The 140417-nt window shown below is 48.5% G+C and overlaps 5 protein-coding genes across 16 annotated transcripts; 4 read left to right on the top strand and 1 right to left on the bottom strand.

Moving 5' to 3' along the window:
* The first annotated feature begins 12843 nt into the window (after positions 1–12843).
* Positions 12844–24221, top strand: POLM (DNA polymerase mu). 6 transcript variants are annotated; one of them, XM_042913013.1, is made up of 11 exons: positions 12844–13280; positions 14619–14805; positions 15414–15512; positions 15662–15832; positions 16882–16953; positions 18605–18725; positions 21892–22024; positions 22173–22275; positions 22390–22617; positions 22689–22772; positions 22865–24221. In XM_042913013.1, exons 1-11 carry the CDS (start codon positions 13105–13107, stop codon positions 22949–22951), a joined length of 1461 nt encoding a protein of 486 aa, XP_042768947.1. In that variant the 5' UTR covers positions 12844–13104; the 3' UTR covers positions 22952–24221. The 6 variants fall into 6 exon arrangements, with proteins under 6 accessions (XP_042768947.1, XP_042768907.1, XP_042768928.1 ...); XM_042912973.1 differs by having other exon boundaries at positions 22158–22275; XM_042912994.1 differs by lacking the exon at positions 12844–13280 and having other exon boundaries at positions 13300–14805.
* A 10304-nt stretch (positions 24222–34525) lies between these two features.
* Positions 34526–37055, top strand: PGAM2 (phosphoglycerate mutase 2). Its single transcript, XM_042912965.1, has 3 exons — positions 34526–35045; positions 35158–35338; positions 36852–37055. The coding sequence occupies exons 1-3, from the start codon at positions 34632–34634 to the stop codon at positions 37016–37018; spliced, it is 762 nt and encodes a 253-aa protein (XP_042768899.1). The 5' UTR covers positions 34526–34631; the 3' UTR covers positions 37019–37055.
* A 770-nt stretch (positions 37056–37825) lies between these two features.
* On the bottom strand, positions 37826–49948 carry DBNL (drebrin like). Of its 4 annotated transcripts, XM_042912942.1 has the most exons (14): positions 49802–49879; positions 49237–49386; positions 45246–45301; positions 43889–44001; positions 43265–43339; positions 42120–42266; positions 41302–41379; positions 40855–41009; positions 40728–40776; positions 40408–40501; positions 39779–39874; positions 39556–39671; positions 39164–39260; positions 37826–38812 (listed from the first exon to the last, which is right to left on the bottom strand). In XM_042912942.1, exons 2-14 carry the CDS (start codon positions 49353–49355, stop codon positions 38673–38675), a joined length of 1335 nt encoding a protein of 444 aa, XP_042768876.1. In that variant the 5' UTR covers positions 49356–49386; positions 49802–49879; the 3' UTR covers positions 37826–38672. The 4 variants fall into 4 exon arrangements, with proteins under 4 accessions (XP_042768876.1, XP_042768860.1, XP_042768868.1 ...); XM_042912926.1 differs by lacking the exon at positions 49237–49386 and having other exon boundaries at positions 49802–49948; XM_042912934.1 differs by lacking the exon at positions 49237–49386 and having other exon boundaries at positions 40728–40773; positions 49802–49948.
* Positions 49949–66471: 16523 nt separating this feature from the next.
* Positions 66472–119937, top strand: LOC122204973 (up-regulator of cell proliferation). 4 transcript variants are annotated; one of them, XM_042912907.1, is made up of 7 exons: positions 66472–66560; positions 83419–83519; positions 105388–105414; positions 105724–105794; positions 114718–114750; positions 114974–115012; positions 116784–119937. In XM_042912907.1, exons 5-7 carry the CDS (start codon positions 114735–114737, stop codon positions 119375–119377), a joined length of 2649 nt encoding a protein of 882 aa, XP_042768841.1. In that variant the 5' UTR covers positions 66472–66560; positions 83419–83519; positions 105388–105414; positions 105724–105794; positions 114718–114734; the 3' UTR covers positions 119378–119937. The 4 variants fall into 4 exon arrangements, with proteins under 4 accessions (XP_042768841.1, XP_042768823.1, XP_042768833.1 ...); XM_042912889.1 differs by lacking the exons at positions 66472–66560; positions 83419–83519 and adding an exon at positions 93152–93232; XM_042912880.1 differs by lacking the exons at positions 66472–66560; positions 83419–83519 and adding an exon at positions 101470–103176.
* Positions 119938–127662: 7725 nt separating this feature from the next.
* On the top strand, positions 127663–136483 carry MRPS24 (mitochondrial ribosomal protein S24). Its single transcript, XM_042912917.1, has 4 exons — positions 127663–127927; positions 128008–128076; positions 128162–128273; positions 136050–136483. The coding sequence occupies exons 1-4, from the start codon at positions 127889–127891 to the stop codon at positions 136331–136333; spliced, it is 504 nt and encodes a 167-aa protein (XP_042768851.1). The 5' UTR covers positions 127663–127888; the 3' UTR covers positions 136334–136483.
* Positions 136484–140417: the final 3934 nt, after the last annotated feature.

The following is a 140417-nucleotide window of genomic DNA, read 5'->3' as shown; positions in this document are numbered from 1 at the left end:
TCTCCAGCTCCTCTCTGTCTCCTAGAGCCCTGGGTCTGTCTCCAGGGACTGAGGGAGGAGGACCCAGGCCCACCAGGTCCTTCCGCTCCTCTCTCTCTGGAGAGGCCCCCAGAAGTGCCCCCTTGTCTGCAGTCTGGATGTCACCAGGGGGGCTAGGCTGGTTGGACCCGCAAGAAGGGTGGTTTCCAGAGCCATGGGGCCTGGGGTCTCGCAGACGGAGCCTAGCCATCCACACAACTGGAAGAACAATCTCCTGGGTTTCTGACAACTTGAAAACCACATGTGATTTTCCACCGTCCGGTGTCCCTGCCCAGTTTGCTGGGCCAGCACTGCTGAGTGAGCAGAGTTCACCCGGATTCCTTCCACTCACCGCAGGGCCCAGCCCCTGGGGAAACGGGGGTCACCACAGCCGCGGGGGCGCTGCTGGCCAGCTGGGGGCAGGTTTCCAGTGCCCTGAGTCTCTTCCACACTGGGAGGACAGCGTGTAGCCAAACAGGGTCACAACTGGCCAGTGTCGTTCCCAGGGGAACAGGGGTTGTTCAGTTCCAAACTCCTTTTTTAAAATATTTATTTATGTTTGAGACAGAGAGTGTGAGCGGGGGAGGGGTATAGAGAGGGTGGGGGACAGAGGATCCGAAGCAGGCTCCAGGCTTTGTGCTGAGAGCGGACAGCCCGACACAAGACTCGAACTCACGAGCCACAAGATTATGACCTGAGCTGAAGTCTGACGCTTAACCGACTGAGCCACCCAGGAGCCTCCAAATGAACTCCTAATGGACTGAAGATATAGATGTCACAGTATTCAAGGAAAACACAGGAATCTGTTTATATCCCTCTTGGGAGAAACCTCTCAGGAAAAACAGTAGAAGGAAATCTCAAGAATGTCGGCTGGATAGAAGTTTTAGCTTTCTGTTCGAAACATACTGAAAATTAAATCAAAAGACAGAACGCTGGGGAAGGACCTACATCCCCAGACAGCATTTTAGGGGCCCATTGTGACCCCAGAGGTGCTCTCTGAGCCTCAGTTTCTCTGTTCTGGACAATGGGGTGATGACGGTATGGCTGCCTCATGACAAGGGCACACGGACTCCCGCAGGTGACTCTAGAAAGCTCTGCCCGAAAAACAGTGTCTTTGATAAAACAAAGCTGTTAAAGAAAATTATTTACATTTTAAACCAGTTTGACTTTGTCTCCACTTTTTAAAGTCAGCGATGAGACACAATCAGGCACTTCACTAAAGTAGAAACGTAAGTGGCCAGTGAATAGACACAAAAATGTTGACCTCATGAAAAATCATGAAAATGCCGACTAAAATGTGCTCACTGCTGTCTTTCCCATTATAAAATTCTCATTGACTTAACACCTCCTAGGAAGACTCGGGGCGTTGTCACTCAGAATCCTGTGGCTGCAAAGAGCAGAAAGCCATGGCGACTGCTAGCCATGTGTCACTGGTGGGGCCGGGGGTGCCCAGGGAGCTGGTCAGATGTCCTCTGGTCAGACGTGCCTGCATCTGGATCAGTGTGCCGAGAAAAGCAGACGGTGCTCCCCCAAGCAGGTGGACCCCTGTCTCTGCTTGAGCCGAGATGGAATCTTCTCCTGCCTGTCCTGGTACATCATCTCCCCAGCTTCTCAGGCCTTCGGGTGTGGACCGAACTGCAGTCCCCACTTCCTGGGCCTCCAGCTGTCAGACGGCAATATTCTCAGCCTCCATAACTCCATGTGCCAAACCTGAGTGATAGATCCGTCTCTCTATGTATATTATATGTCTACACAGGTATATTTTACCTATCTATCTACCCATATATTTATACATACACACAAATGTATCCTATGGGTTCTGTTTCCCTGGAGAACCCTGGCTGATGCACCCTCTACAGCAGCTGAGCCCTGACAGGCCACCCCAGAGACACCTGTGTCATCAGCTTTCACTGTCCCCCCAGGCCCCTCCACACCCCAGAACTTGAGCTCACTAGGTGTCCCAGAAAGGGCTGGGACCCCGTGACCGGACTCTAACCTACCCCTTGTTCCAATGAGACACAACCAGAGGGTCAGCCGTGTGCACACCACACATGACTGCACCTGTCCACCTGTGCAAGGGCAGGGTTGGGCAGGCCCCCAGATTGTCTTCTCAGGAAATTGGATGCCGGCCTCACAAATGAGCGTGTGCCCCTGCATCCCGCCCAGAACGTTTCCTGCCCTGACATGCGCTGTGGCTGCGAAAGAAGTGTCCTGTGGCCCTGAAGTTGACAGGCCTGACAGGCCCAGCCTGTCCACAGGGACTTCAGGGAGCAAGGTATTGCATTAGCCCCTGAGACACCCTCCCCTGACCCCACAGTCTAATTCAACATGTCCCTGATTTTAGTAGGAGAAAATGCTACCAGCATGGGGCATGTTCTATCCTGGGGATGTATTTGCTGTTCCTTCTATTTGCACACCTTTTCCTCAAACATCACTACTTTTACAAAGACCCCTGCTCACTGCGGCTTCCCCCACTGCCCTGCGTAGAGCTTCAGCCCCCTACATCTGCCGAAACAACCCACCTGACGACCCCCCCCCCCCACTTCATGTCTGACGTATGGACCCATTGGGCTATCCCGACAGCATTGATGGCTCTGACTGAGTGGCCTTCCTGTGCTGATGCCCTTTGCCCTGTAACTTTGTAGGACACTCACAGGCTTGGCCACATGGCTATTCTGCCCAGTGGCACAGAGACAGACCCGGTTCAAGGAGAGGCTTGAAGAAGTACTTGCAATGTCCCCCGCCCCCTCCCCCCAACCTCCCAGAACTGTGGGGGCCCACCTGGGCCAGCTGGCTAGAGGACAGGCCACTGGACCAAGCTGAGCCCCTATGAGGCCAGCACCCTGCCAGGGGTACCATGAGGGCAACCAGGGGACCACCAAGCCGGGCTCAGACAGGAGTGTGAGCTAATACATGTGATTGTTTCTATCTGCTGAGCTGGGTGGTTGGTCGCTGAGCGAGAGCTGACACTTACCTCGTGTGTTTATTTTCTGTCCCCGACTATCTGTCCCCGACCAGCAATGCTGGCTTCACAAGGCCAGGGTTTGGAGCTGTGACATTTATTTCTGCATCTTCCTGTTTAGAGGAACGCCTGGCACATGAGGCCATGAGTGAATATCTGCTAAAGGTCTGAATACACCACAAACACCTTCACAGGATCCTGTGGGCCGGGCGGCAGAGTGCGCGGGAACCGTGTGAGAACGGCCGTGTGGCTGTGGCTGGTGCCCCCCACGAGCACTGGGGTCCAGAGAACCACCGTAGGTCCTGTCTGTGAGCGTCACGATGAAGAATAGCCAAGAGTCCCCTTCGTCTTCTGGAAGGGTAACAAACTCCGACTAATCATAACTAAGCACTCTAATTAAAGTGACACCCACGTGCTGGAGCACTCTGATGGCTTAGGCCAACGTCCCGGAGAAGACAGTGCATCAGGCACTGACTGCATCATTTCTGGAAAAGATACAAAGTCTCCAAAATGTAAAATCTGCTTGAACAATAGGATTTAAGAGCTCCATAACATACCAAGTAAAACTTTAATAAAAAAACAAAACAAAACAAAACCACTCAGTCTAATACTTAGGTTTGAATATTCTCAGGAAGCACAGAGGGCCCTTGTGTCCCAGTGGAGTGACACAGGGACGATTGATCGACCCTTTGTAACCTGCAACTTCCACTTATCCAAAACGGGCTTTTCCATCAAGACAGGGTCATATACGAGTGATGGAAAACCCAATGATGGCTAACATAAGATGAAGTTATTTTCCCACATACACAAATCAGAGGTAAGCAGTCCAGAGCTGGCATAGCAGCCTGACAACAATCAGAGATTCCAGCTCCTCTCCTCTCATTATTCCCCCATTCTCAACTTATGGCTTCCATATCTTGGTGCAAAATAGCTGCTTGAGATCCAACCATCATTACATCATCCCAGGCAGTAGAAAGGAAGAAAGAAATAGTAGAGCGCAACTTTTTCCTTTAAGAACATTTTCTACAAGCTCACACAAAGCTCCAAGTTGATTCCATTGACCTTGGCCTGAACTCAGTCACAGGCCGTAGCTACAAGGGAAGCTGAGAAGTGTAGTCTTTTTCCGATGGCCTTGTACTAGCGAAATTTCAGGAGTCCTATTACTGAACAAGAAGGAGATAATAGATGTTGAGGAATTAGTAACAGTCTTTGCTGCAGATGATATTCTGAGTCTGGAGAGATTACCAAACTCTTACGAAGGTATGAAAACACTCAGTCTGGTGGAGGAAGATGTCAAAGCTGAAATCTGTGGGGCACCTGGGTGGCTCAGTCGGTTGAGTGTCCAACTTCGGCTCAGGTCATGCACGGTTCATGGGTTCAACCCCGCGTTGGGCTCTGTGCTGACAGCTCAGAGCCTGGAGCCTGCTTCGGATTCTGTGTCTCCCTCTCTCTCTGCCCCTCACCTGCTTGTGCTCTGTCTCTCTCTCTCAAAAATAAGTAAATGCTTAAAAAAAAAAAAAGTTGAAATCCCAGGACAATATAAGAAACACACTATGGCATTAGCAATTTTGTAATCAGCTTGTGGTTAAGGTATTCATATTCTTGCCTGTGTGTCTACAGATCTGTGCCAAAGCCCAGCCAATGAAAACCAGAAGTGCAAACCAGCTCTGATGGAGGAGGGGGGCCCTCAGCAGGCGTGCACCCCAGTTCCACAGCTCCAGCTGTCTGAGGGGTTCCGGAATGCTCCCAGGGCCTCTGTGGCACCCTGAGTCCTGAGGGCTAACACCAGCACCTGCTCTGTCTCTAGCCCCTCCTGACAGCCAAGCTTCTCAGCCTCTTTTTCCTCCTTCCTCGGTCCCAGGCTGCTGCACCTAGGCCTGGCACTCTTACCAAACCCCAGGGACTGCCCAGGGCCATCACACTCCTTTTGGGAACTTCTTCTCCTGGACAGGATTGCCCTGTCCAGTCTGTTAGGGTCACCCAGACTTCTGGGCTGGCTCCTTCTGCCCCTCCCCCACTTCTGCACTGGGGCCTTTACAAAAATGTCCCCCACCCAGTCCACACCACGTAGGCCCAGGACTTCCTCCTCTCAAATCACCTACCCCCAGTCCTGTGCTGGAGTTCAGCTCCAGCAGGGTCAGGGGTTCCAGAAGGATGAACAGCATTGGGGAAAATAACAAATGGACACAGACAACAACAGTGTGTTAGACTGGCCGCTTTATTGTGGCAAATGTGGCATTATATTTGTTAGCAGTTTCCTTGTAGCATGCGTCATCTACATCTATGCTTCTCGGCATTACCTAATTCTAAAAACGTTCCTTTGTGTAATCACCCATTAAGAAACAATATAGTTATTTTCTTGTAAACGTTCCCTCCTACCCTTTTGCTTATTGACTAATTTCTTCATATTATTTTCATTATGTATCTATGTTTGTAACTGGTAGGTGGAGGTCTGAGAGAGGCCCACAGGAAGAGTCTGTAGAGGGGAGTGGAGGGGTAGGCCAGGGTTGGGGCCACGCCCTGTGGACAGCTGGTCACACAGGCCTGAGCACAGGGGCATGAATGAGGCTCTGTGGATTTGGGGGTGACTAATGGGGGAGGAGAAGGTCAGACGCACCCAGTGAGGGTGTGGAGAGAAGTAACCCTACCCCATCCAGGTTGATGTGGGGGTCAGATGTGATGCGGAGGTGGTCACTTGACCCTGTTCCCCCTTGAGATGTCACTTCCCGGAACGAGTGCTCTTGAGGGGGCAGGACTCCCAGTGCTAGTGCTGAGCTGGACATCAGGAGGTCCCGTCAACCTTGCTGCTGGGTCTGCAATTCTGCCAGCTTGGAGTCATCAGAAACGGGGGTGGGGATGGTGGTGTCTCAGAGTGTCTGGTGCCCCTGCCCACCCGACCCCTGCCCCACCCCTGCACCCCAGCGGGCTCGGCATCCCCACTTGGCAAAGTTGCAACTCCTCACGGCCGCTGGCTGCGGATGTACTGAACACCCTTCTTATTTCCAAGTTCCTTATCATGCAAGTGGTGGGTGCTCATTGTAGAAAAATCAGAAAATACAAATAGGCAGATAGAGCAAAGTGAGTATGGTAGGTCTTACTGAATGTAACCCACTTCCCAGAGAGAACCAGTAACAGTTTGTTACATAACCATCCGGGCTTCTAGGAAGCACACAGCCTGGAGGTGTCCGTGATGGAGACAGGCTTCTTGGGTCACATCTGTGAAATAATGGAAAATACACATATGGGTGTCTGCCCCCACTTCCTGATACAGAGCTCCCAAAGCCGTTGTAATTTCCTAAGTGACGAGAGCACTGGGCACATGTTTTGTCCCAATATTCGGTCTCTGATCCCATCCCAGACACAGAGTTCCTAAATCTCTTGGAATTTCCTGGGTGAAGGGAATGTCTTTTGTTAAGAAGAGAGTGTGGTTGGCTTCAGGGGGGTGGTCACCAGAAAGATTCAGCCATGATTAGGAGCCTAGAGCATTCCGCCTCACTCCCATCCTCCAGGGAAGGGAGAGGGGCTGGTGGTTTGGTCAATGATGGACCCTGCCCCCGAGAGGAGACCCCCATAAAATCCCTGAAGTACAGGGTTCAGAGACCTTGCCATGGCACACTCCATCTCCCTGGGGCAGGAATCACCTGTGCCCCGCACCCTTCTGGATCTTGTCCTGTGTGACTCTTCATCTAGCCGCTCATTCCTATCCCTTAATATCCTCTGTAAAAAGCACTCTAGGAGGCAAACTGTTTTCCTGAGTCCTGTGAGCCGCTCTAACACATGATTGAATCAAGGAGGGCTTCCAGGGAACCCCGATTTGCAGCCAGTCAGTCAAAGGCACAGAAGCACCGGGACTGCAGGTTGGCAGAAGTGGAGCAGTGGCCGAGCCCTTGACCCACAGGATCTGCGCCAACTGCAGTCGGTGTCAGAACCGAACTGGACCTCAGGACAGCAGCTGGTGTCAGAGAACTGCTCAGTGTGGGTTCAGAAGTTGTGCGACAGTAAAGGAGACACAGGAGTGTTTTTCCAACACAACATCTCAACACTGCCATTCACTAGCTGTGCAAATGCAGGCAAGTTACTTGGCCTCTCTGTGTCTCTATTTCCTCCATAGCAAGATGGGAACATGAAGGTCATCCACTGACAGGAATGTCCTGGGCGTCGACGAGCTGACATGTGTAAAGAGCTTAGGATGTGGGCGCCTCCGTGTCTCAGTCGTTTGGACGTCTGATTCTTCATCTCAGCTCAGGTCATGATCTCATGATTTGTGAGATCGAGCCCCATGTTGGGCTCTGTGCAGACAGTGTGGATTGGGATTCTCTCTCTCTCTCTCTCTCTCTCTCCCCCTGTCTCTCTGCCCTTCCCCTGCTCATGTGCTCTCTCTCAAAATAAACTTTAAAAAAAAAAAAAAAGAGCTTAAGACAGTGCCTGGAAGAGACTGTATGTGCATATGCTTAAAAAACATTTTATTATTAAAATTTCAAACATATGCACCAGTGGAGAGTCGATGAGCTGAACTTCCTTCCATCACTGGCATCTAAGTTATCAGTTCATGGCGCCGTCTTGTTTCACAGTGTCCCACGCTTTCCTCTACCCCAGCATCATTTGAAGCAAATCCCAGACATCACGTGATTTCAGCAGGAAACATTTTATTGTGCATTTCTAAATGAAAGGGCTCCCTCTGCCTCTCTCTGTTCAATATCACCGGGGTCACTGTTGACCACAATTCTGTTAGCACTCAGAGCTAGGATCAGTCAGCGCGCACTTCCCCAGCTGCTTCCCGCATTCTGCTGTCTATGCTGGTTTATTTGAACTGGGATCCCGATAAGGCCTACATGCTGTGATTGATTGAACACATCAGCTCTCACTGAGTCTGCACATCACCTGATGCAGGAGGGCGCTTCATCGCTGATGTGTACAAACCAGGAAACAGGCTGGTAAAGCCGCCCAAATACCTGGCAACAAAGCCAAGCACGAGCTTGAAGTGGGTGGAAGACAGAGGACATCTGGGGGAGGTGAGGGTAGGCCTAGCCCCACTCCCCACGGGAGCTGCTGGGTCAGGCCCGCAGCAAACCGTGACACCCCCGATTCTCGCCTCAGGTGAACTTGCTCAGCACCTGGCTTTCTCTCCGTGCCCTGGGGACAGGCTCCCCCCTCCACTGTGGAGGCCCCTCCCCGCCGCCGCACCCCCTAGCCGCTAGACAATCCGGCCAGACTGGCCGGCCCAGGGCTCTCCTTGAAGCCAGTACTCTGGAAACCCCCATCTTCATATCTTTGTTTTACTGCAATGATAACAGTAGTAAATGGGAAAATATCTAAATAAAGGACATTGGTTCTGTTAACCTCAGTGATACACACTGACAGTTATTGGGGCGCCTGGGTGGCTCAGTCGGTTGGGAATCCGACTTCGGCTCAGGTCATGATCTCGAGGTGGGTGGGTTTGAGCCCCATGTCAGGCTCTGTGCTGACAGCTCAGAGCCTGGAGCCTGCTCCGGATTCTGTGTCTGCCTTTCTCCCTGCCCCTCCCCAGCTCACGGTCTGTTATCTCTGTCTCTCAAAAATAAATAAATGTTAAAAACAACAACAACAACAACAAAAACCCCACTGATAGTTATTTCTTTTACCAGGAACAGAGGGGTTTACTCAGGAGTAAAGGAGGATTACAACCCGGGACAAACAGGTTGTGGCTAAACCGGGGCAAGTGGGGGGAACAGGGGAGAAAAGGAGAAAGTTGGGAGGGGCTGTTCCAAGGAACAGTGTGTGGAGGAGACTTCCAGTGGCCAGTGTGGTGGCTTCTTGCTGACGGAGCTGCTGGCAGGAGGTGGGGGCAGTGTCCACTGCAGGGGTAGTGGGAGCACGACCACGTGCAAGGTCACATCCAGGTAAGGTCAAGGTCAGCTCTTGCTGGCTGTCTGCAGTCGACCTCAGGCCGCGAGCTCCCCCTGCCTGAACCTCCCCCCACCCCGCACCCCAGCGAGGTTTCCCGTTACTGACTTTCAGTCACATCCATTCAAGAATGTAGTAACGTCATATTCTGTCCTAATATAAATGGAATAGTCTGTAGTGGGAAGAGATGATTTGTTAACTTATGATGGAGTTTGGGTCAGCAAACACCCCTCTTCTCATAAGCCTTGGGACCCCCTAGCTCCCCACTGTTGGCAACCAAGTGGAGCCAGGACTGGTTGGCCAGCTGAACCCAAAGAACTTCACTGAAGGACATGCCTCTTCTCTGTCATTCTTAGGCCACGTTCCCGTGGTGAGGGGAGTCAGGGGCTGTCCTCCTCCCTCTGGCCGTGTCTTTCTGCTCCAGATCCTGACCTTCCAGTCTCCCCACCTCTTTCTTATACCAAGCGTGTCTAGGTCCCCCCACCCCCAAATTCACATGTTGGAACCCTGGTTTTAGGAGGTGGGCCTTGAGAGGTAATTAGGTCATGAGGGTACAGCCTCCTGGATGGGATCAGGGCCCTTGTGAAAGAGCTGCCGTGTGTGACCCCTTCCACCCTGTGAGACCACAGCAAGAAGTCCGCAACCCTCCGCAGCCTCCCGAACCGTGAGAAGTAAGTATCTGTTGTTTATAAGCCTCCAGTGCGTGGATTCACTATAGTTGTCCAAACGGGCTAAGATGCCATCCAATCAGCAACCCACCTCCTCCTGAAAAGGCAGTATGGTTCCTCAAAAATAAAGTGTCTTTATTATACAAACTTCCAGGCCCTTGGGAAGCCACAGCACCTAACACTAGCACATCTATTCCTATCAGAAACCAAATCCCGTAGCTCTGATAGATCTCTGCAGCTCAGCAAGGTTGATCACGGAGCCCCAGCAGCAGAGTCCAGAGCTGACCTAGGTCAGAGCTATGGACTCAGGCAGCAGGGTAAATGGTGGCCATCCCCCCTCCACCCCCCCCCCCCCCCCCGCCCCATTCACATCCACCTGGAACCTCAGAATGTGACCTTATTTGGAATAAGGGTCTTTGCAGATGTAATTAAGATAAGACATTTCGAGACAAGGTCATCCTGAGTTAGGGTGGGCTTTAAGTTCAATGACTGGGGCCTTTTTAAGAAAAGAGGAGAGGACTGTTGGGGTGGTGGGGAGCGGAGTGGGGGGAGGGCAGGCAGCCACTGGAGGGACCAGCCACGGGCCCAGACCTGCCCGGACCCTCTCTGTGAGGCAGGAAGCACCCTCCCCTAGAGCCTGCAGGGGAAGCACGGCCGTGGACCTCAGAACTCTGGCCTCCGGAGCTGGGAGAGAAGAAATTTCTGGTGTTTGAAGCCACTCAGTTTGTTGTGGTTTATTACAGCAGTGCCAGGATGGAAAAACACAGGGTGCTATGAACTGAATTGTCTCCCTCGCCTCCCTCAAATTTCTATGTGGCAATCCAAACCGTCAACGTAGTATCTCCAATATTTGGAGATAACAGGGCTTTTAGGAGGTAATAATGTCAAATGGGGTCATGAGGGTAGGGTCCTGTTTTGATGGGATTAGTGGCAAAGGGCGAGGCAGAGAACTCTCTCTTACCGTCTCTCCATAGCACACGAAGAGGCCACATGAGCCAAGAGAGGATGCCTCAGGACGGAGTCTACCTGCCTGCACTTTGACTTGGACTTCGGGTCTCCAGACTGTGAGGAGTAAGTTGCTGTTATTCAAGCCTCCAGTGTGGTGTTCCATTGTGTCAGCCTGAGCTGACTGCCACACAAGGTACCCCAAGCCCACGGTGGTGTGGAGGGAGCGAAGGAAGGCCCCTGGCTAGCACTAGGGGCTGGAGTGTCAGCAGCCTGACCACATGCTCTCTGGAATGCTGCTGGCAGGCAGCCCCCAAAACACAGGAACCCGAAGGAGGGGTGGCCCCCTGAGCCAGGGCAGAGTCCTGGCCCCAGAGGCCAAGGACAGGTGCAAATAGCACCAAGGTGAACTTTTGAAAAGGTCCACAGGGAGGTTTGGAAGATCCTCCCAGGGACCTCTCTGAGCTGGAGGTGGAAACCGGAAATAGCTAGATGAGATTCATCTTAGAAAAATGCAAGCTCACATATCTGGGCAAAACTAATCCACATCACAGCATGAGACAGCCGCAGTATAGAGCGGGTGGGAGCATCGGTCCCCAGGGCAGCTGCAAGGGCCCAGGCAAGAGGTCATCTGTCCAGCCTGACTTTTTGAGGGGTGGTCTCAGCATGGGGAAAGTCCCTGAGGCTAGGGACTTAGGGGTCTGGCAACCCCAAGGCACGTTTATTGGAAGTAGAGGGCTGAAGCTTCCATTTCCCAGCCGGCCAGATGGCGACCTGATGGTCCACAGTGTTGCGGAGAGGAGCACCCCACCCAGCAGTGTTGTGGCCTCGCCCACTGGTGCCCAACCTCCACTCAGTGGGCACAGAGGGTTCCCCTCCCTGATCCTCCCTGGGTGTGGGAAGGCCATGTTCCTCCGTTTTGCAAGTTGCCCCGTGTTTTAAGCATTCAGGTGTGATGGGTCATTAGAAGTTAGAGACACAGGACACAAGAGGAAAGGAAATCGTTCTAGGGGAGATATGGCTGCTCCCTGAGGAGAGGCAGGGCCCGCATGTGAGGAAGGAGGCTCTGACCCCTTACACAGGTCCTGGGAGCTACTCCTTCCCTGCTGGCCAGAGAAACGGGCACAGGGAAATGAGAGAGGGGCCAAAGCCCAGGCCTCCTGGCTGAGGAGTGAGCATCCTGTGGCCCAGGAGGGCAGGTGGAGGCAGAAGAGGCCTCTCTCAGCCCTGTGCCTAATGCCCTTGACAGGAGGCCCCAGGGAGAGGAGATCAAGGAGAGGGGCAGGAACAGGTTACACCTGGTCTGTCCCACCTGTTAGTCTGAGCATAGGCTAAACCTGCTTCAACAAAAAGATTCCAACATGTGGCACCTGAAAATAAGAGAGGAGCAGCTCCCTACTGTCAGGATGTCAGCTGTCCCAGCCTGATCTAGACAATCAAAAGAATCCCTATGTTGGAAAAGGCATTGCTGGGTGTGATTTTTGTTTTCATTTTGTTGGATATGGTTGCCAAATAGGCTTCCAAGAAGTCCTTTCTACAAAGTGCCAGTCCCCTCACATCTGACAAGTGCCCAAGTCAGGCAATCCGGTGGGAGTTTACTGAGTAGTGTTTCTTCTGTGGCATTCCTCCCAGTGTTCCTGCCGATTTTTCCATTAGATCACTGTCTTTTTCTTATTTATCTGTGGATAGTTTCACAATTACAGGAATTAGACAATTTCAAAATACATCGCAAATATTTTCCCCGGGGTTTGCCTTTTGATTATAATTTTTAACACATTTAAAATGCGAATGTGGTCAAGCTTATCACTCTTTTTCTTCCGTGTCTCCAGGTTTATCGTGACAGACTATGAAAACATTCGTGGACTTTTCAAGACGTTTTTCTGGTTTCTTTTTTAGGTTTGGATGTTTGATCCATCTGGATTGCATTTCGGTGTTAAGGACGGAGGGAGCCAACTTCTATTTTTCCGAATGGCCGGTCAGTGGTACCAACGCCGCTGGACTGGAAAACCTTCCCGGGTTTGAAGCCCTCCACCCTCACCTTCCACCCCGCTCCGCGTCGCCAGGTGCAGGAGGACCCCCGCCTGGCCCTGCCCACTGCGGTCGCCGGCTCCGCCCACCCCCGTCGACCCCCGCGGGTCCCGCCCCTAGCTCCGCTTCCACATTCCATGGCTCCGCCCCAAGCCAGTTTCTGCCCTTTATAGCCCCGCCCCCACATCACTGGACCCGCCCCCACGCCCCGCCTCCGAGCTCTCCAGCCCCGCCCCACCCAGCCCTGGCCTTCCCTCTCCCCGGCCCCGCCCCTAGCCCCGCCCCCTCCGCGCTTCTCGGCCCCGCCCCAACGCCGGCGCTCTTCCGGGTCGTCCCCGGGCGGCTCTAGGCGCTCCTCGAGTCATTTAAGTAAAAGGCGTGTCCTCTGGTGCTAATGGCATGGAGGAGGGGCGTCGCGCGCGCGGAACTCGTTGGGAGCCTGGGGGCCTACACAGCGCTTCTAGGGGCCTAAGTTGCCTGCGGCTGGACCGGCTCGCACGAGACCGCTAGGTGCCGCTTCCCCTTCCAGCCAGCCTCCGCCGCCTTCCTTACGACTTCCGCGTGCCTTCTTTCCGGCGCCCGCCCGCGGCCAGAGCCAGGATGCTTCCGAAGCGGCGGCGAGCGTGGGTCGGGTCCCCTGGCGGTCCTGTCCCCTCCACGGCGCGCTTCCCCGGCATTGCCATCTACCTGGCCGAGCCGCGCATGGGTCGCAGCCGCCGGGCCTTCCTCACGCGCCTGGCCCTCTCCAAGGGCTTCCGGGTCCTGGATGCCTACAGGTGCGCGGTCGTGGACGAGCTTGTGGCCCAGAGCAGCACCTGCCCGAGGGCTCCTGCCCGGGGCGCCTTCGGGGACGCTGACCCGGGTATTCCTCGGGGGCCCAGCTTCTGGAGGCTCCTGCTTTGGGATGCCTGGGGGATGGCACCTGCCCGGGGCGCCTTAGTGGGGGGCGTCGCAGGAGGAGCGCGGGGAGGGTGTGGCGCTTACAGCGGACAGTGTCGCCTGTGTGGGTATTGCCATACTGTCGCGCCCAGAGGACACTGCTGCGTGGTGTGAGGGCCTAAGCACAAATTGCTAGTGCTCAGAACTTTGCACGTGACCAGTCACTTTCACAAAAGGTGTTTCTTTACAGCTGAGGATATTGAGATCTAAAACGACTCACCTGGCAGCTGACCCCCCAGGGCAGAGGGGCACCTGAGGTTTTTGGATTCCAAGTTAACCCTGGAACTTCATGCTCACGTGGCTTTTCTCTCAATATCCTCTTCTATGAAAGGGTGCTGTAGTTAGGGCCAGGAGTGTTCTGTAGGACAAGAAGAGAACGTCTACCAGAGAGAGGCCTTGTAAAGAGCCATAGGGGTGCGTGGGGTTAAGGGTATCAGTGGCTAACAGCCTTCTGCTCTACGTGAGTTCATCTTGCCCCCTTAGCCAAAGTGACGTCACTCCTCGGGGCTGAGAAAGTGACTTGAGGGAGGTCCAAGAGCAGCGATAATGACAGGCTGAGATTAAAGAACTGCGGTTCCCATAGGTTTGAAGTGGAAAGATCCAGTCCTCCTGCAGCTTTTTTTTTTTTTAAGTGAATTAACCATTTTCAGTGGTTAGACCCACTCTGGAGGCGTGTTTAATGTACTGGATGCTAAGACCTTTTGCTTATTAGCTTGTCTAATCTTTGTAACAACCCTACCCAGTGGATATGTTGTTATCTTCTTTAAAGAGGAGGAAATCAGGGCAGGGAAAAGGGATGTGCTCAGGGGCATGCAGCATGTATGTGGCAGAGCTGGGGTTCAAACCCCAGCAGTCTGGGTCCCAAGCACTTAGATGGAGACCCACTGGTCCTGCCCACTAGAGAAGAACTTTCTCAGGGGTCAGAGGAGAGGCAGACAGACGAGTGGACACGACCCTGGACTGGGCTTACAGTCACAGGTGGAGCAGACAGGCACGGCTCTGTGGGGTCCTGGAGCGCCAGAGGGGTTCACGTGCCAGAAGAGGTTCTCTGAGGACGTGACATTTGAGGAACGAGTGGGTGCGCACCAGGCAGAGGGGAGAGGGGCAAAGGCCAGGAGGTGTAGAGCGAAGCAGGAAGGACCTCTGGGCATCACCCCCTCCCCCTCTCTGCCCAGCTCTGAGGTGACACATGTGGTGATGGAACAGACCTCAGCGGAGGAGGCCAGCACCTGGAAGGAGCACAGGGCAGTGGCAGGCTCTCCGCAGGGCTGCACCAGCCCAGTGCTGCTGGACATAAGCTGGTTCACGGAAAGCATGGCAGCTGGGGAGCCCGTGCCTGTGGAGCCCCGGCACTGCCTGGAGGTGAGCTGGGGGGAGGGCCACAGGGGCAGGCCTCGCCCGGCGGGTCAGGTGAAGTGTCATCACCGGCTGCCGTTAGACGAAATGGGCAGGAGGGCTCAGCGCAGGCCACCGGGGACCCTGGGAGGCCAGGCCATCCTGGCTTCTGCTGTCACCTGGCATAAGCTCTTGGGATACACCTGTTTTTAGCATATTCAGGCCTTTCTTGCTCAAGTAGTGAGATGGTACCTCCTCGTGAGACAGCGGGACGCCGTCCTCAGGTGCTGTGTGTCTGTGGCTTCTGTCTGCCTTGGTGCTTCCTGGTGAGCAGAGCTGGGGTGAGGGGATGGACTCAGAGCCAGGCTCTCCATGTTCAAGCCCCACGTCCCTGTCTATGAGGTGGAGTGACCAGCACTCTGAGCCACGTGACAGAGAGGGCTGGGGAAGTGGAGCACAGGCTGCATGTGCAATGACAGGAAATGTCCTCCGTCCTCCGCGGGAGCTGCTACTCTGGCCTGAGGAGCCCTCCTCCGCCTGCTCTGCAGGGCAGGGCTGCTCTACGCCTTCTGTCCTGGGAGCCGGCCCCGCAAGCCCCGCAGCCTCCAAGTGGCCTCTGTATTGCCCATCTGCAGGTGGCCGTGCCCGGGAAAGGGCTGCCAGGCTCAGTATGGATGCCACAGTATGCCTGCCAGCGCCCCACACCCCTCACACACCACAACAGCAGCCTCACGGTGAGCCCTGGGCTCCCAGCCTCCCTGGGATGGGCCCAGGCCTGTTCCTGTGAGCACTGCCACTCTGCCCTGCCCCAGCCTGGGGACGGGTGGTGGAAGGGAGGGTGGGGTGGGGTACCCTTCCCCTCACCCAGGCCCCCTCCTCGCAGGAGCCTCTGGAGATGCTGGCGGAGGCGGCTGGCTTTGAGGGCAGTGAAGGCCGCTTCCTCTCCTTCTACAGAGCAGCCTCGGTGCTCAAGGCCCTTCCGAGCCGGGTCACAGCCGTGAGCCAGCTGCAGGGGCTGCCCCACTTTGGAGAACATTCCTGCAGGGTCATCCAGGTAGGTGTTCACCACCCTTAGCAGGGTGGTTGAGGAGAGGAGGGAGTGCAGACGGTTGGTGGTTAAGTCCAGCCATGGAGATTTCCAGGCTGAGGCAGGTCACCCTCTGCTCAGATTCCTCATCTGTAAATTGGGGCCACACGATGTGGCTGAGAGGGACCGGACAGGACTGGTAGCTGGCACTGTTGGCATTGGCCCAGCTGTCCAGGACGGTAGAAGAGAACCCGTGACTATAAGCACCACTTCTTAAAACACAAAGTATTTGGGGCACCTGGGGGGCTCAGTTGGTTAAGTGTCCGACTTTGGCTCAGGTCATGATCTCATGGTTCGTGGGCTCAACGAACTCTGTGCTGACAGCCCAGAGCCTGGAGCCTGCTTCAAATTCTGTGTCTCCCTCTCTCTCTGCCCCTCCCCTGCTAACATGTTTTCTCCCTCTCTCTCTCAAAAATAAACATTAAAAAAAATTTAAAACAACAACAACAAAGTAAGGACCCAAAATGTTAAAATATCTTTTTGTACACTTATCACTGAGAGAATATATTGTGACAAAAAGCCTTTTGAATTCAGTTAAACTTTTAAAGGAAGTCTCATTGAATGCACCGCCTGTGTTTTGAAAAGCAGTGTTTGGGGCGCCTGGGTGGCTAAGTTGGTTGAGCGTCTGACTCTTGGTTTCAGCTCAGGTCATGACCTCATGGTTTGTGGGTTTGAGCCCTGCGGACAGTGCAGAGCCTGTTTGGGACCCTCTCTCTCTGACCCTCTCCTGCTCACACTGTCTCTCAAAATAAGTAAATAAACTTTAAAAAAAAAGAGAGAGAAAAGTGATGGTGTCCCTGTCCTGGGACTTGTAACTCATTTGAGAGCTGGCCTGTCCCTGGGCCGAGGGGCTTTGAGGCCAGGAGATTTGGTGGCTTCCTGGGCACAGTCTCTCCTCCAAGTCCCCCTGCATCCTGACTGGATGAAACTGCCCTGTGGAGTGTTGGGGTTCCACCTGCTGCCTGGGCCCCAGCTCTTGTCTCCAGTCAGGCTGACTGTTCTGCTTTGTTCCCCAGGAAGTGCTGGCACGGGGAGTATGTGAGGAGGTGGAGAGAATCCGATGCTCAGAGAGGTACCAGACCATGAAGGTACGTGTGGGGCAGACCCTGGTGGGCACATGGAGCCCGTGGCCCTCCCTCAGGTGACAGCACAGCTCCAGCCACGGACGGGAGGCCAGCAGGGGCACCCAGGGGTCAGAGAAGGTCTCACTGAGGAAGTGGCAGCTAAGTTGACACCTGATACGCACGAGGCAGCCAAACAGAGTGGGGCCTGGAGAAGCTTGTTTTTAGCACAGGGAATTTTCTAGATCACTCAGTACCATCTGCTCTGATTGGACCATCCGTGGGGTGTTCTCAAGCATGTTGTATGCTCTGGCATCTTAAACAGAGCAAACTGGACAAAATGTAACCACCTCCTGGGTGTCGCAGGGCCACTCACCCTTGCACGGTCTCCTCGTGTCCACAGTGCATCTTCCGCTGTTCCCATCTGACCTGTTGACACCTGTCGCATCAGCAACCTGTTGGGGGAGTGGGTCACGATGCTCCGGGAGGTGGCCCAGAATGTTGTGAGGGGCAGTGGGGGCTTCAGAGAGGGACCAGAGCCACATGTGACACACGGAAGGCCCCAGGTAGGCAGAGGACGGGAGTGTATGGGCCACATGGGAGTTAGTGGATGAGCACTGACGGAAGGCAGGGCCCTCACCTCTCCCTGGGCACCCAGAGGTCACCCAGGCCAGCAGAGAGGTGGGTTAACGATTAGAAGTTTGTAGTCATAAAGCAATAGGTTAGGTTGTTCTGAGCATTTTTTTCTGGCAGGACCCAGCTGGTGCTCTTGGTTCAGGGGATCAAGGGAAGAGTGGGCAGCATAGCCCAAGAAGGGCAGGGCTGCAGCCGTCCTGCAGGAAGCAGGGCCTAAGGATCCACTTGCTGCCGGGTACTTCCCCTATTCTGCACGCTGGCTGCTCTGCTGGTTGAGACCTGGCCTCAGAAGGTTCCCTTTCCATGGGTTACAGCCTCCACCACTGCCCAGGCCGGACCTTCTGTTTCAGTTCCAGAAATCCCCAGGGAGGGGATTGGCTGGCACAGGGCAGGTGCCCACCTCTGACTGACAAGCTGTGGTTGGGGAGGAAAGAGGTGATGGGCTGGGGCTGGGGTCCGGGCCGCCCTGTGTGGGAGCCCCGTGTGGCAGGCAGTCCCCGGCAGGAGGTGGGCTCCCATGTCTGTCTTCCAGCCCCAGGCTTGCATTTCCTCCAGCTCCTGCTACAACGACCCTCTGGTTGTTAACTGCCTGTTGTTTTGGTGTTTGCTGAGGAGCAGAACGAGGGGAGGCTCCGATTGCTCTTAGGTGGGAGCGGCCACTGGATGGGAGCTGTGAGCTGTCTGTGTGGGATGCTGGAATCACAGGCTGGAGCTGCGGGTTCTAGGGAGACCGAGGCCCTCTGGGGGAGGTACACACGGGGTCTCTTTGTGCTGTGCACCGTGAGGCTGGGCTGCATAGCTGGGCTCGGGGATTGGATCCTGTCTGTACTGTCACTGTGTGGCCTCGGGCAGCTTGCTCACACTTGAGAACTGTGAGTAGGGACGGCACCTGCCAGGCCACGGGGTGGGGCTCAGTGAGGCCCTAGTGAGACGCTGTGGCGGTGCTGGCCTGGGACAGCACCCCCTTCACAGACTGCTGCTGCTGTCTGCATCTTCTGAAAGGGCTCTGCTCCTGACCATGCTGCGCTCATGCCCCAAACAGCTTTTCACCGGGATCTTCGGGGTTGGGGTAAAGACTGCTGACCGGTGGTACCGAGAAGGGCTGCGGACCCTCGACAGCCTCCAAGAGCAGCCCCAGAGGCTGACCCAGCAGCAGAAAGCAGGTGAGCCCTGTGAGAAAGGACAGGACCCTGGGCTCCCACACCATGGCACCCTCAGCATGGACACAGGGCATGTGCGGATGACTGCCTGGATGGCAGGGAATGGGGTCAGTGCAAAGGGCCATGGTGGCAGGCAGGCCTCTCTGGTGGCCTCCCTGGGTCTCCACCCAGTGGAGTCTGGATCCACTGCAGCCCTTTTGCAGTGAACAGTGATGGTCACAGTAGCTGCTGTGACATTGAGGCCTCCTAGTGGAACTCGGATCTGGACCAGGCCCCTTACTACTTCTTACTGCTTCTCCTTTTTTTTTTTTTTTTTTTTTAATTTAAATCCAAGTTAGTTAATATATAGTGTAATAATGATTTCAGGAATAGAATGTAGTGATTAATCACTTACTTATAACACCCAGTGCTCTTCCCTATAGGCACCCTCTCCTTAATGACCATCCCCTTCTAGCCCATCTACCACCTCCCCTCCAGCAACTCTCAGTTTGTTCTCTGTGTTTAAAAGTCTCTTACTATTTGTCTCCTTCTCTGTTTTTATCTTACTTTCCCTTCCCTTCTCCTATGTTCATCTGTTGTGTTTCTCAAATTCAACCTATGAGTGAAATTGTGATATTTGTCTTTTTCTGACTTATTTCACTTAGCAAAATACACTCTAGTTCCATCCATGTTGTTGTAAATGGTAAGATCTCATTCTTTTTGATAGCTGAGTAATACTCCATCGTATATATAAATCACATCTTCTTTATCCATTCATCCATTGTTGGACATTCAGGCTCTTTCCATACTTTGGCTATTAAAAGTGCTGCTATAGGGGCGCCTGGGTGGCGCAGTCGGTTAAGCGTCCGACTTCAGCCAGGTCACGATCTCGCGGTCTGTGAGTTCGAGCCCCGCGTCAGGCTCTGGGCTGATGGCTCGGAGCCTGGAGCCTGTTTCCGATTCTGTGTCTCCCTCTCTCTCTGCCCCTCCCCCGTTCATGCTCTGTCTCTCTCTGTCCCAAAAATAAAAACAAAACAAAACAAAAAAAACCAAAAAACAAATAAAAGTGCTGCTATAAACATTGGGGTGCGTGTGTCCCTTCAAAACCGCATTTTTGTATCCTTTGAATAAATTCCCAGTAGTGCACTTGCTGGGTTGTAGAGTAGTTCTATTTTTAATTATTTGAGGAACCTCCAAACTGTTTTCCAGAGTGGCTGCACCAGTTTGCATTCCCACCAACAATGCAAAAGAAATCCTCTTTCTCTGCATCTTCACCAACATCTGTTGTTGCCTGAGTTGTTAATGTTAGCCATTCTGACAGGTGTGAGGTGGTATCTCATTGTGGTTTTGATTTGTATTTCCTTGATGATGAGTGATGTTGAGCATCTTTTCATGTGTCTGTTGGCCATCTGGATGTCTTCTTTGGAAAAGTGTCTATTCATGTCTTTTGGCCATTTCTTCACTGGATTATTTGTTTTTTGGGTGTTGAATTTGATAAGTTCTTTATAGATTTTTGGATCCTAATCCTTTATCTGATATGTCATTTGCAAATATCTTCTCATATTCAATTGATTGCCTTTTAGTTTTGCTGACTGTTTCCTTCGCTGTGCAGAAGGCTTTTATCTTGATGAGGTCCCAATAGTTCATTTTTGCTTTTGTTTCCCTTGCCTCCGGAGACGTGTTGAATAAGAAGTTGCTGCAGCCGAGGTTAAAGAGGTTGCTGCCTGTTTTCTCCTGTAGGAATTTAATGGTTTCCTTTCTCACATTTATTCACCCATTTTGAGTTTATTTTTGTGTATGATGTAAGAAAGTGGTACAGCTTCATTCTTCTGCATGTTGCTGTCCCGTCTTCCCAACACCTTTTGCTGAAGAGACTGTTTTTCCATTGGGTATTCTTTCCTGCTTCATTGAAGATGAGTTGACCATAGAGAATGTCCATTTCTGGGTTCTCTATTCTGTTCCATTGATCTGAGTGTCTGTTTTTGTGGCAGTACCATACTGTCTTAATGACTACAGCTTTGTAATACAGCTCCGAGTCCGAGATTGTGATGCCTCCAGCTTTGGTTTTCTTTTTCAAAATTACTTTGGCTATTCATGGTCTTTCTGGTTACATACAAATTTTAGGAATGTTTGTTCTAGCTGTGTGAAGAATGCTGGTGTTATTTTGATGGGGATTGCAGACCCCTTACTTCTGATTCCAGGAAAGGGAGGCTGTGTCTGTGCCCTGTGCACACCTTGCTAGCATGGGGCCCTGGCCCACTAGGTGATGGCATGGGGACTTGTGTGGCAGGAGAGGCTCAGTACAGGGCTTGCATGGGAGGTGGCACCATGTGGTGGAATGAACATGAACTTGAGAGTTTGTCAGGCTTGGGTTTGAGTCCTGTCTCTGCAGCTTACTAGGTAGGTGACCATGGCCCTGAGACTTAACTTCTCTGAGCCTTGGTGACATTCTCCACAAATCATGGGGCTCTGTGAGCTCCTCTTTGTGAGGCCAGTGGGGAGTAGGTGTTAATCAGTGTCTCTGTCCTCTCCATGTGGCCCGGGGTGGGGGCCCCATTCGAATTGTTCCGCAGCCCAGCACCCACCACTTCTTTGAACATCTTCCCTCGGGCTGAGGGTCGTGGGAGGGTTGCCTGGTCGGTCCACAGGAGGTGAGACCCATGGAGTCACGTGTCCAGTGGAACATTAAGTGATATCATCATTGACTGCACTCAGTCCCCTCTCCCCATGGTGCCGGAGAGATGGAACCGCCAGCAGCACTTAGCCCGGCCACATGCTGTTACTCCCCACTTAGACTTCTCATTGTGTAGAAAGGCCAGTGACACTCCCATGGAGGGGGGGGCGGGGAGATAGGATTACAGTGAGGGGTTCCTGAGTGGCAGAGCCACCTTCTTCACGTGTTTATCCCTTTCTGGGCCATTTTATGGATGGGAAAACCAAGGCATTCAAAGAGGTAGACTGCGTCATGAGTGCACTTACATCAGCCTCCTGATGGGATGGAGAAAGTTCTGCAAGATGCTCCCATTGGGGAGAACTGGGCAGGGGGCTCAGGGGTTTCTGTCATTTCTTCCAACTACATGTGAATCTGCAGTTTCCTCTGAATAAAAGTTTACTATTTAAAAGGGAGGAGGGGACAGTGGAGAGCAAGACAGTGGGGTTGAGAAGGTCAGGAGAGCCGCACTGCCCACAGGACTCCGGCACTACCAGGACCTGAGTGTGCCGCTCCAGCGACCCCAAGTGGAGGCCCTGCAGCGGGTGGTGGAGGCAGCCGTGGGGCACATCCTTCCCGGGGCCACCGTCACGCTGGCCGGCGGCTTTCGGAGGTAAGGGGGTCTGACCTGCCCCTCCCACCCCAGTGAAGGCGCCTGAGGAGGGGGCCACAGAGGTGGGCCTTCCCGCACTAGTGGGACCGGGGACAACAGGAGGCCCACATATCCTGTGTTGGCCCGAACTCAGAGCAGGCCCCCTCAGGGGCAAGTTGCAGGGCCACGACGTGGATTTCCTCCTCACCCACCCCCAGGAGGGCCGGGAGGCAGGGCTGCTGTCCAGAGTGATGCACAGCCTGCAGAGTCAGGTGAGGAGCTGCCTGCTGCCTACCCTGGGGGCTCTGCCGGGACCCGGGCCCCCTCCCCCCCCCCCCCCCCCCGCCCGGCACCGCGAACCCCCGCCATACCTGCTCCTCCCCCAGGGCCTTGTCCTGTACCACCAGCACCACCACGGCCACTGTGCAGATGCCGCCTGCCCGCCCCGGCAGAACCACGCCATGGACGGCTTTGAGAGGACCTTCTGTATCTTCTGCCTGCCTTCACCCCCAGGGGCTGCTGTGGGGGGCGCCCGGAGGGCCGTGCGGGTGGACCTGGTGGTGGTCCCTGCCAGCCAGTTCCCCTACGCCCTGCTGGGCTGGACCGGCTCGAAGGTAGGGGGCTTGCTACTGGGGCTGGGCGGGGCCTCCCGTCAGGGGCCCCCATACAGCCTCGCTTTCTGCAGCATTTCCAGCGGGAGCTGCGCCGCTTCAGCCGGAAGGAGAGAGGGCTGTGGCTGAACAGCCATGGGCTGTTTGACCCCCAGCAGGTGTGTTGCTGGGAGGGAACGGCCTGGCCCCGCCCCTGGCCCCGCCCCCCTCCCCACCCCCACTGGCACTAAGGCTCCGGCTCCTGTTGCAGAAGAAACATTTCCATGCGGCTTCGGAGAAAGACATCTTCAGACACCTGGGCCTGGAGTACCTTACCCCAGAGCAGAGAAATGCCTGACCCAGCCGCTGGCCCAGTCTGCTCTCTGGAGAGGCAGGCCCTGTGGATGACCTCGGCCGCTGGAGGTCTCCAGGGCAAAGATGCACTGTGGCCCCAAGTCCTCACCCCACACCCAGGCCCGGATATAATGAAATGAGCACACGTAACAAACCAAGCTCTGTTTTTTTTTGTGCTGCTGGCTGCCCAGGGGGCGTGGTGCTGATTCTGTGCAGAGGCCCATCCTGCTGGGTGTTGGTCGGGGGCAGGGCTGTGTGACCCTGGGTCAGTGAGGACCTGAAGGCACCTTCTCTGTGGGCTGGTTGTGGAACTTGAGGTGGCGGATGGCAAGTGCTTTGTGTGGTGGGGGTGGGGGGGTTGTCCACCTGCTGTGTGGCCAGCCACTGGGGAGGACAGGGCCCAGAGGTAGGAGCTGGGGGCAGGGGGAGAATTTCCAGGGCCCGTCTACCACCTTCCAGCCAGGCTTCCTGTCTCTGCCTCTGCTCTTCTAAGGTCTGTTCTCAGAAGGCCTTTGTCAGCAGGTCCTGTCGCACCCCTCGTTGCTCCAGGCGCACACTCGTGCTCAGCGATTCCAGAGCCTCACAGTGGCCCCCAGAGCCCTGGCCACCCCTGACCACTGGCCTCGTCTGCTCTCCCACTGCTTTGAGCCAGGTGCCTTCCTGCCCCGGTGCCCATGTGAACTGCCCCAGACACCCGCGAGGCCAGGGCAGGTCTCAGCCTTTCCTGGAGGGGCCTTGGCCATGCAGTGTTCTCTGCTCCTCAAATCCCCAGGCCTGTGCCTTTGCCACAGGACCTTCCACTAGAAGTCCTCTCCTGACTCAGGTCTCTGTCAGTTGAGGACTTTCCTGACCACTCGCTGCGTTAAAAAATATTTTTTTAAATAACATGCAGACAAATTGATTCTTTTTGGTGTCCCTGTGTACACCCATTCCCCTCCACCTTGCGAGCCCTGGAAATAAAACAGCCAGTTATTGTGCCAGCAAAACAGGTTTGTTTACTTGGGAATGACTGAGGGACAGTAACCTAGGACAAGTAACCTGATAAAACCAAAAGATGGGAACAGGAGGAGGAACAGGAGGAACAGCCTTCCCTTTGGGAAGGGCTGTCATGTATGAAAGTCCGATGGAAATTCGGAGTTCGGGGTGGTGGTTTCTCACGGGCTGGGCTGGTGCCAGGACAAGGACCCTCCTCCTGTGGGCAGTAGGACAGGCTTCCCTGCCTTCCCTTCCTCTGTGCTGTCAGCACAGAGCCTGACCCAGGGCTCAAACTCACAACCCAGGGATCATGACCTGAGCCAAAATCAAGAGTTGGACAGGGGCACCTGGGTGGCTCAGTTGGTTAAGCATCCAACTCAGTTTCGGCTCAGGTCATGATCTCATGGTTTGTGAGTTCGAGCCCTGCATCGGGCTCTGTGCTGAAGGTGCCGAGCCTGCTTAGGATTCTCTCCTTCCCTCTCTGTGCTCCTCTCCCACTCTGTCTGTCTCAAAAATTCTCCCTCTCTCTGCTCCTCTCCCACTCTGTCTCTCTCTCAAAAAAAAAAAGGTCGGACACAACTGAACCACCTAGGCACCCCTAATTTTCATTTTAAGTAAGCTCCGTGCCCAGTGTGGGGCTTGAACTCACAACCCTGAGATCAAGAGTTGCACACTTGGGGCGCCTGGGTGGCTCAGTCGGTTAAGTGTCCAACTTTGGTTCAGGTCATGATCTTGTGGTTTGTGGTTTTGAGCCCCGCGTTGGGCTCTGTGCTAACAGTTCAGAGCCTGGAGCCTGCTTTGGGTTCTGTGTCTCCTCTCCCATGCTCATGCTCTGTCTCTTAAATAATAAATAAAACGTTAAAAAAAAAAAAAAAAAAAAAAGAGTTGCATGCTCTACTGTCTGAGCCAGCAGGGAACCCTTATCTTTTGTCTTTTCGATAATAGCCGTCCTAACAAGTGTGAGATGATACCTCCTTGTTTTGATTTGCATTTCCCTGATGATTGGTGAGTTAGAGCATCTTTCCATGTGTCTGTTGGCCATTTGTGTGTCTTCTCTGGGAAAATGTCTATTTGGTTCTTCTGTCCATTTTTTATTAAAATTTTTTTTTAACGTTTATTCATTTTTTGAGAGAGACAGAGTGTGAGTGGGGGAGGGGCAGAGAGAGAGAGGGAGACACAGAATCCAAAGCAGGCTCCAGGCTCTGAGCTGTCAGCACAGAGCCCAACGCGGGGCTCAAACTCCTGGACCGTGAAATCATGACCTGAGCCGAAGTCGGACACTTCGGCACCCAGGTGCCTCTGTCCATTTTTTAATCAAATTGTTTGGCTTTTGCCATTGAATATATGAGTTCTTTATATAACTTCTATATTAACCCCTTGTCAGATACAGGATTTGCAAATATTTCCTCCCATTCCATAGGTTGGTTGCCTTTCCATTTTGTTGGTTGCTTCCTTTGCTGTGCAGAAGAATTTCAGTGTGATGTCCCACTTACTTATTTTTGCTTTTGTTACATTTTGATTTGACATCCAAAAAATCATTGCTAAGATATCCTTCCCTGAAGTCAGAACCAAGGTTTGCTTCCAGATACACGTGATGGTAGCACCTTACAACTTCTAGGCCCTTGACTATGATATCCTTGGCATTTCCCAGGCCCACGCTGATCAGGCCCCAAGTTCAGGTCTAAAATAGTGATATAGAATGCTCCTGAACTCACTTTCTTCTCTGGATACACCAAATCTGCAACACAGAAGCAATTTCCTCTAAAAAGAAATCCAGAAACTAGCTGAACAATTCCTACCTACTGGACAAACTGAGAATATCCACATCAAGATGGGTCACCAGTGTCTCCCTGGAAGGAGCTCATGCACATACCTGGTGCATCCAGAGGACATACCCCTTGATCACCTGGTTCTGGTGGCCGGTGGGGTTTGCATTTGCAGGGCCCCACAGACCTGTTCAAAGAAACCATTCTTAACCAGCTATCCTTCCAGGGTTCAGCACAGAGTATGCAGACCGAAATCCTATCTCCCAGGCCTTCCACAAAAGAGGCCTGTTTGTCTACGAAAGCTGCAGCCTGGGGGTCAGGCTTCTAATTTAGCACACATCTATGGCTGAGCCTCCCCTCTGGGACACTGACAGGCCTTGGCACACTTTCAACCACTGGAACGATTATGAACAAAGAAGGTGCTCGGGCAATCACGAAAGTTTGAGAGAATCGAGAGCTTGGGCTGGGCTGAAGGATAAGGTCCATCCCCTTCATGAGACCCCCCCCCCCCCCATCAAACCTTGGAGAGGTGGCTGTTTTGTCTAATACACAGAAATCAACACAGAGTCAAGGAAAAGGAACAGAGGAATATGTTCCAAACCAAAGAACAAGATAAAACTCCAGAAATAGACCTTCATGATATGGAGATTAGTGACTTAGCTGATAAAAAGTTCAAAATAATGGTCATAAAGATGCCCACTGAGCTCAGGAGAATAATGCATGGACAAATGAGAATTTCAACAAAGACATGAAAATTATAAGAAAATACCCAACAAACCACAGAGCTGAAGAATACAGTAATGGAACTGAGATTCAACAGAGGGGTTCGGCAACAGACTATATAAAGCTGACTCAGATGAATCACTGGATTCTACTCCTGAAACCAATATTGCATTGTATGTTAACTATCTAGAATTTAAATTAAAAAAAAAAAATTAAAGCTGACTTGGGCGTGCCTGGGTGGTTCAATCAGTTGAGCATCTGACTCTTGATTTCAGCTCAGGGTTGTGTGATTGAACCCCATGTCGGGTTCTGCACTGAGTGTGGAGACTGCTTAGGATCCTCTCTCTCCCTCTGTCCCCTCCTCAGCTTGTGCACTCTCTCTCTCACTCAAGAAAAAAACAAAAAGCTTACTTGAAGACAGTACAATGGGATTCATCCAATTAGAGGAGCTAAAAGAAAGAAGTGAAAAAGAAGATAGCTTAAGGGGCTTATGGGACACTACTCAAGTAGGCCAAAATGTACATTATGGGGTCCCAGAAGGAGGAGAGAGAAAGAAGGCTTATTGGAGAAATCATGGCTGAAAACTTCACTAACCTGGGAAAGAACTAACTATCCCGATCCAGGAAGCCCAGAGAGTTCCCAATAAGATGAATTCAAGGAAACCCACACCAAGACACATTTTAATTAAGCTGTCACAATTTAAAGACAATGAGAGAATATTAAAAGCAGTAAGAGAAAAACAACTGGTTACATAGAAGGGAACCCCCACCTCCCATAAGACCATCAGATTTCTCAGCAGAAACTTTTCAGGCCATAATGGAATGTCATGGTATTTTCAAAGTGCTGAAAGAAACAAAACAAAACAACCCAAAAAAAGCCCTTCTGGTCAAGAATACCATACCTGGCAAAATCATCCTTCAGAATTGAAGGAGAGATCAAGAATTTTCCAGAAAAGCTTGAAGGAGTTCATCACCATTAGATCAACCTTACAAGAAATATTAAAGGGACTTCAAGCTGAAACAGAAGATGTTAATTAGTAACAGGAAAGCATATGGAAGTATAATTATCACTGGTAAAGGTTAATACCTAGTTAAGTTCAGAATACTCTGATATTGTAATGGTGATGAGTAAATCACTTACCAATCTATAATTCACTTAAAGGTTAAAAGACAAAGGTATTTATAGTAATTTGTCAATGGATATAACATGTAAGGAGATGTAAATTGTGATATCAAAACCAAAATGGGGGGGGGGGGGTAAAAATACAGAACTTTAGTATGTGTTCAAAGCTAAGGTATTATCAACCTAAAATAGACTGTTAAAACTATGTAACCCTCATGGTAACCACAAAGTCAAACTCTGTAGTAGATACACAAAAGATTAATCTAAGCATATCACTGCAGCAAATTATCAAATCACAGAGTGAAAGAGGAAGAAAGGAATGAAGGAATTACAAACCAACCAGAAACAATGAACAAAATAGCCATAGTAAGACTGTATCTATAAGTAATTATTTAACAAAAATTTTTAACGTTTATTTTTGAGAGAGACAGAGTGTGAACGGAGGAGGGGCAGAGAGAGAGGGAGACAGAATCTGAAGCAGGCTCCAGGCTCCCAGGTGTAAGCACAGAGCCCAATGCAGGGTTTGAACTCACAGACTGTGAGATCATGACCTGTGCCGAAGCTGGACGCCCAACTGACTGAGCCACCCAGGCACCCCAATATAAGTAATTAAATGTAAATGGACTAAATTCTCCAATGAAAAGATATAGAGCAGCTGAATGGATTATAAAAAAGACCAACTATAAGCTGCCTTTAAGTTTTAAGGAAGCAGACTGAAAGTGAAGAGATGGAAAAAGATATTTCATGCAAACGAAAACCAAACGAAAACAGGGGTATATTAGACAAAATAGACTTTAGACCAAAGACAGTAAGAAGAGACAAAGAAGGTCATAATATAATGATAAAGGGGTCAATCCAACAAGAGGATAAAATAAAAATTTAAAATTATTGTTGTACCCAACATAGGAGCACCTAAATATATAAAGCAAACAGTAACAGACCTGATGAGAGAAATAGACAGGAATACAGTAACAACAAACTTCAAGACTCCGTTTTCAGTAATGGACAGAAAATAAGAAGACTTAACTATGCATTAGACCAGATAGACCTGACAGACATCTACACAATAGTTCATCCAGCAGCAGAATACACATGGGACATTCTCCAGGATACAGAATATCCACAAAACAGGCCTTAATAAATTCAAGAAGATTGAAGTCCTATCAAACATCTTTTCTGATCATAATGATATGAAACTAGAAATCAATTACAAGAAGAAACTTGGAAAGTTCACAACATGTAGAGATTAAACAACACACTTCTAAACAATCAGTGGTCAAAAAAGAAAAAGACAAAATATATCTTGAAACAAATAAAATGGAAATACAACATACCAAAACCTATCAGATGCAGTAAAAGCAGTTTAAAAAAAATTTTTTTTAACATTTATTTATTTTTGAGACAGGGAGAGACAGAACATGAACAGAGGAGGGTCAGAGAGAGAGGGAGACACAGAATCTGAAACAGGCTCCAGGCTCTGAGCTGTCAGCACAGAGCCCGACACGGGGCTTGAACTCAGGGACTATGGGATCATGACCTGAGCCGAAGTTGGATGCTCAACCAACTGAGCCACCCAGGCACCCCTGTAAAAGCAGTTTTAAGAGGGAAGCTTATAGCAGTAAATGCCTACATTAAGAAAAAGCTCAAATAAACGACCTATCTTTACACCTCAAGGAACTAGAAAAAAAGCCCCAAATTAGTAGAAGGACAGGAATAAAAAGATCAGAGTAGAAATAGAGTCTAAAGAGATAATAGAAAAGATCAACAAAACTAAGAGATTTTTTTAAAAAAATATAAAATAGACAAATTAGCTACTTTTACTAATAAAAAAAAGAGGACTCAAAATTATAAATGAAAGAAATGACGTTACAACTAATACCATGCAAATACAAAGGATCACAAAGGATGACTAACACCAGCAAACTGGGTCAGCTAGAAGAAATGAGTAAATTCTTAGAAACATACAACCTACCAAGACTGAGTCATGAAGAAACAGAAAATCTGGACAGACCAATTACTAATAAACAGATTGGTAATCAAAAACCTCCTAACAAGGATTTCAGGACCAGACCGTCCTGGTGCTTCTACCAAACAGTTAAAGAAAAATTAACACCAATTCTTCTCCAACTATCCCAAAAACTACAACAGGAAGGAACAATTTCAAACTTATTTTATAAGGTCAGCTTTACCCTGATGCTAAAACCAGACAAAGACACTCTAAGGAAAGAAAAATTACACTTAACTATCCTTGATGACATGGATGTGAAAATCCTCAACAAAATATTAGCAAACTGAATTTAACAATGCATTAAAAGGGTCATACACCAGAGTCAAGTGGGAGTTAACCCAGGGATGCAAGGATAACTCAGCACCCACAAATTAGCCAGTGTGATCCACCACATGAATACAATGAAGGACAAAAATTATGATCATCTCAATAAATGAAGGAAAAGGATCTGACAAAACTTAACATTGATTTAGGATTTAAAAAACCCTCAACAAAATGCATATAGAGGGAACATATCTCAGTACAGTGAAGGCCATATATGATAAGCTCACAGCTAATTACTCCTAACAGAGAAAAGCTTTTCCTATTAAGATCAGGAATAAGACAAGAATACCCACTCTCACCACTTTTGTTCAATGTAGTACTAGAGGTCATAGCCACAGCAATCAGGCAAGAAAAAGAAATGAAAGGCATCCAATTGGTAAAAGAAGAAGTAAAACTTCCTCTATTTGGAGATGATATGATCTTATATATGGAAAACATTAAAGGGATGACAAAAAAAACCCTCCAAACTGTTAGAACTAATAAATGGATTCAGTAAAGTTGCAGGAGGCAAAATCAATACACAGAGATCAGTTGTATTTCTATGCACTAACAATCAACTATCAGAGAAATTAACAATCCCATGTGTAATCGCATCAAAAAGTAATAAACGACCTAGGAGTAAATCTAACCGAGGAAGTGAGAGATCTGTACACTGAAAGATACTGATGAAAGAAATTGAAGACACACAAATGGAAGGATATTCCATGCTCATGGGCTGGAAGAATTAATATTGTTAAAATATCCACATCATCTAAAGCAATCTACAGGAGCTCCTGGGTGGTTCAGTTGCTTAAGCTTCTGACTCTTGATAACAGTCAAGTCATGATCTCTCGGTCATGAGATCAAGCCCTGTGTTGAGCCTGCTTGGGATTCTCTCTCCCTGCCTCTCCCCCATTTGCTCGAGGGTGCTCTTATTTTTGAGAGACACACACACACACAGAGAGAGAGAGAGAGAGAGAGGGAGAGAGAGACAGAGACAGAGACAGCATAAGCAGAGGAGGGGCAGAGAGAGAGGGAGACACAGAATCTGGAGGAGGCTCCAGGCTCTGAGCTGTCAGCACAGAATCCAACACAGGGCTCAAACCCATAAACTGCGAGTTCATGACCTGAGCCAAAGCTGGATGCTTAACTAACTGAGCCACCCAAGGTGCCCCAATAAACATTTTTTAAAAAGGCAACCTACAGATTCAATGAAGCCCCTATCAAAGTTCCAAAGGCATTTTTCTCAAAATAGAAAAAATAGTTCTAAAATTTATATAGAATCACAAAAGACCATGGATAGCAAAGCAATCCTGAGAAAAAAGAACAAAGCTGGAGGCATCATGCTCCCTGATTTCAAACTATACTACAGAGCCATAAGTAATCAAAAACACTATTATTGGCATAAAAACAGACACATAGACCAATGGAACAGAATAGAGAACCCAGAGATAAACCCACACATCATGGCCAACTCGTTTATGATGAAGGACCAAGAATATACCATGGGGGCAGTATTTTCTCTGCAATAAATGGTGTTGGGAAAACTGACAACCATGTGCAAAGGTGTCCTAGATATTTTGAACAGTACCACGAGAGTCTGGGTCTTATTTAAATCACAGGGAGAACGCTGAGTGTATTGCTCTGGCAGGTGTTAGACTACCTGCTTCTGCCCCTGTCTTCTTGCATCCATTGGCTGTGTGCAGTGTTACTAGTCGGGTCGGAGCTGCGTCTGTGCAGACAGTGGTTGGCATAGGACCTGTGGTGGTGCGTGTCTGCGGTCAGACCCCACAGGTGCACTCATCAGACAGCCGGGAACTACACTGGACCACTCACCTGATCTCCTTCCTCTGCAAGCCTGCCCTGCCACTTCACAGCTCCCTGGGGCCTCAGTTTCCCCACCCTGCTTCACAGGGCTGAGTAGCTGCGCACACGCCTCTGGTTGGAGGGCAGCCTGCCTGGAGGGGCGCTGCCATAAATATACCACCTGCACATTATTACTCAGGAGCTGGGGTGGGGAGGAAGGGGACAAGGGAGGGATCGCCCCACCCCTGACCCTCAGGGGCTTCATTTCAGCTACTCAGACCAGAGGGATTCTCCGGAGCGCTTTCCTTGCATACTGGGGCGCACTGCCAGCTGGGCAATCCTGGAAATGAAACTGGTGAAGTCACTGCTGTTTCGTGGAACTTCCCATCCCAACTCCTTGCATCACCTGCCTGCTCCTTCTACCCCCGGCCCGCCCCCAAGTTTGCTCTCTGCGTCTGTCTGCCGAGGACTCACAGCTGTGCTCAGGATGCTCCCTCCACCTCCCCAGGACCACCCTGTGGAGACAGCAGCCCCCTCGCTCCCTTGTCTGAGGCCTCGTCACCACCCAACCGCCAGGCCAGACGTGATGCCTCCAGTGTCCGCTCACTGAGCTGCAGGCCCCTCGGGCCGTGCCTCGCTTGCCCCCTGCAGCACCCCCAGCGCTTGAGCCGCCCGGGCACCGCAGACGGATGGACTTGTGCTTGTGGAGTGGGTCCGAATCGGGCCGGCACCGGCGCACGGAGGCCTGGACCCTCTGGTCCGAGCTCATCGGGGCACAAGCCCCGCCCCTCTCTGTGCTCCTCCCTCGGGGGGGGGGGGGCAGGCGGGGGTGGGGGGTGGGGGGGGGAGGGGCAGCGAGACCCAGCGCCTGCCCAGTCCCACAGCCTCTCAGCGCCCATCTGCGCCCAGGTCAGGCCGGCTACTCTACCAGGGCCCCCGCTGGGCTGTCTCCAAACAGCTTCTTCTTACCGCTGCAGTGACGTTAAAATACGACCATGCTTCAAACTCTCCAGTGGCCCGTGTCAGGACGCAGGACCCAACCCCTCATACCCCCCTGCCACACACCTGTGTCCTCTCTGGTGGGGACCGGTTCCTTGCTGGCCCCTCTGCCTGGAACACTGTCCCCCAGAACTCGGTCATGGCTGAGCCCTTTGCCTCCTGCTGCACCTGAAAGGGGCTGTCTCTACCCCTCCTCTATCCCCTCCCTCCCCTGGCCCCCCCATCTCTCCCTATGCCCTTTTTACTCATTCCTAGACTAGGACAAACTAGAACAGCTGCTTGCACCGTTCTGCCTGGGCCCTGCTGGGGCATCCCAGGGCCTGGTCAGTGGTCAAGGGGACAAAGAGTAGACCATGCATAGGAGAGGTGGCTTTAAGGGGGGTAGAGCTGGAGTGGCAGAGCCTGTGTGTGGCACCGTCAGGAGGGGGAGGGTGACCTCCACTTGCAATCGGTGGGGTGGGTGTGCGGCCTCCATGTTAGGAACCCAGAGCTGGGAGGCTCTCCCTTGAGTGGACAGCAGGGCTGGAGGGAAGCATGTCAGGGCCAAGTCTCAGTGTAGTAGCTGACCCTCTGCTGGCCTCCCGCTCACCCTTTTCCATTTTCAGAAGCATGATAGGGTGAGGGTGTGGTCACTGCAGCAGTTGGGGGGAGGAAGGGGACCCTGGACAGCCTCCCTCATGACGGTGCAGCCCCCGCCCCAGTGGCCTTCGTCTCCCGAAATCAGAATGCAGAAGTCTCGGGCAGACCCCCCAGCACCAACCTCAGCCCATTTCTGGGCGCTCTTGCTTAGCTGGGCGTGAACCCGGCAACCAGTGTCTCTGGTTCTGGGATCCCTGGGGAGCATGACTCTTGGATTTCTTTCTCCTTAAAGGTGGTTTCAGCGGGGAGGGGTAAGCCTGGCTTTGGTGATGGCAGCGGGTGGGAGGGGTGGCAGGTGTGCACCAGAGCTTGACAGAGGGGCCCAAGAGGAAACAAAGGCACCCTCTTCTTCCTTCTGGCCTCCCCTCCCCTGGGGTTGTCTTAGAAACAGCTCTGCCTGCTTGGCCTCAGCCTGTTGCCCACACTGCTGCCTGCTGCTCTCCCTGCAGGGCCAGACCTCTCTCCCCAGGGCTTCAGTCCCCACCGGTTCCCTGGCTCTGCCCACAGCGACCTGACCTTTCACTACCTCTCCCCCCTCCCTTGAGGGGACTTGTGGAGATTATGTCACAGCCCCTCCCAGTCCAGCCATCAGCCACAGGCTCCTGCAGGCCTTCCTCTGAGGGCAGGGCCTGTCAGAGCAGCAGGACCTGAGGAGGGGGTCCAGCACCCCTAAGGAAAGACTGTATGTGGCCCCCACTTCCGGGTGAGCAGAGTTGAGCCACTAGGGGAAGGGATTTCTGGCACTTTACATGCACATACACGTACACGCAACAAGCACCAGATACGAGCACATGTGTGTACATGCAACGCACAGCAGGCATGCACATGTGCCCACACACGTGTGTACACACTCAGGCGCATGTGTGCACACAGCTCCTGGCTCCCCTTTACATGGGTCAGTTTCTCACTGAGATGCAGGCATGTCCCCACTTGTGTTAACAAGGAACAGGAGAAAGCAGGTGGGGATTCACTGTGCCTCGGCCTGAGTGTCGGCCCCATTGGGACAGAGAAGTCTTGCTCTGGGGACCCCCTCTACTCCTGCCAGCCCTCTTCCCCCTCCTCAGGCTTGTCAAGAGCCCTGACTTGTGCCCTGCATGCTGGGTCCTGCTCAACAGCCCCACCCAGCCCAGGGGCCAGGGTTGGTAGGGCTATTTTAAGTCCGGCTCTGTGCCTGCCCTCCCCCCAGGCTTTGCTACTGGCCACCTGCCGCTGCCCGTCAGGCCTGGAATGCTGACTGGCAGTTGGCCAGGGTGGGGGCTGGGGACAGACTGTTATAAAACTGGGTGCACCTGGGAGGCGGCTGTCCCTGTCCGGAGCCTGCCACTCTCCCCAACACCACCGCCATGTCCACCCACCGCCTCGTGATGGTTCGGCACGGTGAGAGCACCTGGAACCAGGAGAACCGCTTCTGTGGCTGGTTCGATGCAGAGCTGAGTGAGAAGGGGGCCCAGGAGGCCAAGAAAGGTGCCGAGGCCATCAGGGACGCCAAGATGGAGTTTGACATCTGCTACACGTCGGTGCTGAAGCGAGCCATCCGCACCCTCTGGACCATCCTGGACGGCACAGACCAGATGTGGCTGCCCGTGGTGCGCACCTGGCGCCTCAACGAGAGGCACTACGGGGGCCTCACGGGCCTCAACAAGGCAGAGACAGCCGCCAAGCACGGCGAGGAGCAGGTGAAGATCTGGAGGCGCTCCTTCGACATCCCGCCGCCCCCCATGGACGAGAAGCACCCCTACTACAGCTCCATCAGCAAGGTGGGCTGCTTGCAGCACCAGGGGCAGGTCTAGGGCAGGGGCCCCCGGGGATGGCAGCTGGGGTCTGGGGTCTGGCTTTCTGGGGACAAAACAGCAGTGTGGATGCCCCCAGGAGCGGCGGTATGCAGGCCTGAAGCCCGGGGAGCTGCCCACGTGTGAGAGCCTGAAGGACACCATCGCCCGGGCCCTCCCCTTCTGGAACGAGGAGATCGCCCCCCAGATCAAGGCTGGCAAGAGAGTGCTCATCGCCGCCCACGGGAACAGCCTGCGGGGCATCGTCAAACATCTGGAAGGTGAGGACTACCTTGTGGGATGTGCATGGAGGTGGGGTGGTTACGTACCTTTGAACCATTCGGGCCCCAACTTCTCACGTTAGCCAAGTACCCCCTGCATGATGGAGGCAGCTGTGCAGACAGGAGCCTGCAGGGTGGGGGTTTCAAACTGAGTTGAACTGAGGTTGAGAAACCACTTACAAAAAACCCACTTTGTAAAATGTTTCACTTGCTTGTGTACAGTGAGTTTCCTTCTGAAGACTGGGTGAAAACATCTGCCACCACTGACCCAGGCCCAAGCCCTGCACAGGGGTCACAGGCCTGGGGCGGGGCTGGCTTCCTAGCTAGACACAAGCCTGGGCTAGAGACAAGGCCATGCCCAAGGACATCCAGCTGGGCAAAGGCAGGGCCGTCTGGCTGCACATTTATTGTGACCCTCGTCAAGTCACTTCACTTGTTGGGTCTCAACCACCCTCTCTGGGGTTTGGCGGGGGGCTCTTGGGGCTCCTCCCAGTACTGCCTGCAGTTGGACATGAAGCCCAGGGCAGAGCCCCAGCTCACACCCATGCCAGGCAAAGGTAAAACCAGTCAAAAGAAGGGTGCAGGGTGTGCAGCAGTCCTAGCCGCCTGGCACATAGCTGGGTTCCCCCACCCCTGCACGCATGTGTCTCCACCGAGCCCCCGATACTACCTTAGACAGTTGCACAGATCCTCAGGAGAGTTTAAATTAGCATTCAAATGGACTTCACGCTTGTGGGGATTGTGGAAAGGGGAAGAAGGCAGGCAGGGTGTGGGGTTCCAAACCTCCTGCTTTGGGGGTCAGGTGGGCAGCTGGCCAGAGCAGAGAGAGGCCCCTGAGGCCTGGCCAGCCCCAGCCCCCCCTCCCCAGGATGCTGGGTCCTCACATGGTGGGGAAGACCCTCCTGTCCCCTCCCTTTCAAGGGCCCCATCTGGGAGGGCAGGATGGAGGCCTCAGTTTCCCATTGCCTGGAGAACATTTTCTTCAGTCACACTGAGGGGGCGGGGTGTCAGGAATCGCAAAGGTCGAGCTGCTATTCCAGGCCAGGGGCTGTGGAGGCAGGCAGGGTCAGGTTTCCTTGGGAACCCTTGCCCTTTCCACCCAGCAGGGCCTCCCTCCACCTTGGCCATGGGAGGCCCTTCTCACTGTCTCTCCAAGCACATGTGTCAGGAGCACCCCTGCTCCTGACATGTAGAATTTAGAATGTCCTAGAAGCCAAACATCCATCGATCTGGCTGGAGGAGCCCAATGGCACTGTCCCAGGTCAACAGCAACTCCAGGCTGGGGGTGCAAGGTCCCGGCTCACCACAGCTACTCTGTAGGGCACTCCGTCCCTGCCTTCTGGCTTGACCTTCCCCAAGCCCTTTTCTGTGGCTTACCGTGGGGGCATGAGGGTTGACGCCTGGCTGACCCAGCTCTGTGGCCCATAAAGGTCATGGGGCCAGCTGAATGTGAGAGCAGGCAGCTGCCTGGCACAGGCCAGCAGGGAATAAGGACCCTGTTCCCCCGGTCCAGGGATGTCAGACCAGGCCATCATGGAGCTGAACCTGCCCACGGGGATCCCCATCGTGTACGAGCTGGACCAGGCACTGAAGCCCACCAAGCCCATGCGGTTCCTGGGTGATGAGGAAACTGTGCGGAAAGCCATGGAGGCTGTGGCAGCCCAGGGCAAGGCCAAGTGAGGGGTGGGCTTTTGGCAATAAAGGCACCTCCTCCCACCACCTGAGTCCAGTGTGGCTCCGGACGCCTGGTTCCTAAGGCCTCCAGCTGGGGGTTCCACAAGCCCTGTCCCAGGGCACTTGGCCTCGGCCAGGCCCCTGCCACCTGCCCTGCCCACCCCCGTTTAGGTGCAAGGGCCCCAGGAGCCAGGGGCAGGAGTCTGCTCCCCAATCTGGGCTATCAGGTAACTTCTAACAAGCCCCCTATGGTGACCCTAAAAAGCAAAACAGCCACTTGGTGACTTTGCTTTAGGATCTGGGTGCCTGGGGTGAACAAGCTGTGCCCAGGATGAGCAGGGACTGCAGCCAGGACAGCATCACTTCATGGCCACCTTCCTGCAGACGGGGTGTCCTCTGCTGTCCCTGCAGCCCCAGGGACCAAGCCCCACCTCCAAGGCATCCCAGTGTCTTAGGACAAGCCCACAGCTGGCCTCAGAGCCGTGTGACCCTGACTCATGGAGCCTCCGAAGCTGGTTGGGCCCTGCTGGCTTCATGGTGGAGAAATTGGGATGTGGTAAGGCCTGCCTGAAGCTCAGCCTGAGACAGACAAGATGGGACAGCGATCCCCTTAGTTTGGCCTGTGCCCCAAGCTGCTTCCACCCAGCACCTGCCAGAGCATGAGGAACCGTAATCTGTGACATTCGGGGGGTGCCAGGCACCTCATTCCGTGCACACGTGCACACAGGCTTGGCCCTGCATGGGCAGAGGGTCCCCAGGGTAGGGAGGGAGGCCCTCAGCCCCTCCCAGAGAACTGAAATCCAAGAGGCTGACTGTGGTCACAGCTTCATGTTTATGCCTCTCCCAGGTGGCTGTCTGGCCTGAGGTCTGAGGGTGCACGTGCACACACACACACCTGCACACGCGTCCCACAGACACCCAGGAAGGGGTCTGTTTCCACACGGGGGCATTCAGGCCACAGCAGGGCGGGTCACAACTGGGGCCTGCATGGGGCAATTCTCTGAAAGCAGACAGGCCTGGGGCACCTGGGGCGGGACAGCAGGCACAGGCTGGGGCCATTGTGGGGGGTGTGGTACACAGAAGGACGCTCCCATCCCTTCCTTCATACACTCGGGGGCGGGGGGGGTGGGACATGCTCAGCCCCGGCAGAGGGACAGAACTGGGGACACAGGGCAGGGTCCGGAAGGGTGATCTGACGCTGCCCAAACTGTCACGACCCGAGACTTTGGTCATAAACTCTTAAGTTCACTGTTCCCGAGGGTCACTAACAGCTGTAACCACCACTCTTCAGAGCCAAGAGGAAGAGGAGATAAGGAAATGCCCCTGCTCAGACCGCCCGGCTCAGCAGTGCCACTCTCCTCAGGCAGAGGTCACTGAGGGGCTGGCCATGGGCAGGGCTTGGCTCAGTGTCCTCCGTGGGGGTCAAAGGCAAGGCTGGTGGGGCGGGGGCGGGCCAGGAGCTGCCAGAAGCAGGTGTTGGGAATCAGCTGCATTGAGGCGTCTGCAGGAGCCCGAGGGCTCATCTTCTCTGGGGGTCCCATTCTTGGAGGACTGCTGAGCGGCTCTCGAGCCACACACGCCACGTCCCCCGGTAAGAAGGAAAGCACGCCTGGGTGGGGAAGGGAAGGACAGCCTCGGAGCGGCCAGCGGTGGGGGGTCCTCACTCAATGAGCTCCACGTAGTTGGCGGGAAACATGCCAAAGTGGCCGTCAGGCCCGTAGCCGCGCCACCAGCCCTCGTCAATCACCTCGATGCCCGTGATGAGATTTTCGGGGTCGAAGGAGATCTCTGTGTCGTCGGCTGTGGGAAGGTGAGCCAGAGGGTGAGCCGGAGGCCGCACTGGAGCTGGGGGCCTGGCAGCCAGGCCCTCACCTGTCCGGACACAACACGGCAGCACGCCTCCCAAGGCCTCCACCCAGACTCGCCAGAGGCCCAGCGTCCAGGGTGTACCCAGCCCTCTGGTCACACCTTCAGGCTCAGCGCGGCGCTGGCAGCAGAGATTCACACCAACAGACGTTGGGCAGCTGCCCAGAGGGCACGTGAAGGCCCGGGCTGTGTGGGGCATCCACCCCATCCTCACCCTTCTGGCCCCCCAAGGGAGCCCCCAAAGCCTGTCTCCTGACGTGGGGCCCTGTGGTCTAAGCACATTACCTGCCTGGTAGTCGTACAGGGCCCGGGCACAGAGCCCCTTCCCGCTCAGCCCTGGGTAGTGGTCCACGTGCTCAGAGCCGGCATCTTGCTGCTGCACCTGCCCGCGGATGGAGAGAAGAGGAACCTGGGGTCCTAGTTACCGGCTCGCACACAGAGGACGGGGGCTGCCGCCGCCCCACCACCCCACCACCCCAACGATGCTCCCCAACGCAGGGCCTCCCACACGGCAAAGTGTGCCAGACAATTCCTCACACAGGGCTGCTCCGAGACGAAACAAGATAATCCGCACGTAGTGAACCGTCACAAAGTTAGGCGTCCCACGAGTGGTATGGCTGAGGAGGGTGTTTCTAGGCCCCCTCACAGCCATGCCCCGCCCCACTCAAGGGACCCACCATCGGGGGCTCCTCATAGAGGGTCTCCTGCTCTGGGGGCTCCTCGTACACAGCTTCCTCCTCTTCTACCTGCACCGGGCACGGCGGCGTGCTGGGCGCCGGCTCCTCACAGAGACCTGCACAGGAGGGCGCAGCCCGCTCTGAGCCCAGGGAGCGGAGGACACCTCCTTGTTCCTACCGTGCCCACATGCACAGCCTCCCACGGGGTGGCTAAGCGCCTTGCCTGGCCTGGGCCCTGAGGTGGCCTGGGCGGGCTCTCTGCTGAGGTGGGTCTCTGGCTGGGTAAGCTGCTTCTGCAGGAAGGGGCTCCGCAGTTTGCCTGCAGACCAAAGGCACACGCATGAGAGCTGACAAATGGGAAGAACAGGCAGTCTCCACCGTTTCTGGGCCTTGTGCTGGCGGACCTGTCCTGGAACAGTGGCTGTCACACGGAGTGAATGGGGACATAGAGCAGCTACAGAAACACCACGGTGCGCACACACACATGCACACTCACAGAGCAGTCCTGTTTCCCTGGGGGCCAGAGAGCAGGTGACAGAGGCTCCTGGGGCCAGCTCTGAGCCAATGTGCGAGCTGCACTACAAGTTTACAGGGCCAGGCTGGAGGGTCTCCCCTCTGAAGCCACACGTGGCCCTGCCCTTCCAGGTCTCTGCGGGACGAGGCTGAGGGCGGGGAAGGGACCCCCCTGAGGCCCAGGCTCCCCTCTCAGAAGCCACTCTCATGAGCACGGGCTCTCCCTGCTCATGTGTGTCTGTCATACTCTGACACATCTGTCACCTCAGGGAACACCTGGGACCCCAGGACCCCTCGGCCGGCCTCTACCTCAGGGCTAGGCCCAGAGGGTAGGCTTACCTGGCTGGGGGCTGGAGATGGATGTGGTAGACAGGGCCCTCTCCTTCTGTCTGAAAATGTCCCGTGGATGTGCTGGCTGTGGACTGCCAGGGTCCTGGGGGGTGGGGGGAGGGGGGAAGGGTGCGAGCACCTGGCAGTGAGCGTGGGCCCAGGTGCTTTGGGAGGGGCTCCCAGGCCTCGTCTTGGACAACAACTTCTGCCTTTTGAGCTCATTTCCACCACCACCGAGACACACCCACACGCGCTCCAGGCTCCACTCTGCCCAGCCGGCCACAGGACCCTCCCGGAGACCCCCGCATCACTGGACAGACAAGTCTCACCTGCTCCTGTCTGCTCCCCAAAACCACTTCTGGCTGCTCACATGTCCTGCTGGGAGGGGCACAGGGAGGAGCTGCAGCCCGGCTGCCTGCTTAGGACCCTCCCTCTGCCCGCCCTCTGGGCCCTCACCTCTGGGGCGCAGCCTCGCTGCCCTGCTCCTCCCGATAGCGCTGTTCCCTGCGGGCGGCCTCACGCAGCTCCCGTTCCCGGCGCTCCTGCTCCAGCTGCTGCCGCTCCTCCTCTGCCCGCCGCTTCTCCTCTCGCTTACGGTTCTCCTCCTCCTTCTGCGGGGAGAACAGTGCCCGTGGCCCACTCAGCCCCCGCGCCGCAGGCGGACCTGCCCCCTCTCCGAGTCCACCCTGGCGTTCTTGCGAGTGCCGCCTGGGGCGTCGGGGGCCTGTGGCCTGCGTGCATGGGTGCAGGTGAGTGCCCTCGGGCCCTGTCACTTAACTCCCTCAGCCCAGTCTGACAGCCTATGAACGGGCGCGAACAGGAACATGTGTCCCAGGGGTTCACTGTGAGAAAAACCAAGGGACAGAGAGGAAGGCACACTTAATCTCTGCGAAGGGCACTCACCTCTGCTTTGGCCCAGAAGCTGTCTTTGCCAACCTTTTTGATCTCAGACATGGCATTGGTCTTCTGGTACACGGAGCCCTGCAGAGGACAGAGGTTCCCCACTGGACCGCCCACAGAACATGAGCAACAACCTTCAGGATGGTGCCTGGCAGGGCAGGGGCGCCGGCCCTGGCCCTCTCAAGGAGACCAGAACCAAGACAGCCCAATGGCCCTAGGAAACCACCAGGCAAGGAAGCTCTCAACCCCAGGCAACACTGAGGAGGTCTCTGGCTGCACCAGACCCCTGTGGATGGAGGCCAAGGAGGTTCTGAGACCGGCCTCTGGCCATTTCTAGGAGGCTGGTCCACCAGACACAGATAGCTGACTGCACTGGGTGGTGCCCGGGAATCTCCACAGACTCCGGCTGTGCGTCAGGGGACTGGATCCCCCCCACCTGGCATTAGGACTACAGGCCAGCAGGTGTCTGCCCATCCACTGCCTTACATTCCTCCACAGTGCCCCCCACCCAGGGCTGTGCAGGACACACCGGTGCTGTGGCCTCGAGGGTGTCCCTGCAGAGAGGCTCCAAACAGCTGGTGGGACCAGACAGGGTGGAGGGCTGCTCCTCATGCCCACTAGCACCTGCCCCACCAGGGGGGGCAGCTCCCACTTCTGTCGGCCATCTGCACCTTCATCTGGCTCCGGGGCTGGAAGCCAGGTAGCCAGGAGCCCAGCCCTGTGAGGGATAAACCACCCAGGGCGGGTGCAGCCAGGTGGGACAGGGTAACTGCACACTCCTGACCTGCCCCTGCCCTGCTGCCCGCCCAGGCAGCACTCACCACGGGGGCCTGGGGGCCCGTGTCCTGGAAACGGCCGCTCTCCCTGTGGAAGGCATAGTTGGCACCGGAGGCTCTGGCCACCTTCTGCATGATGCACTCAGGCTCCACGTCCTCCTCGGCCCTAGCATTGATGGTCACATGGGCCCCCTGCAGCAGGAGAGCAGTCAGGAGGTGCAGCTCCAGGAGAGGACAGGATGCACACCGCAGTCTGCACAGCTCAGACAACTGCCACCCAGGCACAAGGACAGGGGACCCTGCTGGGCACCTAGGCACACTCTGCTCATGTCCCACAAACCACCTTGAGGCAAACTTGTACTTGTCCAGTGCGGGCACGAGGTCTTTGCCCTCTGCGGCACTGCCTACGGCTTGTTATGTGTGCGGCATGCTCTCTGCTGCAGGCCCAGGTGTTAAAGAGCTCCTTTCTCATGAGCAAAAACAAACTTTAAAAAGAATCTGGAAACTCATTTTCTACAAAAAGCAAGCCACCGACTTCTTGAGAAGTCAGATCCATGACCTCACTCACTGTTAGTAAACACCTAATAAGCTTGGGATCCTCTCTTTCTTTCAGCTCCTAGAAAAGAAAGCGAGGCATATCTGGAGAAGCACTGGCAGAACCAGAAATCAAAGTCCTGAGTCTCTTTGCCGGTAACCAAGAAATGCAAAAAGTTACCCGACAAGCAAACAACAAATGCTTCTGGCACTGAAGGAGGTTCCGCTACAAGGATGGACATAAATACGTGCGGGTACAGGCTGGAGAGGAGCCATCAAAAGGAATGTGCGTGCTGAGGCGGCTGGGCATACACAACTGTTCTCCTCCAGATCCTGACCACACTGACAAACTAGGGGAACCCAAGGCCCTGCCCTGCCCCAGGACCAGCTCCAGCCTGTTCCTCCTGAGCTCAGAAAGGACAGTCATTCACCCTTCCTCCCCACTAAAGCCAGCCTGCTAGTGGCTCTGGCTGCAGTGTGGCCTCCCACGCACCTGCTGAGCAAGAGCACGGCAGCCTCAGGTCACACCCTCAAGTCCAGACAGAGTACTGGGGCGTGGGACACACTTCCAGCTCTGGCTGCAACTCCTGCTCATGCACACCCAGGAGCCTGGGGGCCTGGCAAACTCTGTGAGGCCCTCAGGGAGCAGCCCTCACCTTCAGAAAGCTGGCCATAGTGCTGACGTGGTTGGCGCATGCTCCCTTCCGTACGTCGTTCACACCCTCGCCTGTCTGCAACACAACACACCCAGCATGACTCACCAATCCCTCCCTGAGGGCTCAGCAGCATCCCTGTGTGTCCCAGCAAAGACAGAGCTGGGACCCTAAAGCAGAGGATAAGGCAAGGCCCATACCTCCAAATCAAGGAGGTTCTTGTGGCAGGATGACCACCAGCTTCCATGGGCAGGGGGTTGGCTCAGAATTTTCTAGTCCCACCCACCAGTCCTGTGTTCTCAGAGCCTTCTCCAGGCCCCCTGCTCCCTCAGGATGACTACTCTGAAGGGGACACAGGCAAGGGGGTCCTGCAATTGTTTGTACTCCATTTTGTAGGAATAATCCTGGGCTTGGGGGGGAGGCACTGGGAATTCTATGCTAGCCAGGCCCCCATTATCCTTTGGGCCACAATGACTTAATCTACTAGTGTGTTCCTTCACCACCTCCAAGCTGCCCTGAAGTCAAATCCTTCTCTGCTCCAATCATGAATAGCAGAGGAGGAGAAGGAAAGGGAGTTCTTCCGGGTCGCACCTGGATGAGAACCGAAAGCCCGCCAGTTCCACATACCCAGTTGATGAGGACAAATTTGGGCAGGCCGGAGTTGGGGTCTTTCACCCTGCAGAAGCCGTACATCACCTTCCCGCTGTTGAGTTCCTCCACCATCTCCTCCAGGCCTCCCTCTGCAGCAGGTCACAGGGAAGTGAGGGGCCCCACACCTGCTGCCCGCCCTGGCACACTGTCCGCCAGGAGACCAAACCCAAAATGGCTCTAAACCAGGGGTTCTCAGTGTCGCCTACATCAGAATTGGATTCCTGTGCCTGTCCTCACTGAGCTAACTCACAGGAGCTGGGTGGGACCCAGGATCTGCATTTGTGACAAGGACCCCAGGTGATTTTTTTTTTTTTTTTTTTTTTTTTTAAGATTTATTTTTGAGAGAGAGAGTGGAAGTAGGGAAGCAGCTTAGAGGGGGACAGAAGATCCCGGGCAGGCTCTGCGCCGACAGTGGCGAGCTCATGCAGGGCTTAAACCCACGAGCTGTGAGATCATGACCTGAGCTGAAGTTGGACACTCAACCAACTGAGCCACCCAGGTGCCCCGAGGACCCCAGGTGAGTTTTAACATACGCCAGTCTAAAAACCATTCCTATAAAACCCATGGGTAATTCTGTAAGTAAAATCGTCATTTTTGTTACAAACTGGGCATCAGGCTTCCAAATGGAGGATCTCTGCAACAATTTTACTGTTGCCTGGACCTACTGAGGGCCCTGGAATAGGCCTGCTGTGTGTCACCTGCCCTACCCATGAGTCTGCTCAGACCCCCAGGCCACCAAGAGGGTCCCAAGCAGGTGGGAACGTCCTGCAGTCACGCTCAGGCTCAGTTCTTAGATCCTCCAAGTGAAGGTAAGGGGATGGGTGATGAGGGCACAGGAGTGAGCCATCCTCAGCCATTCTCCTGACACTGAGGCTGTGGTCCTTATCAGCTAGTGAGGAGCTGGGTCGGGTACTTTAGCTATAGGGCCACAGAGACCTGGGACAGCCCTGAGCCCCTACTTGGAGTGCGCACAGCAGAGCCCTGTGAGTACCAGTGGAGGCGGTGGTAGGAAATGCAGGCTACTGAACCCTGCACTTCTCCACCACCTGAGGCATCACAGTGCACGTGACAGCACGGCCAGCAGCGGTCCTTCTAAAGGTCAGGGAGCAGCCCTCACAAGGGAGGGGTTTTCTAGAACAGGTCACCAGAAGCACTTGTATGGCAAGTGGAGAATGCACTGGTGAACATTTGCTGAGTAACAAAGCTGTGTCCAGCTCCCCAACGGTGATGCTACTGTGGTGTGGGCTGGGGACCCTGATGGCTACCACTCTCTCCCCTCCTCCCACCCTCCTCCCCCACCAGCCTCCTCGCCCCCTCACTTGGTTATACTCACCTCCAGTGCCAGCCACACGGATGTCATTGCTGTTACCCTCATAGGTAAAGAGAGCCCTGAAACAAAACACAGGTGAGCTCTGTAGCCAGTGCGCTGGGTGCCATCTGCCCTTGCCACACCCACCAGAGCTCAGCATGATGGTAACACAGGCCCCAGGCTGGCCCAGAGCCATGGCCTTCTTAGTTCTCACCCACAGGGGCTTATCCTGAGAGACAAACTTATGAAGGGGAGCCTATGTCTACTGTGAGGGAAACTAAGCTGTAAAGTTTGTTTGTCTGACTTGATTTTAAGGAAGCTCTATGCCCAATGTGGGACTTGAACTCATGACCCAGAGATCAAGAGTCACACACTCTACCGACTAAGCCAGCCAAGCATCCCTATGCTGGAAAATTTGTTTGACTTTTTAAAAATTTTTATTTATTTTGAGATTGAGAGAGATGTGGGGTGGAGGGGCAGAGAGAGAGGAAGAGAGAGAATCCCAACCAGGCTCTGCACTGTCAGCACAGGGCCGGACGTGGTGCTCAAACCCATGAACGGTGAAATCATGACCTGAGCTGAAACCAAGAGTCGGATGTTTAACTGACTGAGCCACCTAGGCACCATCTGATTAGATTTTAAGGAAGCTCTATGCCCAACGTGGGGGTGGAATTCACAACCCAGAGATCAAGAGTTTTACACTCTGCCAACTAAGCCATCGGAGATGCCCCTAAACTGGAAAGTTTTATGGCAACTGTCCACACATTCATGTGTGAAATACTCACTTGTCTATCAGGTTTGTGAATTTGAGAAGATAAAAGATACCTGCATATTCCTCAACCCAAAGCCCCCCAAGGAGAAGCACATGAGGCATTTCGGAATGCCGCCCAACACCTTGTGCTTATCTGCTCCGCCTTCTGAAAGCCTGGAGTTTCTGGAGCAGATCTCTCTGGGCTTTGGACTCTTCTGGAAAACCCAGAAACCACATGGGCCATGACTCACCATGAAGTCAAGCAAATTCTTTTTTCGGAGGAGCCTTAACTCTCCACAGGTGACCATAGACCACACCTATCTTTTTCTGTAAGACTAATTATTCACAAGAACTGTGGGAAAAATTTGTTTTTATAAACGAGCCCCAGAGGCGTTGAGAAAATATAGCAGATTTTATTATATGTGGGGCATAAAAAGTCCCATGACCAGAACAAAGGTTACCCAAGGAGAACGTTCTGGAACAGGTGGCTTCTCCACAGTCCGCACGGAGCTCAACCATCAACACCAACTCTGCAGGAGCTCAGCTCCAGGTTGGTGGAACCTGGGGTAGGAATGCTGACCCAGCAGACAGCAAGTCAGAGGCAAAATCTGGTCTTGTGCACTATCTCCCCCGCTCTGAGCACAGCTCTGCTGTGGCTGGCCAGACAGGGACTTTGGGGTAAAGAGTCCACAAGGAAGCAAATCAGCCTCCACTCAGCTTCCCCAAGGCCTTGCTAAGGCACCAGGCAGAGCTGCCCAGCCTGAGGAAGTCAGAAGAAAGAAACCCAGACCCAGAAGGTCTGGCTGGCGTGGGGCTGGCGTGGGGGACACCCCTTCTAGGAGAGAGACACTAAATGGAACACACAGACAAATGGAAAGGATGTGGGAGGAGGGGGACATCCAGATTCTGGTGACTGGAGTCCTGGCCAGCCCTCTTCCTGGAAGAAGCTTGGATGTTTGAAGCCACCAAGCCCTGACTGCAAAAGACAGGGACACCGGACACACTGCGGGGAGCAGAGACTTCTGCTCAGTGCAGCTCTCCCAAGAAGTGACCCAGCAGCTAGTAAGAGCCAAGCTCCATGCCTGCTGCCTGCCCTCCAACTTGACCCCCCCTATACCCTGGGCTCCAGCCCAAGCCACCTTCTTGAATGTTCCCAGATCAGAGGCTCATTCCCACATTCAACTGACTTCCATCCTTTTTTCAAATCACCACGGAAAAGCGGTATGCTGGTCTGTGCACAGCACAAGGACTGTGGTGTGCTGAGCACCTTGTAACTCAAACCATCCCTTCTGACACATGTACTGAGAACCTGCTGCTTGTGGTGATGGGCACAAAGCTTCGGATACATCCAAAGAGGCCCTTCCATGAGCATGGAAGTCACCTTCTAATGGGAGACAAGAAAGAAACACACTGTCAAGAATGTACTGTCAGGCAGTGATATGGGTACAAGAGGTCAAGAAACATGACTCCATCTAGGAGAACAACCTGGGGAAGCAAGAAAAAGATCCAAGATTGGGAGCTGACATGCCTGCCCCCTACCCCACCCAGCTTCGGGTCCCAGCCCAATGCCACCCACTCTGCATGTGAAACCTTTCGTGACCTGCCTCTTCTTGCTGATACCCTCCACAGCACTCTGTGCCCTTCCCAGTCCAGTCTCACCCAAGCACTGAGCACACATGGTAGCCCTGCACCAGGGACAGACAGGCCCTATTCCTCCTGGTGAAGAGAAAGGTGACAAGAAAAACCATGTGTCTGGAGACAGTCACCCAAGAGACAGAAAATGTGAGTGCATCAGGGACTGGGGAGTTGAGGAAGGTCTCTCCATGCTGAGAAGTCTGGGGAGACCCCCAGGGATGATGAGGGTGGTAGAAAGCAGAAGCGGCAAGAGCGAGGGCTCTAAGGAGGAACCAGCTCACATGTTTGAGGAAGAGAAAGAAGACCAGAGCGGTGGCAAACAGGTGTGGCCCCAGTATGGTAAGGGGGAGGGGTGGCAGGAGGGGTCAGGAGCTAGCTGCACAGGGCCTGCTGGCCGAGGTAAGGGGTCTGGGCTTTATTTCACATGAAACAGGAAGCCGCTCAAGTTTATGCACAGAAGTAACACAATCTAGGTATTTTTTCAGCTGAGTGGGGTCTACCACATGTACCTGTTGAGATACTTAATGGCTGTGGCAGTGGGAGCAGAGGCTGGCTGGTCACATGGTGAGGGGAAAGAGACTTAGCACCCTCCTCAGGGACAGAGAGGTGGGGAGGGGAAGTTTCAGAGCAGGGTGGTGGCAGACAGCTCTGAGAAGCCTAAGGAAAAGCTGGGAGCGTAGGAGGCCTGAACTGCCAACTGGGCTGTGGGACATCATCCCCAAACCGGTGTAAACTGAGAATGAAGAGAGACCTGGAAGGAAGCCAGAGGGAGGCCCAGGAGTCCCTTAGGTAAGTCATCAAGGGCTATAGCACGTCCTTAAGAGCACACAAGATAGCAAGACCCTAGCTGAGCAGGACTGGAGAGGGGCAAAGATGGTTCCGGGGTCTAGAGTCAGGTGGCCTCATGTAGATGTCAAAGGGGACACTTGGCAATACTGTCAGCAGGGTCTGGAGTCACAGCAGAGGGCTAAGGGCTCTCTGGGAGTAGGAGAGAGGTGGGGTGGGGGCTGACATCTAGAAACTCTTAGGCTTAAAAAGAAGTACATGATTTGCGGGTGAACTTCCTAAGCATAATGAAGCCGCGAAGGCAGAGAAATCCCACGTTAGCAGACACCCTTCCTCACTAATTAGATGTGCTGCAAACAGAGGAGCTGCTTGGCTCCCCTGCAAAAGTGTGCACCAGCCCCGGGTAGGGAGCCCACGTCAACTCTGCCCGAGAGCCTCTGCTGACCCAGGCAGCTTGTGTTCCCAAGCTCTCCCCGACAAGACTGAGGGCTGGAGGAAAGATTAGAATGTTCCCCGTGCCACAACAGCCCACGGTAGGAAAGCGCTCTGTGTTGGGCACCAGGAAGAGCAGAGATGGGGAAGCAGCACCGGGGCGGCGCAGAGAGACCAGCCTGTCGCTGCAGCCTGTCCCAGGGGGCCCTGCCCCCGCCAGGAGCAAAGGCTCCCCAAAGCCGGTCACCTTAGTTCATCACACTCAGCATATTTCCTTAGTACCGGAAGTGCTCAAAACTGGTCAGCGAAAACGGTTCAGGCAAAGGGGAAAGTGATGGAGAATGACCGCGCGGTACTCCCGGTCTGCCGCCCAAGGCTGCCCCAGAGCCCTCGGACAAAGGCTGCCGGTACCGTAAAACCCCAGCAACTGCATGAGGGGTACTGGACACTGACGGCCCACTGGAAGCTGTCACGAGGAGGTGGACGGATGAGGAGGGGTCTCCTTCCAGACTGGTGGCCGGCAGTTTCATTCGTGTCCGCGCGGCTCAAGCACGGGAAGGACTATTCTCGGAGAAAGGGAGGTTCTGAAATCCACACTCACAGAGCCCGGGGGACCCGAACGCCTGACCTCCTGGGATGGCTCCCATTCCCAGACGGGCTTCCGGCCGCCCAGGGCCTCGTCCCTGCAGTGGGAGCTGGGGAGACACTCCCTCCGACGGCTGCGGAGATCCCCTTTGTGTGGGGACGGCCGTCCGCCGCAGCCCGACGCCGAAGCCAACATGGAGGCCGGCGGAGGGGGGGAGCTGGGGCGGCGCGGGCCCCCCACGCACGGCGGGGCTGGCGGGACGGCGGGTGACGACGGTGCGGACGGCACCTCACAGGGAGCGGCGCAGGTGTGGCTGAACCGGGAGCCCCAGCGCACCCGTGGCCCCTGGCCTCCTGCCCCCCGCCCGGCCCGCTCCCTCCCGGCGCCCACCAGTCAGTCGGGGACTTCTCGGTGACCACCCGCACGTAGGCGTCCTGCAGCGCCGGCCCGTTCCGGCTCAGGTTCGCAGCCATGGCCGGCCCTTTCGGTCCCCGCGCCGCCGCCGCCGCCGCCGCCGCTTCCGGGCCCCGCCCACTCCGGCGGCCTGGAAGCGGCAGCGTCTTCGCGGCCGGAAGCCCCGCCCCCACCGCAGGAAGCCCCGCCCCTAGGCCGGAAGCGGAAGCACTGCGGGCGGGGCCGACGGGAGAAGGTGTGGCTGGCAGAGAAGATAGAGGGCGTGTCCTTTGTGTGGCAGAGTGGCGGAGGAGCCCAAGCCGGGCCCCCATAGCTGCGCTCACGGAGGACCGAGGACCGTGCATTTCTCTCCTCTCTTGTTGCAGTCAGTGCCCTGTTTTCAGAATCTTGGGCTCACCTTTCCCGTGGGCTCGGTCTGTGAATGGGTGAAGCGTGAACGCATCGATGCGTGCACGAGTAAACTCGAGGTGCTGCTGAGCCGCCTCCACCTCGCCTGCACTTTGTCCTCTTGTTGGTTAAGGACCGGGTGCAGAGAGAACCCCGCTGGCCTCCCTGCACAGACGGGCCCCGGGGCCACCCCACGGCCCTGCGCAGGTGCATGGCAGCCTCTCGGGTTTCGGAGCAGCAGCACCACGCGTGTCCTGTGCGCTCGGGAAGCCCTCCCGCAGGGTCCTGAGCAGTATCCCAGCGCGCTCCTATTCCGCACCCATTCTGTGAAACGTCACCCAAGCCGGCCAGCGAAAGACTAAATAGCTTCGTGGCAGTTCGGGTCAGGACTTGCTGCCGAATCAGCTACTGAAATCTTAAGGTGTTGGGGTCTGATTGTGTAGATAAAGGCTCGTGAACTTTATTTGGACACAAACCTTGTTCATCGGTTATGTCCGCTTTTACTTCCGTACATTCTGTCATTGCTGCTTGCCTTACAGGCAGAAGTTCTGGCATCTCATGGGCAGAGAGGCAACCTCCCCCCCCCCTCCCCTCCCCCCCCCCCCCCCCCCCCGGGTCTTCTCTGATGCAAGGTGCAGCTTTCCCCATTTCTCCACTTTGACTTCACTGCTGTGTTTGCATCAGAAAACCGAGCTCTAGCAACGAAGAGGCCTCGGGGGTCTCCCAACTCTCTCAATTTCTAAGTCTTCTTTTCTTCAGTAACGTCTCCACTGCGCTTGTTTTTCCGTCACACCCCCTCAGGTGACTTTCTGCTCCATCCCAGGCTGTCGCCCTCCATGTTCAGGGAAGTTCAGCCCTCAGTCTGACTATCCTGCCTTCTTTCTTTTGGCCCCAATGCATCTTTTTTCTTCTTTCTCTGGGAATATTCTCTATTTAAACATGTCCTAGTTCCCAGTTTCTTCACTCACCTAGCTGGTAAGCCCCACATAGGGTCCTTGGACCCTTAAGAGGTCTGGGAGCACTTTTCAACATTTTGGTCAACTTGGAGAGAACCTACCAGCCTGAAAAGAGGCAGGTCTCTTTGTTCTGGAAGTAGATCCGCTCAGTGTGCTAACCAGGTGCATCTACACTGAACGGAAAAGCAGGAAGACATGGGCTCCACGAGAGAAGGTTATTAAGGAGTGTTCCATGGTGTGGAAAGTTGGGGGCACCAGGATTCTGTTTTTCTGCTCTAGGGTATGGGAGCCTATTTCCACTTGACAAGCCAGGAAAGGCCTGGATATGGGATGGGGAGCACAGCTGTGGCAAGTCTGGGAAGAAGTGCTCCAGGCAGAGGGAGCAAGATGTGTTGGAGCTGCGAGGCAGGATCCAGCCTAATGATGGGCTGAGGATGGAGCATGAGGGTGGAAACTGGGACCCGGAGGACCCTGTGGGTCAGGGAAGGGCTTGGCACTTTATTCTAGGTGTAATGGAATCCCTGGCAGGCTTTATGGAGAGCAGTGTGATCTTGTGTGTGATCGGGTGATTTTTTTTGAACAAAATTTTAATGTTTACTATTTATTTTGAGAGAGAGAGACAGCCCGACACGGGGCTCCATCTCACAAACCGTGAGGTCATGACCTGAGCTGAAACCAAGAGTCAGATACTTAACCGACTGAACCATCCAGGTGCCCCAGAAGGAGACATTTTTTAAAGAAATCAAGAAGCTGCTATTTGGTCTGATAGAGGATTTTTACAGATTCTCCATAGCTGTCTGGTTTTGTTAGTAATAAAATCTGTCAACAGGGAAAAACCAGAGTGGGGGCTGATGAGGCCAGCGGACTGGCCAGGGGGAACAGTAGGTATTTCCTCCTTCACCAGCAGCCAGCACACAGCTCTGGGCTGCTGTTGTGGGGAATGGCAGTCACATCCTCCATTTGTCAGAGGACCATCTAATCCAGGTCCAACCCTCACCCAGCGCTGCTGGGGAGGAAGCAGGTGGCACAATGAGAAGGGCCAGTGGAAGAACAGAGGCACAGGATGGGGGTGGGTGGGTGAGAGTCCATGGTGACCTCCAGGCTCTTTCTCAGCACCACCTCCCACTGGGTACCCGCTACAGACCTCAAGCAGAGAGCTCTGCAGAGCAGTTCCCCAACTGCCTTTCTGGCCCTTAAAGACACTTGCTCTCTAATTGCAGAAATCTGCCCAACCCTGAGCACTTGAAGTGAGGTGGCGTGGCGTCCCACGCGTTGATGTAGTGCTCAGGGTCAGCGGCTAGGCCTGTTGGACATTTGTGTCCCAGCGTTTTAATCCCCTGTCAGAAAATCTGGACTTGTGCCATAGTCTTAGAACTGCTGGGTCTTCCTGGAGCTTGACAAAGGGCCAGGATCTCGGCACCACCCCCTAAACGCAGACGCTTCTGGCCAGAGTTAATAGACTTCCATTCGTGGTAGATTGGTTGCTTAAGATCATGCAGCTTCCTGATCTGTCTGGTCCACAGGGAAGAACAGCACATCCCCCCAAAGGTGGGTTTTTGGATCTGCTCCCCAGTTGCTGGCCTGGGACTCACCTTGGAAACATAGCATTTGGACAACAGTGCACCATGGTGAGTCTTAAAATAAGGTTTTGGCCTAAGAAGCCTGTTCTTGAGGCTGACTGGAGCCCTGGAAGGCATGATAAGCAGACAAGTTCCCCAGGGGGAGAGAGTCCAGGGGACGTGCCAGAGAGACTGTGGGCCCCTGTCCAAGCAGCCTGGCAGGTATAGAGCACAACTCAGGCTTGCAAAGGGTGAATGATAACTTACACTGTGGACCTGAGAGCGTTGCCTTCACTCTCTCTGCTCCATTTCTCCAGCAGAGAGAGCAGGCTTGGGAAACTGACTGGACTCAGAAAGGTCACCAGTTTCCTGCGTCTTAAGCTGTTGTGCTTGAACATGGCACCCGTGGTCTCAACACCAACCTGAACCTAGATTCTCCCTCTCTGAGCTTCTGATTGGTCTCTGAAATGTGAACTTACTGTGAGGTACAAGGTGGCCACTGTCTGAAGTGGCAGAGCCATGCTGAGAAGCTTCCCAGGAGGTATGGTGACAATGGCATTCTTCTCCTCTATTAAGATTTGTCATTTGGCTTAAGCAGAGAACAAAGGGATAGCAAAGAGAAACATTTAAAAGACAATTCTCACCATGGTGAGGCAGGAAATAGGGCCATGGAATCCAAAAGGTAGCCTTGTGGTAACAGAGGGACCCCCCCTGGGGACCCCCACAACGACTCCGACCAGGCTCCAACTGCTGCCTGCTTTGCTCAGGAAGTGGTGGTGTGGCTAAACTCAGTAATCTCACTGGAGTGCTTCAGCAGTGAAACTGTGCTATAACTTGGGAGCTGCTGGAGCAAAGTAGCCCCCTGTGGTCACCTTGATCTCCAGGTCCAAGGTCTGGAGGCTTCCTTCCCAACTCCGCGGGTCTGCAAAGCCCCGTTCTGGCCTTTGATCGCAGAACTTGACTGCTTCTCTGCCCACCACCCTCTCTCGTGAGAGGCGAGGCCGAGGCTCCTGTGTGGCTCATGGTGATGAAAAGGCAGAAGGGGTGACAGCCTCACCCACGGTGCTCACCTCCTTCCAGTGCAGAGCAGAGAGCAGACCTGATGCAGAGGGGATGCTGCCACTTCTCAAACACTTGTGGCTGATACGAGTGAGGGGAACAGACCGCCTTGAGCAAAGATGGTCACACAGAGGAGGTGAGTGCTGGGCTGGGGGTTCCTGGCGGCTCCATATAACCGTCTGCCATGGGAGATGAAAATGCCACAGGCCTCCTCCCTCGCTCTCTCCTGTTCTACCGCGTGGGTGCATGGGGATGGGGGAGATGCACAGAGATCACTTGGGATGGTTCCAGGCTTTCTGGCACATGGACTCCAGGGCACAGCTTTGGAGCCCGGCCACTGGCGTGAGTCAATGCCACCGTCGGCAGCCGTGGAGCAGGCATGGCTGCCTCCTGGGGGTCAGGTAAATGTGGGCATTTGTCCTCATGACTGTAAGGAGATCTGGTGCCATGACACTAAGATTTGTAGTCAAAGGAGGCAATGAACAAAATAATTTTTGGTATGTCTAAAAATCTCATAGTAAGTGTTAAATAAATACACTTTATGTATTTATTTTTAAATGTTTATTTATTTACTTTTGAGAGAGAGAAAGAGAGAGAGAGAATCCCAAGCAGGCTCTGTGAACAACCTGAGTTGTACTGTGTGACGTCCCAGTAGTCACGGAAGGGTTCACTCTGCCCACCTACTGGCCTAGCAGCGCCAGACTTCACCGCTCTAGGGCCTTTTTGCCCTGCTCTGCTGAACACCACGCTCCATGCACCTCAGCTGCTCAGTCTCAGGAGCCCTGCTCAGTCGTAAGGAAAGGGAACTTGGAACATTCCAGTAACTTGTCCAAGGTTACAGAGAGTCCTAACCTAAGGGCAGGGCTCCTGCGTGCCACCTCTCTACCTCCCCTACTGCCCTCCCCACCACAAGGGTGTGGCACATCCTGGGGCTCTGGGGTGACTAAGGACATGGGGGTCATTCTCAGGGTATGGTAAACCCAGGGTGCAGGGCTCATGCACGTACATGGCTGACATTCTTCCTGACCCGAATTCAGCCTGAAACAGCTCATCCTCAAAGACCCTCCTGATGCCACCTAACGTGTCTGAGCATGCTGAGCATTGTAGTGACCCCCCACCTCCCTAGCTATCCTGTACTTCTCCCAGTCCCCACCAAATACGGTTGGCCACGGTGAGATTATTTGCACCGTGGAAGCCAGCACGCATGACAACTTGGGGCCACGTCTCACACCAGAGGGCTGGTTTTCAAACACCCACCAGAATTCCACTGGCCAGTTGTAATAAGTAACGTGTCTAAATGGGGTACCTGTGCTCAGTAAGCAGAGTTGTCACGGCAGCAGTGAACGTGGGGAACTAAGGTCATGCAAGGGGACCCGTGGACACACTCAGAAGTGCAGTGTGGCCCCAGACACTTTTCACAGGGCAGTTTCTTTCCTGCTCACTTGTGCTCCCAGGGGCAGGTTGGCTCCTTGATGGAAGGTCTGTTAGGGCAAGTCCTGGGGAGACCATGAGAGCCGTGGGGGCAGGGAAAGCTGGCGGTCCCGGCTGTTTCCCCCTGACTCTAGGGGTTTCTGAACAGCATGGGCTGTTCCCTGTCCAGAGAATGCACCTCCCTCTTTGGCGTTGTGGAGAGTGGATACTAAGACTTAACCATTCCTGAAAGGCCAGGAGTGGTCTCCATTGATAGACTCCAACCAATACTGAGGAGTTTCGAATGCTAACTGACATTTCAAAGAACGGTGTGATTTGAAAGAAACTAGTCCCCATGTGTCGCATTTCTGTGCTTATCTAATGCGGTTGGAAGACCCAGGTCTGAGTCCCAGCTCTACCACTGGGAAGATCACTGTGACCTCCTTGGGCCTCGGTATAATTATCTGTTAAGTTGTAATTCTAACACTGGCTGGCCAAGTGGCCAGCACTTTCGGATGGCTATACGTTTTGTAGTGTGTATAGCATGCACAAGTGTCCCCAGCATGGAATCCGGGAAGACAGCGCGTACAGGACGCACTGTGAACACAGGTGAGGAGTGTGTAGAAGGTATCTGGTACCAGAGGAAGAAACCGGTAGCACTGGTGGCCCCAGCGAGAAGTGGAAGGCTGGGGGCAGGAGCAGATGTGAGGCTTTCTCTGCAGATCTTTTTGTACCTTTTGAGTTTTGAACCATGGGAACTTACTACTTATTCAATACATATGTAAATAAAACATTTGATTAATTGTAAAGGACTCCACAGGTTATGACTGTATAGTAATGATTGTTATACATAACAAAGATGATAAACATGAGTCCTGAAACCGGGAAAGGCTAAAAGCACAAGAGTATCACCCGGGAAAAATAGTCGGGCAAACATTTGGACGCACTCAATTCTTTTACTGTTTCATCGAACCCAAGATGCCATCCAATTAAGATACAATTGTATTTTGTGTATAACTAAGAAAGAAGGCACATAGCAATTAAGATTGAGCGCTCTCTTTATACATGAGACATTTAATTTAATTTAATTTGGGGCGCCTGGGTGACTCCCTTAAGCGTCCGACTTCGGCTGAGGTCACAATCTCGCAGGTCATGAGTTGGAGCCCCACGTCGGACTCTGTGCTGACAGTTCACAACCTGGAGCCTACCTCAGATCCTGTGTCTCCCCCTCTCTCTGCCCCTCTCCCGCTCGTGCTGTCTCTCTCTCTCTCTCAAAAAATTATATATATATACACATATATATACATATATATGTACATATGTATATGTACATATATATGTATATATATGTATATATACATATGTATATATATTTTTTTTAGGGTGAGCAGGGTAGGGGCAGAGGGAGAGAGAATCTTAGCAGGCTCCACACCCAGCATGGGGCTTGATCTCACCACCGTGAGATCATGACCTGAGCTGAAATCAACAGTTGGAAGCTTAACCAATTGAGCTACCTGGGCGCCCTACTTTTAATTTTATTTTAAAATTATTTTTTGAAAGAACAACTTTTAAGCTCTTGGGCATAGGTTGTTAATATTATTTTTAAGATCAAGTATCACTTTGCATATGCAGAAAAAGAAAAAAAAAAAAGGAACAAGAAGGGAAATAAATAAATCGGTTGTATCCATTGAGTCTAAAGCTCACCCTGGGTCATGGATGTTCTGTCAATCATCCTCTGTGCCTTCCAGGCAATGCCATGTAGAAATTTTTACAGAATCCTTCATTATTCTTTCCCAAGTTTCCTTCCATGCCATCGAGACCCATTCTGCAAAGCCCTGTGATACACAACCTCTCTGTGCAAACCTCAGCAAACACAGAGGACCCAGCCTCCCTGACCTGAGGGTTGGTGATACCTTTCTTTCTGGGGCCTGTGGAGCATTTGGTTGGCGTAGAAACAGGTGATTGCAATCCTTCCTCCAACAACAAATATCTGTTCCACTAACACAAAATGTATTCCCTACTCGTCTGTTTCTGTGCCTATGTTTACAAAAGCTTTTCTTTCTAGTACTAAATCACAGTATCTTTTTGAAGACATTTTTAAAGCAATTAAACTCAATACACCAACCATGAATTTGCCTCAGTAGTCACTGCCATGACCAGCTCACGCATACAGATGGTGACAATTAAGTCACTACTGCTGCCTGGCTGACAGCAGTTTTAAAAAGCATTGCAATTTCAGGGATGTGAAAGTGTGAAAAAACACTCACTGTAGAAGAGATGAAATATGGTGTTATCTATACTTCCCTGATTGTGCAAGTTCTCCAAAGAACAATTCAATCAGAAAAAAGTTAACGAAACTTTTTGGAAAAGATAAATCAAGTATTATGCAGTCATTGAAAATTACAGTTTCTAAATACTACAGAGTAACAGGAGAAAAGGTCATGATATTAAGGAAAAAAGAGAGGAATGGGCAGAATATAAAATTCGGTGTACCATGTGACTACAACAATCAGAAACGTGCATGGCAAAGAGACTCGAATGGAATCCATCAAAATGTTAATCACAGATACCTCATGGGGCTATAGATGACTTTTTAAAAAACTGCATTTTGGGGAATTTTCTAAATTTTCTCTAAAGGACATGTATCGCTTTAGAAAGCAAAAAATATTGTCATTAACTATCAATTGTCCTATAAACATAAACCTAATTCTGCCACATAAATCACTGTCCCTATTAAAGACATTTAGAAATATTACATGGACACATACTCAGATTTTTAAAATGGGCGTTCTTGTTTGCACATAAAATAACAAGTAATATTTTTCCAATAAAGTGAAACATCATCTACAAATATTTAGAAGTTTCTAAAAAAGGGATGTCGTTGGTTGGCAAAGGCTGTGGGTTGGGAGGTGAGGGGGCAGCCAGTAGAGGCCCCTCTCTTGACCCTGGCTTCATAGTGCTGCTGGTGTCCACTCCCCTTCTTCCTGAAGAGCTCCTGTTCAGTTTGGTCCCTCACGAGAGGTAAATTCACCCTTTTCAAGTTAGTCTTTCCCACAGCTGTGTTGTTTCTCCCATGACTTGCTACGTAATATGTGAAATGAAAACGCAGGGTCTCTTGTTCAATAATTATTAAGAATTTCAAGCTGGTGACTGCAGACCATTAAACCAAGGGCAGGACCCTTCATCATAAGGGCCCTGTGACCCCTGTACGGGTCACATCCCTATAAGGCCAGGTCTGGTTCCTTCTTTCAGTGATTCCTTTCAAGGAAGTTCTCCCTCACCTTATGACTTCAGTCACCTGTGTCTGTGGTTGCCACCTCATCCTCATGCCCCAAACTTGTTCCTACCGGTTCCCCTCTTACAGATCATATCAGCCTCCAAGTTCCAACCTGTAGGGTCAGATCACACTGCTCATCTCGCCCATCCTGTTCCCTGCCCTCAAGATTTCTATCTTCACACTTAGGCAAGGACACACCATCCACCCAGGGGCCCATCTGGGGCCTCCCTCTCTTCCATCACACTCGTCCTCAAGTCCAGTACACTCCATCTCTGCCATGCCATCCAAGCCCTGCCCTGGCCTTGGTGTCTGCTCCCTACTCAGTAACTGGAGCCAAGTCTTTGGGGGGCTTTCACTCTAAGCCCCTCTTACTCCAGCCCACAATGCAACCACCAGTGTTTTTTTATCACACAGATCTCAGCATATCATTCACCTGCCTCCAAGTCAGTCCTAGGAAGGCAGATGACCCCTTTTAGAGAATAATTTGCCAAAAACATTCCTTTTTGGAGAACTATTTACAAAAAATGAGTCATACCCTTAGAGACTGTGTAATTACATATCTAGCAATGAAACCTAAGGTCAGTGCACAAGATGCCTGTCAAAGCATTATTTAGTTTATGAAGAATTCAGAATATCAGTGGCAGTTAAGTCACTTTGAGTGCTTGGTGTGTGCCAAGTACTTGCTAAAAGTGTATCATCTCATTTAACTTTCTATATAAACGTGGGACACAGAGGCTGGGAATGATTGGTGCCTTGCCTGAGGTCCCACTGGAAGTGACCTCATGCCCTATCCCACCCCCGGGGGTGGGTTACTATAGGTAACCCACCCATTACTATAGGTAATGGTAAAATAAGTTACTGGAATGTTAACCTTTAAAATTGGTCATGAATACTATTTCACAACATGGAAAATGGTCACTTTAAAGGCTATGAGAAAAAGTGGAATACAAAATATGCTACAATGACTTATTTTTTAAAAAGCTTATTTTTGAGAGAGCCAGAGAGAGAGAGAGAAAGAGAGAGAGAGAGAGAGAACAAATCAGTGGGGAGAGGCAGAGAGAGAGGAAGACAGAATCTGCAGCAAATTCCAGGCTCTGAGCTGTGAACACAGAGGCCAGTGCGGGGCTTGAACCCACTAACCGGAGATCATGCCCCGAGCAGAAGTCGGACCCTTAATGGACTGGGCCACCCAAGTGCCCCTACAGTTATTTTTTAAAAAAGTATGGTAGACTGGTAGCAGATGTGCTAGACTGTCAACAAATGGTAAGGTAGCGAAATCGGAAATACTTTTTCTTTCTATTGTTGTACACGTTTCAGATTCTAATCTACTGAATGCCTACAGGGACTCCCAGTTACCTGCAGGAGAAAAGTTATCCCAGCACTGCCTCTAAGGCCAGTCCCGCCAAGCCACTCCCTTCCCGCTTCAAGCCACGCCGTGCGGGCTCCCGGTGGCCGAGGGCGTCTGTGTCCCTTTTCTCCACCTGCAGAATCCCTACTTATCCTACGGATCCGGCTCCAATCTCGACTCCTCGGCCAGCCCCCCAGACACCCCTACAAGGGCAAGCCCTCCTTGCTCAGGGGACTCGCCACCAGGCGACCTGAGGACAGCGATGCAGGTTCCGCAAGGTCGCAGCAAGGGCCGCGGGCGAGAGGCCCCTTCCTCAGGCCCCGCCCCGCCCCGCCCCGCCCCGCCCCGCCCCGCCCCGCCGCCCCTCAGGCACCGCCCCACGCGACGCAAGCTCCACGTGATGCCGGCGCCGCTCGGTGTCCTTTTAAGGCCGCGCGGCTGCGATCCCGCCTGACAGCCTGGCGGGTGCTAGTCTCTTCGTTTTCGACGGCCTGCGCGTGCGCGCCGCGGTGCACTGTGGGGCCGGCACTGCCGAGCGGGACGCTCCTCGCCGCCTGGCGAGGTGGGGAGAGGCTATGAGGCCTGTGGCCACCCGTCCGCCGGGGTCCTGACACCCGGGACGGCCGGCGGCGAGAGGGGCGCTCGCCGGGGTGGCCGTGCTCTCTGTTCGCCTGCTGGGCTCGCCCCCGGGCCGTGGTTCTCAGCAGTGCTCTGGACTGCGGCCTGTAAGTACCGACGCCCGCGGACGCCCTGTGGGAGGCACCTGCCACGGAGATGCGCGCAGCCCTCTCTTCCATCACACACTTCAAGTCCAGACCCTAGGTTTTCATAATACTTATGTATTTGTGTACGAATAGAAACCTCAGTGACAATGATGGTTATCTCTGGATGGTGCGTTTGCTAATGTTAATTCTGAAATTTCCATAGAGGATTTGCATCAGTTGTATAACAGGAAAGAAGAAAAGAAACAGAATTGTGTTGAATAGCAAATAAAAAAAAATTCTTTTGCAGCTCCTGTTAGGAATTTAGTGCAGAGTATTTTAAACGTTTTACATAAATTTTTATATGTAGTTTTTTATTTTTTATTTTTTTATTGTTTTTTTAAAAAATGATTATTTATTTTTGAGAGAGACGGAGCATGAGCAGAGGGGCAGAGAGAGAGAGAGGCACAGAATCTGAAGCAGGCACCAGGCTCTGAGCTGTCAGCACAGACTCCCACTCAGGGATGGAACTCATGAGCTGTGAGATCATAACCTGAGCCGAGGTTTGTTGCTTAACCGACTGAGCCACCCATGTGCCCCTATGTAGTTTTTTATTTTGATCATTGTGTATTTTGTACACCATCTTCCATATAATTTTATATGTACAGAAGTGTTGTGAATGTAGTAAAAGATATAAAATTGGTAAATTGGACTTAATAAAAACTTAAAACTTTTGTGTTGTGAATAGCACCATCAGGAAGCAAAAAGACAACCCACAGAATGGGAGAAAATACTTGCAGATCGTATATTTGATAAGGGCCTGGTATTCAGAATATATAAGAACTCTCACAACTCAATAAAAAGGACAAACCAGGGGCACCTCGGTGCTCATTCGTTAACAGGCTGACTCTTGATTTGGGCTCAGGTTATGATATCATGGTTGCGTTTGTGAGTTCGAGCCCCACATTGTGCTCTGCACTGTCAGTCCCACGTTGTGCTCTGCACTGTCAGCGTGGAGCCTGCTTGGGATCCTCTTTCTCCCTCTCTCTGCCCCTCCCTTGCGCACGCTCTCTCTCTCTCAAAATAAATAAATAAACTTAAAAGGCAAACTAATTAAAAACTGGGTAAAGGATTTGAATACACATTTCCTCAAAAAAGATGAAGGAGTGGCCAATAAGCACGCAGAGCAGACAAACTCAGTATCCTGAGTCATTAGAGAAATGCAGATCGATGGCATGTTGGGGAGCGTGTGGAGAAGTTAGAACCCTCACCATGGCGGGAACATAAGCTGGTGCTGCTGCTTTGGAAACAGTTTGGCAGTTCCTTAAGGAGTTAAACATAGAATTATATGACCTAGCATTTCCATTCTTAGGTATATACCCAAGAGGAATTAAAGTGTGTCCACATAGAAATTTGTGTGTCAGTGTTTATAGTAGCACTACTCACACTAGCCAAAAGGCCAAAACAGCCCAAATGTTGAAGGGATAAACCAAATATGATAGATCCACTCAGTGGAATATGTTTGGCAATAGAAAGGCATGAAGTACTGATATATGCTACAGTGTGGATATATTAGATTGCGGTAACAAAGTACTCCACACTGGGTGGCTGAACAGAAATTTATTGTCTCATGGTTTTGGAGGCTAGAAGTTTAATGTTTATTTATTTTTGAGTTGGAGTGGGAGTGGGGAAGGGGCAAACAGAGAGAGAGAGGGAGACACAGAATCCGAAGCCTCTCCAGGCTCTGAGCTGTCAGCACAGAACCCAACACAGGGCTTAAACCCACGAGCCATGAGATCATGACCTGTGTCAAAGTCAGACACTCAACCGACTGAGCCATCCAGGCACCCCTGGAGGCTACAAGTTTAAAATCCAGGTATTGGCAGGGTTGTTTCCTTCTTAGGGCTGCGAGGGAGAACCTCCACCCTGCCTCTCATCTAGCTTCTGGTAGCCTCAGGCATTCTTAGCCTGTAGATGGTGTTCTCCCTGTGTCTTCACATTGTCTTCCTTCTGTGTGGATTTCCGTCTGTGTCCAAATTTCTCCTTTTTATGTGGAGTCCATTCGTTTAGGGCCCAGCCTAATGACCTTATACCTTGACAACTGCAGAGACCCAGTTTTCAAATAAATCACATTCACAGGGACTGGGGGTTAGGACTTCAACATCTTTTGGAGGGGTCACAATTCAAGACATGACAATGGATGAACCTTGGAAACATGGTAAATGAAAGAGGCCATTCACAAGAGGCTACATACTGTGTGATGCCACTTATGTCAACTGTCCAGAATAGGCAGCTCTCTAGAGACAGAAAGTAGGTTAGTGATTGCCTAGGGTTGAGGGACGGGGGAATGTGTGTAAATTATGTCTGTGAAGCTGTTGAAAGTATAATAAGAACCACAATACACAGTTCTTGTATGTCCATCCAGCTTCCTCTGGGTGAATGAAATAATAGCATATTATATAACTAATAAAGTTGGCTAGTCCAGAAGATTAACGTCTATACAATACTATTAGCTAATTTACAGATTTCATTCAAATTTCATTACTTGTCCAATTACTGTCTGTTTTCTGGTCCAGGACATGGTTTCGGATGCCATGTTGTATTTGTTTATCCTAGCTCTTAGCCTCCTGCAGAAATTCTAGTCTTTTTTTTTTTTTTTTGTCTTTGATAACCTTGTCATTTTTGAAGAGTATGGGAAAGTTATTTTGTAGAGTGTCCTTCAGTTTCGATTTTCTGTTTGATGAGATTAAGACTTTGCATTTTTGGCGAAACTATTACGGAAGTGATGTGTTCTTCTCAATGCATCATATCAGAGGGTACATGACATTGATACGTTTTATTACTAATTAAGTCTGATCACTTTGTTATGTACATATTTGTCAGATTTCTCTTTTAACTGTAAAGTTAAATTTCTTTTTAAATTAACAAGTAGCTTGTTGAGAAACGTAAAAGTTTATGAAGCACACTTTCATTCACTATCTTTAGGTTACGTTATTGTCTATAGCAATTATTACTGTGGTGTTTACCTATTTCTAGTTCTCTTCCTACATTTATTAATTAGAATTCTACTGTAAGGAGGAGCTGTCTTTTCTCCCCCATTTTTATTATTTATTTATTTAACACTTTTTTTTTTTAAAGTAATTTCTACGTCCAATGTGGGGCTTGAACTCACGACCCTGAGATCTAGAGTCATGTGTTCCACTGACTGAGACAGCCAGGTACCCCTTTTCTCCCCAATTTTTATTTATTTATTCAGTTACTTTGTTGATATGCACGGACTCATGGCTATTTATTGTATAGTTTTTAATCGATTAGTGTCATTATCTATTATGTTCCTAAGATTGTCCTCGATATGGCCATTGAGAGCTTGTTGTAGGGAGCCTCTAAGATGTCCCCCAGCAAGTCCCACTTCCTGGTATTCAGGCCCTTACGTAATCTCCTCTCCTTGAGTGTGGGCTATATTTAGTGATGTTTCTAATTAATAGAAAATGTGATGGGATGTCATTTCTGAGATTAAGGTAAGAAAAAGACTGGCTTCCATCTTGGGCAACCTCTCTTGCTTCCTTACTCTGTCACTCCCTTGCTCTGATGGAGGTCAGCTGCCATATTGTGAGCTGCTCTATGGACAGGCCCCTATGCCGAGGAACTAAGGGAGGCCTTCCAGCCACACCTAGTGAAATACTAAGGCCCTGAGGCCAGTACCCCACCAGATCACCCCATAACCTTACTACTATCTAGCGTACTGGATGTTCTAGCTGTTATTATAAGGCAAGGAAAAGAAATAATGACAAGGGAAGAAGTAAAAATGTTTTTATTCACAGATGACATGCTTGTGTACACAGAAAATCTGAGGGAGATGACAGAAAGCTTCTGGAACTATTAATACTTTAGCTGTTACAGATGCAAGATCATCAATTGTATTTCTATGTGCTAACAATCAGAAATTGAGAAAACATTTTAATGCCACATACAGTACTATGAAAAATATGGAATGCTTCTGAATAAACTTGAGAAAATATTTGGAAGACCTTTACACTGAAAACTACCAAACGTTGCTCAGAGCAATTAAAGATCAAAGTAATGGCAAGACATAGTGTTCATGGATTGGAAGAGTCAATGTTGTTAAGATATCAGTTCTTCCTGAATTCATATATTCGGTGCAATCCAAATCAAAATCCCAGCAGGCTTTTTTGTTTTGGTAGAAATTTACAAACGGATTCTGACATTTATGTGGATATGCTGAGGATTCAGAATGGGCAGTACTCAGGCTATATGATTACAAGATATAAAGTTATGTAAGGAAAAGGTGTGTTGGCATAAAGATAGCCAAGTTGTCTTGAAACAAAGAATGGAAAATGAAATATGAAAATGAAAGAGTACATAAATAAACCCACATATTGATTTTCAAAAAGGTGCAGCTATAGACTGAATGTGTCCCCCTAAATGTCATATGTTAAATCCTAACCTTGTATTAGAAGGTGGGGCACTTTCCAAATGATTAGCTCATGAGAGCAGAACCCTCATGAATGGCATTAATACCCTTGTAAAAAAGAGACCCTAGAGAGTTCCCTAGTCCCTTCTGTCATGTGAGGACACAGCAGACAGCCATCTATAAACTAGAAAGAGGACCCTATCAGATACTGAATCTGCTCGTGCCTTGATTTTGGAATTCTCAGCTTCTAGAACTGTGAGAAATATATTTCTGTTGTTTATAAAAAGCCCCCCAGTCTATGTTTTTCTGTTACAGCGACCCCAATGGACTAAGACAGGTGCCAAAGCAATTCAGTGGAGAATGGCTTTGGAACAATTAGACAGCCATATAAAAAAATAACCGCAACTTTACCTCATGTTATATGCTACAAGTAAATAAAAATGAGTCATAGACCTAATTGTTAAATTAAGTTAGAACTATAAAACTTCTAGAAAAAAACATGAAAAAATCTTTGTGACCTGGGGTTCAACAAAGATATTTTAACTATAACATAAGCATGAGTTATAAAAGAAAAAAAATCAATAAATTGGGCTTTATCAAAACATAAGCAAACTCTGAAGTGTGGAGAGAAGATGGCAGACTTGGGAAGGGATCTTAAGATCTGAAAATGACATGACAGTGAGTTCTCTTTTTGCTTAATATATCCCGGATTGGGTGCTGGAGAAGCCAGCAACCAGGGAATACCAATGGGAGCGGTGAGGGGGGAATCCCCAAAAGTAGCCTCCTCTCTTTCACCAAAGGACCAGGAAAGGGGCAATTTAGCAAGACAGAAAACCTATAGGCAATGACTGCTTTACTAAAGTCAAACACCGTGGAACAAAATGGCGCCCCATCCCTATCAGCCTAGAGTTTGATGATAGCCATGTTGTAAAGGGGCAGTCCTCCTCCCTTGCTGGGGTGGTGTCAGAGAAGGCCCAGAGGAACTGGGATTATCATGCCCACCCAGTGATGAGACCTTTTCTCTCTCACAGTGTCTGTGAAGGCGACATGGAGAACAGTTACAAGGCATTTCTCACCCTCTGTATTAGTGTTCTCTAGAGAAACGGGGGCGGGGTGGTGAGGAAAGGGAGATAGATTTATTATAAGATATTAGCTCATGGGATTATGGAAATCCCATGATTGGCTCTGTACAAACCGGACACTCAGGGAAGCTGTTGTGCAGTTTGAAGGTCTGAGACCTGGAGAACTGATGGTGTGGATTCCATCTGTGTCCGAAGGCCTGAGAACCAGGAGCACTAAGTACAGAAGATTGATTTCTTAGTTCAAACATTTAGGCAGAGAGCCAATTTAACTTTCCTCCACTTTTTTGTTCTGTTCAGGCCCTCAACAGATTGGATATAACCATCCACATTGGAGAGGACCATCTGCTTTATTCAGTCTACCAATTCAAAGACTAATCTCTTCTGGGAACACCCTGACAGATGAATTCAGAAATAATTTTTAACCAGCTACCTGGGCATTTTGTAGCCTAGTCAAGTTGACACATAAAATTAACCACCTTTGCAGCCAGGGTGGTGGACTTTCATCTTCACGTGGCTGTAATAAGGTGGGGTCTTCATTCTTGTGTTTGTGTGATGTCACAGGAGGCCTGAAAAAAAAAAAAAGATTTAAATAAGATCCAGAGTCTCATAACACGATACTCAAAATGTCCAGGGTACATTTGAGAATCATTCATCAGACCAAGACTGTCTCAATGAGTAAGGTAAGACAGTTATCAGATTCCAAACCAGAAATGACACAGAGATGAGAATTATCTGACAGATTAAAAAAAATTTTTTTTAATGTTTATTTATTATTGAGAGAGACAGAGCATGAGCATGGGAAGGGCACAGAGAGGGGGAGACACAGAATCCACAGAACCCAAAGCAGACTCCAGGCTCTGAGCTGTCAGCACAGAGCCTGACACGGGGCTCAAGCTCACAAACCATGAGATCATGACCTGAGCTGAAGTCGGACGCTTAACCAACTGAGCCACCCAGGTGCCCCTCAGATTTTAAAGAAGGCATCATAAAAATGCTTTGATGAACAATTAGGAAAATGCTTGAAGCAAAAAACCAGAAAGTCTTAGCAAAGAAATACAAAATATAAAGAGGAAGCAAATGGAAATTTTAGAACTGAAAAATACAATAAAGGAAATAATAAACTCACTAGATGAACTCAACAGCAGAGTGGAGATGATAGAGGAAAGGATCAGTGAAATTAAAGATAAAACAATAGAAATTAATCCAACAGGGAGCAACAGTGAAAAAAAAAGATTGGGAAAAAAAGTAAATAGAGCCTCAAGGACCTGTGGTAGTATAACAAATGATCTAACATTTCATTGCATCTGAGTCCCCAAGGAAGATGAGAAAGAATTTGGAGCTGAAAAAGTATTTGGATAAATAATGGCTGAAAAACTCCCAAAGTTTGCAAAAGACGTAAACTTACAGATTCAAGAAACTGAGTTAAGCCCAATGGGATACACCCCAAGAAAGACCATGCCAAAATATGTCCAGTCAAAATTCTGAAAATTAAAGACAAAGTATCTTGAAAAAAAGAAATAGTATGTGAAAACCAATCGAAATTACAGCGGAATTCTTACCACAAACCAGAGGCCAGAAGGAAATGGCATGGCATTGGCAAGTGCTAAAAACAAAGAACTGTAACTCAGAATTGTCTCTCTAGTGAAAATATCCTTCTGGAATAAAGTGGAAATCAAGACATTCTCTGATGAGAGAAAAGTAAGGATTTGTCACCAGGGGAATCTATCTATAAAAAAAAAAAAAAAAAAGGCTAAAGGAGTTTCTTGAGTTGGAAAGGAAATGATAAATGAAGGAATCTTGAAACATCAAGAAGGGATATAGAACAATAGAATGAGTAAATATGTAAGTTAATACAATGGAATTTTTCTTTTGTTGAGTTTTATAAAATATATTTGATAGTTGAAGCAAAAATGGTAATGTCTGATATGGATCTCAAAGCTTGCAGGGGGAGTCTTTAGGACAACTGTATTATAAATGACAGAGGGTAAAGGAACTTAAAGGATTATAATGTTTTTACATTTCACTTGAACTGGTAAAATGTTGACACCAGAGTGCTGTGAAAAGTTATGTATGTGTAACATAAAACCTAGAGCAACTGCTAAGGGTCTGTTCAAAGAGGTAAGTTCAAAAGCAGTATTGATGAAATGGAATTCTAACAAAAGGCACAAGTAAGCTGGAAAAAGAAAACAGACAAATGAACAGGAAAGAAACGAAACAAAATGAAAAAAAAAAAAAACCCACTGAAGTCCTAGCATATCAATAATTGCCTTAAATGTAAATGTCAGGATACACCAATTAAAAGAAAGGGGCAGAGTGGTTAAAAATATATACTTCCCATAAGAAAACTCAGTTCAAAAGTAATGATATAGGTAGGTTGAAATTAAAAAGATGGAAGAAGGTATGCAATACAGACTGTAATCAAAAGAAGGCAGTAGTATTAACATCAGATAGACTCTAGAGCTAAGAAAATTACAGGGACAGAGAGGAGTTTTTCATATGATGAAAAGAGTCAGGCTATCAAGACATGGCAATCCTAAATTTGTATGCATTAAACAACAGAGCTACAAAATATGTAAAGCAAAAATAGACCTGAGAGGAGAAATAAACAAATCATGATTATATTGGAGACCTCAACACCCCTCTTCCAACAATTGATTAAAATACCCAGAAAATCAGCCAGGATATGTAATAACTCAATCAACAGGGTTAACCCCCCCCCCCCCCCCCCCCCCCCCAGCAACAGCAACAGCAGAATAGGCATTCTTTTCAAGTTCTCATGGACAGTTTACCAAGATAAGCCATTTACCACAATAGGGTCATAAAACAAGCTTCACCGTATTAAAAACAATTGAAATCCTACTGTGTGTGTTCTTGCCACAATGGAATCAAACTAGAAATCAGTAACAAAGGTAACAGGAAAATCTTGGAACAGTTGGAAACTAAACAATTTTGCTAAATCTATGGGTTAAAGGAGAAGTCTCAAAGGATAATAAAAACAACATATTGAACTAAATGAAAATGAAAGTAAAACATACCAAAATATGTGGGATGTAGCTAACGTAGTGCTAACAGGAAATTTTATAGCACCGAATTCTTAACATTAGAAAAGAGGGAAAGTCTCAAGAAAATAATTTAACCTTTCAATTTATCCTATAAAAAGAAGAGCAAGATAAACGTAGAGGTGCAGAAGGAAGGAAACAATAAGAGGAGAAACCAAATTGAAAAGAGAAAAACAGTGGAGAAAATAAAAGATGGTTCTTAGAAAAAATTGACAAACCTTTGATAAGACAAAAAAGGATGACACGAATTACCAATATCAGGAATGAAATGGGCTAGCACTATAGGCCTTACAGACATCAAAAGTATAATAAGGGTATAGAACTATACATATATAGATTTGACAACTTAAATGGACTAATTTCTCAAAAGTCATCTAATATAAAAGATAATTTGTATAGTTCTGTAAATCTTAAATTGAATTTTTAATTTAAAAACATCCAACAAAAGAATCAGAGATTTTCAGTAAAGAATTCCACCAAACATCTACAGAACAAATTCTACACATTATTTTCCAGAAAACAATAAAGGAGAGATTTTCTAACATTTTATGAGGCCAGTATTATGCCCAAACCATACAAAGACCATCCAAAAAAGGAAAACTACAAGTTAATATATCTCAGGAATACAGATGCAGAAATCCTCAGTGAAACATTAATAAGTGGAATTCAATGTATAAAAAGAGTTATGGGATTTGGAAAGGATGACAGAGTAGAAAGCACCAGAAATCTGTCTTCCTACTTAGACAATTGTCCTGGCAGAATGTGCTTGACTTAATTATGTTTGAACTCTGTAGTTTATTCAAAGACTTGTAACTTCCTGAAGAAGGCTTGAATGGGAGAGTGCAGTTAATTTTGGTCAGTTTCACCAATGGATACCCACCACCCATCTTCCACTCAGTGACAGTCATGCATTTGTTCCAGGAGCAGCTTACATCTAGGTGAGCCAGGGTGGGCAATATGGGCCCTGTCCTTCAAATATCAGGATCTGTTTTGTGCTTGCTGCTTCTTATCATGGAAGTACAGACACAGGAGCGGGCAGCCATTGCTGCATGTTCCCTCCCATTGTTTCTTTTCTTTTTTTTTTTTTTTTTAATTTTTTTCAACGTTTTTTATTTATTATTTATTTTTGGGACAGAGAGAGACAGAGCATGAACGGGGGAGGGGCAGAGAGAGAGGGAGACACAGAACCGGAAACAGGCTCCAGGCTCCGAGCCATCAGCCCAGAGCCTGACGTGGGGCTCGAACTCACAGACCGCGAGATCGTGACCTGGCTGAAGTCGGACGCTTAACCGACTGCGCCACCCAGGCGCCCCTCCCTCCCATTGTTTCAAGCCCCTTGCCCTACAGCGGAAGTGACTTCCAGGAGATTTAAAGAGGTGGCACCTTTCCCCCCACCTTTATCTCTTTTCCTCATTTTGGGAGCCAGACATTTAAGGACGAGGTCCTTAAATGGCAAAAGTGACCACACATACAGGGGAATTTAGAAAGTCTTTGTGCATGCCTAGGGAAAAGTTCAGGCTCAGAAAGACCTGAGAAGACCTTAAGTTTACTCCTCAGGCTGATCTCAGGCACAGAGAGCCTACAACAATAAAACTAAAGCAAAAAACAACCCCCCAAAACCCCAAAGAAAATCCTGGGGAGATAGAAAAGGAAGAATCTGATTTCCAGGCTTCATACATTATTAGATTCAAGCATGAGGTTTTCAGGGAAAAAACAGTCACAAGACACACAAGGAAAGAGGAAAGTATGGCCCATTCAAAGAAAAAAACAATTACAGTAGAAAATGTCCAGTGAGAAAGGCTAGCTGGCAAATCTAGAGAAAGACTTTAAAACAACTGTGTTAAAGATGCTCGAAAAACTAAAGGAGGACAATGGAGAGAGTCGAGAAAATGATGTATGAGCAAAATGGAAATATTAGTAAAACCACAAAGAAATTCTGGCGCTAAGGAGAAGAACTGCAGATTTGAGCAGGCAGAAGAAAGAATCAGTGAACCAGAAGGTAAGATAATTGAAATGATCAAGTCTGAGGAAAGGAAAGAATAAAGATTGAAGAAAAATGAACAAAGCCAAAGGGACCTGTGGGACACCTAGAGGTTTACCATGCATTGTAGAAGTCCCAGAAGAGAGAGAGGGTCAGAGAGATTACTTGGAGAAATAATGCCCGAAAACTTACCAAATTTGAAGAAAGACATATAAACGTCCAAGAAAGAATATAAACATCCAAGAACTTAAACTTCAAATAAGACGAATTCAAGGAGACCCACACAGAGACACATAAATTGTTGGCAACTAAAACAGAATCTTGAAATCAGCAAGAGAGAAGCAAATCATCACATAAGAAGGATCTTCAATAAGACTATCACCAGATTCCTCATTTGAAACTTTGTAGGCCAGAAGTCAGTGGGCTAGCATATTCAAAGTAGTGAAAGGGAAAAAAAGATGTCAGCCAAGAATACCGTGTCTGCCAAACTGTCCTTCAGAAGTGGTGAAGAAATTAAACCCAAAGCTAGCAGAAAGAAAGTAATGGAGATCAGAGATGAACAACACATGGAATAGAAAAAAACAAATAAGAAGGATTCTAGGAAGATGGGGTCAGAAGCCTCAGGAATCTGTTTCCCTCCTTCGACAACAATTGTACTTGCAGAATCATCTGATATAACTATTTTGGAACTCGAGTCTGTTGAAGGCTTGCAACTTTTAGGGAAAGGCTTGGATGGTACATTTTACTTTATTTCTGTTCTTAGCATGATAGTAGCTACACATCCCAACCCCCAGCCACTTGACAGACAGCCGTGTTGCTGGATCAGCTTGCACACAGCTTGTGGGAGCCAAGCAGGCAAGAAGGACTCTGTCCTCTGAATATCAGGGATCTTTCCTCTGATCACTGCTGCTTCTGATCATAGAGGTTCAGAGAGGCAGGGAGCCATTGCTATTGCACCTCCCCCATCTGGCTCAAGTGTGTTACAATATATTTAAAGGGCCAGTGCCCTTTCCCCCCTTTTGTCCCTTAATTTTTTTCTTTTCTGTGTCGGGGGGAGATGGGGAGTCAGAACCAGATGTTAAAGGCTAAGGTATTCAAACACTCCTGCATATACAGGAAAAATTAGAAAGTAATTATGCATGTCCAGGGAAAAGAGATGAGAAGAGTTAAATCTACATCTCAGGCTGATTCTCAGCACAGAAATGGTATAACAATCAAAAAGACAAGTAACAACAGCAAACCCTGAGGGAAGGGGAAGAATCTAATTTTCAGAGTTATCACATTATTAGATTGAAATGTCTAGTGTTCAACAAAATATCACAAGTCAAAGAGACAGGAAAATATGTCTCATTCAAAGGAAAAAAATACAACAGAATCTGTCCCTGAAAAATACATTGGGAGATATATTAGGCAAAGACTTGGTGGTAAAGATACTAAAAGTCAATGGGGCGCCTGGGTGGTTCAGTTGGTTAAGTGTCTGACTTCAGCTCAGATCATGATCTCGCACTCCATGAGTTCGAGTCTCATGTTGGGCTCTGTGCTGACACCTCAGAGCCTGGAGCCTGCTTCAGATTCTGTGTTTCCATCTCTCTCTGCCCCTCCCCCACTCATACACTGTCTCTTTCAAAAATAAACATTTTAAAAAATTAAAAAAAGACACTAAAAGTCAAGAAAACAATGTGAGAACAAAATGCAAGTATTCATTAAGAGATGGAAAATCCAGAAAGAAACTAAAATGAAATTCTTTAGCTGAACGTTACAATAACTAAAGTAAATCACAAGGAGTCAAAGGCAGATTTGAGCTGGCAGAACATAAATCAGTACTTTAAGGTAGGACAATGGAAATTATTGAGGCTCAGGAACAGAAAAAGATGAAAAATAGCAAACACAGCCTGAATGTCTATGGGAAACCATCAAAAGCACCAACATAGGCATTGTGGGAGTCTCAAAGAAGAAGAGTGAGAAAGGGGCAGAGAGAATATTTGATGAAATGATGACTGAGAATTTCCCAAATTTGAAAAAGGACATGAATAGAAACATCCAAGAAGCTCAACAAACTTCAAGTAAGATGAGCTCAAAAAGATCCACTCCTTGGGTCCTCCCTCAACCTCCAGGAGCTTGTGGAGGGATGTGTAACCTCCCCCTCTTGTCCACCCTATTCCCAGGATGAGAGGAAGCCTCTCTCCTTCCCCATCAGACTGGATGTGCCTTTATCCTCCAATGCCCCGATCTCTCTGAACACCCCCATTCTCCACCTGGTGGTGCAGGGTGCTCCTTGACCCACCCAGATTCAACAGTTCAGGGGCTCCCCTGCTATATCTCCTCCCATCCTGTACCCTATTTCTGGGGCCTCATCACTGTGGAAGACAGGGACAGTAAGGGTATAAATGGATGGGAGGCATGGGTAAGGTTTTGGAGTAGAACCAGGGTGTGTGTGTATGAAGGGGGAGTGATAAAGTCCCCTAGGGGAGGGGGGGACTAACCTTGTCTGGTGGATGAGAAGGCATACTTATTTTTTGCCTTCTGTACAGTATTTGAAAAGAGAACTAAAAAACCCAAATGGCAAAAAAAAAAAAAACACCCCACATTATAATCAAACTTTCAAAAGCCAAAGAAAAAGGGCAAATCTTGAAAGCAGCGAGAGAAGACAATTGTCTCATACAAGTGATCCTCAGAGATATGCAGATCTTTTTTTTTTTTTATAAAAACTTCGGAAGCTAGAAGACAGTGGGCAGATGCATTCTAAGTGCTCAAAGAAAAAGAATCTCTCAACCGACAACTCTATATCCAGCAAAACTGTCCTTCAGAAGTGAGGAAGAAATCAAGACATTACTTGATAAAAGCTGAGGGAGTTTGTGACCACTAGACCTGCTCTGCAAGAAATGCTTAAGGGAACCCTGCAAAATGAAAGGACACTGGACATTAGCCTGAAGCCATGAGGAGAAATAAAGATCTCAGTAAAAATAAACACATGAACAGTTATAAAAGCTAGGATTATTGTAATAGCTTGTAACTGTGCTTTTTCTTTTTTATGGAATTTATGATACTAATGCATTTAAATAAAAAATGCTAATGTAATTATTACTGTAACTTTGCTTTGTAACTCCAAATCTTATTTTGTACATAATTTAGGAGACTAATGCATTTAATATACTAACTTATGTTTTGGAGCATACAATGTATAAAGATGTGGTTTTGTGACATCAACAACCAAAAAGTTTAGGGACAGTGTGAAGGAGCAGCTTTTTTTTGTGTATTATTGAAGTTAAGGTGCTATAAATTCAAATTAGAGTTTGACAGCTTTAGGATATTAAGTGTGAGTCCCCATGGCAACCACAAAGAAACTAGCTATAGAATATATACAAAAGGAAAGTAAGAAGGAGCTTAAACATTTTGCTACAAAAAATCAACTAAATACAAAAGAAGACAGGGCTGTGGGAAATGAGGGACAAAAAAGCAATAGGGCATATAGAAAACAAATAGCACAATGATAGAAGTAAGTCCCTCCATATCAGTAATTATTTTTTTTTTAATATTTATTTTTGAGAGAGACAGAGCATGAGTGGAGGAGGAGCAGAGAGAGAGAGGGAGACACAAAATTTGAAGCAGGCTCCAGACTCTTAGCTGTCAGCAGAGACCCCTATACAGGGCATGAACCCACGAACCGTGAGATCATGACCTGAGCTGAAGTCAGACACTTAACCAACTGAGGCACCCAGGCATCCCAGTAGTTACTTTAAATGTAAATGGATTCTGGGGTATCTGGGTGACTCAGTCATTTAAACATCTGACTCTTGATGTCTGTTCAGGTCATGATCTCATGGTTTGTGAGATCGAGCCCTCTGTTGGGCTCTGCACTGACAAGGGGGAGCTTGCTTAGGAGTCTCTCCCTCTCTCTCTCTCTGCCCCTTCCCTTCTTGTGTTCTCTCTCTCTCTCTCTCTCTCTCTCTTAAAATAAATATAAACAAACCTTTAAAAATGTGAATGGAGAGGCACCTGGGTGGCTCAGTCGGTTAAGCATACGACTTTGGCTCAGGTCATGATCTCATGGTTTGTGAGTTCAAACCCTGTGTTGGGCTCTGTGCTGACAGCTCAGAGCCTGGAGCCTGCTTTGGATTCTGTGTTTCCCTCTCTGTCTGTTCTTCTCCTGCTCACACTCTCTTTCTCTCTCAGAAATAGTTTTAAAAAATGTAAATGGATTAAACTCTCCAATTAAAAAACAGATTGCAAGAATGGACGAGAACACATGATTCAACCATATGTCTGTCTACATGAGACTCACTTGAGATTGAAAGATACAGACTTCTTGAAAGTGAAATGATGGAGAAAGATATTCCAGGCAAGTAAGTAACCGAAAGAGAGCACAAAACACTATACAAAATTCAGATGAAATAGACTTTAAGTCAAAAAAGCTTACGAGAGACAAAGATGTATGTTAACAAATGTTTTAACAGCAAGAAGGAATTGTAATTATAAACATTTATGCACCTAATGGCAGACCATAAAAATATATGAACCAAAAAGTGACAAAATTGAAGGAAGAAATAGTTTTGCAATAATAGTTGGAGACTTTAGTACCCCACTCAAAGTAGTAGAACAACTAGACAGAACTTAAGGAAATAAGGACTTAAGCAATACAATAAATCAACTAGTTCTAGCAGACTCTATACATATAGGGTACTCTACCTACCCATAACAGCATACACATTCTTCTCAAGTGTACATGGGAGATTTTCCAGGATGGACCATATGGAGGGTCACAAATTAACTCAATAGATTTTAAAAGATAGTTATAATACAAAGTGTCTTCTCTGACCACAATGGGTAAAGTTAGAAGTCAGTAAAAAACTAAAATACACAAAATTTTGGACACTAAACAACACAATTGTAAACAACCAACAGATCAAAGAAGAAATCATAAGGGAAATTTGAAAATACTTAGAGACAAATGAAAAGAAAGACACAACAGAACTCATGAGATGCATTGGAAGTGGTGCTAAGGGGGAAATTCATTGGTATAAATGTCTACATTAGAAACAAGAAAGTTCTAAAACAACAACCAAACTTTACAACTTGAGGAACTAGAAAAAGAATACACTGAAGCCACAGCTAGCAAAAGGAAAGAATAAAGATTATACCAGAGAACAATGAAATAGAAAGTAGAAAAAATGGTACAGAAAATCAAATGAGACCAAAAGGCGGTTCTTTGAAAAGATCAACAAAAACTGACAAACCTTTAGCTAGATGACTTAGAGAAAAGTCTCCAATTACTAAAATCAGAAGTGAAAGTGGGGACATTACTATTAATTCTAGAGAACTAAAAAAAATGTTTATAAGGAAGTACCTTGAACAACTTATGCTGACACATTGGATAATCTAGATGAAATGGACAAATTTCTAGAAACAAACACCTACCAAGACTAAGTCATGAAGAAATAGATAGTCTGAGTAGACCTATTATTTGTAAGGAGATGGAATCAGCAATTTAAAAAATCTCCCAACAAAGAAAAGCACTGGTCCTGAGAGCTTCACTGGTGAATTTTACCAAACATTTAAAGAAGAATGCCTTTTCAAACATTTCCAAAATATTGAAGAGAACATTTTGTAGCTCATTCTATGAGGCTAGCATAACTCCTTGGCCAAAGCCAGACAAAGACTGCAAGCAAAGAAAACTACAGACTAATGTCCCTTATGAACATTGATGCAAAAATCGTCAACAAAATACTAGTGAATAATTCAGCAGCATTTTAAGAGGATTTTACATTATGACCAAGTGGGATTTATCCCTGGTATGCAAAGATGGTTCAAATTATGCAAATCAATCAATATCATGCACCACATCAATAAAATGAAGGGGAAAAACACATGATCATCTCATTTGGTGCAGAGAAATCATCTGTCAAATTCAACATCCTTTTATGATAAACACGACAAATTAGGAATAGAAGGAAACTACTTCCATGTAATAAAAGCCATAAATGAAAAACACAGCAGATGTAACACTCAATGGGGAAAGACTGAAAACTTTTCCTTTAAGGTCAGTAATACGGCAAGGATGTTTTCACTACTTCTCTACAACATCGTACTAGAAGTTCTAGCCAGAGCAATTAAGCAAGAAAAAGAAATAAAAGGCATCCAAAGTGGCAGGAAAAAGTAAAATGATCTCTGTTGGCAGATGATAGCATCCTAACGATGCTACAAACTGTTAACTAATAAATGAATTCAGCAAAGTAGCAGGATGATGTATTTTTACTGATTGTTATTTATTTTCATTATTAGTGTTTGTTTTATATATTTTGAGACAATGCTATTAGTCACATGCAAATTAGAAATTGTTATATTTTCCTGGTGAAGTTAACATTTCATCTTTATGATTTTTTTATCACTACCTAAAAATAAGTATTCTGAATGAAAGAAGCCAGACCCAAAGGGATATAAATTATATGAGTCCATATATATGACATACTGGAAAGGGCCAACCCAGAGGAATAGTATAAAGATCAGTGGTTGCCATGGGTTGCGGATTAGGAGAAGAGGCTGACTACAAACTGCAAAGGAAATTTTTGAGTGGACTGTGGTGAACATACAACTCTATTCTTTTTTCAGAACTCATAAAACTATATACCACAATGAACACATTTTAAAATGGGAACCTTTATGTTATTATATTTTGCCAACAATTAAAAAAATTTTTTTGAGAGAGACAGAGACACAGCATGAGCGGGGGAGGGACATAGAGAGAGGGAGACACAGAATCCAAAGCAGGGTTCAGGCTCTGAGCTGTCAGCACAGAGCCCGATGTGGGGCTCTGACCCACGAGCTGTGAGATCATGACCTTAGCTGAATTTGGATGCTTAACTGACAAGGTCACCCAGGTGACCCTACCAACAATTTTAAAATTGCATATAGAGTTCATACTGGTACGTCAGAATCTCATCTAGCACCACAGGGTAGCATTCTTCCTTTGTGTATCTGTAACTTCTTTCCCTGATGTTGGGAAACATACTCTCGTTATCTATATTTTCATATTTGTTATACTCATAATTTCAGAATTGCTAACCCCATATCCTGTGGGTTACAGGATGTGTGAAACATTTACTAACCAGTCTGTTTATGTATCATTCTTTTTGTCATTAGCCTTATAGTATCCAGTGAAAAAACACTTTTCCAAAGTTATGTAGGTTTTAGTTCCTTCATTCCCACCCTTTTCAAATGTGGTATGCTATATATTTATAACACAATTAGGTTCATTTGTCACAATCTGCTTTCCACACTGGGTTTCCCCAATAGCATGGTACCATTTTTAAGTGTACAGTTCAGTGGGATTAAGTACATTCACACTGATATGCAACCAACATCGTTAACTATTTCCAGAACTTTTTTTGTCATCCTAAACTGAAACTCTGAACCCATTAAACAGTAACTCCCCATTCTTCCTCCCCACAGCCCTGGTAACCTCTGTTCTACTTTCTGTATTTGTATTCAAGTATCCTTATATAAGTGGACTCATACCATAGTTGTACACTAATACCAGACTTTTTTTGTTTGGCTTATTTCACTTAGCATAATGTCTTTAAGGAACATCCTTATTTTAGTATATTTCAGAATTACATTCCTTTTTTCAAGGGATTACATTCCTTTTTTCGATATTTTATCATATGTATATACCACTTTTATTTATCCATCAGTGGTCATTTGGGTTGTTTCCACCTTTTGGCTATTGTGAATAATGTTTTTATGAACACTGATGAACAGATATCTGTTGGAGTCCATCTTTTCAATTATTTTAGTTATATACCCAGAAAAGAAATTGCTGGATCAAATGTTAATTGTATGTTTAACTTTGAAAAAAAATTTTTTAATGTTTATTTTTGAGAGAGAGACAGAATGTGAGCAGGGGAGGGGCAGAGAGAGAGGGAGACACAGAATCCAAAGCAGGCTCTAGACTCTGAGCTTCAGCACAGAGCCTGATGTGGTATTCAAACCCACAACCTGTGAGATCATGACCTGAACCGAAGTCGGACGCCTAACTGACTGAACCACCCAGGTACCCCTTTATGTTTAACATTTTGAGGACCACCATACTTTTTCCACAATGACCACCATTTTACAATGCCACCACCAATGCACAAAGGTCCCAGTTTCTCCACATTCTTGCCAACATTTCTTATTTTCTGCTGAATACACACACATACATACACACACACACACACACACACATATACATACACACACACACACTCATATATTTGTAGGTAGATCAATAGATATGTGTAGATATGACTTGGTATATATACACAGGTTTTCCTGATCTGTCAGCTGAGGGCCTAAAAACAATGACACACTGATAGTGATGAGCACACCTAGCTCCCAGATCTTGGTTTCTAAATACAATTCTTGAGTCCAAGGGGCCAGGGCCACTTGGAGAAGTGCTTGGTTCCAGGGCTGAGGCAAGGAGAATACAAGCTAATTCTGGAGTTTCTTTGGTGGCAGACAGTAAGGAAGTGCTAGGTAAAAAGAGAAAAGGATGGGGGCACAAAGAAAGATACAGAAGCCAACCTGAAAAAGTTCCCATTGGCCACAACCAGAACAATTTGGAAAACATTTCTGTAGTATAGTTCTCCAAAATCTATGACCCTAGTCTACCTATTATAGAAAGATACGGGTTTAGAGTCATTGTGATGTCTGTATGTTTTATGCTTGTAGTGATGTCTCTGGTACTTTGTCTCACAGGATCCCCCTTAGGATCTCTTGTAGGGCTGGTTTAGTGGTGACAAATTCCTTCAGTTTTTGTTTGTTTGGGAAGACCTTTATCTCTCCTTCTATTCTAAATGACAGACTTGCTGGATAAAGGATTCTCGGCTGCATATTTTTTCTGTTTAGCACACTGAAGATATCGTGCCAATCCTTTCTGGCCTGCCAAGTTTCAAAAGAGAGATCAGTCACGAGTCTTATAGGTCTCCCTTTATATGTGAGGGCACGTTTATCCCTTGCTGCTTTCAGAATTTTCTCTTTATCCTTGTATTTTGCCAGTTTCACTATGATATGTCGTGCAGAAGATCGATTCAAGTTACGTCTGAAGGGAGTTCTCTGTGCCTCTTGGATTTCAATGCCTTTTTCCTTCCCCAGTTCAGGGAAGTTCTCAGCTATAATTTCTTCAAGTACCCCTTCAGCACCTTTCCCTCTCTCTTCCTCCTCCGGTGATACCAATTATGCGTATATTATTTCTTTTTAGTGTATCTCTTAGTTCTCTAATTTTCCCCTCATACTCCTGGATTTTTTTATCTCTCTTTCTCTCAGCTTCCTCTTTTTCCATAACTTTATCTTCTAGTTCACCTATTCTCTCCTCTGCCTCTTCAAGCCGAGCTGTCGTCGTTTCCATTTTGTTTTGCATTTCGTTTAAAGCGCTTTTCAGCTCCTTGTGACTGTTCCTTAGTCCCTTGATCTCTGTAGCAAGAGATTCTCTGCTGTCCTCTATACTGTTTTCAAGCCCAGCCATTAATTTTATGACTATTATTCTAAATTCACTTTCTGTTATATTATTTAAATCCTTTTTGATCAGTTCATTGGCTGTTGTTATTTCCTGGAGATTCTTCTGAGGGGAATTCTTCCGTTTGGTCATTTTGGATAGTCCCTGGAGTGGTGAGGACCTGCAGGGCACTTCCCCTGTGCTGTGGTGTATAACTGGAGTTAGTGGGCGGAGTCGCAGTCCGACCTGATGTCTGCCCCCAGCCCACCGCTGGGGCCACAGTCAGACTGGTGTGTGCCTTCTCTTCCCCTCTCCTAGGGGTGGGATTCACTGTGGGGTGGCGTGGCCCGTCTGGGCTACTTGCACACTGCCAGGCTTGTGGTGCTGGGGGTCTGGCGTATTAGCTGGGGTGGGTAGGCGAGGTGCACGGGGGCAGGAGGGGCAGGCTTAGCTCGTTGTCTCCTTAGGTGATCCACTTCAGGAGGGGCCCTGTGGCAGCGGGAGGGAGTCAGATCCGCTGCCGGAGGTTTGGCTCCGCAGAAGCACAGAGTTGGGTCTTTGCTTGGAGCGAGCAAGTTCCCTGGCAGGAACTGGTTCCCTTTGGGATTTTGGCTGGGGGATGGGCGGGGGAGATGGCGCTGGCGAGCGCCTTTGTTCCTCACCAAACTGAGCTCTGTCGTCTGGGGGCTCAGCAGCTCTCCCTCCCTTTGTCCTCCAGCCTTCCCGCTTTCTGAGCAGAGCTGTTAACTTATGACCTCCCAGACGCTAAGTCGCCCTTGCTGTCGGAACACAGTCCGTCAGGCCCCTCCGCTTTTGCCAGCCAGACTCGGGGGCTCTGCTTGGCCGGCGAGCCGCCCCTCCGCCCCGGCTCCCTCCCGCCAGTCCGTGGAGCGCGCACCGCCTCGCCGCCCTTCCTACCCTCTTCCGTGGGCCTCTTGTCTGCGCTTGGCTCCGGAGACTCCGTTCTGCTAATCCTCTGGCGGTTTTCTGGGTTATATAGGCAGGTGTAGGTGGAATCTAAGTGATCAGCAGGATGTGCGGTGAGGCCAGCGTCCTCCTACGCCGCCATCTCGACCCTAGTCTACTTATGAGATAACATCAAACAAACCCAAAATGAAGGACCTGACCTTCAAATACCTTCAAAATACCTGACCTGTACTCTTCAAAAGTGTCAAGGTCATAAAAGACAAGGAAAGACAGGATCTTTCACAAATTAGGAGAGAATAAGGAAACATGACAGCTAAATTGGAGTGGAGCCCTGGATTGGATTTTGGGACCAAAAAAACCATTAGTGGGATAGCTGGTGAAATCTGAGTGAGGTCTGTAGTTTATTTGGTGACATTGCAATAATGTTAATTTCTTACTTTTGATAATTGAACTGTGGTTATATAAGATGTTAACATTTGGCTATAGTGGGTGTAGAGGATAGGGGAATTTTGTACAATCATTGTGACTTTTCCATACATCAAAAATGTCCCTTAAGTCAGATTTATGTTTGTATATCCCATGTGCTTAATTGATTGTGTGTGTGTTTCTGAATGATGCTAAAATCTCCCATCATGATGTTAGATTAGTCTATTTCCTTTGTTAAAAACAAGACAACAGGCCCAAAATGGAGTCACTTGTGCTAAACTCCACATCACCAGATTGAGACTTAGACTCGTCAATCAGGAACCACCTGGTCAGCACTAGTGAGGTCATCTGCCTGCTACACCCTTGCCATCCCCTAAAGGGCGGTGACCTTGCTAGAACCAGTCCACTTCCTTGTCCTTGCTCCTTCTGCCTGTCAAAGTCTTTCATTGTGTCCAGCTCTTCAGAGTTTCTTTCCATCTGCTGCATGGGATGCTGCCCAATTCACGAATCACTGAGTAAAACAATAAGACCTTTAAAATGTACTCAGTTGAATTTCTTTAAATACTTTTCGTCATTTTATCAATGTTTATGTTTTATGTATTTAAGGTTATATTATGAGGCACATGCAAATGTAAAATTGCTTTATCTGTCAGGTGAAATAACATTTAATCTTTATGAAGTTTTCCTCTTTATCCTTTGTAGTGATTTTTGCCTTGAAATCTCTTTTGTCTGGTATTAGTGTAGGTATAGAAACTTTCTTTTGGTTAGAATTTACCTAAATATCTTTTGTATCCTTTGACTTTCAACCTCTCAGTATACTTATGCTTGAGAAGTGTCTCCTTAATACCAGCATGACAAACTGTCTTTTAACTTGAACATTTAGCATATTTACATGATTGTAATTACTGATATGTTTCAATTTATAACTATCCTCTTGTTTTGTACTTTTTCTTGAACTACCAGTTTCATGTTTCTTCTTATCCTCTTTTGTATATATTTGGTGTTTTTTTCTCCTCTCCCACTGTTAACCCCTCTCCCCAAATACTTTGGAAGCCAAGTTAGGGTATAGTACTTTCATTGTTACTCCAAGAATTCCAAATGCTCTTTCTCTTAAAAAGTAACACATTTAGTAAATTAAAGTTCAATTTGTAACACTTGCCTATTTCTGTTATGTAAATACTTCCATCTGATTTCAGGCTACCTTCAGTGAATGTGCACTTGGAAAGAGAGGTGCAGAAGTGGCTTGTAAGAAGCTGCTTCCAGCTAGTTTCACACCACTTACACCCTCGATAAAGACTCTTAAAATACTTTAACTCTATTTTCCAACTCTGAAGCTATTGTGGACATGTATTGTAACTCTCTATTAGTTTTCTATTGCTCTGTAACAAATTATCACCAGCTTAGTGGCTTGGTATAGCACCAATTCATCATCTTACAGTTCTGTAGCTTAGAGGTGCTGACAAGGCTGTGTTCCTTGCCAGAGGCCCCTGGTGAGAACTCTGTTTCCTTTCCTTTCCCAGTGCCTGTCGATCTTGTCTCGTGACCCCTTGCTCATTCTTCAGATCCAGCGACAGCCGACCAAGCAGTCCTTGCATCTCCTCATCGACCTTCCTGGACCCTGGTAATGGCATTGTCCCTTCCCCCAATCCAGATAGGTGCTCCACATTAAAGTCAGTTGATGACCATCCTTAATTCCATCTGCACTCTTAATTTTCCTTTGCCATGTGACACGAAATATTCCTAGGGTATGGGGATCAGTATGTGAGAGACCATTACTTTGCCTCCAACTCTTGCTTTAAACATTTTAAAATTTAACCCACAATACATTATTATTGTTTTTAAGGCCAATGTTTGTTTTAATTACTATTTTCTGTGCTCTTTATTACTTCTTGAAGGCCAGATCCATCTGCTAATTTCCTCTCACCTAAAGTACAGTCTCTTGTCTTATGCATTTCATTCTTATAGAACCTGGTGTGGATTTCTTTTTATTTGTCCCACTTGAGATTTGTCTAGCCCTTTGAAGCTGTGAGGCAGTATCTTTCATCAGTTCTGGAAAATTCTTAGTAACTGTCTTTTCAGATATTGCTTCTCCATTTTCTCTGTTCTCCTGTCTGGGTCCATAATTATACATATGTTAGACCTTCTGACATTATCTTGTGTGTTTCTTAGCCCTTTTTCATCTTTTCCTTCACTTTGACTGGTTCTCCATTACTGATAACCTTTTCAGTACTATTTTCCATTTCACTAATTTCAGTGTGTCTAATTTGCTATTAAACCCATCTGTTACACTTGTAATTTCAATTCTATTGTATTTAAATTTTGATTGTTTTTCAAATCTCATCCTTTTTGGATATATTTCAAGGTTATCTTTTGTCTATTTCAAAATGTTAAACATAGTTATTGTAAAGTCTGTTTCTAATAATTCCATTTATCTGAAATTCTTAAAGGTCTGTTTGACTTTGTTTTTTGTTTTTGTTTTCTCATTCATGGTGCCGTGTTTCTGTTTGTGTTATTTTTGACTACCAAAATTTTATTTGGAATTTTTCTTTGGAATTTGATTTTTCTTGGAATCTTATTTCATAAATTCTCTGATGCCCTGAATAAATGTGGATTCTTTCAGAGGGGATTTGTGTTGGCATCTGCCAGGCTCTAGAAGCACTCCCAACCCAGGATCACTCTAAAGTTCCTTCTAATTTTCAGGTTACCCAGGTGGTAGGAGTTCAGGCTGCACAGCCATGAAAGGGCTACTCATAGTTTTCATATCCTCAGAGGGAATCCTCTTCCAAACCAAATTGGAGACACTCTCCTCAGGGGTGGAGGCCAGTTATTTCTCTTTCAATGGGTACGACCCTTTGGAATCCTAGCCTTAGAGACAGAGGCTACTCTTTTACAGCCCCTACCTTGGATGGGTCCTGAGGGCTGGTTTCTGTTCCTCAAATGCTGGAAGCTGTGAAATCTTGAATGCAGGTTCTCTGGTGTGGTGAAGGTCCCCAGAAGGAAGCTGCTGTCATTCTCTAGGCTCACCTCTTTGCTTCTGGGACCTGACCAGAGAATGCCCAGCTTTCTTACCAACTCATTAGATAATTCTGATATTAAAATAAATTTTCAGTGCTTTTAACTGGTTTTAGGATTAGCTCTGATTAGGTATATAGCTTGCATTTTCTGATAATTAAAATCCACTCTTTCAGACCTTTTATTTCAACAATATACTTTTTAAATTTCTGAGATGTCTAAATAGATTCTCTTCAATTTTTTTTTGTTTTGGCAAAATATATACAACATAAAATTTACCATTGTAATAATTCTAAGTGTACAGTTCTGTGGCATTCATTACATTCCCAATGTTGTACAACCACGACATCAGTTTTTCTAAAACTATCATTCCACAGAGACTCTGTAACTACTAAGCAGTAACTCCCCATTCTCCCACCTCTGGACCCTGGTAACTGCTAATTCACTTTCTGTGTCTGTTAGTTTGCCTGCTCTGGGTTCCTCACATAAGTGGAGTCCCACAATATCCTTTTGTGTCTGGCTTATTTCACATAGTGTGTTTTCAAGTTTCATCCGTGTTGTAGTATGAATCAAAATTCCACCATTTCTTGTGAATGAATAATACTCCATTTTATGTTTATACCATATTTTGTTTATCCATTTAGTTGTTGATGGGCATTTGGGTTGTTTCCACCTTCTCGCTATGGTGAATACCTGCTACTTTGAACCTTGGTGTACAAGTATCTGTTTGAGTTCCTGCTTTCACTTCTTTGGGACATATACCCCAGAAGCATAATTGTTGGATCACATGGTATTTCTGTGTTTCTCATTTTTAGCAACTGCCAAACTGTTTTCTACAGTGATCAAACCATCTTACATTCCCACCAACACTGTACTAGGGTCCCAGTTTCTCCAAATCCTATTGACACTTGATATTTTCTTTTGATTGGTGGTAGTCATTTTAGTATGTGGGAAGTGGTATCACACATACTTTAATGCATTTCTTTAATGACTAATGATGTTGAGCATATTTTCATGTGCTCATTTGCTGTGAGTATATCTTCCTTGGAGAAATGTCTATTCAAGCCCTTTGCCCATTTTCTAATTGGGTTGTTTGGTTTTTTTTTTTTTTTTTTTTTTTTTTTGTGGTTGAGTTGTAGGGTTTCTTATGTATTTTAGATATGAGTCCATTATCAAATATATGATTTGCAAATATCTTCTCCCATTCTGTGGGTTGTCTTCACTCTTTTGGTAATGTCCTTTGATACACAAAAATTTTTAAACTTTGAAGAAGTCTAATTGATCAAGTTTTTTCTTTTGTTGCCTATGCTTTTGGTGTCAGATCCAAAAGAATCAGTGTCATGAAGCTTTTCTCCTATGGTTTTTCCAAGAGTTTTATTGTTTTAACTTGCATGTTTGGGTCTTTGACCAATTTTGAGTAATTTTTGTGTATGATGTAAGCTGTGGGTCCAACTTCATTCTTGTTGAAAAACTGTCCTTTCCACATTGAATGGTCTTAGCACTTGAGTCAAAAATATGTTGGACCATGTATGTGAGAATTTATTTCTGGGCTCATTTTTCTATTCCATTGGCCTATATGTCTGTGTTTATGTACTACACTATTTTGATTACTAAGTTTTATAGCTAGTTTTGAAATTTGGATGTATGAGTCTTCCAACTTTGTTCTTCATTTTTAAGAGTGTTTTTGTTATTCAGTGTTCTTGAGAGTCTGTATAAATTTTAGGATGACTTCTTCTATTCTGTAAACAAATGTTTTGAGATTTTGATTGGAACTCCATTGAATCTGTAAATTGCTTTGGGTAACATTGACATCTTAACAGTATTAAGATTTCCAATCTGTGAACATGGGATATCTTTCCACTTATTTATATCTGCATTAGTATTTTCAACATTGTTTTATAGTTTCCAGTGTCACATTTTTTGTCATTTTGAGTAAATGTATTTCTTTCTTTTTTTTTTTAATTTTTTCAATGTTTATTTATTTATTTTGAGAGAGTGACAGAGAGCTTGAGTAGAGGAGGGACAGAGAGAGAGACACAGAACGCAAAGCAGGCTCCAGGCTCTGAGCTGTCAGCACAGAGCCCGACGCGGGACTCAAACCCACCAACGGTGGGATCATGACCTGAGCCGAAGTCAGACACTCAACCGACTTAGCCACCCAGGCACCCCTGAGTAAATGTATTTCTAAAGATTTTTTCTTTTTGATGCTAATGAAAATAGAATTGATTCCTTAATTTCTTTTTCATATTGCTCATTGTTAGTGAGTGGAAGTGCAATGGACTTTTCTCAATCTCTTTATTGAGTATGACTGAAATTCAAAAAGCTGTACATACATAATGTATACACTTTGATAAGCTTGGAGATCATAATATCCCTGTGAAAACATCACAATGAAGGCCATAAACCTATCCATCACCTCCAAAAGCTTTCCTCTCATTCCCTATATGTATTGTTATTATTTATGTTTATTTATTTATTTATTTTACACACACACACACACACACACACGCATATATATATATATATGCGTGTGTGTGTGTATGTGGTTAATGGCACTTAACAGAAGATCTACCTTCTTAGCATATTTTAAGTATACCATTGAGTGTTAATATAGACCCTATATTGTACATTAGATCTCCAAAACTTACTCATTTTACGTAACTTTGACTAACCAACACCTCTCCGTTTTTCCCTCCTCCCAGCCCTGGCAACCACTATTCTATGTTGTGGTTTTAAATTTACTATTTTAAAACTCAAAATGGATAAAGGACCGGAATGTGAGACAGGAAACCATCAAAACCTTAGAGGAGAAAGCAGGAAAAGACCTCTCTGACCTCAGCCGTAGCAATCTCTTACTCGGCACATCCCCAAAGGCAAGGGAATTAAAAGCAAAAGTGAATTACTGGGACCTTATGAAGATAAAAAGCTTCTGCACAGCAAAGGAAACAACCAACAAAACTAAAAGGCAACCAACGGAATGGGAAAAGATATTTGCAAATGACACATCGGACAAGGGGCTAGTATCCAAAATCTATAAAGAGCTCATCAAACTCCACACCCGAAAAACAAATAACCCAGTGAAGAAATGGGCAGAAAACATGAATAGACACTTCTCTAAAGAAGACATCCGGATGGCCAACAGGCACATGAAAAGATGTTCAACGTCGCTCCTTATCAGGGAAATACAAATCAAAACCACACTCAGATACCACCTCACGCCAGTCAGAGTGGCCAAAATGAAGAAATCAGGAGACTATAGATGCTGGAGAGGATGTGGAGAAACAGGAACCCTCTTGCACTGTTGGTGGGAATGCAAATTGGTGCAGCCGCTCTGGAAAGCAGTGTGGAGGTTCCTCAGAAAATTAAAAATAGACCTACCCTATGACCCAGCAATAGCACTGCTAGGAATTTACCCAAGGGATACAGGAGTACTGATGCATAGGGGCACCTGTACCCCAATGTTTATAGCGGCACTCTCAACAATAGCCAAATTATGGAAAGAGCCTAAATGTCCATCAACTGATGAATGGATAAAGAAATTGTGGTTTATATACACAATGGAATACTACGTGGCAATGAGAAAAAATGAAATATGGCCTTTTGTAGCAACATGGATGGAACTGGAGAGTGTGATGCTAAGTGAAATAAGCCATACAGAGAAAGACAGATACCATATGGTTTCACTCTTATGTGGATCCTGAGAAACATAACAGAAACCCATGGGGGAGGGGAAGGAAAAAAAAAAAAAAAAAAAAAAAGAGGGTAGAGTGGGAGAGAGCCAAAGCATAAGAGACTGTTAAAAACTGAGAACAAACTGAGGGTTGATGGGGGGTGGGAGGGAGGGCAGGGTGGGTGATGGGTATTGAGGAGGGCACCTTTTGGGATGAGCACTGGGTGTTGTATGGAAACCAATTTGACAGTAAATTTCATATATTAAAAAAAAAAAAAAAAATTTACTATTTTAGATTCCTCTTAAAAGTGGGATCATGCAGTATTTGTCCTTTGGTCTATTTCACTTAGCGTAATGTTCTTCAGGTACATCCATGTCGTTGCAAATGTCAGGATTTTCTATGTTTTAAAGGCTCACTGATATTCTATTGTATTTATACACCACATTTTTCTTTATCCATTGATTCCTTGATAGACAATTAGGTTGTTTCCATATCTTGATTATTATGAATAATGCTGCAGTGAATATTGGAGTATAGATATCTCTTTGAGATCTTCAGTACTTTTGGATATATACTCAGATGTGTGATTTTGGATCATATGGTATTGTTTTCTTTTAATTTTTCTTTTCTTTTTTATTTTTATTTGAGAGAGAGAGCCTGTGATTGGGGGAGAGGGGTGGGGAAGGGAGAGAGAGAGAGAGAGAGAGAGAGAGAGAGAGAGAGAGAGAATGAGAATCCTAATCAACTCCATGCTCAGTGCAGAGCCTAACACGGGGCTTGATCCCACAACTCTGGAGTCATCACCTGAGCCAAAATCAAGAGTTGGATGCCCAACCACTAAGCCACCTGGGTGCCCTGGATCATATGGTATTTCTATGTTTAGGTTTTTGAGGAACCTCTACACTGTTTTCCACAGTGGCTGCACCAGTTTGCATTCCCACCAACAGTGTACAAGGTACCCTGTTTCTCAACATCCTTACCAACACATGTTTTGTTTTTTTGACAATGGCCATTCTAACAGGTGTGAGGTGATATCTTATTGTGGTTTTCATTTGCATTTCCCTGATGAGGTTATGTTAAACACCTTTTATATACCTGTTGGCCATTTGTACGTCTTCTTTTGAGAAATGTCTAGAGGTCCTTTGCCCATTTTAAAATCAGTCTTCCTTAAGTTTATTCATTTATTTCTGAGGGTGGGGGGACAAAGGATCTGAAGCAAGCGCTGTGCTGACAGCAGAGAGCCCAATGCGGGGCTTGAACCCATGAACCCTGAGATCATGACCTGAGCCAAAGTCAGAAGATTAACCGACTGAGCCACCCAGGCACTCCTAAATCAGTTTTTAAAAAATTATTATTGAGTTGTAGGAGTTCTTCTATATTTTGAATATTAACCTCATATGGGATTTGTGGTTTGCAAATAATTTCTTCCATTCCATAGGTTGCCTTTTCGTTTTGCTGATTGTTTCCTTTGCTGTGCATTTGTTTTTCAGTTTGATATAATCTCATTTGTCTATTTTTTGCTATTGTTGCCTCTGCTTTTGGTGTTTTATCCAAGAATTCATTGCAGAGTGCAGTATTTAGCTTTTTCCCTAGGTTTTCTTCCAAGAGTTTTATAGTTTCAGGTTTTAGGGTTGTCTCTTGCCCATAGTGCCCTGCCATTTCAGTCGGAAGGACTCCCTTTACCGTTTGTTCTAAGGTAGTTTGCGAATAAGGCCTGTTGAAGGCAATGAGTCTGTGGGGACTGGGAAACTGGATACTACCTGTTGAAGGCCAAGGCCACTGCTACTGTGGGGGAAGGGTGAGACAATGCAATTAAAAATGCCACTGAACTTTCCTGCAATTTTAAATATGGCCTTTTCTTGCTTGAGTGTTTGCTTGGTTGCTGTAAATCTTGGGTGTTCAGAGCCTCTACACAATTAGTTCAGAGAGTTTCAGGTGGTTTTCTTCACGTTTCTGTGGGGATATGAGAACCGGGAACTTCCTAGTGAGCCATTTTGCCAAAATACTGTTTTTTTAACCTATCACACTGGCAATAAAAGAAATTGTGAAATTTACAGAGTGAGTTTTGGGAAACTGGCACTATTACTGGTGTTGGTGACTATGCTGGGAGAGTAATCTGTAGGTTTGTGTATAGGTATGTTTAAATATGTAAGTGTATGTATATGTGTTGTCCATATGTATATATGTATGTGTATATATGTAAGTGCATATATACATGTTATCGGCACGTATATGTGTTTTCATGTGTGTATATATTTGTGAGTGTATATACATGTGTATTGGTATATATGTATGTGTTTGCTTGTATGTATATATGTATATTATATATTTATCTGAAAAGACTTAAAATACTAATATCATCTGACCTAGAAATACAGCTCCTAGAAACTTGGCTTAAGGAAATAATCATGGATGATTACTGGATGAAGTAATCATGGTTGGGGAGTTTTGGCTATGAGGATATTTATTGTCCATATTCCTTATAATAATGAATACTGCAGCAGTATTTATGTCCAACAGTATGGGCTGGTTAGAACAGAATCATCCACCAGGCAGTGAAATGGCACACACACTAAAACTTATGTTAAGGATGAATAATATATCAGAGACCTTGTATATAGTTATTACTTTAAAGTATTATTTATGTATTTATGTATTTATGTATTTATTTTTGAGGTGAGGGAGGGGTAGAGAGAGAGAGGGAGAGAGAGAATCTTAAGCAAGCTCCATACCCAGCACAGAGCCCAATGAGATGTGGGCTCTGTCTCACTACCATGAGATCATGGCCTGGGCCAAAATCCAGAGTTGGATGCTTAACTGACTGAGCCACCCTGGTGCCCCATAAAATATATTTTATTTTTTTTTATTTTTTAAAAATATATTTTAAATTTAACTAAGTTTATTTAAAAAAATTATCTGACCTCCCTCACTCTAGTAACAATCATTACTGCCTTGAACTACGCCATTTAACAGTTGCTTGCTCCCAAACTCTTCCTAACCCCGGTCCTCTCAGATTTCTTCCAATTTGGGGTCTCGAAGCCCCTGTGGATTTACTTAACTCCCTTTACAGAGCACTAATTACCTTCTGAACTTAGGGCAGCAATTCTGTGAGCTTCCATTTTACCGAAGGGAACACGGATCCTCACAACGGTATACGGATTTTCAGGAAGGGGAAGAGACCATGCACCAGCCAATGTATTAGTCACTGTACAAATATTAACTCATTCAACCCTCAGAGAAAGGCACCTATTTCTACCCGATTTTTCAAATGAGTAAACTATGGCCCTGAGAAGATTCTATCTTGCCCATGTTTCCAGAGTTGGTAATTGGTGGCTCTCAGATTTCAACCCAGATATTCTGGCTCCAGAGGCAAGGTTTTCAGTCATTGCTTTGCTATCTCTCATTCTTATTAGCAGTAAAAACAAAATATTGATTATCAATAATACCTAATATAACACAGAAATGTGATCAACAGTGGTTTATATTTTCCAGAGCTTTTTGTCAGGCGTTTTCACTTACAAGAGCTCATTTATTTTTGAAAACTCATTTTGCTGAAACAGCAACTGAGGCCCAAGCACTCACAGATGGTGCCTGTGAAACGCACTGTGGGAACCCCAGACTCATTATCGCTTAATAACACAACGTAAAGAATAATAAAAGTGTCCACGGTCCTTAGAGATGAACAGTGTACTTTTATACACATTTTACACGGGATAACTGGCTCAGAGAGGCCAGCAACTCATGCAAGATAGCACTTAATCAAGTAAGAAATAGCAAAGTTACCACTTGTTTAATAGTAGTAACAACGCCTTGCTCTCCTGGGCTAAAGAAACGCTTTCCTTACAGAAACTAAACTCAGATCGCAGGGAGGTGTCCACTTCACCCAGTCCCGCTGCAGCTTCATGGCCCCGGGACAGGTGTTCGGTTGGTTTGGCAACCTAGGCACCCGTCCGAGAGTCCTGTCCCGCGGGCACCCGGGCAGGTGGGCCGCCGCGGTCGCCCCCTGCTCCGGGTCCAAGCCGGTGCTGTGTCGCCCCCACCCCCGCCCAAGGCCGCTGGGAGACGATACTGGGCTCTCTCCCAACACCTCCAAAAGCTCGGCGAACCCCACCGCTCCCAGGCGCCCTTCCAACGACCCCCTGCGTTCCTTCCCAAGCGCCCCGATCCACTGTCCCGGGCCCCCTCCCCTAGCGCCTCCCTCTGCTGCCCCGCGCCTCCTCCCGGATCGCCCCCGCCGCCCCGGGACCGCTCCCCGAGCGCCCCCCATCGCCCCGGACCCCCTCCCCAAGCGCCCTGGGCTCCCTCCCCACCACCACCCCGGGCCCCCTCCCCGCCGCCCTGGGCTCCCTCCCGAGCGCCCCACCACCACCCCGGGCCCCCTCCTCGCCGCCCCGGGACCGCTCCCCGAGCGCCCCCCATCGCCCGGGACCCCCTCCCCGAGCGCCCTGGGCTCCCTTCCCGAGCGCCCCACCACCACCCCGGACCCGTCCCCGAGCGGCCCGGGCCCCCTCCCCGCACCCCTGCCGTCCGGAGCGGCCAGGGCGGGCGGCCGTGGCCGGCGCGAGGCCCCTCCCCGGCGGAGGCGCTCGGCGCGGAGGAAGCGGAGGCGGCGGCAGCGCCGAGACCTCGCCGCGCTGATGGCGTCGCCCGGGTGAGTGAGGCGCTCAGGCCGCGCCGGGGAGGGGGCTGCGGGCCGCGGGGTGGGGGCGTCCGGGTGCAGGTGCGGGCGCGGGCCGCCTTCACTGCCCCTGGCCCGCAGCCCCCAGCCCGGACCCCCGCCCGCCGGGCCCCGCGGGCCTCCAGCAGACCTTGGGCGGGCGCGGCCGGGCGGCGGGGGGGGGGGGGGGGCGGGCGCGGGCCGGGGGCGGCCGGGCGGGGGGCTGGGAGCAGGGCGGGGGCGCGGCCCGGAATCCGGGAGCTGCTGGGCCCCGAGGGCCCGGAGCCCGGTCGGCCGGCGCCCCCGCCCTGCCCTGCGCAGCTGTTTTCCACTTGCTCTCCGGGAGCGGATGCCGGGCCCTCCCCCCACCCCGCGGGGCGCAGCCCGAGGGTCCCCGAGGGTCCCCGTTGGGGGGGGGGGTCCCCGGGGGTAGGGGAGGCCTCTGCCCGGCCGGCTGGGGCTTCGGGTCGGGACTCGGGTCAGGCCAGGGCCGCGGGCCCCGATAGGGTGGCAGCCCCTGTTCTGACATCACCGCTTTCCACCGCCTGGGTGCTAAAATGTTCTTTCTTGAGGAAAAGATGGTGACACACAGAGTTCGTAATTTTTGAAAAAATTCCTTACTTGTGAAATAAAACCTCAGCAATGAACTGTAATTAGTTTTTGCTTCCATAATATAAGTGGTCATGAAAGCTGGGAATGACAGTTAATCCAATACCTCAGTTCACAGAGGAGGAAATTTAGCCTCAAGGTCATTGCTTTAGTTGGTAAAATTCTTTTTTTGACTACTGTCTACATTCAGAGGGTCTTAGACCTGGTGGCTGTGGTAGCAGCTCCAGTGGGGTAGAGACGGTGGGTGTCAGGCCTCTTACAGGTGGGGCTGGCTCTGTCCTCAGCCTCCACGGAGCAGGGGGTTTGTGATAACCAAGTGGTGGGTCTTTTCCATCTACCTGCAGGCTTTCTAGGTCTGGGGAGCTCTGGTCATAAAGTGCCCAGGACTCTGAGTTCATAAGTAGAATAAACACTGGCCCATCCCTCAGAAGGCCAGACTGATTCCAGCGGGTTCAAGGTCCCACCATGTTCTGGCCCCTCTTGTTGGGAGCAGGCGAGGCAGGGTGATGTCTGAGCCTGTGGTGCGGCTGCTGTCTGGTCTTCCAAACGTGATGGCCCATTTGGTGTCCCAGCACACTCCTTTTAGACCTGGGTCAGAGGTGGAGTTTATGGTGGCCTGGTAAGCCCTCTCAGAGCCAGCAGGCCCTACCTAAGTGGTGTCCCTGTAGCAGGTGGCATTAGTTTAGATTTGATATTGTACCATAGTGGGTGTCCCCATGAGTCTGCAGTTAGTACTAAACTGTAGTTTTCTGACATGTACTCATTGCAGAGCTGAGGTCACAAAACTTTAATTTTGCTTTATTTTATTTTGTAGAGAGAACTGTCACTCATTGTGGCATGTACGCATTTGGGGACAGTCCATACTTCCAGATATAACCCCTGGGTGTCTACTCTGCAGGTTTCACTGGTAGGGCAGAGTCCAGCCAGGAAGACCTGACTTCCTGGGACTTTCTCGCCTGTCTCAGTCAGCTGACCAGCAGATGTCCAGCCTGCTGGACTCGGTACTGTGGAAACTAGTCCAGGGCATCAGGGCAGGGATGGGAAGGGATCTGTGATTTCTCCTGGGCTGTTCATGGAGGCACCTCTGAATCCCATCTTCTCTCCTAAGTGAATCTCTGCAAGAGAGCTGGGAGAGAAGGAAGAGACCCTTACTGATAGGCTGGGCATTTTGCAGAAGGAAATGGTGAGAAAGCGGGCATCACAGGGAAGGATACATCTGAGGTGACCCCCAGCCCCATGAGTTTAGAGCTATGCAGAGACCAGGGTGCCTGGCCAGACTGTGGGCCTGGCCTCGTTTGTGGGCTTGCTGCCCACCGCTTACTGAGGGGGAGTCCATGTGACAGCAGCGTGGTGGGGCCGGAACACACGGAGCTCCTCACCCTGCTACCGTCAGCTCCATCCTGCCGGCCTTCACTCCTTGCTGCCCCATGGCTAGTCTTCTGTGCTCTGCCTGTGCCTTTGCCGTCAGGACTCCCGGGGGCCGGGGAGTCTGTAGTCCATTTCTGCTAATCCCAATGTGTTCTCTGCCAGATTGTGGCGTTTTTGTGGTGGTTTTTTTTTTTTTTTTTTTTTTTTTAAGTTTATTTTTGAGAGAGAAAGAGAACATGACTGGGGTGGGGGGCAGAGAGAGAGGGAGACAGAGAATCCCAAGCAGGCTCCACCCTGTCAGCACAGAGCCCAACACGGGGCTCGATCCCACAAACTGTGAGATCATGACCTGAGCTGTTGTGGAGAGTCAGATGCTTAACCGATTGAGCCACCCAGGCACCCCTATTTCTGTGGTTTTAAATGTTGTCTAAATCAGAAGTTCTTAACCTGGGGTCCATGATTCATTGGTGGACTTTCAGGGTTCCTGTGCAGTGTCGGGAGTCAGTGAGTATGTTGGTGGGACCAGGGTCTGTAGCCTTTGTTGTCCACAGCCCATCTTGAAGGGGCTCTTACCTCAGGAGCCTTATAGCCACTCATCTACACTCACTTGGAGGGACAGCAAACCTGGATTACATGGGCAAATATATTTACATTTTAGATTGTTAATTGCAGATAATTTAAACAAAAATATAAAACAAAATCAAAATCAAATGTGATCCAAATTTCCATAAACTACCACTTTTAAATTTTTGGTGTATTTTTTTTTAATGCTTATTTATTTTTGACAGAGAGAGACAGAGCATGAGCGGGGGAGGGGCAGAGAGAGAGGGAGACACAGAATCTGAAGCAAGCTCTAGGCTCCGAGCTGTCAGCACAGAGCCCGACGTTGGGCTTGAACTCACAGACTGCGAGATCATGACCTGAGCCGAAGTCGGACGCTTAACTGACTGAGCCACCCAGGCACCCCAAGAATTTTTTTTTTTTAATTTTTTAATATTTATTTATTTTTTGAGAGAGAGAGAGAGAGACACAGAGTGTGAGTGGGGGAGGGGCAGAAAGAGAGAGAGGGAGACACAGAATCTGAAGCAAGCCTCTAGGCTCCGAGCTGTCAGCACAGAGCCCGACGTGGGGCTCGAACTCACAGACTGCGAGATCATGGCCTGTACCAACTGAGCCACCCAGGCGCCCCTTGTGTATTTTTAATTAGGCTGTTCTTATCAGAGAGACAGACTTCCAGATACACCTGGAGTGTCGTTCCCTGCCCCCCACCCCCTGCCCCTGTGTCTTAACTAGGCAACTATTCTGACATTTTCCTGTGCACTTACACATTATGTTTGTTCTTTGCTCTGTCCGCCCCCGCCCCATTTTTTTTTTTTATTGTGGTAAAATACACATAACACAGTTTACTTTTCAGAGCATGTATTTGTTCTGTTTTTACTTAAATGCTCTCATGCTATTTTGCAGCTTGCTGTCCTCAGCCAACATGTCAGAACCAGGATCAGATCTACCTAAATCTTGACATTTATATCATATCATGTGACATGGTCATGTTACATAGTTAAGGAGGTTTCCAGTTTTCTCTGTAAGATGATGCCACACATCACATCTCCCCCGGACATGCACAAGTGTTTTTCTAGAGTAGGTTCAAAGAACTGGGTGTTGTGGTCAGGGGGCCTGAAACTACTGAAGTGTCCTCACAAGGGGCCACACCACCTTCCCTCTCTGCACCTCCCAACACATGACATCAGACTTTAAAAGTTTTGCTTGTCTGATGGAATTACTGAGTTAAGAACTAGGAAGCTGGGGCGCCTGGGGGACTCAGTCAGTTAAGTGTCCGACTTCAGCTCAGGTCGTGATCTCACAGTTCATGATGTTGAGCCCCACGTTGGCTCAGAGGCTGGAGCCTGCTTTGGATTCCGTGTCTCCCTCTTTCTCTGCCCCTCCCCTCTCATGAGAGCTCATGCTCTCTCTCTCTCTCTCTCTCTCTCTCTCTCTCTCTCAAAAATAAATAATAAAATCATTAAAAAAAAGTTAAAAAAAAAAAAAGAACTAGGAAGCTAATGGCATATTCACTCACTGGGTCTTTAAAGATAGAAACTTCCTACCTGACTGCTTGTGTTCCCTCAGAAATAGTCCCAGTGGCTTTGATCCCATTGTTGACATTGGGTTCTAGCCATGTACACCCCGTAAGTGAGATGTAACACAGTGAGGCCTGTCCCCGAACAGAAGAGCAGGAGGTGAGCAAGTCTGCTGGGGTAGGTGACCCCCCAGCATGCACCAGACATTTAAAAGTATCTGAGACTTTATTTTAACTGTTTATCATTCCTATCCAGGAAGATCCTCTCCTAACACCATCATTTTGTGGGGAAGGAAAGGATCTGGGGCTTCGCCTTCTGGGACGGGTTCAGCTTTCCTGCCAGAGCCTGGACTGGTCCAGATGGGCTCTTCACACCAGGGGGGAGGAGAGGACCCACAAACACACTGTGGGGTGGAGACACTGAGGAACTCAGGCAAGGTGTGTGTCTGCTCCAGGAGAAGTCTGTGAGGAGCTCTTTGCCCGCTCAGTGGCTGCTGTCGTTCCTGGGGAAGGGATGCGGTCTTACCAGCGGGCTGCAGACTTTGCCACCCCCTCCCCCTGCCCATTCCCCAAGGAGCCACACCAGCCCTCAGGGTGTCCCCGACTGGAGAAGAAGGGAGAGCGACGAGGGGCCGTTGTAGGCAAAGCGTCCCTGGCTGTGCAGAGCAGCTCAGCAAAGCTTACCTAGCCGTGGTGGGGGGCCACGCTTGATCGAGCAGGATGGCTGTGCTGCCGGCCTCTGTCCAGCTTAGGGAAGGGCATCCTACCCAGGACCATGAGTGTCAGGGGCTTTCCAGCCAGTGAGTGTTCTTTTTTAAAAAAATTTTTAAAGTTTATTTCTTTATTTTGAGAAAGAGCATGAGCAGGGGAGAGGTAGAAAGAGAGCCCAGGCAGGCTCCACACTGGCAGAACCTGACACAGGGCTCTATCCCACGAATTGAGAGATCACGACCTGAGCCAAAATCAAGAGTCGGACGCTTAACTGACTGAGCCACCCAGGCGCCCCATTAGCTGCCTTATATCTCACAACAAGTAATGCACACACGGTACAAATCTCAAAAGGTGTGAAAGGACTTTTGTGGAAATGCAGGCATGGTGCCCAGGTCCCACCCAGGAGGCATCCTTACCCCCCGACTCCAGGGCACAGCCGGGCTCTGGGTCCTCCTTGTTTTGTTTTAAACCTGACATGCATTTTGGAGATGTCCTGTCTCACTTTTCTCTTTGAAGTCTTGGCTTTTTCTTGTGGATTTGTAGCTTTTTGTACATGGAGAAAACCAGCCTTTTGCCATTTGTGTTACAAAGACTTCTGTTGTCGTTTGCCTTGTGACTTTATGAAGCCTTCCCGGCTCTGATTTTTAAGTCTTTAATATTTCCTTTGAGTGCACTTTTTGTTTCCTTTTCCAATTTAAATCTTAGGTCTAGTTGATACTTTGGTGAAGGGAGCGGCCAGGGTTTGCCGTTACCTTTTCCACGTTGTTTTTAGCCCCCAGACACTGTGAGCTCCCAGGGTCAGGGACCAGATTCCCTGTGGGTTTGGGGCCTGCCCCTGAGCCTCCTGCCACCCAGCGGCCTGTCTGCTCATGAGCCGGGCCTGCAGCCTTCATTTCTGGTGGCTGGTCCTGTGTCCTACTCTCCGGCAGGTTTTGTCTCTTTCATTGCTGTTCTTTTTCAGAATTTTCCTGATATTGTACAAATATTTCTCCATAGAATCAGCTTATCTGTTTTTCAGCCTAGATGCACAGACAGGTTAACTCAGGGAGCATTGACTTAGAAAATCACGTTAAGCCTTCCTTTCTCAAATAGGATACACCTCTTCATTTGTTCAAGTCTTTTATGGTCTTTGGGATCTGAAAGTTCTCATACAGATACTGCCTGTTTGCTGTGTGGATTCTTCACTCCTCTCGTTGACGTTGTAAATGTACGTTTCCTTTTTTTTTTTTTTTCTTTTTTTAATTTTTTTTTTCAACGTTTTTTAATTTATTTTTGGGACAGAGAGAGACATAGCATGAACGGGGGAGGGGCAGAGAGAGAGGGAGACACAGAATCGGAAACAGGCTCCAGGCTCCGAGCCATCAGCCCAGAGCCTGACGCGGGGCTCGAACTCACGGACCGCGAGATCGTGACCTGGCTGAAGTCGGACGCTTAACCGACTGCGCCACCCAGGCGCCCCTGTAAATGTACGTTTCTAACCTGCTTGTCTACAGGGTGTTGGCCGTGGGTTTTGATTCTTTTATTTGCAAGTAGATCTGGAAAACTGCCGCCCCAGTGAGAGAATTTGGGAAGCTGGGGATACACAAATAGTTTCTTTACACTGGTCTCTTGAGATGCGGGCAGCTGTCAGTCCGGCTGTCTGCTGCCTGCACTGTCTCACACGTTCTGCCTCATCTGCTGAACCCTTCACAGAGACTTTGAGTCCAGCCCTGTGTCAGTGTCTCTGGTGCTGCCACCACCCAGGTTTGACCTTTGTCACTGGACAGGCGTGCCACCTACACTCAGCCCTTCCCCCCTCCCTCCTCCCCTGGAATAAAAGTGGATCTTGTCTGTGGCCTGAAGAGCTCAGCCTCACCTGTCCTGCTGCCTCCTTTTGCTCACCCTGCCCTCCTGCTCATCCTGGGCCTCCTGCCCTGCCTGAGCTCTCCTGTGCCCCCCCTCCTCTGGGGCCCCCCTGCCCTGCCTGAGCTCTCCTGTGCCCCTCCCCCCACTCTGGGAGTCCCCACCCCCTTTTACCCACAGCAGCCCCAGCCCAGGCCTCAGGGCATCTTCCAGTGTGCCTTCTACTTAAAAGTTATTACTTGTCCATCTCCCCCAGCTGAGAGCAAGGATGTCTGTGTCCTTCACAGAATGATCCGAAACTCCTAGGGAAGTCCCTGGCAGGGAGTAAATGTGAGGGTAAGTCCAGGAGAACATTCACTGCCTTATATGAACTTGCTTCCCACATGTAAACCTCCCCGGACCCTCACAGCACCCTGATGAGCTGTGCGGGGCGGGGACGGCCAGCCTTGGCTCAGAGGTCAGCCTGTGTGTCTTGTGGGGTGTGACACGGCTCCTGTGTGAGCTCTCAGAGGGCTCAGAGTCACTTCCTCTCGCTCAGTGAACCCAGGACACAGCCTCATTGCACGCAGCCCCGTTCCTGCTCCGCTTGGGGGTGCGATGATTATGGCCCCGGGAGGGGGGCTGCTGAGGGGGTGTTCTGTGATATCCCGCATCTGCTTGCGTCCCCGCCCCTAGGCGCTGCCACAGACCCAGCTCCTCTGTTTTCTCAGCCAGTCATGCCCCTGCACATGATGAGAGTTGAACACTTCAATGTGGGTGGTCCCTGTGGAGCTGGGATGGCCTCTCCTGTGGCTTGCATGTTGTTAGAGGTTGAATCGTGTCACCTCCAAAACGTGTGTTGAGGTCTAACCCCTCATGCCTGTGAATGTGACCATTTTTTGGAAATAGGCTCCTGGCAGCTGTGATTAGTTAAAATGAGGTCATGCTGGGCTCGGTGGGCCGTCCTCCAATGACTGGTGTCCTTGCAAGTAGCAGAGAAGGGACGCACTGGGGAGAACGCTGCATCCAGCCATCAGGAGCCACACTCGTGCTCTATGAACTCTGCTGGGGATGCTGTCACAGGGGCCACAAAGAAGAGAGAAGCGTATTCCGCCACCATTCCAGACACCAGGAGTCTGGGATGAGGGTGTGGGCCCGGTTGGTGCCTCCCTGTCCCCTGGCTTCTGGTGGCTGCTGGCGATCTGTGGATTGTAGACACAGCACTGCGGTCTCTGCCTCCCCTGCCCACGTTTTCCTCACTGTGGACCAACCACACTTTCCTAATAAGAGGACCCACCCTACCCAGTATGATCTGGTCTTAATTTAACTAATTATATCTGCAAAGACCCTATTTCTAAATAATACCACACTCAGTACTGGGGTTAGGGCTTGAACATACCTTTTTGGGGGACACATTTCTTTTTTTTATTAAAAAATTTTTTTTAATGTTTATTTATTATTGAGAGACAGAAACAGAGCGTGAGCAGGGGAGGGGCAGAGAGAGAGGGAGACATAGAATCCAAAGCAGGCTCCAGGCTCCAGGCTGTCAGCACAGAGCCCGACATGGGGCTCGAACTCACCAACCATGAGATCATGGCCTGAGCCGAAGTCGGTCGCTTAACCAACTGAGCCACCCAGGTGCCCCTTGGGGGGGACACATTTCAACCCTAAACACACACCAGGTTGGTTTATAAAGGTTTATTACTAATTTAGTGAGGCTTCCTAGGCAGAACAACTGGCTTCGAAGTTTATTTTGTTTCGGGGGTGGTAGTGGGAGGAGGGCCCCCCACCCCTCCTCCAGGGCCAAGGAAGAAGTCCCTAGGCTTACTTGTCAGCTGGCCCAGGTGTGGGGCAGGAGGGCGACTGGCGGGTCTTACAAGTTGTCAGCATAAAACAGCAAAAATTGAGCAGATTCTTTATTATCCAAAGCAATTGATAGTAGGCTGCTGGCTGCATTACAGTAAGCAAATGCACCTGTATTTCTCTCATATCCTGCTTGGGATGGTTTTCTGTGCCATCTTGCTTTACTGTCACCACCTGGTGAAGGAGTGGGGTTTGTTGCTAGGAATTAGCCCTGCTCACCAGGTTTCGACCATTTATTCTGGGCATTGAAGAGCGCTGCCCGAGAAGTGTGCAGCTCTGACGGGGTGCAGGCCCGGGCCGCTGCTGTGCTTGTGACATGGGCTACAGCTCGGGGCTCCCATGAACACCTCCTGCCTAGGATGCCAGCAGTGAGAATCCAGGCTGCCTCCTATGCTTCTGGCTGACTAGGGGTGAGTCCGGTTCCCATGACCCCTCTTTGGGGTCAGTTAATTGCTGCAGTGACTCACAGAACTCAGGGAAACGTGTTACTTACTAATTACCCATTTGTTACAAAAGGAGTCTCCCTGCCCTCTCAGATCTCGTGCTCACCAACCTGGAGGCCCTCACAACCCCGTCCTTTCTGGGTTTTCTGGAGGCTTCATTACACAGGCATGAGTGATGAACTCATTGGCCACTGGTGATTGATCCAACCTCCAGCCCCTCCTGTCCCCGAACTTAAAGTTCCAATCCTGTAACCACGTGGTTAGGTCCCCAGGCCACCTGCCCCCATCCTCAGGTGCTTTCCCAAACTCACTCGTTAACATTATAAGAGGCACCTTTACACCTCACAAAGAAAATCCCAAGGGTTTTTAGGAGCTGTGTGCCAGGAATGGAGACGAACCAAATAAATTCTTTTAAATCACAGAATCACACTCTGCACAGACCTCGTCTCCAAATGTAGTTGCACAGGGGTGACAGCTTCAGCAAAGGACTTTGAACACAATTGAGGCTGTGAAAGCGTTGAAAGTAGATCGAAAGGTAAAAAGTGCCAGGCGGAGCCAAGCTTCTGATCCCTTGCCAGGCTGGGCCCTGTGTTCCGTTCACAATACAGATGTGCAGTTTGTGGACAGGAATACAGGACAGAATCCCTGTGATAATATCACTTTTGTTGCCTGCTTTCTTGTGTTGGAAGGAAAGGGTTGAGGTTCAGCTCTTGTCCCAGGAGCCCGTGTGTGGGTGGGAGGAGCCCCCGACTGTAAACACCTGTCCTTTGGTCCTCCCCTCTCCCAGCCTGGACCTCAGACGTGTGTGTGCGGCCAGGCCATGCCTGCTTCTACTCTGGGAGCCAGTTTATACCCGTCCTGTTGTCTATTTTTAAGGTTACTTTTTTTCTTACTACAAAAGCAATGAAAACTCTCATTTTTTTATCAGCATCGGGGGCGGAGCTTAGCGGTCTGTGCTGTACAGTTGTGTTTCCAGGACTCTCCTCACAGCAGGCAGAGGATGAGACGCCCAGAGACCCGGCGTGGAGTCTCCTTCCGGACTGCGGGTGTGACTTGTTTGCTGGGGAATTAGCGGGGGCTGGATGGTCTGAGGGTCCCTTACATGGAGTTGAGTGTCCGCATGCTCCTGGAAGACACAGCAGTCTGGTCTCCCTGGGGCACCTGCACATCTTATTCTGGCCCAGACCCCTCTCATTGCATCATTTTTAAGTTCTTTTGGTTTTATTAAATCAATACATGCTTCTTTCACTTAAAGAATGTAAATAGAACAAAATAAACTTTGACATTTTTTATTAAAATAACTTGTACCTAGAGATAAATGATAAAAGTGAAAGGCCCTTTATCCAGAGTTTTCTGTTTTTAATATTTTAGCTCACTTACCATTTTCATTTCTCATGCTCTGGCTCTCGCTGCATGTGTGTTTATGTACACACACGAGTACACTCATGCGTAATCTTTCTTACGCACTAGAGAGTCAGCTACATGCAGCATCCTGTTTTCTCACCAGATCCTTTGGGGTTTCCTGAGAGCAGAGATACTCTCTTACAGCTGTGGTTCAGTCATCAACATCCATGCTTTCAACACGCATAGTGCCCACATTTCAATTCTGTCAGTTGACCCCAAAGTCTCTCCCTCCAGTTCAGGATCTAGTGTGGGGTCAGGTCCTGCATTTTGTTTTCACATCTCTCCAGCACCCTGAATCTGGAACGTTTCCTCCACCTTTGTTTTGTCCTTTGTGACTTTGGGATAACATAGTCCTCCCCTCCAGGTGACTTTCTCTTTTGGATTTGCCCCCGCAATTAGACCAGGACTTTTCATTCTTAGCCGGAACACTGCCTGGTGACGTGTTCTTTCTTAGGGTGCGATGGCTGGGGCACACAGTGGCCATCTGTCATGTTGTCACTGATTTGATCACCCAGTCAGGTATTGCCCAAGTGTGCATCGTTGTAATTACTAGGTTTTTTTTTTTTTTCTCCCTGACCCCTAAGAAGCAGTCTGTGGGGAGACATTTTGAGAGAAACAGAGCGCGCGAGAGAAATAGCACGTGTGCACTCAAGGGAGGGGCAGAGAGCAAGGGAGAGTGAGAATCCCAAGCAGGCTCTGAGCTGTCAGCACAGAGCCCGAAATGGGTCTCAAACTCACAAACCCTGAGATCATGAGCTGAAGTTGGACGCTCACCGACTGAGCCCCCCAGGTGCCCCTGGCCTGAACCAGTCTTCATTGAGATTGAGATGGTCACAGAATGATACTACTCCAGCTGCAGCACTTGACTCATTGGATAGTTGTGAGCAAGAGCCCTCCTCCCTCCCCCAGTTTGTTTATGTATACCTACACGGACTCATTCAGTCCTGCTTTTCAATGGTTTTTCATTAGTTACTGTATTTATTATGCTCACACTCAGATTGTCCCAGACTTGGCCGTGGGAGCCTCTTCAAGCTGGCACCTATGTTCTGTGACCTACCAGCATTTTTTTGAGCACTTCCTTGTTTTCTGAAGATGCTCAGACTTCTCTTGTTCTTTCCCGGCCATCCCTCCAAGGAGACCTGTTGTCTTTTAGTGTGGAATGGCACGGAAGGGGGTTGGTGTGCTCACTGCCCCCCTAGAGTATCTTTGGCCCTTTTGGTGGACGGAGCTAGGAGAGAGAATGCGTATAGATGCAAACGCGTACCCACACGCTCGCGTGTAGAAATCGTGCCGTTGCTCTGGCCTCACTGGTTCCCGTGTGCCCCTGGAAGTTCTTGTTCTAGCTTCTTCTTTCCATATTTGTGTGTCCCTTCTTCACCAGTGGAACCCCTGGCTCCTGACAAAATCGGCACATTTACTCAATTTTATAATATATTTAAAATAGTTCATTCTTAAACGGACTGCACTTACCAAACCTACTTAAAATAATTCAGGACCACCCCTGTCTGCCCACACTGTTACTCTTGATGAATATCCTTCTAGATCTCCTTATGTACACCTGTAGGGAAATACACAAATACAATTTTATTGAAACATCATACTATACATATTGTTCTGTAACTTGACTTTTCCTCCTGCTAATGAATATATCATTAACGTCATTCTGTAACATCGTCCAACGTCTCTGTGTCCACAAGGTGCGATCCATACAGTATTTTCTAATGAGTACAGAATAAGACTGTACCATACTTCTCTGTAATCGGACTTTGATTTTAAAAGGCATCCAGTTTTTCACTATTATATGTAAAGCTGACATCAACATCTTTGTAACTAAATCTTAATTATTTCCTTAGGCTAGAAGTGGAATTACTGGTCAAAGGGTATGTATATTTTTCTGTCTTTTTGAATGACGATGTGTGCTCTGGCCTGCGGTTGCAGAGAGGGCTGGTTTTTCTCGGCCAGGGCTTCTCTGTGGTGGCTGCACGTTGGAATCACCGAGGGAGCTCTTTGAAACAGTGCTGCCCGGGCCCAGCCCCCAGGTCTGGTTTCCATGAGCTGGGGCGCGGCCAGGATTTGTAGTTTTCAAGTCCCCCCAAGAGGTTCTGACGTGCAGCCAACTGGACGGGTAGAATCAAGTTGTGGTATTACTTCATTATTTTCATTACAGTTTTCCTTTGGAATTGTTTCAGACGCTCAGATTTGGGAGAAGTGGCCCCAGAAATAAAAGCATCTGAGAGACGGACCGCGGTGGCCATTGCAGGTAACGGGGGCCGGCACCCGCTTGGAAGCTGGTTCTGGTGGCGTCCTGGGCAGGGGCGCACAGGCCTCAGAAATAAATAAGCCTAAGGCTTTTGTTTTTCCTTTTATGAAAAGATTCCATTCAAGGGCCTTTTAACTTCATATATTCAAAGTAGGGTTCAGTTTCCAACAGGTGATTATCCCACAGTTTTCCGGGAACGTATCGTCCAATTCAAGCATGTTGTCCCTGCCACCCTGAATCTTGGCTTTGGGGGACTGTCTACTTTGTGACCTGGGCACTTCTGAGTGTTGTATTGGGACAACAGGGATAAAGCAGAACTGTCCCAAGCAGACCGATCCGTGGTCTTCCTGGCTGTGGTTCACACAGGCTGGGTCTTTTCCTCAGTGGGTTTGGGGGCTGGGGCTGGGACTGCCTCTCGTGACTTCACCTTTGAGGTATGGTGGCCACACATCAGACACCTTTTCTCTTAGAAATCCATGTTGGATCTATTGCTAATTCAGTGCTTCTTGAAATAAATATGTCCTATTGGATATCAGAGTGGTATGCAAAGATAACCCCACAAAAATATGTAAAGAAGTCTGGATTAATCAAATTCTGTTTTATTTTATTCATCCAAACAAATATTTGTTGACCACTTACCATGTGCGGGCACTGGAGTAGGCACTGTGGATATAGTAAATAGTAGTGAATGCAGTGGCCCACGATCCATGGAGCTTCTGTTCTAGAAGGTAGGCACTGGGAGAAGTAAAGGCCAGGTCAAGCCTCACAGCAAAGTTGGGATCAAGTAGAAATTGGCCAAAGCCTTACACCTTCTCAAGATCTAGAATGTGCTGTTCGGTACAGTAGCCATTAGGCACACAACGTGTACCTTGGTCACACCAGGTATATTTCAGGTGCTTGTGGGACATGCAGACTTAGAACATTTCCTTGACCACAGGGATTTCTGTCAGAATGAGAGTTGCTCTAGAGAGACTAGGAGGCAGCATGGGGTGATTGGGGGAGGGAATCCCCTCACTGGATGCCTGTTGTGAGCCAGGTGGTTAGTCATTATTGGTCCTTTGTTTCATTGAGGAAACCAACGCTCAGAGACACTCTGCTACCTTCCTACGTCCCATCTTTATTATCTCTCCAATGAATAAGCCTCTAGTAATTATTTTAAAAAATTTTCTTCTTGAGGTATGTGATTTCCTCTTCAGCCTGTTTCATTAATAAGACTTAAAAGCAAACTCTTCAACCTATAGGATTAAGAGGGAAGTTGTATTGAAGTGTGATGTACACCCGAAGAAGTGCCCACATTCCCAGTGTGTAACTGGAGAAATTTTCACAAACATGAACAGACCTATCTTAAGCAGCATCCAGACAAAGAAGCCAAACACGTCAGTTTCCCAGTAGTCCCCTCCCACCCTGCCTCTTCCAGGGATACTCACACTCCCGATTTTTAAAAGCATGGATTCGTTTTATATATAATCCTCTTACAGAGTTTATTTACCTCATTTCCATCTGAGGGTGTTAATTACTTCATAGCTCATTCCTTATTTTTTAAATTTATTTTTGTAAAAAATGTTTATTTTAAGAGAGAAAAAGAGAAAAGGGGAGGCGCAGAGAGAGAGGGAGAGAGAGAATCCCAAGCGGGCTCCATCCTGTCAGCACAGAGCCCAATACGGGGCTCGAACTCACAAACTGTAAGATCATGACCCAAGCCGAAATCAAGAGTCAGATGCTCAACCGACTGAGTCACCCGGGTGCCCCTTTAGCTCATTCTTTAAAAGAAATTTAAGAAAACTCTTTAAACTCTTCTCATTCTGGGAAGGTGGCAGAATAGGAAACGCCAGGAATCTGTCTCCCAACCTGCGCAGCACTTGTACTGGTGGATCTGGCCATTAACTGCTTTGTAACTCTGGAGTCAGGTGGAGATTTGCCACTTCCAGGGGGAGGCTTGGGTAGTAAATCTGTAGTTAGTTTGGTAAAAGCTACGTCTCTCAGCACAATAGCAGCTCCCTGCCTCCCATTCCTAGACAGATGCAGGCTGCTGTGCACACAGTCCTGCAGCAGCTTGCACACGGCTGGCGGGAACCAGCTGGAGTGGGCAGAAAGAACCCTGCCCAAATACTGGGGATCTCTGCTCTGCTGCTTACTGCTTCTGATCACAGAGGTGCAGACACAGGGTGGCCGTTGGTGTTGCTGCCCCTTCCTTATTGTTGCAAGCCCCTCCCCCTCCAGCTGAAGTGACTTCCAGGGGATTTCAAGACCAGCACCCTTCCTCCCCATTAATTTTTTGCCCTTTCCTCTTCTGGGAGCCAGACATTAGACACTAGAACATTCAAAAGCAATTGCATATGTGGGGAAATTAGATAGTGGGTGGGCATTCCCAAAGAAGATTTCAGAAAACACCTCAGAGGGCCTAAATTTCACACCTCAGTTTGCTCCTAAGCACAGAGCTCACCTACACAACCCAACAAATAATAACAAAGAGCAGCAAACCCTGGGGAAGGTGGGGGTATCTGATTTCCAGAGTTACCACATTATTAGATTCAAATGTCCAGTGTTCAATAAAGCAATCACAAGGCACACAAATAAACAGGGAAATATGACCCATTCAAAGAAAAACAATTGAACAAAAGTGGGCACTGAAAAGATTGAGGGCAGATGTATTAGGCGAAGACTTTAAGACAATGATCCTAAAGATGCTCAGAAATCTGAAGGAAAATGTGGAGAAAGTCAAGAACATGATATGTGAACTAAACAGTAATATCAATAAAGAGCTAGAATAAGAAACTAAAAGAAATTCTGGAGCTGAAAAGAACAGTAACCAGAATGAAAACTTCACTTGTGGAATTCAGAGGCAGATGGAGGCAGATGGAAGAAAGAATCCGTGAACTTAAAGATAGGACAATGGAACTTATGGAAGCTGAGGACCAGAGACAGAAAGATTGAAGAAAAGCATACAGAACCTAAGATGCCCATAGGACACCATCAGTAGGTACTCATTGTGGGCCTCCCAGAAGGAGGGGGGAGAGAGAGAGAGGGGCAGAGAGAATAATTGAAGAAATAATGGCTGAGAACTTCCTAAAAAGACCTGCATATAAAATCCAAGAAACTCAACAAAGTCCATGTAAGATGAATTTTAAGAGACCCACACCGAGACACGTTACAATTAAACTTCAACAAGAGAAGGAGTGAGTCTTGAAGGCAGCAGCAGAGAGGCAGATCATCACATACACAGGATCCTCCAAGATCATCTCTAGATTCCTTATCAGAAACTTTGGAAGCCAGAAGACAGTGGGAATATATATTTAAAGTGCTAAAAAAAATAAAAATAAAGTGCTAAGCAAACAAAAAAAACTATGAGCTAAGAATCCTATACCCAGCAAATCTGTCCTTCAAAAGTGAAGGAGAGGGATGCCTGGGTGGCTCATTCAGTTAAACTTCTAACTCTTGATCTCAGCTCAGGTCTTAATCTCAAGGTCATGAGTTCAAGCCCCATATGGGGCTCTTGCTGGACATGAAGCCTACTTTTAAAAAAAGTGAAGGAGAAACAGATATTCCCAGGTAAAGAGAAGCTGAGGGAGTTGGTGACCTTACACCTGCCCTACAGGAAATGTGCCAGGGAATTTTACAGGTGAAAAGAAAGGACACTAAACAGTGACTGTATTATTGATGCATTGAGATGTAAAGATCTAAATAAAGGTAAATACATGGGCAATTATAATAGCTAATGTAACAATTCTAACAATGGTTTGTAGCTTACTTCTTATTTTCTATATGATATAAGACTAATACATTTAAAAAAAATGTAATAGTAATATTACTATAACTTTGGTTTTTAACTCCAAATCTTATTTCCTGCATAACTTATGAGACTAATGCATTTGAAAGAATTAGTAGTTTATGTTCTGGGACATTCAGTGTATAAAGATGTGCTTTTGTGATATCAACAACCAAAAGAGGTGGGGGTAGAATGTAAAGGGGCAAAGTTTTTGGACGTATATAGGTCATATAGAAAACAAAGAGCAAAATGACAGAAGTAAGTGCCTCCTTATCAGTGGTTACTTTAAATATAAAGGCATTAAACTCTCCAATGAAAAGACAGAGATTGGCCCAACTATATGCTGTCTACAGGAGACTCACTTGAGATCCAAAGATAAAAAGAAGTTGAAAGTGACAGGATGAAGAAAGGTATTCCATGCGGATAATAACCAGTGGATAGTAGGAGTGGCTATACTAATATCAGACAAAATAGATTCCACATAAAAAAGGTTGCAAGAGACAAACAAGGGCATTGTATGTTAATAGAAGACTCAATACAGCAAGAAGATACAATAATTATAAACATGTACACACCTAATGACAGCCCATCAAAATATTTGAAACAAGAACTGATAGAAAGGAGAAATAGCTCTACAGTATGAGCTGGGAACATTAATACCCCACTCACAATAATAGATAGAACAACCAGACAGAAGACAAGAAAAGAAATAGAGGATTTAAAGAGCACAGTAAACTGTCCACATCTAACAAACATAGAGAACACTTAACCCAGCAACATGACACACATGTTCTTCTAAAGTGTACATTCACAAGTCAAGTCTACAGAGATTTTACAAAATAGATATCATAAAGTGAGCACGATGGGATGTAGTTAGAAATCAATAAAACCTAAAACTGAATAATTGTAAAAATTGTGGACACTAAACACACTTTCAACCAGGGTTTCAAGGTAGAAATCTCAAGAAAGTTAGAAAATACTTAGAGACAAATGAAAGCAAAAACACAAAACACCCAAACATGTAGGATGCAGCAAAAACAGCATTAAGAGGGAAAATTTAGAGCTATAAGAACTTACATTAAAAATAAGAAACGTGTGGGGCTCCTGGGTGGCTTAGTTGGTTAAGTGTCCAACTCTTGGTTTCAGCTCAGGTCTTGATCTCAGGGCTCATGAGTTTGAGCCTTATGTCGAGCTCTGTGCTGACAGTGCAGAGCGTGCTTGGGATTCTGTCTCCCTCTGTCTGCCCCTCCGCCACTCACTCTGTCTCTGTCTCTCTCAAAATAAATAAACTTAAAAAAAAAACAAACATCTGGAGCGCCTGGGTGGTTCAGTCAGTTAAGTGTCTGACTTTGGCTCAGGTCATGATCTCGTGGTTCGAGGGTTTGAGCCCTGTGTTGGGCTCTGTGCTAACAGCTTGGAGCCTGTAGCCTGCTTCGGATTCTGTGTCTTCCTCTCTCTCTGCCCCTCCCCAACTCATGCATGCTTGCTCGCTCGCTCAAAAAAATAAACATTAAAAACATTTAAAGAAATAAGAAATACCTCAAATCAACAACATAATTTTACAACTTAAGGAACTAGAAAAAGAAGAACAAGTGAAACCCGCAGCTAGCAGGAGGAAGAAAATACTAAAGATTGTAGCAGGGATCAGTAAAACAGAGATTAGAAAAATGGTGCAGAAAATTAATGAAACCAGAAATGAATTCTTGGATAAGAGCAACAACACTGACAAACTTTTAGCTACATTGACTAAGAAAAAAGGAGAAAAGACTCCTATCACTAAAATCAGAAATGGACGTGGGAGTGTGAATGGTGTGGCTGCTGGGGAAAACTGGGTGGAGCTTCTGCAAAAAAAATAAATATAGAAATGCCATATGGCCTAGCAGTTCCATTTCTGGGCGGGGCCCAAAGAATCGAAAGCAAGGTCTGCAGGAGATCTTTATACACCTGTGTCAATAGCGTCATCACGACGGCTAAAACATGAAGGTGACCCAAGTGTCCATCACCTCCTGGAGAGATTTCCCAAATGTGGTCCATCTGCACAATGGAATGTGATTCAGCCTTAAAAAGGAAGAAAATCCCACCATATGCTTTAGCATGGATGGACCATGAGGACATCATGCCAAATGAAATAAGCCAGTCACAAAAAGACAAACGCTGTGTGATTCTGTGTATGTGAGGCACGCAGAGTCGCAGAGCCCAGAACTGGTTTACAGGGACTGGGTCGGGGAGAATGGGAGTTACTATCTAGTAGGATTAGGACTCCGTATTCACAGTGCTGGTGGTAGATGGCTGCACAACAGTGAATGAACTGATTCAACACCACTCAGCTGTACACCCACAAATGTGCAAGGTAGTAAATTTTCTGTTATGTGTATTTTTTTAATGTTTATTTTTGAGAGAGAGCAAGAATGAGTGGAGGTAGGGGCAGAGAGAGAGGAAGACACGCAATTCAAAGCAGTCTCCAGCTCTGAGCTGTCAGCACAGAGCCCAATGCAGGGCTCAAACCCAAGAACCGTGAGATCACAACCTGAGCCAAAATCAGATGCTTAACCAACTGAGCCACCTAGGTGCCCCTGTTATGTGTATTTTTTTAAAAATGTTTTTAAAATTATTTTTGAGAAGGAGAGCATGAGCTAGGGAGGGGCAGAGAGAGGGGAACAGAGGATCTGAAGCAGGCCCTGTGCTGACAGCAGAGAGATGGATGTGGGGCTTGAACTCATGAACCATGAGATCATGGCCTGAGCTGAAGTCTGACGCTCAACCGGATGAGCCACCCAGGTGCCCCATGTTATATATATTTTAACACAATAAGAAAGGAGAAATTATTTTGAGAGCAGGGGAGGGGCAGAGAGGGAGAGGGAGAATCCCACGCAGGCTCCACACTGTCAGTGCAGAGCGCCATGCGGGGCTTGAACTCGAACCACGTGATCATGACCTGAGCCAAAGTCAAGAGTCGAACTTTTTTTTTAAAAATTTTTTTACATTTATTTATTTTTGGTAGACAGAGACAGAGCACAAGTGGGGGAGGGGCAGGGAGAGAGGGAGACACAGAATCTGAAGCAGGGTCCAGGCTCCAAGCTGTCAGCACAGAGCCCGACATGGGGCTCGAACTCACAAACTGTGAGATCATGACCTGAGCTGAAGTCGGATGCTTAACCAACTGAGCCACCCAGGTGCCCCAAGAGTTGGACGTTTAACCAACTGAGGCACCCAGGCACCCCATCCTTTGAATGGGGTTTTTTCTTTTTTGTTTGAATTTGCAAGAGTCGTTTATGTATCCTAGAAACTGGACCCGAATCGCGTATGATTTGCACGTGTTTTCCCCTATTCTGTAGGTTGTCTTTCCACTTTGTTCACAGTGCTCTTTGATGCACATGAAATTTTTATCTTCATGCAGTCCTGTCTGTTTTTTTTTTCTGTTGTTGCCTGTGCTTTGGGCATGACAGCTAAGGATCCATTGGCAGATCCAAGGTTACAAAGATTTACTCCTTTTCACTCTTATATTTAGGTCTTATAGAGTTCATCTTTGTACAGGGTGTGAGGTGGGAGTTCAACTTCATTCTCCTTCATATACACTAATAGCCCCAAGGTGTGAAGCGGTGTCTTCGATGTCCACAGACTGTCCAGTAGCAAGCACTCCAAAACACGGTGAAAGCTCTGTGGAGTGAGTACTGGGTGCCGTAATAACTGGGGAAAAGTAATTCAGTTTCGTGGGTGAGAGTCGTTCTAATCCCCCCACTGACCTATCATTTCAGTGGGAGCACCCGGCCAGCACTCTGTCCCTGTCAGCCTGGCACCCCCGGGGGTCGGAGCCTGGGCCTGTCCAGCAGGAACTATAGTGAAGAGCTTGGCCCCCCCAGGAGCAAGCCCTTGCCGGCCCCCACGTCTGCTGCTGACTGGTGCTTATCTGGGCTCCCAGCGATCTTGGCCTACGGACGTCTAGGGTCCCCTGCCCCACGGTGGTTCCTGCAGTTTGATAGGCTCACCCTTTGGCCACTTTGTGCCTCCTTGACGTCACCCACCTGTAATCTGCCCTGTGCGCATCAGAGCTGTGTCCCATCCCTACCAAAAGGAGGTCCTGGCTTCTGTGAGTCTGAGGTTTACCCTGTGATTCCTGCTCACAACTGCTCTCAGAGCTACCTGGAGCCAGGCCCGGGCTCCTCTCTGTCCCGTCATCTCCTATAACTCATATTTTCTTGGAGGGCATTTTGGATTCCTTGGAAAAAATCCTTCTGATGTTTTTTCTCCACTTTGAATAAACTGATCTTTTGATGGCTCAACACAGTGGTTTGATGTGTGTGACTCATCTGTCCTCCATGCTCTCGTGATTTCTCCAACCACTTTCCTGTTTCTCTTCCCTGCTCTTCACATGTGTTTCCAGAAATGCCATCAAAGAAGACTGTTTGAAAGGTCATGTTTATCTGCCTCCTGATATGGAAATCATGAGAGGAGTTAATCTGAAAATATCAGAATCTTTTCTTGATTCATAATCTTTAAAAAATATAATTTTAATTTTGGATTAGATGGTACTTTTACTTGGATCAAAAGCCAGAACAATAAAAAAGTACACACTGAAGTCTTGCTCCCACTGTCCCACGTTTGCAGTCAGGGCTGTAGGGTTTTGAGGTCTTCGTACATCTGAATGGCACTAACTGAAATACACCCTGTAGTAAAGTGTTAGTGTCAATGGACATACCCTGATGCTAGAGTTTGGGCAGATAACTGTGGACGTGGAAGTCATGGCCCTTCCCCAGGAGAGGTGCCTCATTTCCAGGGATTTCAAAAGCTCTATGATAGAATAAAAATGATGTCTGTAGGAGGTCATCTTGAAATTGAGCCAAGGAATTTGCATTGACTTATGTTTTAAATAGTTTCTAACATCAAAGATTAATCTATAAGTTTCATGAACTTATTTATATTTTATTTTTGGAAACTTGAAGTAAATTCTTTAAGATACATGTTCTAGAGCAAATCAGTGTTTCATATGTAGCTGTTACTACTTTGTGTCATATTTGGGGCTGGAAAAAAATGTACACAGGAAAAACTGAAGTTAAAAGCACTAATAATAAACAGGAGCCCCCACATTCTCACTGAGACTTTTTGGTAGAAAGGTCCTAACTTGCTGATGAAAGTCCTCATGTGTGTGTTTTCTTCCAGATCTGGAATGGAGAGAAATGGAAGCAGATGACTGTGAGTCTCGTGCGGGAGGAGACAGCAGGGTTTGGGGTGGACCAGTCTGGGGAAAGGGAGCGGGTGGGTAGACTGAGAACTCACCGGGATTTTACATTGTGAACACTGGGGAGAACTTGCTGTCTTAGTGAGAAGAATGCAGGTTCTGGGTTTAGCCTAAATTAATTTGTGTCAGTCTAAGGTGCTGATTTGATTGACACCTCATTTTCCTTTGCTTTTTTAGACGGTACAAATGAGGCTCAGGACAGTGACTTCCCAACAGGTACGTGTTTTCTCCGCTCTCACCCCTGTCCTGTCGAGGGAGGACAGCTCCTGTGTCAGAGTCTCTGCTAGCCCCTTAGCCCTCAGTGCCACCACTAACCGGGACAGTGATGGACACTAGCATCTTGGCAGGGGAAGCTACAAGTGCAGGAAACTTACTTGTGACGAGTCCCCACAGTGGTTCTAAATTTTTTTTTTTTAATGTTTATTTATTTTTGAGACAGAGTCAGAGCGTGAGCAGGGGAGGGGCAGAGGGAGAGGGAGACACAGAATCCGAAGCAGGATCCAGGCTCCGAGCTGTCAGCACAGAGCCTGATGCGGGGCTCGAACCCATGAACCGCAAGATCATGACCCAAGCCGAAGTCAGACCCTCAACTGACTGACCCCCTCCCCCCAGGCACCCCCTGCTCCAACAGTGGTTCTAAAGTGCAGTGGGGTCCGGGGGGCCCTCTGGCTGTTCCAGTGGTTTCTGTGACACTCCCACCAAGGGCCACACACTAGGCATGGATGCCTGTGACGTTTCTTGTTCTGGCTTTTTCCCATTGCCCATCACCACCATGCTACTTAAAAGACAAAAACCGTTGTTCCATGTCTGGGTAAGAAAAACCACGTCCCTGGTTTCATTCAGGCAAAACTCAAGAGACCTGAGCAGCACCTTTTCTATTCCTGTGTGACCCCATGCATCTCTTTTGTTTCTGCAGCAAGTTCACCAGCCCTGTGTTACTGCAGCCACATTGCACCCCCACCCCCTCCCAATGCAGGGCAGGTTCTGAAGAGAGGCGGCCCCTGCAGGGGAGGAGACACCTGTGTCCCAGGGCTGAGTCCTGCTGGTCACCCAGGAGGGCCCCGGACCAGGGCTGTGCCTCCTCTCAGGGTTTATATGAACATGTGGGTAACTTCATAGGCTTTCTCTTTTGAGAAAGGAGTGGAAAAAAGCCTGCAGCTCAGTAGGATTTGCATTTTTTAATTGTTCGTTTATTGGACCATGACAGCATACTAATCCTATGCAGTATGGAAATTGGCCAGATGCCACGCCCAAGAACAGGGGCAGTGGGTGAAACCTTTCGAGGAGTTACTGTGCTGAATGTAGTGCTTGCTAAGAGTTCGTACTGTGTTGGGTGGTATTTGGGGATCTGGACAAGTAAGTGCAGACTTCTGGTAATCTCTACCAAATATTTTACCCCCGTAACATTAAAACCACATTATTGGCTTCAGAGTCACAAAACTGGTTGCTAGCTATGATTTCTGTGACTCTCTATCTAGTGATAATTTCCTTTTCCCTTTAAAAATTCTCCAAGTTGTTTGTAAAAAGAAAAGAATGTAACCTGGAAAATCCGAGTGACTCAGTGATTGTGTTGCCTGTGGGAAATTCCTGGTGACAGTGTGCAGGGACCCCACTGCTGGCCCAGAGTGTGGGGAAAGTCCACGGGGTCACTTGGCAGGGGTGGGGGTGTGGTCAGAGAAGGGGTCCTGCGTCCCATGTGTGGGTGCATGGCTGTGCACTCTACACGGTTCAATTGGGGCCCCAGTGTGGCTGGGTGTTATGGGTTTCAGGAGAAACCAGACGTGTAGACTGGACTCTCCCAGTTCTTAAATGTGGCCCCTGGGTGTCTTCTCTCTAATGTCCAACGTGTCTGGCGGTGTTTGGGTCTGGGGGTGGTGTGAGTTTGATCTCAGGCAGGCCTTGGGAGGCCGTCCCCCATCCCACCTGTAACCGGGGCCCCTGATGCGTGGGGTGAGCACTGATGTCTTCTCCCCCCACCCCCCCACAGCGGAGAGGAGCAGGCTGCAGGAGATGCTGTCGCTGCTGGGGCTGGAGACCTACCAGGCCCAGAAGCTCAGCCTCCAGGATGCCCTGCAGATCAGCAGCGACAGCATGAGAAACTGGGCCCCTCAGGCCCCCAAAGACCTGCCCTGGAATTTCCTCAGGAAGCTGCAGGCCCTCAACGCTGAGGCCAGGAACACCACCATGGTGCTGGATGTGCCCCTGGACGCCAGGCCCATGGAGAAGGAGAGCCAGATGGAAGAGGAGATTATCTACTGGGACGCGGCTGATGACATCTCCGCGGACATCTATTCCTTCTCAGAGCTGCCGACGCCTGACACGCCTGTGAACCCCTTGGACCTTCTCTGTGCCCTTCTGCTCTCCTCAGATGGTTTCCTGCAGCAGGAAATTGTGCTGAAAATGTCCCTGTGCCAGTTTGCACTCCCTCTCGTCTTGCCTGACTCGGAGAACCACTACCACACATTTCTGCTGTGGGCCCTGAGGGCCGTGGTGCGGACGTGGTGGGCGCAGCCCCCGCGGGGCGTGGGCGGCCTCCGAGAGGACAGCGCGGTGCTATCCCGGGCTCCCACCTTCGCCTTCGTGCGCATGGAGGTCAGCAGCAACTCCAAGTCACAGCTGCTCAACGCTGTGCTCAGCCCCAGCCACCGGCCACGGGACTGCTTCTGGCATCGAGACCTGAGCGTGGGCACCAACCCCCGGGAGATCGCAGATGGGCTGGTGGAAGTCTCCTGGTTCCTCCCCAGCGGCAGGGAGGACCTGGACGTGTTCCCGGAGCCCGTGGCCTTTCTGAACCTGCGGGGCGACATCGGGTCTCACTGGCTGCAGTTCAAGCTCTTGACCGAGATCTCGTCCGCCGTGTTCATCCTGACCGACAACATCAGCAGGAAGGACTACAAGCTGCTCTACTCCCTGAGGGGCTCGGCCACCAAGTACTATTTCATCCTGAGCCCCTACCGTGGGAAGCGGAACACAAACCTCAGGTTCCTGAACAAGCTCATCCCGGTGCTGAAGATGGATCACTCACATGTGCTGGTGAAGGTCAGCAGCACTGACAGCGCGGGCTTCGTGCGCAGGGTCCGCTCCATCGTGGCGCACGTGGCCCGGTCCCCCTGCAGGAGGTTGTCTGTGGAGGAGATGGCGCACGCGGCCCGTAAGCTGGGACTGAGGGTGGACGAGGACTGTGATGAGTGTCAGCGGGCAAAGCAGCGCATGGAGCGCATCACCAGGAGGATCAAGGACTGTGACGCCTACCGCAGGGACGAGCTGTGGCTGCAGGGGGACCCGTGGCGGAAGGCAGCCCAGGTGGAGAAGGAGCTATGCCAGGCCCAGAGGGCGGGGGACCCTCCTGACAAGGGCAGGGCAGAGCTGGGGCACCGGCTGCTAGAACTTCGTGCACAGCAGAACCGCCAGGACCCCGCCTGGGGGCTGCAGGAGTTCATCGCAGGCATCAGCAGCGCCTCACTGGCTGAGAAGCAGTACTTCCTGAGGTGGATGGAGTGGGGACTGGCCCGCGTGGCCCAGCCAAGGCCGCGGCAGCCTCCTGAGACCATTCTTAGCCTGAGACCCAAGCACTGTGGCATGGTAGACTTCGGGGAGCTACTCTGGCCCGAGCCCCTGGGTGTAGAGCACTTCCTGCGGGAGATGGGACAGTTTTACGAGGCAGAAAGCTGCCTGGTGGAGGCGGGGAAGCTGCCGGCCTGCCAGAGGCGGTTTGCCCACTTCCCGGGCCTGGCCCTGGAGCTGCTGTTGAAGGGGCTGCCCTTGGAGCTGATCGACGGCAGCACGCTGAGTACCCCCCTGCGCTGGGTCACGGGGCTCCTGAAGGAGCTGCACGTTCGCCTGGAGAGGAGGTCGCGCCTGGTGGTCCTGTCGGCACTGGGTGCGCCGGGCACTGGGAAGTCCACGCTTCTCAACACCATGTTTGGGCTGCGCTTTGCCACTGGGCGGGGCTGTGGCCCTCGAGGGGCCTTCATGCAGCTGGTCACCGTGGCTGAGAGCTTCAGCCAGGATCTGGGCTGCGACCACATCCTGGTGATAGACTCCGGGGGCTTGATAGGCGGGGCCCTGACCGCAGCCGGGGAGAGGTTCGAGCTGGAGGCCTCCCTGGCCACTCTGCTCATGGGGCTGAGCAACGTCACCGTGGTGAGCCTGGCCGAGACGAGGGACATACCACCAGCTGTTCTGCATGCGTTTCTGAGGTTGGAGAAAACGGGGCATGTGCCCAACTATCAGTTTGTGTACCAGAACCTCCAGGATGCGTGTGCCCCCGGCCCCAGGCCTCGGGACAGAAGGCCGCTCCTGGATCCCCCCGGCGATGTGAGCAGAGCCAGCGCACAGATGGAGAAGCAGGGCGATGGCATCCGGACGCTGGCCGACCTGGCCTTTTGCGACCCTGAGAAACAGCATGTTTGGCACATCCCTGGCCTGTGGCATGGGGTGCCTCCCATGGCTGCAGTGAGCTTGGGGTACAGTGAGGCCATTTTTGAGTTAAAGAGGTGTCTGCTGGAAAACATCAGGAACGGCCTGTCCAACCAGAACAAAAACATCCAGCAGCTCATTGAGCTGGTGAGGCGGCTCTGAGTGTTAGGAGGGGGCCTATTCTGAAGGTGGTGTGCCTGTGGGGGCTGTGCCCGGCACCTGACCCCATGAGAAGGGAGAAGGGCAAGAGCCTGGGGGGAGGGGGCTGGGGTTCCCTAAACAGTGTTGAGAAGGAGGTGACCGCACAGACCTGTTCAGAGATGCTCTCGGGAGCCAAGGGGCCCTGGGGCAGGGTGTGGACACACAGCAAGAGTTTGTGTGCAGCTCCTTTCCAGGCCCCTGTGCTCTGCTCCCTCTCCTTCGTCCCTGGGGTGGGGGGTAGTACCCCTGCAGCCCAGCCGGTATGGGGGAGGTGAAGAGGGGGGGTTGCTGGACGCCTCCCTGACGAAGTGGAGGCAGGCCCTTCCTCCATGACCTGCTGGTCCCGACTGACCCCCATGGAGAGTCCCCCCTGGCTCCCTCCACCTCCTGCAGCCGTGTCTGCCCCGCCCCAGACTGTGAGCTCCTTGGGGATGGGTCTGTGTGTGACCCGACTCTGTACCCCCAGGGCCTGGCACAGGGCCCTGTGCACTGTAGGCGCTTAATAAATGTTTGTTAAAAGAGTGGAGTGAATGAACGTGCATGTGATAGTGACAGGCAGGTTCCTCTGTTTCCTCAAAGAGGATCATGGTGTCTAAGGAGGTTGCACACAGAGCATCTGCAATGGGGGGGGGGGGGGGGGAGGGGACACCTGAGAGAAGTGTCCTACAGCTGCCCTGCTGTCCCCTGTCTTTACACAGAGGTCTGCCCTCAGGCTATTACCAGGAGCACAGAAATAAAAGTCTTCACAGCCACGCTGGGTGTGGCCATCAAGGTCCCACTTTCTAGGCTACGAAGGGAGGCCTAGAGCAGTGAAGCCCCGCCCCACACACGTGGGTGGGGAGAGGGGCTGACCTGACGGGACGCCTGCAGCTGCCAGGCTGACCCAAGCCGGACCCTGGGGTCCGCCCTTCATCTCGCTTCCTGTCTGTGGGCCAGGCTCCCTCCCCGACGTCACCTTGAGCCCCTCCACCATGGATGCTTCAGCCTGATCCTTGCCGGCTTGGCCCTCCCTGAGGCCGGGGCACCTCAGGATCCCTGGAACCCAGCCCCGCTCCCTCACCAGCTCTGGGGGTCTGCTGCTTAGGCCCTGGGGCTTCCTCCCCTCCATAAGTTGTGACTTTGGGGAAGAACTGGGCCCCCAGTGGTGACCAGGAGCTTCTGGTCCTCCGTGTGTTCCCTGTTCTCCTTTGCCAGACTCCACAAGGGGGCGCCCTCTGGACCGGACCGCTTTCCCAAAGCCCTTTTCTGTACTTCCAGGACGCCCAGCCTGCTGCTCCCCTGATGTTCAGTGCTGTGCCTGGGTCCTGGGAGCCTGGCTCTGGACGCACCAGATGGAAGCTGAAAACCTGACCTCTTGCTAATAAATTTAGGAAAACCGGGGCGCTTGGGGGGCTCAGTCGGTTAAACGTCCCACTTCAGCTCAGGTCATGGTCTCAAGGTTCATGAGTTCAAGCCCCCCCCCCCCCCCCCGTTGAGGTCTGTGCTGACAGCTTGGAGCCTGGAGCCTGCTTCGAGTTCTGTGTCTCCCTCTTTCTCTGCCCCTCCCCCACTTGCTCTCTCTCTCTTAAAAATAAATAAAAACATTAAAAAATATATATCATTATAAATTTAGGAAAACCTTTTCCCTTCTGAAACTCAGAACCTCTAACCTTCAGGCTCTAGAAACTCATCTCTTCAGGATCATTAACACAAATTGTACAGGGTTGGTTCACCTGGAAATACTAAAACCTCTTCTTACTTTCTTCCCGTAAAGCTGGGGAACTAGCCAGTAGCTTCTCCAGCACAGTAAGAATATCAGTCAGGATCATCATGGGTCCAAAGTTCAGGCATTGGAAACCTTGCTTAGAATTTTTGAATATCAACCATTTCCGTTAAAAATTGATTCAAGCTCTTCCTGAAATCTGAAATGAAAGTTATCCCTAGTGGCTCCTACTAAGCAAAGATTCTTAACCTTGTTGGGTCTTTCCATTGTCCAAAGATTTAATCACTGAATTCCAGATAATTATGTGTGTGCTTTTTTTTCTGGGGAAAGAGTTCAACAGACTTTCAAAAGGATGCAGGATCCAAAGTAGATTAATAACTGCTTAGTAATCAGGAAAATTATATCCCCCTGACCTAAGATGCTGTGAAATTGCAACTAGCGTTTGCCACAAGTGTTTATTTTCATTTTTCTATATTTTAGAGGAGGGGGGGAACACAAGCAGGAGAGGAGCAGAGAGAGAGAGAAGGGGAAAGAGAGAGAGAATCCCAAGCAGGCTCCTCCCTGTCAGCATGGAGCCCAATGCGGGGCGGGGGGGTGCTGGAGCTCACAAACTGTGAGGTTATGACCTGAGCCGAAATCAAGAGTTGGATGTTCAGTCCACTGAGTCACCCAGGTGCCCCCTTGCTAAAAGTGTTTAAACTTTTGCAAACAGACCAGTCTGAAGACAGGGTGTAACAGAATCTGAGCACGAGGTTGCCTCAGACAGGACCCCATTGGTGGGTGTACTCAGTAACTGCACCCACCCCCACCACAGCTGCCTGGGCAATGTCAGAAGACTGTTACCTCTCAGGTACAGGGACAGGAGAGGTTGTGCTGGAGCCAAGTGATTTTCCCAGAAATCTCCCCTAATCCTTTTTTAGGTGATGTTCAATTCCACGAGGGGTTCTCCTTCACACACTGAAGTCAGAGCTGCTCTTGTGATTCTAGTTTTTACAATACTTAGGCCTTGCCTAGTGACCTGGGGCTCGGAATGCTAAGTCTAAGTTTGCCCTGCCCATTCCTGGAGACACCAGGGTCTGAGGGGCCCTGAGATTTGCCACAGGGCTACTGGGCACTGATATCCTTGGAGCCAAGCTTGGTGAGGTGGAGAGCCACTCAGAGAAGGTGGACAGGCAGCTCCCAGGGGACCCTGTTAGTCAGTGATGGAGTAAATGTGCCTGGGAGTCTGTGACCAGGCACAAGAGAGCCTGCCCTTCTCCCAGGAAAGAGCTCTCAGACTGTGGGACACCTGGGCCATTGCTTCCTGCTAATTATGTTGCCCTTGAGCAAAGTTATCTCAACTTCCCTAGGCCTTACCCCGCCACCACTAGCACCTGCTCTGGGGAGGGTGCACAAGCCTGGTGTTTGAGGAACCAGTCTGTGCTCATGGCACTGCACACTCACAAGTCTTGTGCAGAGGAAAGTGCCTATAACAGGACATCTTGTAATCAGTGGTATCTTAAAATTTGCAGCCCTTTCTCTTTTATTTATTTTTAAGGCAGAGACAGAGAGACAGGGCATGAGTGGGGAGTGGGGCAGAAAGAGAGGGAGACACAGAATCTGAAGCAGGCCCCAGGCTCTAAGGTGTCAGCACAGAGCCTGACATGGGGCTCAAACTCACGAGCTGTGAGATCATGACCTGAGCCGAAGTCGGACGCTCAACCGACTGAGCCACCCGGGTGCCCCAGCCCTTCCTCTTTCTTAATAGTACCTAAAGCAATGTCTTCTAATCAACATTATCTTAGACTTCTTGAAACACAGGAGGGCTGGTGTTGAGAAATCTGCACCAATGTAAACCTGATACGGCAGCTCTCTCCAACTCCTCAGATGTAATTAGCCCAGTTAAAAAAAAAAAACAAAACTTTATTTTTTTTTCTAAATCAGTCAATAAAAAAATGATTTTGGCTATAAACTTGTCCTGAGTTCCTAAGACTTCATCCAAATTACGCCGTAGTGCAGCTTTATGGGCCCAGGGGAGTCAGGACCACAGAAGAGACCCAGGTGACCTTGATCCTGACTTTGGTGGCCTCCTGCCCGCCAACCCACACTCTGTGCCCCATGGCTTTGTTCATGCTGTTGTCTGCCAGGGGCTCTTACCTGTTCCTTTCCTGGCAGACTCTGGCTGTCACCTCTCTCAGGATGGCCTCAGGTGGCAGCTCCCCCTCCATCTCACCCTCTGAGAGGTGCCTTGTCCTCATCCTTGTCTTTTCTCCTTTTACTTGTCTGCTTTTCTGCCCTCTTGTCTGGGGTCCCTGTGGGAGGCAGAGCCTCTTGCTCATTTTTGTGTCCAGATCTAGCCTGGTGTGTGAGAACCAGGGAGCAAAACTCCAGCTGCTGGCACACAGGAGGCCTGTCTACCCGGCCCAGCTGGCAGGAGACCACACCTCCTCCCTCAGCGCCCCAAAGCAGAACATCACTAACCCAGCAAACCTGCCCCTTCATCCTGGGTCCCAGCAGAGGGAGAGCGGAGGTGGGGGAACTGAGATCAGAGCCCCTCTGGCTATCTGTGCAAGAAACAGGACAATTCAAGACTCTGCTGTAACTAGATGTCAGTGGCGGTTCGGCTTAGTTCCACAATAGAGCTGAGAACCTCTGGTGAATGTTTGGCCACTAGGAGATGAATTACCAGGAGTATGAAGAACCAGATTTAGCAGAGGTTTACAAAATGCAAAACGTCAGCAGTTCTGAGTTAGGATAAGTCCAAACGAATGGGGTTGTCTCGGCTAATCCTGCATCCAACAGGAAATTATCCATCCTTGAGGCTAGATTCTGGTGACTTCCAGGAAATGAAACCACGTTCCGGGCTGGACTGCCTTCTATAAGTCCAGCTGGGCCCAGAGTCTCTGTCTCACCCAATGTTGTCCCGCAGCCTGGCCGGCACTTTATCCTCGAATACAGGTGCACCTGTGAGTTGTGCTGGAGCCCACTGGGCTGTCTCAGAGACTTGCAGCCCCCCCCCCCCCCCCCCCCCCCCCGCCTTGTGGCCTAAGAGTGGTAGGACTGGGCTAAGGCCAGGCCCCTCAGAGTGAGTGCTGCCATGGTCTTGTATCCAGTGGTAGAAAAGGGGTGTGAAAAGCACCAAACAGCCCTGTCCTCGAGAAGGATCTCTACATATCAGGTTCTGGGAGACTCCCACATAAACTTGGAGCTTAGGACTTGACCCTGGCTGCACATCAGAATCATCTAAGCAGCAGGAAAGCTTGGGGATGGCCCCCTCCACCCCAGTTCTGTACCTGTGCTGTGGGGCCCAGTAGACTCAAACAAGTAGACACTACCACTTTGAAAGCATACAGGTGACCCTAGCTCTTCCTGGTACTATCAATAGGAGAGCAAAGAGGCTCACATCTGAGAAAAAACAGGTGTATACCCTCATCTTCCCAGGATTCTGGTCTGGGGACCCAGGAGGGCCCTTTGTGTGGGTCCCTTGTTCCTAAAGGTGGCTACTGCATTTCCAGGAGGTCCCCCAGGGCCAGCACTGAGCCTTCTGCACCCACCTCCAGAAATCCAGGCCATTTCCCCATCCTACATGGTTCTGAATGTTCATGCCCACCCAGGGAGGGGAGAACCCCAGATAAGGAATAATCACACACTTTGGAACAAGAAGGCTTACTACCATTGGCTGGTTCTGTGACCTCAGGTGACTCTCTGACCTCTATCTTCTTTTCTGCAAAACCTGGACAATATTGCCTCCTTTACAGGGTTTCTGGGAGAAGCAAAGTACATGAAAACACTAACCAATGGCAATTATGGAAAATTAAAACACCCATTAAGCTTTTTCCACTGGCGATTTAAAACAATGTGAAAATTGATACTAATGCTTAAGTAAATTTTTTCAGTTATTTTAATCATGCAAACACACAAGACCCACCCTCAAACAAGGCCTAAGAGACAGTGACATGAATGAAGACAAACATAAATTTGAGGGTGTGACTGCCTGACGCCTTGAGGATGAAATGAACCAGAGCCACCTCTGCCCAGCAGCCCTGCACTGCCGCCTGCTGCTCCAGTAGAATTCAGAAATCACCTTCTCTGGAACACCAGCCTTCCTTTCTCTGGGGAGCGTGGTGTTCCTGTGAGCCCTCATGAATCCTTCATATCAAGTTCATCTCCCTAAGCAGATGTACACGTCAGGGACTCTACCCGCAACATGGGCTCAAACTCACAACCCCAAGATCAAGAGTGGCATGCTCCACAGGCTGAGCCAGCCAGGCACCCTGGTTTTATTGTTTTTTAAAAAACATTTATTAGTTGCATTTTACAATGTAATTTTCACAACTGTCATTGTGCCCATTTTATAGATGAGAGAAACTGAAGCTCAGGAAAGGTCAAGTCACTTGCCTAAGTTGCACAGCCAGGAGCCTATAATTCACATACCAGATCCCATATTCCTCAGCATGTTGGGCAGATTTAAAACTTTTCAAATTATGAAATTATCAAACTTTATGGAAACTTTAAAAGAAAAAAAAAGTCAGTTTAAAAGGGTCCTTTGAGGGGGCACCTGGATGGCTCAGTCCATTAAGCATCTGACTCTTAAAAATTTTTTTTAAAAATGTTTATTTATTTTTGAGAGATAGAGCATGAGCAGGGGAGGGGCAGAGAGAGAGGGAGACACAGAATCTGAAGCAGGCCCCAGGATCTGAGCTGTCAGCACAGAGCCTGATGTGGGGCTCAGACCCTTGAACTGAGAGATCTTGACCTAAGCTGAAGTCAGATGCCCAACTGTGCCACCCAGGTGCCCCTAAGCATCCAACTCTTGATCTCAGCTCAGGTCTTGTTCTCAGGGGTGTGAGTTCAGGCCCCACATTGGGCTCAACGCTGGGCGTGGAGCCTACTTAAAAAAAAGGTCCTTTGGGAAAAGTTGAACGTTCTCTTATCTGGAAAGTATTGTGATTGGAGAACAGATCATTCTTCTATCTCCTTATCCAGTATGCAGAGCAGTTGGGAGGCCACAGTTTAAAAATTTAGAAATAAAACATTTCTAGTGAGTTGGACATGAGAGATGCTGTCCCTTGACGAAGATTGTTTTTGAGCTTCTAGTTGTCACAGAAATCTTTATTATGGAAAATACAGTGGCTGCAAGCCAAGAGACATATCTTGGTCCCTCTGTCCCTCCCCTGTGTCATCTTGGGTAACTCACCATCCACTTTTGCCTCTATTTCCCCTCCACGTAGATGACAATCCAGTCCTCCCTACCATGAGAAACCACAGGAGTATACAAGCAGCATTAGGGTCAATGATGTAGGTCAAAAATGGCCAAACGTTGGAATTCCATATCATTCAGCCTATCAATAACAATCATTTATCCTAACAGCTCTATGAGGTAGTTGTGCTAATAAAACACATCTTCTAGATTGTGGAGCTGAGGCTCAGTTCCACAAAGACTGCCACACCTGGGCTGGACTCAGTCCAGGCTTTTCCATTTCTGTGAGGAGTTCTGAAATAAGATACCCAGTGTTGCTATTTTCCCCCTCTGATAACAATTACTGGATACCCGATTACAGCGACAATGCTCTGGTTTGAGTATGAATTTCCTTACTATCCAGCCTTTTCTTACACATTTCCTTCCCCAAGAACCAGACACTAGGGTTTGGGCCCATGTGAAACCCTACCTATTCCCCCAAAGAACTGGGTTAAGTTTTAACCAAAACGTATTTCTTCTTTTTGTGGATACAAGCCAGAAAGGGTTTTTATTTTTATTTATTTATTTTTTATTAAAAAACTTTTTAAACTGTTTGTTTGTTTTTGAGAGAGACCGAGTGTGAGCGGGGGAGGGGCAGAGAGAGAGAGGGAGACACAGAATCCGAAGCTGCTCCAGGCTCTGAGCTGTCAGATCCCAGGGCTCGAACCCACGAAACACAAGATCATGACCTGAGCTCAAGTCAGACGCTTAAATGACTGAGCCACCCAGGCGCCCCTTTCCTTTTCTTTTTAAATAATATTATTTGGAGGCAGAACTCAGCAGCCTGATTTCTAGAATCTGGGGACGAGCTCCGCTCACATCCGAGTCCCAAGGGCTCCGGTGAGAGCGCGGTACGTCCAGGTCCGGCGAACGCCAAGCGGTCCCGGAGGCCCTTTCCCTGCCGGAGCGAGCTCCAGGAGGGCGAGACCTCACCTCCGCACCACCCACGTTCCGAACCTGAACCACCGCGCACACGCCGACCGTGGCAGGCCGAGGAGAGGTGCATGGCTAGGCGTTCCTGGGCTGCTTGTTGCGGGAAAGTCCAGCTCCCAGCATCGCTCCCAGAGGAGGAGCCCGCCGACCTGCCACCGAAGTCAGGCAGCGCCCGGGCCGGAGAGACCCCGCCTACCTGCCTGCGGGGCCGCCCTGGCCGAGAGACCCAGACCTTCAGCAGCCTCGCCCGGGACAAGCAGCAAGCATGCGAGCTGACCCGCTCCGACTGAGAAGCCCCACCCGTCTTGCTGCTGCTCGGCGGTCCCTCAGCGCAGGGGAGGTCCCGCCCCGACATAGAGACCCTGCCCACTAGCGGGCCTGCCCACGAAGACAAGCCCCGCCCCAGCCGGGAGGCAAGGCCCCACCCCCGCAGACAGCTTCTTGCCCCGATCGGGAGACCCCGCAATTCCGCGGGGTCGAACCCGGCCAAGCGCGGGATCCGATTTGGTCTCGTCTGCCATCGTAGCCTCCCGAGGGTTGACCTTTGCCCTGAACTCGCCCCGCCCCGTCTTCCCCTCCCGGCGCCGTGGTACATCCGGCGCGTTGCGCTTGGCCCAAGATGGCGGCGCCCATGTGCTTCCGTGGGCTCAGGCTGCGGGTGAGTGAGCGACGCTGGCGGGGTCCTGCGGTTCGTGGTCGGGGCCTTAGTCTCCGTGTCACGTGCTCCTTATCTCACAGGTGCTGTCTTGGAGCCGAGAGCTGCCGTGCTCCTGGTGCGCCCTGCACACGTCCGCGGTCTGCACTAAGGTGAGCACGGCCGGGCGCGTGGGCGGTGTGGCAGCGGCTTGGGTCGGTGGGTGATCTCAGTGTCACGGCCCCTCCCTGCTTCTAGAACCGGGCGGCCCGAGTCAGAGTGGGCAAGGGGGACAAGCCGGTGACTTACGAGGAGGCGCACGCTCCGCACTACATCGCCCACCGCAAGGGCTGGCTGTCGCTGCATACAGGTGAGGGGGCAGCGGGGGCCGCTGTGCTGGGGGCTGTGGGAAGGAGAAGTTCTCGGCTGCGGCCTGTGACACAGAGTGAGATAAACACGTGCAAGAGGCTTCTTTCAGCTCCTACTTTTTCACAGGTTTTATTTCCAGATTTCATATTCGTGAGTTGTGTGCGGCGTGTGCTGTCACCCTCATTCTTAGACGGGGTAGAGCAGCGACCTCTCGTACTCCTCCGCTGAGGTTGAGCGAGGCTTTGCCTTCTTGTTTCAGCGTCCGTGCTGTAAACAAGTGTTCTTTTTGAGATCTGCTAGTGCTCCGTTTTTACGATTTTGTGCTTTTCGTCGGTGATTGCACCGCCTTAAAATAGCCCAGATGCTGAACCGTGAAGCACAAGAAGGGTGTGACGCACATTGCAGAGAAAATCTGCGCGTCGGGTGGGCTTTCTTCAGGCATGAGTTACAATGCTGCTGGCAGAGAGTTCAGTGTTAATCGCCGTTTGTATTAAACAAGGTGTCTTTAAACAGAAACATGTGAAACAAAGTTACGTATTGATGTGTTGACCAAAATATCTTAATCAAGGGCATACAGAAACGTAACCCTGTATTTCCCCCAGGAGCGATGGTTCAATGTTCCCTACTTCGTAGTTCATGGTGATTTTATAGAATATAACCATTAGCTGATTAGGATCAGCTGTATTTTCTTCATTATGAGGGTTCTCAGCTTTTGGATGTGTTGAGATCCATCTGTCTAGAAAACTTACTTAAAATACACATGACTGCCCTCCACCCTGTTCAGGTTCTGGTCCTAAGGTCTGGGGATGGGTGTGGATGCTCTAAGATGTGCAGGAATTGCTGGAGCTATACTGAGAATCCACTGGTTGAGGCTGCATACCTGGCTGGTGAGAGAGCTCATGGCCCCTATCTCTGAAGCTGGTGGCCTCATCTCTCGGGACCAAAGGGTGGCCAGTGCTTCCATAAGGAGCCCAGAAAGAGTGTGAAAGGGCTAGACAAAAAGGATCATCTGGGTTTTGTGCCCTGTTAAGGCCTTGCTCTTCCATTTTGTAAAACAAGGATAACCAATAATATCTACTTCACAGGATTTGTTCAGGAATTTAATGAAATAATGTACTTTGAACCAAAAAAAAATTTTTTTTTAAATACAATTTACTGTCAAATTGGCTTACATACAACACCCAGTGCTCATCCCAACAAGTGCCCACCTCAATGCCCATCACCCATTTTCCCCACCCCCCCCCATCCACCCTGTTTGTTCTCTGTATTTAAGAGTCTCTTGTGGTTTGCCTCCCTCCCTGTCTGTAACTTTTCCCCCCCTTCCCTTCTCCTCTGGTCTTCCGTTAAGTTTCTCAAGTTCCACATATCAGTGAAAACATGTGATATCTGTCCTTCTCTCACTGACTTACTTCACTCAGCATAATACCCTCCAGTTCCATCCACTTTGCTGCAAATGGCATGATTTCATTTTTTCTCATTGCCAAGTAGTATTCCATTGTATATATATAAACCACATCTTCTTTATCCATTCGTCAGTTGATGGACATTTAGGCTCTTTCCATAATTTGGCTATTGTTGAAAGTGCTGCTATAAACATTGGGTACATGTGCCCCTATGCATCAGCACTCCCGTATCCCTTGGGTAAATTCCTAGTAGTGCTGTTGCTGGGTTGTAGGGTAGGTCTATTTTTAATTTTTTGAGGAACCTCCACACTGTTTTCCAGAGTGGCTGCACCAGTTTGCATTCCCACCAACAGTGCAAGAAGGTTCCCATTTCTCCACATCCTCTCCAGCCTCTATAGTCTCCTGATTTGTTCATTTTAGCCACTCTGACTGGCGTGAGGTGGTATCTCAGTGTGGCTTTGATTTGTATTTCCCTGATGATGAGTGACATTGAGCATCTTTTCATGTGTCTGTTGGCCATCTGGATGTCTTCTTTGGAGAAATGTTCATGTCTTCTGCCCATTTCTTCACGGGGTTATTTGTTTTTTTGGGTGCTGAGTTTGGTAAGTTCTTTATAGATTTTGGATACTAACTCTTTATCCGATATGTCATTTGCAAATATCTTTTCCCATTCCGTCGGTTGCCTTTGAGTTTTGTTGATTGTTTCCTTTGCAGTGAGGAAGCTTTTTATCTTGATGAGGTCCCAATAGTTCATTTTTGCTTTTAATTCCCTTGCCTTTGGAGATGTGTTGAGCAAGAAATTGCTGTGGCTGAGGAGGTTGTTGCCTACTTTCTGCTCTAGGGTTTTGATGGTTTCCTGTCTCACATTTAGGTCTTTCATCCATTTTGAATTTATTTTTGTGAATGGTGTAAGAAAGTGGTCTAGTTTCATTCTTCTGCATGTTGCTGTCCAGTTCTCCCAGCACGATTTGCTGAAGAGACTGTCTTCTTTCCATTGGATGCTCTTTCCTGCTTTGTCAAAGATTAGTTGACCATATGTTTGTGGGTCCAATTCTGGGTTCTCTATTCTATTCCATTGGTCTATGTGTCTGTTTTTGTGCCAATACCATGATTACAACTTTGTAGTAGAGGCTAAAGTCTGGGATTGTGATGCCTCCTGCTTTGGTTTTCTTCTTTAATATACTTTGGCTATTTGGGGTCTTTTGTGGTTCCATACAAATTTTAGGATTGTTTGTTTTAGCTTTGAGAAGAATGCTGGTGCAGTTTTGATTGGGATTGCATTGAATGTGTAGATTGCTTTGGGTAGTATTGACCTTTTAACAATATTTATTCTTCCAATCCATGAGCATGGGATGGTTTTCCATTTCTTTGTGTCTTCTTCAATTTTCTTCATAAGCTTTCTGTAGTTTTCAGCATATAGAGCTTTTACATATTTGGTTAGGTTTATTCCTAGGTATTTTATGGTTCTTGGTGCAGTTGTAAATGGGATCAGTTTTTTTCTCTTTCTGTTGTTTCATTATTGGTATATAAAAATGCAGCCGATTTCTGTACATTGATTTTGTACCCTCTGACTTTGCTGAATTCATGTATCAGTTCTAGCAGTCTTTTGGTGGAGTCTTTCGGGTTTTCCGTATAGGGAATTGTATCATCTATGAAAAGTGAAAGTTTGACTTCTTCTTTGCCAGTTTTGATGCCTTTTGTTTCATTTTGTTGTCTGATTGCTAATGCTAGCACTTCCAACACTATGTTAAACAACAGCAGTGAGAGTGGACATCCCTGTCGTGTTCCTGACCTCAGGAGGAAAGCTCTCAGTTTTTCCCCATTGAGGATGATGTTAGCTATGGGCTTTTCATCTATGGCTCTTATGATCTTTAAGTATGTTCCTTCCATCCCGACTTTCTTGCGGGTTTTTATTTAGAAAGGATGCTGTATTTTGTCAAATGCTTTTTCTGCATCAATTGACTGGATCATATGGTTCTCCTCCTTTGTTTTATTAATGTGATGTATCACATTGATTTGCGAATGTTGAACCAGCTCTGCAGCCCAGGAATGAATCCCATTTGATCATGGTGAATAATTCGTTTTATGTGCTGTTGAATTTGATTTGCTAGTATTTCATTGAGAATTTTTGCATCCATGTTCATCAGGGATATTGGCCTGTAATTCTCCTTTTTTGTGGGGTCTTTGGTTTGGGAATCAAGGTAATGCTGGCTTCATAGAATGAGTCTGGAAGTTTTCCTTCAGTTTCTGTTTTTTGGAACATCTTGAGAAGGATAGGTATTAACTGTGCTTTAAATGTCTGGTAGAATTCTGTTGGAAGCCATGTGGTCTAGGACCCTTATTTGTTGGCAGATTTTTGATAACTGATTGAATTTCTTCACTAGTTATGGGTCTGTTCAAATTTTCTGTTTCTTTCTGTTTGAGTTTTGATAGTTGTGGGTATCCAGGAATTTGTCCATTTCTTCCAGGTTGTCCAGTTTGTTGGCATATAATTTTTCATAGTGTTCTCTGATAATTGCTTCTATTTCTGAGTGATTGGTTGTGATAAATCCATTTTCATTCATGATTTTATCTCTTTGGATCCTCTCTCTTAAAGTCTGGCTAGGGGTTTATCAATTTTGTTTATTTTTTCAAAAAACCAACTCTTGGTTCTATTGATCTATTGATATGTTTGTTTGTTTGTTTTTTTTTACTCTATATTGTTTATTTGTGCTCTGATCTTTATTGTTTCTCTTCCCCTGCTGGGTTTGGGTTTCTCTGTTGTTCTGCTTCTAGTTCTTTTAGGTGTGCTGTTAGATTTTTGTGTTTGGGATCTTTCTTGTTTCTTGAGATAGGCCTGGATTGCAATGTATTTTCCTCCTAGGGCTGCCTTTGATGCATCCCAAAGGGTTTGGATTGTTGTGTTTTCGTTTTCATTTGTTTCCATGTATTTTTAAATTTCTTCTTTAATTGCCTGGTTGACCCATTCGTTCTTTAGTAGGATGTTCTTTAACCTCCATGCATTTGGAGGTTTCTCAAACTTTGTCTTGTGATTAATTTCAAGTTTCATGGCATTGTGATCTGAAAATGTGCATGGTATGATCTCAATTCTTTCATATTTATTGAAGGCTGTTTTGTGACCCAGTATGTGATCTATCTTGGAGAATGTTCCCTGTGCACTCGAGAAGAATGTATATTCTGTTGCTGCAGGATGAAAAGTTCTAAATGTATCTGTCAAGTCCATCTGGTCCAGTGTATCATTCAGGGCCATTGTTTCTTTATTGATTTTCTGTCTAGGTGACCTGTCCATTGTTGTAAGTGGAGTGTTAAAGCCCCTGCAGTTACCACATTCTTATCAATAAGGTTGTTTATGTTTGTGATTAGTTGTTTTATCTATTTGGGTGCTGCTGAATTCAGTGCATAGACATTTATAATTGTTAGCTCTTCCTGATGGATAGACCCTGTAATTATTATATACTTCCCTTTTTCCTCTCTTGTTACAGCCTTCAGTTTAAAATCTAGTTTGTCTGATAGAAGTATGGGTACTCCAGCTTTCTTTTGACTTCCAGTAGCATGATAGATAGTTCTCCATCCCCTCAGTTTCAATCTGAAGGTGTCCTCAGGTCTAAAATGGGTCTCTTGTAAACAGCAAATAGATGGGTCTTCTTTTTTTTATCCACTCTGATACCCTATGTCGTTTGGTTGGAGCACTTAGTTCATTTACATTCAGTGTTATTATTGAAAGATATGGGTTTAGAGTTTTTGTATTATCCGTAGATTTCATGCTTGTAGTGATGTCTCTGGTCCTTTGTGGTCTTTGCAGCATTTCACTCAGTGTCCCCCTTAGGATCTCTTGTACGGCTGGTTTAGCGGTGATGAATTCCTTCAGTTTTTGTTCATTTGGGAAGACTTTTATCTCTCCTATTCTGAATGACAGGCTTGCTGGATAAAGGATTCTTGGCTGCATATTTTTCCTGTTCATCACATTGAATATTTCCTATACTCTATTCTGGCCTGCCAAGTTTCAGTAGATAGGTCTGCTACTACCCTTATGTGTCTACCCTTGTAGGTTAAGGCCTGTTTATCCCTGACTGCTTTCAGAATTCTCTCTTTAACTTTGTATTTTGCCAGTTTCACTATGATATGTCGTGCAGAAGATCTATTCAAGTTACGTCCGAAGGGTGATTCGGATGCCTCCTGGATTTCAATTCTGTTTCCTTCCCCAGATGGGAGAAGTTCTCAGCTATGATTTCATCAAATACAGCTTCTGCCCCTTTCTCTCTCTCTCTTCTTCTGGACCTCCTATGATACAGATATTGTTCCGTTTCACTGAATCACTTAGTACTGTAATTCTCCCCTTGTGATCCAGAATTTTTTTATCTTTCTTTTTCTCAGTTTCATCCTTTTCCATAATTTTATCTTCTGTTTCATTTAATCTCCCCTCTGCCTCTTCAGTCCTTGCTGTCACTGCCTCTAGTTTATTTTGCACCTCATTTATTGCATTTTTTAAATTCATCATAACTATTTTTTAGTTCCTTGATCTTGGCAGCAATAGATTCTCTGCTGTCTTGTATGCTTTTTTCAAGCCCAGCGATTAATCTTATGACTATTATTTTATCTTGTTCAGTTATGTTGTTTATATCTGTTTTGATCAATTCTTTAGCTATCATTTCTTCCTGGAATTTCTTTTGAGGAGAATTCTTCCATTTCATCATTTTGGCTAGTTTTCTGTCCCCTTATGTGTTTTAAAACGTTTTTATGTGTCCTGCACCTGTGAGCACTACTATATTAAAGAGGGGTGATACACTGTCCAGGGCCTGGCCCTTCAGGAGGTGTTTTTTTGGAGTGTGTTACTTGCTCTCTGTTGTTGTGACTTTGGTTACCTTATCTCCCTACTCATAGTGATGTTTTGGACCCTCCATCAGGTGTGCTTTGATTTGTTTGCTGAAGTAGCCCTTAATAGGAAAACAAAAAACAAACAGAAAACAAAAACAAACACACAAAAAAACCCCCAAAAACAAAAAACTGGAAACACCAGCTACAAGTAAACAGCAGGGTGGAGGTGGTGCTGATTGAAGAGGCCTTATCCCATACAAAGAAATGACAGGGACAGGGAAAAAGAAAAAATAAAAATTGACCAGACAGAGAAACTATACGGTTTAATCCAGAGAGAGGGAAAGGAAAATAAAAAAAGGAGGTGTAGAACATGTATCAACAGAATAGATTAAATGTGTCTGCTTAAACAAACCAACAACCAGAATAACCCGATTGGAGGAGGGAAGATATGAGAAGGAAAAAAGGAAGAACATATCTATATAATAAGAATTGTCTGAGAATTAATCCAGGCAGTGCAGCAGCACAGGTCTGGAGGAGCAGTTATCTGTCTGGTCTTCAGCATCAAGCCCGCTCCAGTATCCAGTAGATTCGTAGTTACCCGGCACAGAGGGGCGTGGTTTCGTGTAGGTGGGTCCCGCCTCCACTGGGGGCCCCGCTGTCCGATCCCTGAGGACCCACCTTGGTGGTGATGGGGAGAAAAATGGCGACACCCCAGTCTCTCCTCCACAGACTGGGTGTCCCAAACCACTCTGTTCGAGCCGTCCTCACTGTGCCACGGGTGCAAAAGAGGCGGTTTGCCCCGCTCCGCTGACTCCTGTGCCTCCCTGGTGCTTGGCTGGGATTCAAACTCCTGCTCCATGCACCCCAGTACTGGGGGAGTGCCACTTGGCACCGCCTGATATATGGTCTCTGGCTGGCAGGCACAGGCAGTCTTTGTGCTTTGAGCGGATGTATGCCTTCTTTCCACAGCACTCCAGGGAGGGGATCGCTTTCTCCTACTGCAGACTTTGTCTCTGACCTAGCCACCAGTCTGGGGCAGGCTCCCCTCCTCCCCAGGTGCGCGGTCAGGGCAGCCAGCCCCCAGAGAAAGCCCCGCAGTTAGAAAGTGGATCTCTTCCTCCTGGTCTATGATTTTCTCTTGTCCAAATACAGTCCTATGCTTCCCCAGCCTCTGTTTCTCTTCCCTTTGTCTCTGCAGAAGGGGATCCTTCCACTCGGTTCATTTTCTCTCTCCCAGTTCACAATCATGCACCTATGGCCTGTCAGGTTGTCCCAGTGGGTCCCTGGAAGCTACTGTGTCACTTTGCCTTCCGGACTCTTCGAGTTCAAAGTCCTTTGGCTTCAACACTGCTTTGTTTGAGAGACGAGGGAACTTTGAGTCCCCTTCTCTGCCATGTTGGCCCCCCTGTACTTTGGACTTTAAAGTGGTACTCTTTTTATTTCACTTATGGAAAAAAAGAGAAGAAGCCAGGGTGGGGGGTGGAATTGAGTGTCAAGTGCTCTTGGATGTTACCTCCGGAGGTTTTTGCTGATTCTTCACGGTGCCCTTCTCTCTTCAGGTAACCTGGATGGGGAGGACCATGCTGCAGAGCGAACAGTGGAGGATGTTTTCCTTCGAAAGTTCATGCTGGGCACTTTTCCAGGGTGTCTGGCTGACCAGGTTATCCTGAAGCGCCGGGCTAATCAGGTGGAGATCTGTGCCCTGGTCCTGAGGCAGCTGCCTGCATACAAGTTCTACTTCCTGGTGGGTTACAGTGAAACTCTGCTCTCCCACTTTTACAAATGTCCTGTCCGTCTGCACCTCCAAACTGTGCCCTCCAAGGTTGTGTACAAGTACATCTAGCACAGTCACCTTTTTTGCATCAGGCTTGAGCCTGCCAAGGACAGGAATGTGTGGGAAAGGGGTGAAGTGGGAATGGGGAAAGTGTATCCCTTCAGTGAACTGAGGATTCGTTTTCAAAGCTGCTGTTGAATAAATAGACTTTCCATGTTGTCTTGCCTCTTGGTTTGTCTTTACTCTTTAGAGAACTGGAATAGAGTCCTTTTGAGGGTGCTCCAAGGCTCCCAGACAGGCCAGGCCACCAGTTGTTTGAGGTTTGGGTAACAGCTGCAATGCAATGATTATCTTGTGCCAATCACTTTATCAGGAACTTTACTGAAAGTTCTTTGTTTTCTCTCAAAATGGAAAGATCCGTTTTTGGTGATTATAAAATAATGTTGAGTTTAAAAAATTTTAAACAATATCTACATGTGTCGACCATGAAAGTTTCTTGTAATTCTCCCACAGAGAGAACGACTGGGTACAGTTTATTTGCAGATGATCCCCCCCCGCCGCCACCTAGAAACACCCTAATGCGTACCCATTGGTTTATTACACAAGCTTTCAACAGAGCAGTGACTCTGTGCCACAGACTCTTCTGAGTGCTCGGAATCCATCAGTGAACAAACCATTCTGTTCCAGGATCCTGCCTCCATGACACTTGTGTCTCTGTGGAGGTGGGCATGACTCCAAGCAGGTGAGGGAGGTAGACCTATAGCTCAGTGGGAGAGAGCATTTCAGAAAGTGGCATTTGCAAAAACTGCACGTGGTGCTGGGTGGTGGGGCAGGAATTGCTGACCAATTTCGCTCTGACTCTGACCTTGACCCTCACCTTGATACACTTAACCTTGAACTTCAACCTCACATATCCTACTCCCAACTCTGACCTTGACTTATTACCCTCTGATTCTACCCTAAAGCTCTACTCTCACTCCAACAGAAATGCTGTCTCTAGTCCTACCTACCACTTGACCATCACTCAACTTCACTCTTGCCTGAGGGTCTCAGTGGGATCCTCCTGGCATCATGTCTGACTCTGACACTGACTTTGATCATGTCCCTCATATAACCCTCTCAGTTTGAGTTTCTGAAAACATCATTCTAATGCTATCTGATCCTTACCGTGACCCTGACTGACCTCATCGTAACTCCCAAGTTAGGAGTTGCTTGCTTTGACTCTGACCATAATCCTGATCCAGATTCTTATGACCTTGACCATAAAACTGAAAGTCATTTAAATTTGACCCTATCCCTGATCTTCCTTCAGTGATAAAGTGGACTCTGACTTTCACCTTGAAACTCAACCATCACCCAGACTCTCCCTTGCACAGATCTGACCCTATTCTTAACCCTGATTGTAACCCTGATTCTAACAGTCAACAACCTTTGATTGATAAGACTGATTGTCATTCAGGCCCTGAGATACCTTCACACCCTGCTGACAAAACTCAACCTTGACCTGATTCTGACCCTTCTGACCTCCACTCTGACACTGACCATGACCCTGGATTTCATGTGAATTTGACCCTCACCATCCTCCTGATTCTCACCATAACACTTTGACCCTTACCCTAAAAGTGATCTGACTGAACCTCAGCTGGATTTGATCATGTCACTGACCCTCATGACCCTGATCAACCCACATACCATGAAACTTCACCTAACCCTGACCTTGACCCTGAACCTTATTCAAATCTGTAACTGACACAGGTCCAGACTGTGACCCTGATGTGCAGCCTTGCTTTGATAATCACCATTACTCACCCAGATCTTGACCCCGATCCAGTTTTTAATTGAAATATATTTGACATATTGTATAAATTTAAGGTGTATCAACTTAACATGTACATCTTAAATGTATCAAGTTAACATGTACACCTTAAATGTACATATGTATCTTGATACATATCATGATTGCAACAATTAGCTCTGTCATATTACAGAATTATTCTGTCTTTTTAGTTGTTGGAATAATGAAGTTCTACGTTCCTAGTAAGTTTGTTGATTATAATACAACATTGTCTATATTCACTGTATTGTGCATTGTATCTCTAGGGCTCATTTAATCTTCATTGTAAATTTGTACCCTTAGACAAAAACTGCCCAGTCCCCTTCCCTCCCCTGCCCCTGGTAACCACCATTTCACTCTGTTTTGTGAGTTTGGCTTTTTTAGATTCCACATATAAGTGATATCGTACAGTATTTGTCTTTGTCCATCTGAATTATTTCATTTAGCGTAATTTCCACAAGGCCTATCCATGCTGTTGCAAATGGCAGGATGTCCTCTTTTCTCATTGCTGAATAATATTCCATGTGTACCACATCTTTATCCATTGATTTGTTGATGGGAGGGTGGTTGTTTCCATATTGGCTATTGTGAACAAATACTGCAGTAAATATGAGAGTGCATATCTCTCTTCAAAATCCTGTTTTTATTTCCTTTGTGTATATACCCAGACATGGAATCACTGGATCATTGGTAGGTCTACTTTAAATTTTTTTTATAAACCTTATATTGTTTTCCACTGTGGTTGAAACATGCACACCAGCGGTGTGAAAGAGGTCCCTTTTCTCCATGTCCTTGTCAGCAATTTTTTATATCCTGTCTTCTTGATAATAGGTGTTCTGACAGGTGTGTGGTGATGTCTCATTATGGTTTTGATTTGCATTTCCCTGATAATGAGTGATGTGGAGCATCTTTTCATGCACCTGTTGGCTATTTGGATGTGTTCTTTGGAAAAGGGTCTGGTTCTACCCATTTTCCAATTTGGATTGTTTGTTTCATTTTGTTAGTAGATTCTTTGTACAAAAGGTTTTAAGTTTCATGGAGCCCTATTTGTTCATTTTCACTTTTGTCTTTTGTGCTTTTGGTGTCATGGTCAAGAAATCATTGCCAAAACAAATGTTAAGGAGCTTCTTCCCTACATTTACTTCTAGGAGCTTTATAGTACCAGGTCCTTATGTTCAAGTCTTTAATCTACTCAACTGTAAGACAGGGGTCCAATTTCATTGCTCTCAATGTGCTCATCCAGTTTTCCCTACCTTATTATTTTTTTAATTTTTTAAAAAATGTTTTTATTTAATTAAATGTTTTTTAATTTTTTAAAAAATGTTTTGAGACAGAGAGAGACAGAGCATGAGCAGGGGAGGGGCAGAGAGAGAGGGAGACACAGAATCTGAAGCAGGCTCCAGGCTCTGAGCTGTCAGCACAGAGCCCGACGTGGGGCTTGAACTCACAGACTGTGAGATCATGACCTGAGCTGAAGTTGGACGCTCACCCAGGCACCCCACCCCACCTTATTTGTTGACAAAATTGTTCTTTACCCATTGTGTGTTCTTGGCTTTCTTGTTGAATATTTTGTGGCTGTATAAGCAGGGGTTCAGTTCTTTGCTTTCTATTCCATTCCGTTGGTCTATGTGTCTATTTTTGTCTGTGTATGCAGTAACATACTGTTTTTATTAGTAAAGATTTGTAGTATAGTTTGAAGCCAGGAAGTGTGGTATCTCTGGCTCTGTTCTTTTTTGCTCAAGATTGCTTTGGTTATTCTGGGTCTTTTTGATTTCAAAAAGATTTTAGGACTGTTTTTTCTATTTCTGTGAAAAATGCCTTTGGTGTTTTGATGGGGATTGCATTGAATCTGTAGATGGCTTTGGGTAGAATGGACATTTTAACAATACAAGTTCTTCTGATCCATGAACACAGGATGTCTTTCCATTTGTTTGTCTTTCCATTTCTTTGATTTATTTCAGCAAAGTCTTGTAGTTTTCATTGTACAGGACTTCCACATCCTAGGTTAAATTTATTCCTAAGTATGTTATTATTTTATATGCTATTCTGAATGGGATAGTTATCTTTATTTCTTTTTCAGATGTTTCATTGTTAGTGTATAGGAATGCAACTGATTTCTGTTAAGTTGATTTTGTGTCCCACAACCTGACTGAAATCATTGATTAGTTCTAACAGTTTTTGGGTTGAGCCTTTCAGATGTTCTGAATACAGACTCATATTATCAGCAGATAGTGACAGGTTCACTTTTTCCTTCGAGATTTGGATGCCTGTTATTTCTTTGTCTTGCCTATTTGCTTTGGCTCGGACTTCTAATACCGT

The sequence above is a fragment of the Panthera leo genome, chromosome A2 (genome assembly GCF_018350215.1).
Source record: "Panthera leo isolate Ple1 chromosome A2, P.leo_Ple1_pat1.1, whole genome shotgun sequence".
Classification (NCBI taxonomy): domain Eukaryota; kingdom Metazoa; phylum Chordata; class Mammalia; order Carnivora; family Felidae; genus Panthera; species Panthera leo.
This window is presented reverse-complemented; position numbering and strand designations above follow the sequence as displayed.

Bases quoted from the DNA above. Each gene is read 5' to 3' on its own strand.
- DBNL (XM_042912942.1), bottom strand. From the start codon at position 49,355: ATGAAACTGCCGGCCACCAGTCTGGAAGGAGACCCCTCCTCATCCGTC. The intron at 45,302-49,236 runs GTACCGGCAGCC...GTTTTGTTTCAG, and splicing joins GCAGTTGCTGGGGTTTTACG to GGCTCTCTTTACCTATGAGG. The intron at 39,261-39,555 runs GTGGGTCCCTTG...ATCCGCGGGCAG, and splicing joins TCTATGAGGAGCCCCCGATG to GTGCAGCAGCAAGATGCCGG.
- POLM (XM_042912983.1), top strand. From the start codon at position 14,317: ATGGAGACCCACTGGTCCTGCCCACTAGAGAAGAACTTTCTCAGGGGT. The intron at 16,954-18,604 runs GTACGTGTGGGG...TGCCCCAAACAG, and splicing joins AGAGGTACCAGACCATGAAG to CTTTTCACCGGGATCTTCGG. The intron at 22,618-22,688 runs GTAGGGGGCTTG...CGCTTTCTGCAG, and splicing joins TGGGCTGGACCGGCTCGAAG to CATTTCCAGCGGGAGCTGCG.
- LOC122204973 (XM_042912880.1), top strand. From the start codon at position 103,034: ATGAAAACTCTCATTTTTTTATCAGCATCGGGGGCGGAGCTTAGCGGT. The intron at 105,795-114,717 runs GTAACGGGGGCC...GTTTTCTTCCAG, and splicing joins GACCGCGGTGGCCATTGCAG to ATCTGGAATGGAGAGAAATG. The intron at 115,013-116,783 runs GTACGTGTTTTC...ACCCCCCCACAG, and splicing joins GGACAGTGACTTCCCAACAG to CGGAGAGGAGCAGGCTGCAG.
- MRPS24 (XM_042912917.1), top strand. From the start codon at position 127,889: ATGGCGGCGCCCATGTGCTTCCGTGGGCTCAGGCTGCGG. The intron at 128,077-128,161 runs GTGAGCACGGCC...CCCTGCTTCTAG, and splicing joins CGTCCGCGGTCTGCACTAAG to AACCGGGCGGCCCGAGTCAG. The intron at 128,274-136,049 runs GTGAGGGGGCAG...TTCTCTCTTCAG, and splicing joins CTGGCTGTCGCTGCATACAG to GTAACCTGGATGGGGAGGAC.
- PGAM2 (XM_042912965.1), top strand. From the start codon at position 34,632: ATGTCCACCCACCGCCTCGTGATGGTTCGGCACGGTGAGAGCACCTGG. The intron at 35,046-35,157 runs GTGGGCTGCTTG...GGATGCCCCCAG, and splicing joins ACTACAGCTCCATCAGCAAG to GAGCGGCGGTATGCAGGCCT. The intron at 35,339-36,851 runs GTGAGGACTACC...CCCCCGGTCCAG, and splicing joins CATCGTCAAACATCTGGAAG to GGATGTCAGACCAGGCCATC.